The sequence below is a fragment of the Pseudophryne corroboree genome, chromosome 8 (assembly GCF_028390025.1).
Source record: "Pseudophryne corroboree isolate aPseCor3 chromosome 8, aPseCor3.hap2, whole genome shotgun sequence".
NCBI classification, from domain to species: Eukaryota; Metazoa; Chordata; class Amphibia; order Anura; family Myobatrachidae; genus Pseudophryne; species Pseudophryne corroboree.
In genome coordinates, this window is record NC_086451.1 from 246,896,724 (window position 1) to 247,040,902 (window position 144,179).

A 144,179-nucleotide genomic window follows, 5' to 3' on the forward strand; every position below is an offset into this window, starting at 1 on the left:
ATTGTCTGGTCCTGAAACTGTGGCCATGAATGAGTATGTGAAAGAAAGTCTTGAGAAAGGGTTTATCAGGCCATCTAAATCCCCTTTAAGTGCAGGTTTTTTCTTCGTAGAGAAGAAGGATGGTTCCCTCAGACCCTGCATTGACTTTCGAGCCCTGAATAAAATCTCAGTAAAGAATACTTACCCTCTGCCTCTGATCTCTGTCCTCTTTGATCAGCTACGTTCGGCTGTTATTTTTTCCAAGATTGACCTGAGAGGAGCATATAATCTCATTAGAATCAGATCGGGGGATGAGTGGAAAACGGCATTCAGTACTCAATCAGGTCACTATGAGTATCTGGTCATGCCTTTCGGCCTATCTAACGCTCCGGCAGTCTTTCAGGATCTCATTAATGATGTGCTCCGTGAGTTTCTGGGAAGATTCGTTGTGGTCTATTTAGACGACATTTTGATTTATTCTGACTCTATAGAACAACATGTTACCCAGGTGCGTCAGGTACTTAAGAAATTACGTGAAAATCACTTGTATGCCAAACCGGAGAAGTGTGAATTTCACGTCACGGAGGTATCCTTTTTAGGGTACATTATTTCCCCTCGGGGATTCCGAATGGAACCTAAGAAGCTCCAAGCCATCCTGAGTTGGGCGCAACCCACCAACTTAAAAGCAATTCAGCGCTTTTTAGGGTTTGCGAACTACTACAGAAGGTTTATTCACTCTTTCTCTGACATAGTTGCTCCCATTGTGGCACTCACTAAGAAGGGAGCAGATCCTACCAATTGGTCATGTGAAGCTAAAGTATCTTTTCAGGCCTTGAAACAAGCCTTTGTCTCAGCCCCTGTCCTTAGACATCCCAACCCAGAATTGCCTTTCATCGTTGAGGTAGATGCCTCGGAGGTTGGTGTAGGGGCTATCCTTTCTCAGAAGGATCCAGATTCCCTTGAGTTACATCCTTGTGCCTTTATGTCCAGGAAATTCTCATCTGCTGAATCCAACTACGATGTTGGTAATCGGGAGTTGCTGGCTATTAAATGGGCTTTTGAGGAGTGGAGACATTGGCTTGAAGGAGCGACCCATACCATTTCTGTTTTGACAGATCACAAAAATCTTCAATACATTGAATCAGCTAAGCGACTGAATGCCCGACAGGCTCGTTGGGCTTTATTTTTCACTCGTTTCAAATTCATTATCACCTTCAGACCTGGTTCCAAGAATACCAAGGCAGATGCCCTCTCACGCAGTTTTCTTCCCGCTCAAGACAACAGTCCTGTTACTCTCATACTTCCGCCTTCAGTCATTCAGGCAGGTCTCACACAGGATGTTTTTTCTCAATTGAAGCTGCTTCAACATCAAGCTCCGGGAAATACTCCTGCTGGTCGTCTTTTTGTTCCTGAGTTTTTGAGAGCAACTGTTTTGGAGGAATTTCATGATAGCAAAGTTGCAGGGCATCTGGGAGTCGCTAAAACTTTTGAATTGGTATCCCGCGCAGTGTGGTGGCCTGGTCTTTCTAAAGACATTAAAGAGTTTGTTTTTTCGTGTCAGGTCTGTGCACAGCATAAAGTTCCCCGTTCTTTGCCTATTGGTCAACTTATGCCATTGAATGTTCCTCTTAGACCATGGTCGCATATCTCCATGGATTTTGTGGTGGATCTCCCTCTGTCAGCTGGATGCACAGTCATATGGGTGGTAGTGGACCGTTTTAGTAAGATGGCTCATTTTATTGGTCTTCCCCGATTGCCATCTGCCCAGGGATTGGCAGTCTTGTTCCTCCGTCATGTTTTCAGACTCCATGGGTTACCCACTGATATTGTTTCTGACAGGGGTCCACAATTCATTGCACAGTTTTGGAAGTCTTTTTGTGCTTCGTTAAAAATGAAATTATCATTAACCTCCGGTTATCATCCACAATCAAATGGACAGACTGAGCGAGTGAACCAATCCTTATAACAATATTTGCGTTTGTACTCGGCCAAACTCCAAAATGACTGGTCTGAGTTTCTTCCATTGGCAGAGTTTGCTTATAATAATGCCTGTCATTCCTCTACCAATGTGTCTCCATTTTTTGCAGTTTTTGGTTTCCACCCCAGAGCTAATTCATTTTTCCAACATTCCTCTGTCTCCTCTCTGGCCCTGACCTCTCATCTTAAACTTATTTGGAAAAAAGTGCACATAGCTCTCAGAAAAGCAGCTTTCAAGGAAAAAGATTTTTCGGACAGGTTCCGGCGGCCGTGCACTTTTAGAGTAGGAGACAGGGTGTGGCTGTCGACTCGCAATATCAAACTTCGACAAACCTCAGCCAGATTGGGTCCTAGATTTATTGGACCATTTCTCATTATCAAAAAAGTCAATCCAGTTGCTTTCCGGTTACAGCTACCAAAAACGTTACGAATCGGAAATACCTTCCATTGCTCTTTGCTCAAACCATATGTTTCATCTAGCAGATTTCCTCGTAAAAAACCTCAGGGGAGATCACCAGTTAATGTACAGGGTCAGCAGGAGTTCGTGGTTGAGAAGGTTCTCGATTCCAAGCTGTCCCGGGGTCGGCTTTATTTTTTGGTGCATTGGACAGGTTATGGTCCTGAGGAAAGGTCGTGGGTCCTAGATGAGGACCTTCATGCCCCAAGGCTCAAAAGGGCATTTTTTCAAGAATTTCCTCAGAAACCCGGATTTAGGGGTTCCTTGACCCCTCCTCAAGGGGGGGGGGTACTGTTAGGCGCCGAGGGTCCGCTCGTCAGTGCGGCCGGCGCCTAGCAACGGGGACGCCACTGTCGGATCGTGTTCCCCGTTGCTGGGTCTAAGTTTATATCATCACTGGTTTCCTGGCTGTGTAGCATGCAGCTGCACGGCATGTTGTAATTATCACTCATCTGTTTCCCTGGCCATGCAGCTTGTCAGCTGCATGGCATTTAATCCAATCAGCCTCCAAACAGCTGATTGGAAGACTCTCTGTTAAAAGCACTCCCAGGACTCCTCACAGACGCCGGTGATAGCTTCCTGTTTGCCTGATTCTGCTGCAGAGAGAGTTCCCAGTCCCGGTCTGTTCGTTTGTTCCTGTTCTCAGTGATCCAGTACTCGGAAGTTACCATCTGTTCCTGGAGTCTGACCGAGCACCTTTAACATCTGGTGGTGTTCGTGAGTCGCGGCGCAGCCGTGTGTTGCGGCTTGTCCGCTACTATTTATTATTGTGTTTATTTTGAGTTCTGGTGCTTTGCGGAGGATTCCGCTTCCACAAGATCCACTCTGGTGTCCAGCGGTGCCGGATAGGAGTGTCGGATCCGTGGATCCTTGGTTGTCCTTTTCCCTGGCGGCTAGTCCGCACATACCTTTTGATTTAGTTAAGTTAGCTTGTAACCCCTGGCTTGGTTGCTTAGTTAGAGGGCCCCTTGTTATCTCCCTGTCTCGGACTTCCCCTTGTCTCCCATTAAGACCTGCGGGGGCATCGGGGTTGGGCAGACATAATCCGCCCTTCGAACGCGGCTGCCATGGGCTCAAGCAACCATAGTCTCGCAGGGGATTTCTGATAACACGGGCGAGACAACGGAGTTAGGGCGCCAGGGGTTACTAGGCTCTCCAGCTCCCACAACCTGTATTTCATTCCTGTACTCAGATCTCTGCCATAAGATCTTCTCCAGTCTGGAGTACAGGAATCGTAACACTTGGGGCAAGTCCATCTTATAGGAGGAAAAGGAAAAAAATAAGAAGGGGGAAGGAGAATAGGAGGGAGATGGGAACTGGAGAAAATAACAAAAGAAAAAAAAAAGAAATCTGGCTCGACAAACGCCTCCGGTCTTATTATTCTCAGCGCTCAGGTGTCGTCTCAACCTTCCCGGAACAGACACTCTAGTGATACAACCTCTACCGTCTGTTCTTTATCACGGGACCTCTCCGGGTCAGCAACCTTTTTACAATGAGACGAATGGACCCAAGTCTCTCTCTCGGCAACCTTCAGTGCTGTCGTGCTGGTCAATAAGACTTGATATGGTCCTTCCCATCTGTCAATAAGGCAACCTGAGCGTAGGAAATTCCGTATCATTACATAATCCCCAGGTTCAATGTCATGACAATTACTGTCTGGCAAATCAGGAATCACCAACTTTAGATTATCATTCTGATTCCTCAATTGCTTACTCATTTTAACCAAATACTTTACAGTGACTTCATTGTTACATTTCAAATCATCCTGTGGGTTAATCATAACATGGGGTTGTCGACCAAACAGAATTTCAAAAGGAGACAGATTAAGAGGGGACCTGGGAGTGGTTCTAATGCTGTATAATACGATTGGCAAGGCTTCGGGCCACAACAATCCTGTTTCAGCCATTACCTTGCTTAATTTGTTTTTAATAGTGCTGTTTACTCTTTCCACTTTCGCACTCGCCTGGGGGCGGTACGGAGTGTGCATCTTACTATTAATTCCCATCAACTTACACATTGCTTGAAAAACTTCACCTGTAAAATGGGTACCCCTATCACTCTCAATGATTCTAGGGATACCGTACCTACACACAAATTCCTGCACAATTTTCTTTGCAGTAAACACAGCGGTATTTGTGGCCGCGGGAAATGCTTCAACCCAATTTGAGAACACGTCAATACAAACCAATACATATTTTAAATTTCTACAAGGTGGCAATTGTATAAAATCAATTTGTATTACCTGGAAAGGACCATCTGTAGGAGGGATATGGGATGGCTCTGTTGGTATTGCCTTTCCGATATTCTTCCTCAAGCAGGTGAGACATGTCATCGCTCTTTTACCCGCATGGGAAGAAAATCCTGGGGCGCACCAATAAGCTCTTACCAACTTACACATTCCTTCTTTGCCTAGATGAGTCAGTCCATGTGCCGCTTCCGCTAGACTTGGAAGGTATGCTCTGGGTGCCACTGGCTTACCCTGTCCATCTGTCCAGAGTCCTGAGGACTCCTGGCCATATCCTTTTGACCTCCACACTGCCTTTTCTTGTGGTGAACACAAATTTTGCATTTCATATAATTTCTGTGTGTCTACAGTATTAAATACCATCAGTTGTGTGCTGTCTGTCTGTATGGGGTTACTGGCTGCTGATTTAGCAGCCTCGTCTGCTCGGCTGTTACCAAGTGATACCGGGTCTTGGCTATACGTGTGAGCTTTACACTTGATAACAGCCACTCTGTCGGGTTCCTGTATCGCTGTTAGAAGTCTTTTGATGTGCGCTGCATGTGCTACGGGTGTGCCAGCTGCCGTCATTAAATTTCTGAGGCGCCATAGGGCCCCGAAATCATGGACTACTCCGAAGGCGTACCTAGAATCTGTGTAGATATTGGCTGACTTGACTTTAGCCAGTTCGCATGCTCTGGTTAGGGCAACCAGTTCAGCAACTTGTGCTGAGTGTGGTGGGCCTAGGGGTTCCGCTTCTATGGTACCTTGGTCATCTACGACTGCGTATCCAGTACACAAGTCTCCCGAGTCCGTCTGTCTGTGACAACTGCCGTCAGTGTAGAAAGTAAAATCCACATCTTCCAGTGGGTTGTCACTGATGTCAGGCCTTGCCGTGAAGTTTTGGGCCAAATATTCCATACAATCATGTGTGTCATTTTCCTTACTAAATCCTCCTTCACCATCACTCTCATCCTCCACCCTTTGTGCCTGTCCAGGCACACCTGGGAGATATGTTGCAGGATTTAGTGCGCTGCATCTCCTTATGGTGATGTTTACGGGGGCCATCAACGCCAATTCCCATCTTGTAAACCGTGCTGATGAGACGTGTCTGGTTTGGGCCGAATTCAGTAAAGCTGACACTGCATGTGGTGTATGAATTGTGAGATTGTGTCCTAGCACTACATCTTCGCTTTTATTTACTAGCAATGCTATTGCTGCAACGCTTCGCAAGCATGTGGGGAGGGATCACGCTACCGTGTCTAGCTGAGCGCTATAGTAGGCTACCGGCCTGCTGGCATCACCATGCTTCTGGGTTAAGACACCTGCCGCGCACCCAGCACTCTCTGTTCCGTACAGCTCAAAGGGTTTTCCATAATCTGGCATGCCTAATGCTGGTGCCTGCGTTAGGCACTGTTTAAGTCTCTCAAATGCCATCTCAGACTCGTCTGGGTGCGAAATCCGATCAGGTTTGTTTGAGGAGACCATCTCCTGTAAAGGCAAGGCCAGTATGGAAAAACCTGGGATCCAGTTACGGCAATACCCACACATTCCTAAAAACGTTCTAATCTGTTGCTGGGTTTGTGGCAGGGTCATGTCACGAATTGCTTGAATTCTATCAGCGGTGAGGTGTCTCAGTCCTTGTGTCAGACAGTGTCCCAAGTATTTTACCCTGGTCTGGCATAATTGTAACTTGTCTTTGGAAACTTTGTGTCCGGTGTTTGAAAGATGAAACAGGAGTTGTTTCGTATCTCTCAGAGATGATTCCAGTGAATCTGAACACAGCAGTAGGTCATCCACGTACTGTATTAATATTGATCCACTCTCAGGTTGAAAAGACTGTAAACAATCATGCAAGGCTTGTGAGAAAATACTTGGACTGTCAATGAAACCTTGTGGTAATCGAGTCCAGGTGTACTGAACTCCTCTGTATGTAAATGCGAATAAGTATTGACTGTCAGGGTGCAGAGGTACCGAGAAGAAGGCTGAGCAGAGGTCAATCACAGTGAAAAATTTGGCAGTGGGAGGGATTTGCATAAGGATGACAGCTGGATTTGGCACTACGGGGAATTGACTCTCAACTATTTTGTTGATCCCTCTTAGATCCTGCACTAATCTGTAACCCCTCCCCCCACTCTTTTTAACAGGGAATATGGGACTATTGGCAGTGCTGGACGTTCTTACCAGAATGCCCTGTTGTAGCAAGCGCTCTATTACAGGGTAAACTCCTAACTCCACCTCTGGCTTCAGAGGGTATTGTGGGATTTTTGGAGCTATCCTACCATCTTTTACTTGTACAACTACTGGGGCTATGTTTGCCATTAATCCAGTGTCTTGTCCATCCTTGGTCCAAAGTGATTCCGGTATCTGGGAAATCATTTCCTCTACACCGGACGGACACCTATTTACAATAACAGTGTGTGACATTAATCTTGTTGGGGAGTCTAGTATATCCTGCACTTCCTGAGCGTGGTTTTCGGGTATGTCCAAGAACACACCTTCAGGAGTACAATATATGACACATCCCATTTTGCACAGTAAATCTCTCTCTAGGAGATTAGTCGGAGCCGATGCAGCCAGCAGAAAAGAATGCTTGGTATGCAAAGGCCCTATCGTAATCTCTGCAGGTTTGCTTAAAGGGTAGTGCTGTACTACTCCTGTTACTCACATGGCTGGAATTGTTTTACCAGTGGTTCTCATGCCCACGGTCGAATTTATCACTGACTTGGCCGCCCCCGTATCTACAAGGAAATTTAGAGATTTATCAGCTACATCAATTGTGACCTCGGGTTCACTTCCAAGGCTCGCAATTAATTTCACTGGCTGCAGATTACAGGTGTGGCCCCACCCCTATTGTATGTGGTGACCTCCCTGTATTGCGCTGGCGGCTATTACCTGTTAAGGGGGTAAATGGGAACTATCAGAGACTTGCCAGTCTCTTTTTGGGGGATACCTTTTTGTTTCCCCTGCGTGTGGCTCATAACTCCGTCTCTGCGGTCTTCGATCCCAATTTCGTGTGTCATGTCATTGTCTAGGGGGTTGATATGAGTTTTGTGTACTTTTAAGTCTACAGTCTCGTGCAAAATGTCCCTCTTTATGACAGTAATAACAAGTTACCACATTTGACTTACCCACAGGGGTCTGAAACTTATGCTGAGTTGGCCTTGTGGTAAGGGCCTGTATACTTACAGCCATCAGCTTATCACTCTGCGACTCCCTGTGTCTGGTGATATTCCGATCATGGTCAATAGCGGCCTCTCTCAAAGTAGCCACCGACAAACCTCACCAACATGGTTGGGTGGTCTGTACCCTCGTCCTCAATACTTCCTTTAAACCATCCATTAACACAGATACTGCTACTTCTCTATGATTCACATTTGTCTTAATGTCTTCTATCCCTGTATACTTAGCCATTTCCTGTAGTGCCCGATGAAAATAATCAGCAGCTGTTTCTCCCTCCTTTTGCTTGATGGAGAAAATTTTGTTCCATTTAGCAACAGCTGGGAAATATACTCCCAGCTGCAAATTTATTCTTTTCACATTATCTTGATTGTACTCCTCAGTAAGGGGTACTTCTTCGTCTAGTCTACAGTCAGTTATAAAACTCGCTGAGTCAACATTGGAGGGTAAACATGCCCTCAGCAATGTCCGCCAATCTTTGTTATTGGGCTCTACAGTATGTCCTAGCTCTCTAATGTACTTCTGGCTTGCAACTAGATCTTTCCTAGGATCAGGGAATTCAGACACCATTGATCTTAATTCCGTTCGGGAAAAGGGGCAGTGCATGGCGATGTTTCTGACAGGAGTGACTCCTGAAGTGTCAGTTTTCCCATTTGGTACTGCAATTACCCTAACGGGATTAAGTTCAATAACATCATTCTGAGTAGGTTCTACAACATGTGGTGTAATGGTTTCAGCATAGTGTACAGTGCCGTACTTACCAGTTGATACGACCTCACCTGTCCCTCCACTAGGAGCCTTTGATACTGCTCTTACTGGTTGGGACGTGCCCACTGTTGTTTCTGCTATGGTGGCTGCTAGAGAGAGTGCCGATATTGTTGTGGGTTCATCCTTTTTGTCACAATCCTGGGGAAAGTTTAAAACAGGGTACAGCTTGCACGAGTTAGTATTAGCATCAACAATCTTAGTTACATTATTCTTAACATCTATACAGTTACTAAGTGCATGTTTATCATACACCAGCGTGCCATTCTCTGTAACCACTTTCTCTCCCGTTATGTATGGTGGTGGTGGAGCGGTGGCTATCAGTTTTCTGATAGGGTTAGATCCAGCCGCTTGAGCCAATCCTCTCTGTATTTCACCTTCCTGTTGCCATAATTGTAAATAATTATAATGTTTGATCCGTCTCTTTGCAGATTTAATGAGACATATCCTTCTCCTTAGATTTTGTAACACCTTGGGGCTAAAACTGCCTACCCGTGGGAACTTTTCCCCGTCATGCACAGTCATTCTTTCCCATTCATCGCACAAAACCTCTGTGTGTGAACCGTATTTCTCACACATGATATACCTTGCCGACCCGATTGGTCGGTTTATTGAATCAACTTGGACCAGGGTTGATCGTCCCCTACCTGAACAACTGGCCCCCATCTTTGCAGGTGTTGCTTTCGCTACCTCTGACCTTCAAATCAGGGTCTTCAGCGAACCCTTACAAAAACCAAGATGTCCGGGGTAGACTGACGGTGAAAGTTTACCGAGTACCTCCACTCACTCCGCCCACGTCGACCAATACGCCCACACACTGCCTTAGCGCTGGCGTACTCAACCTAGGGCCCCTGCGACCTGAACCTCTATTTACTGGAACATGTGGGTGTGATCCGAAGAGCACTTAACCCTTCCCAGTAAACATCAGTTGCTGGAGAATTCCTGAGTGACCAGCGAACCTCCCTTAAAATAAAAAATTTACACAAATCACGTTAGAATGTACAAATAGCGTTTATGACCCCTCTAGCGTACGCAAATGGTACTGGGTCAAGTTACTAACTAATGCACACAATTACATGCGGTACAATCGTTCTGCACATAAGCAACTAATCTTATGTGCGGAACGACCAGTGGAATCGAAAATTGTGGCTGCGAATTCCTTCAGCCAGAGCTTAATGGCCTATATGGGTATTGCACCAACCCTCCTGGTGTTGTGCTTCTTGACTCTTATCTGTAGCGGACTTCCTAGTCCGCTGTACCTAGACCTCCTGGTCTGTCTCTGGACCTCCTGGTCCGTTATCTCTAATGCTCTTTTTTTAATATGTTAACAAGGGATGCCTCCCAAGCCACCGTGCTGTCACTTGCACGTATGTACCTCACGAGAACTCGATTTCCTGTGATTCCACCCAAAAATGAGAAACTTGTATACACACTCTTTCACCTGATATACTCTTTACTTTCGTTTCTGCGCAGAAATCCCTTTCATTCGGTATCACAGTCTAGTCCCGAAAGGAGTTACAACTAGAGAAGGATTATTTATGCTAAAATTTAGGACACTGAGATTGACTTGCGCTATTATCTCGTTTCCTCCGTATCGCCTACTAAAACAATACTATCGTGTGATTTGTATTACGTGGGCGTACCCGTACGCTCCATTGCGTAATATACGCTACGTGTGTAAGCCCTTGCGTCGCGTACGCTTGTCCCGCCCTTTGTTAGGGACACATGTACACAGGCCAGACACGTCCACAGTAACACAAGTAACACGTTTATATCAATGTAAATGATCTTTAACTGTAATCATTTACTGAACACCACACAGAACTTCCTTGTATCTTAAGCAAGCTGTGTGCGTTTTTTTACAAATTACTCCCTTACGTATTAATTTTACTTTTAACTACCAATAGCAACAAATATTTCTCAGCACGTTATCAATGATAAATGGCAAAACAGGAAGGCGAGATGTGAAAATTACACAAATGACAAATGCAGGTGTGTGCGTGTGTTGCGTATCAAACAGAAATAAAACAGTTTTAAAAGACAATAGCGTACTGTTCTTACCTTCCGGTTCCGGATTCCACCAGCACTCCTACAGCGTAGCGATGCAGACGATTATCTAGTCAGCACTACCATATCCCTCACCACCAACACGGATACAAAGGGATACGCCTTCCCGCCCTTTGCTGACAGATAAAGTCTGCTTGTGTTCGCTAGAGCAGATATGTGGAGGACGGACGAGCAGCCAATTGATAAAGCTAAATATTTATCTTATAACATTCACTATATATTGGTAAGAGACTTAGTACGCAATGGGCGTACGGGGAACCGTAAGGGTACGTACTTAGCGTAGCAGACGCTTGGCCGTGGTCGAGACGCACGAGTGACACGTTCGCTCACGGCTTACGCTAGGTATCGAGCACGCTATAGGCGGTCTGAGTACCGTAATGCTACGCTGCTAGCGTAGCGGACGCCGTGCCCACAAGAAGAACATGAGCGGCGCAGACGCTCACAGGATGACACACAGTAAACCTTGTATGCAACACAATGAAAGGATATGCTTATGCTGTAAACCTTATTACTGTAATATTACCACAATGCAACGCTGATTAACCCTTATCGTATGAAAGCTGTTGGAGCGATTAAGACGCTCTGAATACCCTTAGAAATGTAATAAACACACAATACCTTGCTAAGGTTCCAAAACCTTTACTAACGAGATTATAGTATGTAAAAGGGGAAAATACAGTTAACAGTTTATACACTACAGGCTAACATCAATATCTAAACATAATAACTACACATATACAATATACAACAGCGTAACAATAACAGAGAGAGAGAGAGAGAGAGTATGGCAAATACAAACAGAGAACAAGTTGGTTACAGAGAAACACTTACACACTGGGGAATGATCGCTGCGCAGTCCTGGTACCAGCTCTCAAGTTAGTCAGTGATGAAAACCTTTTGTGGAGAGTAGAATGAGCTGGCCCAAGCTGGCTGCCTTATATACACTGCATACAGTACACTACAAAGGGGCCTACAATCTCATTGTTCATTGGACGCAGGAATCTGTCCTTACATTATAACAAAAGGTCATAGGTTGATTCAAACAGGTGGGCTGTGACTATTTTATACTGCTCAGGTGGGAGGGAATCTCAGGATTCCCGCCGCATGGATAATGAACTGCAAATATAGCAAATGTCCATAAACTTCTTATAGACATAACTATTCGCAGGAGCGATTGATTTCTCTCAAACCAATACCGGAATGTTTCTAATAATATACTCTACCGTTGCATACTAAACACCACTGCTCAAAACCTGTCTGACCCTTCGTATCATGCAAAGAGGGATTTCTCCGTCCATAAACCAGTTACACTAAACAAACTTACTGATATTATTAAGGAGACCATAACCTACAAAATGCACTATTTGGATTAAATATGTTGCGATCGAGTCGCTCGCTAGACGCCTGCAAACTCCACCGTAAATACACATCTCCATGCGCAGGAGACGTCGGAGCGTCCCTTACGCAACCTGAGGGGATGCGTACGCACGGGGGAGTGGGTGCACGAGCAGCGGGCAAGCGCATGGGGTTAGTACAAGGCATGAGAATAACGATATTTTTCGACTTTGACACGTAAGATCGCTAACGCCAAGGACAAACCACACAATAGTTCAATTTAAAGCGGAGTAGTAGATGTTTATCTGCAAATAGCACATAACTATCCGGTTTCAAACGCAGATTAGAATAACATTGATAAAGTGTGTTACCTCTGGGGAAAGCTATCAGTTAACAGGAAAGGATATTTTTCTGAGCAGAAAACTATAGAGTGTTAGTGTGGGCTGAAAAAGGTGTGAATGTATTGAACCCCTCTTGGTGAACTTGGTGAACTCGGTGAAACTCGGTGAACTTGGTGAGCACGGTCTAGGTGAACACGTGCAACGGAGTGTGATAAAGCTTTGTGAAGTTGTTGTTTTTTTTTTTAAATCACAAAAGTTTATTGACATGAAGAATACAATGACAGATGAAAGCAATGGACACTCTCGAAGCACAACAAAATTAGTATACATAGAGTAAAAGATTAAGTGCAAGAGTTTGTCCTCATGTTATCTGTTCTTTTATATTTACTTTTTTTTTAATGTGTTATATTCTTTATTTTAAACAAATCCAAAAACAGTCGGGAGTTAGGAACAAAATTAGGAAACAGTATAGAATATTCCAAAGGGACAAACATTGGGATCCTTGGGAGGATTTGTAGGAGATTACCGAGAGAGTCATATGGAAAAAGAAGGAAGAGTGGAGTAAAGAATTGAGGAGGGAAGAGAGTGAAGAGAAAAAAAAGAGTATAAAAAGCAGAAACAAGTCACGAACGGGGGAAGAGCGAGTCAGGAGAAGAGTCGTGTGGGAAAAAAGTGTAAGGCGAGCTAGGAGAGACCTGGGAGAGCTACTTGAAATTTAGTGTACCAAGGTGTCCAGATGCCGTGGAATTTATCCACTGTGTTGTTCATCAAAGAGGAGAGATATTCCATCTTTGCCACAAACCAGACGCGGTTCATGAGTTCCAGACAGGTTGGAGGGGTGGGGAGTTTCCATGATTTAGCAATCTGGAGTTTAGCTGCACAGGCTATATGCATAGCCAGTTTGTTTTCCGGCTTGGATAGTTGGCAGGCTGGGGCACACAGGAGCAACGTCTCAGGGGGCAAGAGAGGGCAGTCCGGAATAAGCGACTGGATAAGGATACGGACCATTAACCAAAAAGAGGCTATCCTCAGGCAGCTCCACCAGATGTGAAAATACGAGCCTACTTGACCACATTGACGCCAACAGAGGTTAGAAGTGTTCGGATATATTTGGTGTAAGCGCTCGGGAACCAGATACCATCGCGTGTAAACTTTGTAGGAGTTCTCCTTAATGGAGACGCTAATAGAACATTTAGAGATGTTCAGTCGGATAGATTCCCACACGTCATCTTCCAGGGATGTCCCCAAGTCAGTTTCCCAAGCAAGTTCATGTGCTGTGTGGGGTGACGCAACTGGAGACAAAATGGAGTGATACAGATTAGAAATAGTGCCTCGGTCCGTGGGACGATACATGCAAAGGCGCTTCATCGGAGTCGGGATAGTAGGGATAGGCATTGTCCTAGTTGAGGACATAACGAATTTTCGAATTTGAAGGTATTGATAGAAATATGACGTCGGGAGAGAGTGCCTTGTTTGAAGGTCTGCGAATGAGTACGGTACATTGTTGTGAAGTAGATGATGAAAGCGGGAGACTCCTGCTCTGGTCCAGTTGGAAGCAAATTGATGGGATCGGCCCGGTGAGAAGGAAGGGTTGTTCCAAATGGGGGTTAGGGGAGAGGGAATTGTGTGGAGTGAATGTTTAGATTTTAGCGAGTCCCACACCGATAAAGTTAGGGATATTGTTGGCACTGGCTGAATGGTTTTAGGTCTGTGCGGACGGGGGAGCCATGGGAGGTGAGAAACCGAATCGACCTGAGCCAAATCACTCTCCAAGTCTACCCATCTCCTTGTGTGCCGTGGTGAGTGCCAGGCGACAAGTTGACTGAGTGCCATGGCGTGGTAGTATCTTGACAGCGAAGGAAGGCCTAGGCCACCACACGGAGAGCTCTGCTGGAGGGTCTCCCTATGCAATCGTGGCTTCTTGTCATTCCATATGAATTTACCATATTGGGTCTGGAGGGAGGATAGAATCCGAAGAGGGACCGGCACAGGGAGAGTCTAGAAGAGGTATAATATCTTGGGGATGACGTTCATCTTAATGGCATTAATCCTGCCGATCCAAGAAATGAAGTGTTTTTTCCATCCTAAGATGTTTTGAGATATTTCCTTAAATAAGGGTGGGAAGTTGGCGTCATATAGAGAATGGTAAGATTTGGTGATTTGCACCCCCAAATATTTAATGGAGGTATGACGCCATGCATAAGGGAAGTTGGATTTCAGAAGGTTTAGGGTATGTGTAGTGGGAGAGCCTCTGACTTGTCGTTGTTCACCCTATATCCAGAGAGGTCCCCGTAGAGAGTTAATTCTTTGAAAAGATTGGGTAGGGAAATTAACGGGTTAGTGAGGGTGAGGAGGACGTCATCCGCAAAAAGGGAAAGTTTGTAGTGTGAGTCTTTGATAGAAAAGCCCGTAATGTCCGGATTAAGACGGATGCGACAGGCGAGAGGTTCAATTATCAGAGCGAAGATGAGAGGCGACAGGGGGCATCCCTGTCGCGTACCATTGGTGATGGCGAAGGTGTCCGAAAGAATTCCGTTTGTTAGAACAGAAGTGGAGGGGTTGTGATAGAGTGCCGAGATTGCTTGGAGAAATTTCCCGTGGACACCAAAGCTGCGGAGCGTTTGATCGAGGAAGGCCCACGAAACCCTATCGAAGGCTTTTTCCGCGTCTAATGCCAATAAAAGAGAGGGTAGCTTGACTGAGTTAGCATGATGGATCAAGTTGATGGTGCGTCTGGTATTATCTAGAGCTTGGCGTGTAGGGACAAATCCGACTTGGTCGGGGTGTATAAGGGACGGAAGAAGAGGGTTCAGGCGTAAGGCAAGAATTTTTGCAAAATGTTTCAGGTCGGTGTTGAGAAGGGATATAGGGCGATAGTTAGAGACCTGCTGGTGATCCTTACCAGGTTTGGGAATAACAGTGATTAGTGCTCTAGTAGTTTCGCTGTGAAAGAGTTCCCCGTTAAGGATTTTATTAAAAGTAGACGTCAAGTGGGGGACTAGATCATACTCAAATGTTTTATAGTACGCGAAGGGTAGGCCGTCCGGTCCCGGGGCCTTAGAGGGTTTCTGAAGTTTAAGAGCAGCCGATACTTCCTCATCAGATATAGGCTTACATAGTGCAGTGGCTGAGGGAGCATCCAACTGTGGTAGAGAGCATGAGGTCAGGAAATCGGAAATTTGCATATTTGAGTCAGGTAGGGATGACGAACTGCCTGGGGAGTTATACAAACGGGCGTAGTATTCCTTAAAGATAGAGTTGATGTCTGAGGGTTTATAATGTGTGTTGCCAATAGAGTCCTTAAGTGAGACTATAGAAGAGAGGGCTTTTCGTGCTTTTAATCTATTTGCCAAGAGGGCATCAGCCTTGTTGCTTTTCTCATAAAATCGCTGGCTCAGCCAACGAAGGGATTTATCTATTTTTTCTGTGATTAGTGCATTGAGGGCTGCCCTGGCTGCCATAAGCTGTTTGTAGTTCGAGTCCGTGGGACTACATTTATGAAGAGAGTCTAGGTTTTGGACTTGATCAGTGAGATTCTTGAGTATTGCTTTGTGTTCCCTATTGCGATGAGATGCATAGCTAATTACATGTCCTCTGAGGACAGCTTTGTGGGCTTCCCAGACTAATGGGGAACATCCTGATTCAGAATTGTTAAGAGCAAAATATTCCGTGAGCAGCCCGGCTATCTTGGATTTGAAGGAGGGAATTTTAAGAAGTGTCTCATTCAGGCGCCAAGATGGGCGAGAAGTTGGGGCATCCAACAGATCAAATGCGGACGCGATGGAGGAATGATCCGACCAGACATTGGGGATAATCGAAGAGGACAGAATGTGGTTAGAGGCCGGGGGGCTGCAGAAGAGATAGTCTAGTCTGGAATAAGATTGATGGGGGCAGGAAAAAAAAGTATAGTCCTTGGAGGATGGGTTAAGAGCACGCCAAGTATCGAAGAGAGATGCTTCTTTAATAAGTTTGGAGAAGGTGTTGGATATATGACAGGTGCGGGGGTGCTTCTGGGGAGCGGATTTATCTAGTAGAGGATCTAGAACTGCGTTGAAGTCCCCTCCCAGGAATACATAACCCGCTCTGTGTTTCTGGAGAGCTTTGAAAAAGGATCTCAAAAACCGTTGTTGGCCCGTGTTGGGTGCGTATAGGTTGGCTATAGTTACGTCCAGGTGTCCCAGCCTGCCAACCAGAATGATATACCTCCCCTCTGTGTCAACATGAACCGAGCTTTGGGTGAAGGGGAGTTTGTTGCTTATCAGGATTGCGACTCCGTTGTGCTTAGATTCACTTGAGGAGTACAACACAGTGGAAAATCATTTGGAAGATAGAGTGGGGTGGCCATTACGCTTAAAATGTGTTTCTTGAAGTAGAACTATGTCTGCGCGTAGGGTGCGGATTGTACGGAACAGATGAGAGCGTTTATGGAGCGTGTTAAGGCCCCGGACATTCATATAGGCAATGGTGAAGGGCATGGTGCTGGGAGCAGGGAGAGTTTGGGTGAGGTAATGAAAAGGGAGATCAGTAGAAGGAGGCCGACTCGCTCGGGAGGGAGAGTTTAGAGGGAAAAAAAAGGGAGAGAAAGAAAAAGAGGATAGAGGGAGAAAAAGAGGAGGGAGGAAGAAAAAAGAAGAACAAAAAACCCAAAAAGAAATAGAGACGGGTAGGAAAAAGAGAAAGAACAGTTTACTTAATACAAATGAGATTGGTACTCCTGTAGTTAGGACTTAGTGGTCCAGAGAGGCCAGGGAACCAAAGTTCCGTGTCGCCAGAAGGGAGTAAGAAAAAGTAAATAAAATTGGGGGGTGGTGGAGATCTAGATGAGTGGAGAAATATCACATGTATGGAGGAGAACAGAGAGTACACGCACAACCCGAGAAGAAAGGGGGTAAGGCGTCAAACAAAATGTGCACTAGAGTGTAAGAAACAAGAGGTGGAACGGTGTCCCCTGGGTGAGGGGGGGTAGTGGGAGAGAGACGAGGGGGGAGGGGGAGAGAGAAAGAGAAAAAAAACAAAAAAAAAACAAATTGGAGGGTGTATGGGAGGCGGAGAGAAACAATCATCACCAGAAAATACATTGAGTACTTATTGTCTGGAGATACCAGAAGTTTAACGGCATACAAAGATACACACTTGATAAAACCTGCGGGATCGACCAGCACAGGGGGCCCACAGTGCAGCTTGTGAAGTCTCGGAGGGAGCCAGCAGAGAAGCTGGTTAGATATGTGAGACCCCTGTGCCCGTGGACCGCACCACAAATCAAAACAGATAAAACTTGAAAACGTTGGGACTGCAGGCGAAAAGAGACCTAGTAGTGCATGATGCTGTCATTATAATCGTGGGCATCTAAGAGAGACATTAAGTCCCTGAACTGAGAACAAACTAACAATGGGAGGCAAAATGGGGCGTAGGGGAGCGATAGAATCTAACCTCAATTGGAAGTAGCATGAAGGGTTAGGGGCGATTGCTAGAGACCCGAGATTGGCCTCCCAGGCTACTATAAACATATGGAGTTTAGTGAGTTTGAACTGCTACAAAGAGTGACCTCGAGATAATTCCAGAAAAAGAACAAAAGGCGTCATGGGGTAGGGATGGATGGGGGGGGGGGAGGGATGAGAAAGGAGAAAAAAAAAAAAGGGGGGGGGGGGGGTAGGGGTATATGGGGGGAGGGGTGAACATATGCATTACGTGAACATAACATTGAAATCCTTACAGTCGTATCATCGTATAACAGTATAACAGTATAACAAGGGGTGTGATCCCCCGACAACAAACAGTCAATGAAAAGTTATACAGAGACGTCTGAGGGGGGAAGTATGCATAATGGTGCAGATTATTCAAGGGCTGATGTAGTTATCGACGGATAGAAAAAAGGGCTCGTTGGAGAACATCCAACCTAACACATCATCCATTTTTAAGTTGAGTGGTCTGCTCCAACGGGGGGGCCAGCCTCCTCTATATGCGAGAGCAGGTCCCTGCCCTCACGGTGATCTCTGATGATGACCGTCTTTCCCTGGAGGTCAACGATTAGCTTGAAGGGGAAGCCCCATCGGAATCGGATGTTCCTGTCCCGTAGTGCCTTTGTTAGATCACGGAGTTCTCTCCGTTTAGCTAAGGTCAGAGGGGCCAGATCCTGGAAGAACTGTAGTTTAGAAGAATTGTAGAGTACATAAGGCTTTCCACGGGTGGAATTGAGGACCCTTTCCTTATCCTTAAACTTGAGGAAGCGGAGGACCACATCGCGAGGAGGTTCGCCATCCCTAGGCTTAGGACGAAGGGCACGGTGAGCCCTCTCTAGAGGAATCTGTACAGCCCCCAGGTCCGGGATCAGGAAGGAGAAGAGGTCATGGAGATAAGGTTCCAGGTTATAAATACTGACTGATTCCGGGATGTTGCGAATGCGCAGATTGGATCTGCGTTCGCAGTTCTCGAGATCCTCATTTTTAGTGCGAAGCTCTGATAGTTCTGAGACAATGTGGTCCAGATCGCGCCCGGTATCGTTTAGAGCTTTCTGGAAATGGTCCTGACGGGATTCCATTTTCGAGGCTCTGCAAGCAAGGGAAGAGATGTCCGTTTTAATGGAGGCCACCGCCTTGTCCAGTTTGGACTCCAAGGAGTCCTTAAAGTCCGAAATAAGGGAGCGGAGAGCTAAGATATCATCTTTAGTGGACGGAGCGGAAGGCGGAGTGGCGGAGTTATACATAGAATCGTGAAGAGGGGAGGGGAGACCCCTAGGTTGAGTATTCTTGGTGCCCCTGGTAAAGTGTTGAGAGATATCAGCACCCCCTTGTTTAGGAGTCTTGGACGAAGATTTCTGCATGTGGATCGTACCAGTGTAGGGTATTATACTATGAAATATGATCCGTTAGGGGAGACAGGGAGTCAAACGCAAAACAAAACAAAACAAAACAAAAAAATAGCAAAAAAAGGGGGGGACCGCGCTCCTCACTTTCAGGCGGTCATAGCGCCGGGGACTGGTATGGCGGGAATGTCGGCAATGAGGATTCCACGTCCGAGGTAGGCGGGAGTCCCTTGGTCAAGGGCATCTCCGCCATTGCGGATCGGGGGGTATGAATCCCGAGTATTAAAGCAGGCCAGGCAGTGGGGTCTTCAAGGCAGGTCAGGTGTCAGTGGGGTCCCACCGGGAACAAGAGCCGGTGTCACCGGGGTCAGGGCGGAGCAGGACGAGGTTTCCAGCACACGCAGTAGTCAGCACCGGCAGGTGAAGCTCCCCCTGCTGGTCCCCCGATGGATAGAGCTCCAGAGGGCAGGGGAGAGGTGTGTGAATCCTCCCCGCGGCTCTGGAACTGTGCGCCGGCCCGGGGGTTCAATCCGGGCTCCTGTCCGGCGGCCGTTAGTAGGCCTCCCGTCCCCGCAGCACAAGGGAGCGGGAGGATAGCGGGCCTCAGCGCGTCCACCCGTGGGGCCCAGGCGGCCAGCCGCGCGGCTCTCCGTGTCCCAGGCAACCAGTAGGACGTAAGAGGCAGGGGAGGGAGGGCGCATCCAGCGGCCCGGCGGCTTCCGCAGCTCCGGGGGGCAGCGAGCGCGGCGGCTAACAAGGAAGCTCCGATCACGGAGCGGACTCACCCACTCGACGGGGCACTACTCTCCGTCCACCGGGGGGGGCACGAGGGGTCCAAGCAGGGCGGCAGTATGCCGAGGGGGAACAGTCCACGGCAAGGCTCTTCCTTCCAGCGGCCAGTCCGGGCCGCCTCTCAACTCCAGGCCCCGGCTTCACTCTGGGGGAAGGCCGCAATCCGCAGGAGCACTTAAAAGTGCTCCCCGACTCCGCGGGTCCCCCCAAACAACAGCAGCGGGGTAGTTGTGGCCACCGAGGGGCGCCTGGGGCCGACAGGTAACAGTTAGGAGGGTGTAAGAGAGCTTATATTAGCAGTGCTTGCAGGAGCTGAGGAGATGCACAGCTACTCTCCACAGCAGCCATGCCACGCCCCGTGAAGTTGTTGTTTTAAAGGTTTTTTTTTCTTGGTATTACACTCCGGCTGTTTTGGAGCACAGTGTGAAGACTCCAGTGATCCTACAACTTATAGATAGCAAGTGTCTATAAGCGGTACGATTGGACCGCACGGTTGTGTGAGCGATACGTGGCGCAACGTGATACGAAGTTTTGCATATTTGTGCTTAAATCTCGTCATCATACGCGTTGTGTAAAGCACATGCAAGCGTGATTTGTGTAAAAAAAATTGTCTTTTAGGCAGATATTCACTGGGTACGGTAAGTTACTCCTAAAGGGCCAGGGGATATAGGCCGAAGTAGGGCCTGCACTGGCTACGCGTGTCTGCTAAATACGGCGGATCCGTAGTTCTCGGAGCAGAAGAAGTTAGTGGAAGAACTTTGAGGACTTCCACCGTTAGACTACTGTGTTTGGAGCACTTTAGGAAGTTTTCCCATGTTAAAAGGGTCCACAATGGGAGCCAAGTGCACAACACAGGGACATTCCTCAGTCAGGGTTCAGACAGCAGAATTGAGACCCAGGGGGTCAGCTCGGTTGGTAATGTGGGGGAAGTATGGTCCCCACACTGAGACCTTTTGTGATGAATGGACACGAATGACTGTGGGGGATAAAGCATCATTTCCTGGGATAGGTAGTTTTGATCCAGAGGGACTACAAAATGTAAGGATTAGAATATGCCTGCTCAAATCCAGAAAGCAAAGGGTAAGGCATACAGATTGTTTAAACTTGTGGCAACAAGAGGGGGATGTGCAAAGGGAGCTTGCTCGCACAGCAAGTTCCAAACCAGGCAGAAGCGTGAATGCGACAGCACCACCACCATATGTTAATGGAGAGAAGAGTGTCACCACCATTGATACAAAGGTAGAGGTCAGGGAAATGCGCAGCGAATGTATTAAAACTAACGCTTGTACCTTGTACACTGTTTTACCTTCTCCCCAAGATTACAGCAACGTAGAGGATGAGCCTAGCATGATCTCAGCCCTTGCCCTGGCTGCCACCATACACGACACAAGGATGGGCATTGCCCAACCACCAAGGGCAGTGGCCACATCAGCCAGTGAGGGGACAGATGAGATCGTGGCGACTGGTAAGTACGGTACCGTCCATTATGCAGAAACAGTGACTCCCCGTATTGTAGAGACAAACAAGAAAGATGTGGTTGAGTTGCATCCAGTTAGGGTGATTGCAGTCCCTAACGGGAGAACTGACACTCAGGGGGTGACCCCAATCAGGAACATTGCAATGTTCTGTCCCTGGTCCTGTATGGAGCTGAGGTCAATTATGGCAGAATTCCCTGACCCCAGAAAGGATTTAGTCAAATGCCAGAAATATATAAGAGATTTAGGACTTTCCCAAGAACCCACAAACAAAGATTGGCGGACGGTGTTGCGAGCGAGTCTCCCCTCTAACATTGACATCCCAAAATTTATTACAGACTGCAACCTAGATGCAGAAGTGCCACTCACTGATGCTTACAATCAGGAGAATGTCAGGCAAATCAATATACAACTAGGTTTGTATTTCCCAGCCGTAGTTAGATGGAATAAGATTTTTTCCATAAGACAGAAAGAGAATGAACTGGCATCCGAATATTTCCACAGAGCTTTGATGGAAATGGCTAAATTCACTGGGGTTGAGGATATTAGAGACAATGTCAACCACAGGGAAGTAGCTGTCTCTGTATTAATGGAGGGATTGAAGGAGGCACTGAAAACCAGGGTGCAAACTTCTCTGCCAAACTGGAGGGGTATTACGGTGACTGCACTCAGGGAATCAGCACTGGAGCACGACCGTAATATCCAGAAAACCAGGGAGGCACAGGGGGAGCGGTTGATGGTGATGAGCATCCAAGCACTGGAAGGAGCACCAACTCGACCAAAACCCCAGGCCCCTGACACATGGAAAAAGCCAAGAGTTTGTTATCTGTGTAAAAGGGAAGGGCATTATGCCAGCAATTGTAACAGCACACAAAAATTCAGACCCCCTAGACAAGAACACGAGCAAAGTAATTATACACATAGAGGAGATCAGGGATCATACATGAGAGTACGAGCCGCATAGAGGGGAAACAAGGAGGTACCCACCACGGGAGGACTGGCGAGCCCCCGAAGACTTACCGTTATCCCCCTCACATATCATAGCCGCCAACGCCCAAAGGGTGGGTCCACGGCCCCAATAGAGGTTAGGCCACACCTGTAGTCTGCAGCTTTGTGAAGCTGATCGCTGACCCTGGGAATGAACCTGAGGTCTTGGTCAAAGTAGCAGGAACACTACAACCATTTCTTGTAGATACAGGGGCGGCCAGATCTGTACTCAAAGCTCCAACCAATTTACTGACCACGGGCAAAACAATTTCGGCAATGGGAGTAACAGGAACAATGCAACAATACCCTTTGAGTAGACCTGCAGAGATTACGATAGGGCCCTTGCAGACGAAGCATTCCTTTTTGCTAGCTGCATCGGCTCCGACTAACCTGCTTGGAAGTGATTTATTGTGTAAAATGCGGTGTGTCATATATTGTACTCCTGAGGGTGTTTTCTTAGATATACCTGAGAATCACGTTCAAGAAGTACAAGATATATTAGACACCCCTCAAAGGCTAATGTCGCATTCTGCTGTTATAGACAAGTGTCCATCAAAGGTAGAGGAAATGATCTCACAAATACCGGGTTCCCTTTGGACCAAAGATGGACAAGACACTGGATTGATGGCGAATGTAGCGCCAGTAGTAGTACAAGTAAAAGATGGTAGGATATCTCCAAAAATCCCTCAGTATCCTCTGAAGCCAGAGGTAGAATTAGGAATTTTCCCTGTCATAGAACGGCTGCTACAGCAGGACATCCTAGTCAGGACGTCCAGCACAGCCAATGGTCCTATTTTCCCTGTCAAAAAGAGCGGGGGGAGGGGTTACCGGCTAGTGCAGGATTTAAGAGGGGTGAACAAAATAGTTGAGAGTCAATTCCCCGTAGTGCCCAATCCAGCTGTCATCTTGATGCAGATCCCCGCAACCTCTTCATACTTCACTGTCATTGATCTCTGTTCTGCCTTCTTTTCTGTCCCTCTCCACCCCGACAGTCAGTACCTTTTCGCCTTCTCTTACAGGGGAGTACAGTACACCTGGACTCAACTCCCCCAAGGCTTCATTGACAGCCCAAGTATCTTCTCCCAAGCACTGCATGACTGTTTGCAATTCTTTCAACCTGAAAATGGCTCAGTGCTAATACAGTATGTTGATGACTTATTGTTGTACTCTGACTCATTTGAAACGTCCTTGGCAGATACGAAGCAGCTGCTGCTTCACCTCTCCCAGACAGGACACAAGGTTTCAAAGGATAAATTACAGTTGTGCAGTAAAAGGGTGAGGTATTTGGGGCATTGCTTGACACAAGGACAACGACACCTCACTGCTTATAGGATAGAGGCGATTCGCGACATGACTCTGCCACAAACCCAGCAACAGATCCGCACTTTTCTTGGAATGTGTGGGTACTGCCGAAACTGGATCCCAGGGTTCTCCATACTGGCTTTACCTTTGCAAGAGATGGTGTCTTCGAACAAACCAGATCGGATCTCGCACACGGATGAGTCCGAACTAGCATTTGAGAGACTCAAACAGTGCCTATCACAGGCACCTGCATTAGGTATGCCAGATTATGGGAAACCCTTTGAATTGTATGGTACAGAGAGTGCTGGGTGCTGGGGCAGGTGTTTTAACACAAAAACATGGTGATGCCAGCAGACCAGTAGCATACTACAGTGCACAGTTGGACACTGTAGCACGGTCTCTCCCCACATGCTTGCGAAGTGTTGCAGCGATAGCTTTGCTAGTGAGTAAGAGCGAAGACGTAGTGTTAGGACACAACCTGACCGTCCATACACCTCATGCAGTATCAGCCTTACTGAACTCTGCCCAAACCAGACATGTCTCATCTGCGTGGTTTACAAGGTGGGAATTATCACTAATTGCCCCTGTAAACATCACCATTAAGAGATGCAGCACACTAAATCCTGCAACTTATCTGCCAAGTGTGCCTGGACAGACACAAAGGGTGAAGGATGAGAATGATGGTGAAGGAGGATTTAGTGCAGACACTGATACGCATGATTGTATGGAATACCTGAACCAGACTTTCACTGCGAGACCTGACATTAGTGACAACCCACTGGAAAACGTAGATTTTACCTTCTACACTGACGGTAGTTGCCACAGACAGACGGACTCGGGAGACCTGTGCACTGGGTACACAGTTGTAGACGAAAGACGTATCATAGAAGCTGAGCCCTTGGGCCCACCGCACTCAGCACAAGTTGCTGAGCTGGTCGCCCTAACCAGAGCGTGTGAACTGGCTAAGGGTAAGTCAGCTAATATATACACAGATTCTAGGTACGCCTTTGGAGTGGTGCATGATTTCGGGGGCCCAATGGTGCCTCAGAAATTTCATGACAGCAGCTGGCACACCCGTGGCGCATGCGACCCACATCAAAAGATTGCTATCAGCAATACAAGACCCCGACAGAGTGGCTGTTATCAAGTGCAAAGCCCACACTTACAGTCAAGACCCAGTGTCACTTGGTAACAGCCGGGCAGACGAAGCTGCCAAGGCAGCAGCAAGTTCAGCCACACTAACCAACATCAGACTACTGATGACATTTAACACAATAAGCACACAACAACTCATTGAAATGCAAGATTTGTGTTCCCTGCAGGAGAAATCCGTCTGGAAGGCGAAGGGATATGGAAGAAAGTCTTCGGGCCTCTGGACAGATGGGCACGGTAAGCCAGTGGCCCCCAAGGCATATCTTCCAGCTCTAGAGGAAGCAGCTCACGGCTTGACCCACTTGGGCAAGGAGGGTATGTGCAAACTGGTCAGGGCAAACTGCACTAGGGTTCTCATCTCATGCAGGTAGGAGGGCAATGGCTTGTATTACCTGCATGAGAAAGAATGTTGGGAAGACAATACCGATGGAACCATCCCATATCCCTCCTACGGACGGACCCTTCCAGGTAATACAAATAGACTTCATACAGTTACCACCCTGTAGGAATCTGAAATATGTCCTAGTGTGTACAGATGTCTTTTCAAATTGGGTAGAAGCATTCCCCGCTGCCACAAATACTGCTACGTTCACTGCAAAGAAAATTGTGCAGGAATTTGTGTGTAGATATGGTATCCCTAGAATAATTGAAAGTGATAGGGGTACCCATTTTACAGGTGAAGTCTTTCAGGTCATGTGCATACTGATGGGTATTAATAGCAAGCTACATACTCCATACCGGCCACAGGCGAGCGCAAAGGTGGAGAGAATGAATAGCACTATTAAGAACAAGCTTAGCAAAGTGATGGTTGAAACTGGATTGTTGTGGCCAGAGGCATTGCCACTAGTGTTGTACAGCATCAGAACCACTCCCAGGTCACCACTTAACCTATCACCCTTTGAAGTTCTTTTTGGGCGACAACCTCATGTAATGATTGACCCCCAGGATGATTTGAAATGTAATAATGAAGTGACTGTGCAATATTTGGTTAGGATGAGCCAGCAGCTCAGAAATCAACAAAGAAATCTAAAGCTGGTGATTCCTGACCTACCAAACAGTAATTGTCATGACATTGAACCTGGGGACTTTGTGATAATTCGAAATTTTCTACGCTCAGGTTTCCTTATTGACAGGTGGGAAGGACCGTACCAAGTTTTATTGACCAGTACAACAGCACTAAAGGTCGGCAAAAGAGAGACATGGGTCCACTTGTCCCATTGCAAGAAAGTTGCAGACCCGGAGACAGCTCGTGATAAGGAGAAAGGTGAAGAGAACCTTGTATCGCTGGAGCAGCTATTCCGGGAGAACTAAAAAGGCAAGACTGTTAAGCGGCACCCAAGCGTAGGGAGCGGAAAGAGCAAAGACGGTTGGTGCAGCCAGAGATGGTTAACAAATATCAAGGAAGGTTGTCGCACCAGTTTTTCTTTTTTCACCTCCCCACTACTTTCTCTTTGTTTTTGTTTTTCCCCCTCATCTTCCCATTTTTGTCCCTAACGAAATGGATCCATCCCAAGAGACTGTATTCCGGATTTTTCTGGTGGTTTTGTTTTTGTGCAGGACAATTTGTTTTTGTGAGGGCCCCCGAGACGTTGAGCAAGGATCTGGAGTGAGTTCTGATGGAGAGTACGGGTTGGTAGGACCCCAGGATCAGCGTATCACTTTCGCCAAGGCTAGCATCAGAAAAAGGAAATCCACAAACCGGAACCCAACTCATCAATCACCAAAAATGTCATTTTATTGTATGTACCATTACATGTCCTCTGTTCATATCTGTAGGGCTAGGTTAGTGAAACACACATAGTCATTAGATAATAGGGACACATAATTGCTCACACATATGGATCCCCACGATGTATCATCAGATAAATGTGCTCCCCATTTATCATTTAGCTCGGTGGAGTTTGTTGGACCATGTACAGACCCTTAATACGGGATGAGAAGGAATATAATGAATACTTCGCAAAGCCTAGAAGCTAGTGATGCACGATGATACATCCCCTCAGGCAGTTACTCATACATACATGTTTTTCCTATCATACTAGGCCATCCATTTCTCACCTATGACCTTTTCTCCCTCTTCCAAGGTACATACTCGGCCATTGTAATGTATAGCATGTAAATATTTTTTTCTGTTATTAATATTAGTGGCACTTATTGTTGACTGCCAAAGGGTGGACTGTCGAAGTCGGAAAATATTGCAATACACACACCACATGCAAACACCACAAAGATGGCATCCATGCATGTACTCAATCTGCCGTGCGTGCGCATACTCGCAAATTGCGTACAATTGCCTCCCACAGGAGTGCGCGTACGGACGCGGTATGAGCAATTACAGAAAGATTCTTACTTGCAATGGAAATGATCTACAGACACATGCCACAGTGCCCAGCCTGTCGAGTCACTGTTCACACACACACACTAATCTAACCAAACATGCACATCCTTCCAACACAATGTCTTGTTCACTCCAATGTTTGAACAGACCCCCTGGTCTGTGAAGAAAGACAAACACAAACCGAACAAGTCATCGTTTGGTAGGGGCCAGAACAATGGGAGACAAATATCCCAATAGATACACATAAGCCTGCGTTTTCAAATTATTAACTACAGGCAGCCTGCAGTCTGGAAAACCTTTGAAAGATAGATATGATAGCAGGGAAACATATATATATATATATATATATATATATATAGTCCCATGGATCCGGCTCTCCTGTGATTGCCTTTCTGCACCGGGTGCCTCCGTAATTGAAGAGATAAAAACACAGCAGACGCGGCACTCCAAGTGACTTGGGAAATAACAACTCTTAAGCCAGGCAGATAAGTAAAAGATGACGTTTCAATGCCGCTTTATTCGGGCATTTTCCTCAGGTATAAGAAATAACAATAGTGTCTTACCTTATAAAGGCGTTCAATCACCCAGAGTGAGACAACGTGTGCCGGACAGGACGCCCGCCGCTCCGTTCAGCGCAGCGGAAGTGACGACCATGGTGATGGGGAGCACAGCAGCAGGAGGTGACGTTGTGCGTCGTCACTTCCGCTGCGCTGAACGGAGCGGCGGGCGTCCTGCCCGGCACACGTTGTCTCACTCTGGGTGATTGAACGCCTTTTTAAGGTAAGACACTATTGTTATTTCTTATACCTGAGGAAAATGCCCGAATAAAGCGGCATTGAAACGTCGTCTTTTACTTATCTGCCTGGCTTAAGAGTTGTTATTTCCCAACTCACTTGGAGTGCCGCGTCTGCTGTGTTTTTATATATATATATATATATATATATATATTTATTTGTGTGTATCTTGAGAATCGTTGGTCATTTCATGTGTAGGATCATGTTGCCTGGAGATAACATAACAAAGTAACCTAATGAACATAGAAATATCTGTCTCACATTACATATTTCCCAAACTTAGTACACACATTACACATAGTCTCCCCTTTCCCCTCATGCAACTTTTACTTATTTACAAGGCACAACAAGGGAATTATACACCTTTACAGTATGCGAGGGGACAGTAACTTATCAGAGCATAATGCATGGTATCTACGTGTTCGGATAATTATGAGTAATAATCCGGTGTTGGTTTGGAGAAGATCGCATGTCGTTGTGAATAGTTATTTGCAAAGGCAGATTAAAGGTATATTTGTGTTTATTATGTACTTGGTATGCGGTGGGAATCCAGAGCTGACCAGCTGTACACACCCCTGGATCAAGGCATTGCCCATCTCTTCAAACCGACCAATGACCTCCTGTACTGTAAACGACTATCCCTCCAACCAATCAGTGGAGAGCATACAACCCCATTGTATTGTATTTTGGGCAAGGGTATATAAACCTTGCACCTGGGCCGGTCACTCTCTCTCTCTGCTTTTTAAAGACTCATAGGTCGTCTCGCCAGACGACTGGGGACCGGATCCGGGTGGCGCAAGCGACAAAGCGTACGTATCATTGGGTGTGACTCTCTCTCTGTGATTGAATTGTATGGTGTTGTACCATTTATATTGTAACTTATTGTAATCCCCTTTTTCAAATATATTATTACTTGTTGCTGCTTTGGACCACAACTTACAATCAAATACTGGTGTCGCATTCAGTTTCTGTTGAGCGTTTGTATAGTGTAATCGCCACACCTAGAGCTGCCTCGTGCTCTCAGCGTGTCGGTCTGTATGTATGCACTGAGTGTAAGCTGCACGGCTATTCCGGCGTGTGTACGCAAAGTGCGTGCACAGTACGGGACTGTGTACGCAAACTGGGGACAGAGTACGTAGGTAAAGGATTTATTACAGTGGCCACAGCGGTTTCAGTTACAGTGTGCAATAGGGGTTAGTGGCTGCTGTCCAAGAAGTCTATCAAACTTCTCAATATATATATACACACAGACACACTAGTTTTACGGACCCAGCATATACTGGGTCACCTCAGTTCCCACCCCCGTGCTTGGCTCCACCCAGTTCTGGAACCCCCCCATGCAAATCCTTCGTTTGCCACTGGTACTGCTGTATAATTCCACTCCAGTGGTGTTGCCCTAAAATTCCAGTGATACTGCTGTATAATTCCAGTGATACTGCCATATATTTCCAGTGATACTGCTGTATGAATCCAGTGGTACTGCCGTATAAATCCAGTGATCCTGCCGTATAAATCCAGTCCAGTGGTAATGCAATTTAAGTCCAGTGGTACTGCTGTATAATTCCAGTGATAATGTCATATAATTCCAGTGATACTGCTTTACAGTTCCAGTGGTTCTTGCATATAATTCCATTGATATTGCTGTATAAATCCAGTACAGTGGTACTGCTATATAAATCCAGTGGTACTGCCGTATAATTCCAGTGATACTGCCATATAATTCCAGTGATATTGCCGTATAATTCCAGTGGTACTTGCGTACCAGTCCAGTGATACTGCCGTATAAATCCAGTCCAGTGGTACTGCTGTATAATTCCAGTGATACTGCCGTATAATTCCAGTGGTACTTGTGTACCAGTCCAGTGATACTGCCATATAAATCCAGTCCAGTGGTACTGCTGTATAATTCAGTGTTAATGTCGTATAATTCCAGTGATGCTGCTTTACAATTCCAGTGGTTCTTGCATATAAGTCCATTGATATTGCTGTACAAATCCAGTACAGTGGTACTGCAGTATAAGTCCAGTGGTACTGCCGTATAATTCCAGTGATACTGTCATATAATTCCAGTAATACTACCGTATAATTCAAGTGGTACTTGCGCACAAGTCCGTGATACTGTAGTATAAATCCAGTCCAGTGGTACTGCCGTATAAATCCAGTGGTACTGCCATATAATTCCAGTGATACTGTCATATAATTCCAGTGATACTGCCAAATAAATCCAGTGGTACTGTCATATAAGTCCATTGTTACTGCTGTATAAATCCAGTCCAGTGGTACTGCCATATAAGTTCAGTGGTACTACTGTATAATTCCAGTTATACTGCTGTATAATTCCAGTGATACTGCTGTATAATTCCAGTGGTACTGGTGTATAAATCCATTGATACTGCAGTATAAATCCAGTTCAGTGGTACTGCCGTATATATGTCCAGTGGTACTGCTGTATAAATCCTGTGGTACTGACGTATAAATCCCGTGGTACTGACGTATAAATCAAGTCCAGTGATACTGCCGTATATGTCTAGTGGTACTGCCATATAAATCCAGTGATACTGCCGTATTTGTCTAGTTGTACTGCTGTATATATCCAAAATTTAGTGAGACCAAGTGGCGCCGCCTTATCACACCAGAAATTGAGTGGTCAGAAAAATTGCTTACACAACAAATACAATGGAAGGATTCCTGCTCCGAATTAATTAGCAATGGGCTGGAAAAAATAACAGAAGAGTACAACACATAGTGTAATCCGCTTGAACAAAAATGTGGTTTTATTACTCAATGGTCCCACTCACATATTGTAGCCGATAAATTTGCATGTAGTAAGTGGAATCTCGTTCTAGTTGATTTTACTCCATAGATACCGTTCCCATAGGAGCTTGAAATAGAGAATAGTAATAGTGCAATATCGTCTGTGTGTTTGATTTAAGATAAATTTATTACAAGACACACTTACAAACAAAGGTTAAAAAACAGCATGAATCAGAAGACATCCAGAAAACTGCAGCGAACAGTGTGGAGATATAATCACCCAAAGTCCCGGTTACTAAAGGTGTCCCAGAACTGCCGAGTAGGTCCTCCGGGTCTTCCGTTAATGCTGCACAGATCAGTCCCCAAGGCTTAAGCGCTTTCGGACCATTTGTCCTTCTTCAGAAGCATGAGGGACAGTACAACTTGATAGCCTTAAATAGCACACTTGATTAAAACAAATGAACACAGTAGTTAAGGTCACTGGCGTCCTCCCGGCCGTCACATACACGTCACCGGAAGTGACGTTTGCGCTTCATTCTACGATCCCGGAAGTGGCGTTTCCGGAAGTGACGTATGCGTGTCACTGTCACGGTGAGCGTAGCGTGCGTTCCATTCCCCGTTTTCAATAATAATAATCACATCAGCAATATGTTTAAAAGTCCAAATCTCAAAAATAAGAAAATACAAATTAAATTCTTATATAAAAACACATCAACATATATATCCAATTGGAAATAAAAATCTTGGAATAAGTTTGAAAAAGAGATGAGGTAGATTTTAGAGCAAGGTTATTAACTAAAGGTCCACAAGATTATAATTCATAATTTAAAATACAGGATAATAAATACAATAACTATAAAAATTATTATAAAAACCACTTCAATTCAAAGTCACTGTTGAGGACTAAAGGTGTTAGAGTTTTTAATGTATATATCCACTTCATCTCTGACTTAGATAAGGTGACTTCAGTTTCTTTATTACGTGGGGTGGGTTTAACAATCTGAATACCCCAGAAGGACTTAAAATGACACGGTTTACATGCATGCTTAATTTTAAAGTGCTTTGAAACTGTGTGGGTTTCCAAACCTTTTTTCACATTATAAATGTGTTCAGGTAGCCTTGTTTTAAGGTTCCTTGCAGTCTTTCCAATATAAATTAGACCACAATTGCACTCCAGTGCGTAGATAACGTTCCTTGAGTTACATGTAATGAAGTCCTTAATGGGGTATGTAATACCCCCTACTGTAAACTCTTTGATCTTACTTATACCCTTTGTGCATTTGCACATAGCACATAGGCCACATCTGTAAAAACCTTGGCTTCTAATGCTACTTCTCATAGGGGCCTCCATCGAACTTCCAACTAAACTATCTTTAATCGATTTTGATCTTCTATAAATAAAACGTGGCTTCACTGGTAGTAATGGACCTAAAATCGGATCTTTTGTTAATACCTTCCAATGTTTCTTCATAATCCATTCAATTTCTTTGTATTGGAAGTTAAAATTTGAAATAAAAGACCACTGAGATGCATTCTCCTTCGATTTCTTTCCATTATTCCTACTTAATAAATCCTCCCTGTTTATAGCTTTAGTTTTTTCCTCGGCTTTAGTTAATGCATCCATACTGTACCCCTTCTCGACAAATCGATCACATAATTCTCTAGTCTGTGTTTCGCAGATAATCGGGTCAGTACAATTACGTTTAACTCTTAGGAATTGACTGTACGGTATCCCGTCTAGCCAGTGTTCGTGATGCTGACTGGTTCTCTCAATAAAACTATTTGAATCCGTAGGTTTACGGTATAGTTTAGTATTAAGTGTACATTCTTTTATATAAATGCATAAATCGAGATATGTAATTTCTTCCTGACTGATAGTACTAGTCAGTTTAATATTAAATAGGTTATTATTGAGTTTTTCTATGAAGGCTTTATAGAAAAACTCAATAATAACCTATTTAATATTAAACTGACTAGTACTAAAGCCGAGGAAAAATCTAAAGCTATAAACAGGGAGGATTTATTAAGTAGGAATAATGGAAAGAAATCGAAGGAGAATGCATCTCAGTGGTCTTTTATTTAAAATTTTAACTCCCAATACAAAGAAATTGAATGGATTATGAAGAAACATTGGAAGGTATTAACAAAAGATCCGATTTTAGGTCCATTACTACCAGTGAAGCCACGTTTTATTTATAGAAGATCAAAATCGATTAAAGATAGTTTAGTTGGAAGTTCGATGGAGGCCCCTATGAGAAGTAGCATTAGAAGCCAAGGTTTTTACAGATGTGGCCTATGTGCTATGTGCAAATGCACAAAGGGTATAAGTAAGATCAAAGAGTTTACAGTAGGGGGTATTACATACCCCATTAAGGACTTCATTACATGTAACTCAAGGAACGTTATCTACGCACTGGAGTGCGATTGTGGTCTAATTTATATTGGAAAGACTGCAAGGAACCTTGCTATCTGAACACATTTATAATGTGAAAAAAGGTTTGGAAACCCACACAGTTTCAAAGCACTTTAAAATTAAGCATGCATGTAAACCTTGTCATTTTAAGTCCTTCTGGGGTATTCAGATTGTTAAACCCACCCCACGTAATAAAGAAACTGAAGTCACCTTATCTAAGTCAGAGATGAAGTGGATATATAAATTAAAAACTCTAACACCTTTAGGCCTCAACAGTGACTTTGAATTGAAGTGGTTTTTATAATAATTTTTATAGTTATTGTATTTATTATCCTGTATTTTAAATTATGAATTATAATCTTGTGGACCTTTAGTTAATAACCTTGCTCTAAAATCTACCTTATCTCTTTTTCAAACTTATTCCAAGATTTTTATTTCCAATTGGATATATATGTTGATGTGTTTTTATATAAGAATTTAATTTGTATTTTCTTATTTTTGAGATTTGGACTTTTAAACATATTGCTGATTATTATTATTGAAAACGGGGAATGGAACGCACGCTACGCTCACCGTGACACGCATACGTCACTTCCGGAAACGCCACTTCCGGGATCGTAGAATGAAGCGCAAACGTCACTTCCGGTGACGTGTATGTGACGGCCGGGAGGACACCAGTGACCCCAACAGCTGTGTTCATTTGTTTTAATCAAGTGTGCTATTTAAGGCTATCAAGTTGTACTGTCCCTCATGCTTCTGAAGAAGGACAAACGGTCCGAAAGCGCTTAAGCCTGGGGGACTGATCTGTGCAGCATTAACGGAAGACCCGGAGGACCTACTCGGCAGTTCTGGGACACCTTTAGTAACCGGGACTTTGGGTGATTATATCTCCACACTGTTCGCTGCAGTTTTCTGGATGTCTTCTGATTCATGCTGTTTTTTAACCTTTGTTTGTAAGTGTGTCTTGTAATAAATTTATCTTAAATCAAACACACAGACGATATTGCACTATTACTATTCTCTATTTCAAGCTCCTATGGGAACGGTATCTATGGAGTAAAATCAACTAGAACGAGATTCCACTTACTACATGCAAATTTATCGGCTACAATATGTGAGTGGGACCATTGAGTAATAAAACCACATTTTTGTTCAAGCGGATTACACTATGTGTTGTACTCTGCTGTTATTTTTTCCAGCCCATTGCTAATTAATTCGGAGCAGGAATCCTTCCATTGTATTTGTTGTGTAAGCAATTTTTCTGACCACTCAATTTCTGGTGTGATAAGGCGGCGCCACTTGGTCTCACTAAATTTTGGTTGTATGGCTCTTTATTAAAACCACGGTGAAGGTTTTTCTGTGTGACTAAGGGCTGCCGCGCGAGTAGGATCTTTCATTTTGTTTTACTGCTGTATATATGTTCAGTGGTAGTTGCATATAAATCCAGTCCAGTTATACTGCCAAATATGTCCAGTGGTATTGCCACATAATTCCAGTGATACTGCCATTTAATTCCAGTGGTACTGGCGTATAAGTCCAGTGATACTGCCGTATAAATCCAGTCCAATGGTACTGCTGTATAATTCCAGTGATACTGCCGTATAATTCCAGTGGTACTTGTGTGCCAGTCCAGTGATACTTCCATATAAATCCAGTCCAGTGGTACTGCTGTATAATTCAGTGTCAATGTCGTATAATTCCAGTGATACTGCTTTACAATTCCAGTGGTTCTTGCATATAAGTCCATTGATATTGCTGTATAAATCCAGTACAGTGGTACTGCTGTATAAATCCAGTGGTACTGCCGTATAATTCCAGTGATACTGTCATAAAATTCCAGTAATACTACCGTGTAATTCCAGTGGTACTGGCGTATAAATCCATTGATACTACCGTATTAATCCAGTCCAGTGGTACTGCTGTATAAATCCAGTGGTACTGCCATATAATTCCAGTGATATTGCCGTATAATTCAAGTGGTACTTGCACACAAGTCCAGTGATACTGTAGTATAAATCCAGTCCAGTGGTACTGCCATATAAATCCAGTGGTACTGCCGTATAATTCCAGTGATACTGTCATATAATTCCAGTGATACTGACGAATAAATCCAGTGGTACTGTCATATAAGTCCATTGTTACTGCTGTATAAATCCAGTCCAGTGGTACTGCCATATAAGTCCAGTGGTACTACTGTATAATTCCAGTGATATTGCTGTATAATTCCAGTGATACTACTGTATAATTCCAGTGGTACTGGTGTATAAATCCATTGATACTGCAGTATAAATCCAGTTCAGTGGTACTGCCGTATATGTCCAGTGGTACTGCTGTATAAATACTGTGGTACTGACGTATATATCCAGTCCAGTGATACTGCCGTATATGTCTAGTGGTACTGCCATATAAATCCAGTGATACGCTGTCGATGTCCAGTTGTGCTGCTGTATATATGTCCAGTGGTAGTTGCATATAAATCCAGTCCAGTTATACTGCCAAATATGTCCAGTGGTATTGCCATATAACTCCAGTGATACTGCCATTTAATTCCAGTGGTACTGGCATATAAATCCAGTGATACTTCCGTATAAATCCAGTCCAGTGTTACTGCCGTATAAATCCAGTGGTACTGCCGTATAGTTCCAGTGATACTGCCGTATAATTTCAGTGATACTGACATATAATTTTAGTGATACTGCCATATAATTCCAGTAATACTGCTGTATAATTCCAGTGCTACTGCCGTATAAGTCCAGTGATACTGCTGTGTAAATCCAGTGATACTGCCGTATAAATCCAGTCCAGTGGTACACCCGTAAAAATCCAGTGGTACTGCCATATAATTCCATTGTTACTGTCATGTAATTCCAGTGATATTTCTGTATAATTCCGGTGGTACTGGCGTATAAATCCAGTGATACTACTGTATAAATGCAGTCCAGTGGTACTGCCGTATAATTACATTGATACTGCTGTATAATTTCAGTGGTACTGGTGTATAAATCCATTTATACTGCCGTATAAATCCAGTCCAGTGGTACTGCCGTATACATTTAGTAGTATTGCCGTATAATTCCAGTGATACTGCCGTATAATTCCAGTGATTCTGCTGTATATTCCTAGTGGTACTGGCATATAAATCCATTGATACTGCCGTATAAATCCAGTCCAGTGGTAATGCCGCATAAGTCCAGTGGTACTGTCGTATAAATCCAGTGGTACTGCAGTATATTTGCACTCCATTGGTGTTGCCGTATAATTCCAGTGATACTGCTGTATAAGTCCAGTGATACTGCTGTATGAATCCAGTGGTACTGCCATATAAATCCAGTGATACTGCCGTATAAATCCAGTCCAGTGGTAATGCCATATATGTCCAGTGTAACTGCCGTCTAATTCCAGTGATACTGTCGTATAATTCCAGTGATACTGCTTTACAATTCCAGTGGTAGTTGCAATAAAGTCCACTGATACTGCCATATAAATCCAGTCGAGTGGTACTGCCATATAAATCCAGTAGTACTACCGTATAATCCAGTGATACTGCCGTATAATTCCTGTGATACTGTCATATAAATCCAGTGGTACTGGCGTATAAATCCATTGATACTGCCGTATAAATCCAGTCCAGTGGTACTGCCGTATAAATCCAGTGGTACTGTCATATAATTCCAGTGATACTGCCATATAATTCCAGTGATACTACCGTATAATTCCAGTGGTTCTTGCATACAAGTCCAGGGATACTGCCATATAAAAACCCAGTCCAGTTGTAACGCCATATAAGTCCAGTGGTATTGTCGTATAAATCCAGTAGTACTGCCGTATAATTCCAGTGATTCTGCCGTATAATTCCAGTGATACTGCTTTATAATTCCAGTGATACTGCCGTATAATTCCAGTTTTACTGCTGTATAATTATAGTGGTACTGCCATAAAAGTCCAGTCCAGCGGTGCTGCTATATAAGTTCAGTGGTGCTGTCCTGTGCTGTATAATATTTACTCCAAATAAAGGGGTTATTAATATTTAATCAAAATAATTTTCACAGGGTTTGCCCTGTGTGGTGTAGAGGTACGCTCTCCTGTACAGCATATTGTTATATAACTCCAGAAAAATAATGGAGAACAAAAATTTGGAGGATAAAATAGGGAAAGATCAAGAACCACTTCCTCCTAGTGCTGAAGCTGCTGCCACTAGTCATGACATAGATGATGAAATGCCATCAACGTTGTCTGCCAAGGCCGATGCCCAATTTGATAGTAGAGGGCATGTAAAACCCAAAAAGCCAAAGTTCAGTAAAAATACCCAAAAATATAAATTTAAATTGTCTGAGGAGAAACGTACACTTGCCAATATGCCATTTACGACACAGAGTGTCAAGGAACGGCTTAAGGCCCTGGCCTAAGTTCATGACTAGTGGTTCAGCTTCACATGACAATTGAAGCTCTCATTTTCCTGCTAGAAAAATGATGAGTTAAGCTGGCAAAAGCACAGCAAAGAACTGTGCGTTCTAACATGATATCACAAATCCCCAAGGAGAGTCCAAGTGTGTCGGCGGTTGCGATGCCTGACCTTCCCAACACTGGACGGGAAGAGGTGGCTCCTTCCACAATTTCCATGCCCTCTGCAAGTGCTGGAAGTAGCACCAACAGTCCAGTTTCTGATATTCAAATTGAAGATGTCATTGTTGAAGTACATCTGGATGAGGATATGGGTGTTGCTGGCGCTGAGGAAATTGACGATGAGGATTCTGATGGTGATGTGGTTTGTTTAAATCAGGCAACGAGGGAGACACCTGCTGTCCATAGTATGAATAAGCCCATTGTGATGCCTGGGCAAAATACCAAAAAAGCCACCTCTTCGGTGTGGAATTATTTCTCCACAAATCCGGACAACAGGTGTTAAGCCATGTGTTGCCTTTGTCAATCTGTAATAAGTAGGGGTAAGGACGTTAACCACCCAGAAACATCCTCCCTTATATGTCACCTGCTGGACATTCATCAGAAGTCAGTGTCAAACTTTGGGTAAGAGCGTAAGCAGTCCACTGACACCTAAATCCCTTCTTCCTCTTGTACCCAAGCTCCTGCAAGCCACACCACCAACTCCCTCAACATCAACTTCCTCCTCAGTTAGGAACGTTAGTAGTCCTGCAGTCCATGTCACTGGCAAGACTGAGAAGTCCTCTCCTAACCGGGATTTCTACGGAGGATTCTTGAGTGGTGCGCCTACTGCTGCTGTTGCTGCCGCTGCTGTTGTTGCTACTGGGAGTCGATCGTCATCCCAGAGGGGAAGTCAGAAGACCACTTGTACTACTTCCAGTAAGCAATTGACTGTCCAACAGTCCTTTGTGAGGAAGATGAAATAAGACAGTAGTCATCCTGTTGCAAAGCAGATAACTGAGGCCTTGACAGCTATGCTGGTGTTAGACGTGCATCCGGTATACGCCATTAGTTCAGTGGGACTTAGAGAATTGATGGAGGTAGTGTCCCCTGGTACCAAATCCCATCTAGGTTCCACTTAACTAGGCAGGCGATACCGAGACTGTACAGAGACGTCAGAAAAAGTGTCCTAAGTGTCCTAAAAAATGCAGTTGTACCCACTGTCCACTTAACCACGGACATTTGGACAAATGGAACAGGACAGACTAAGGACTATATGACTGTGACAGCCCACTGGGTAGATGTATTGATTCCTGCAGAAACAACAGGAGCGGCACCAGTAGCAGCATCTCACAAATGCAAACTCGTTCCTAGGCAGGCTACTGTATGTATCACCACTTTCCGTAAGAGGCACACCGCTGACAACCTCTTATGGAAACTGAGGGACATCATCGCACAACGGCTTACCCCAAATGACTCTCCTGGGGATTTCTGATATCCGACAATGCCCCCAATATTGTGCGTGCATTACATCTGCGCAAATTCCAGCATGTCCCATGTTTTGCACATACTATTAATTTGGTGGTGCAGAATTTTTTTTTAAATGAAAGGGGCATGCAGGAGATGCTGTCGGTGGCCCGTAAAATTGTAGGCCACTTTCAACTTTCAGCCACCGCGTGCCGAAGACTGGAGCGCTAGCAAACACTCCTGAACCTGCCCTGCCATCACCTGAAGCAAGAGGTGGTAACGAGGTGGAATTCAATCCTCTATATGCTTCAGAGGATGGAGAAGCAGCAAAAGGCCATTCAAGCCTATACATCCATCTATGATATAGGCAAAGGAGGGGGAATGCACCTGACTCAAGCACAGTGGAGAATGATTTCCATTTTGTGCAAGGTTCTCCAACCCTTCAAACTTGCCACACGTGAAGTCAGTTCAGACACTGCCAGCTTGAGTCAGGTCATTCCCCTTATCAGGCTTTTGCAGAAGCAGCTGGAGAAATTGAAGGAGGAGCTAATATGGAGCGATTCCACAAAGTATGTGAGATTTGTGGATGGAGTCCTTCATTCGCTTTGCCAGGATTCAAGTTTGGTCAATCTGTTGAAATCAGAGCACTATATTTTGTCCACCATGCTCGATCCTAGTTTAAAGCCTACGTTGTACCTCTCTTTCCGGCAGACACAAGTCTGCAGAGGTTCAAAGACATGTTGAGAAAATTGTCAACTGAAGCAGAATGTGACCCGTCCACACACTCCTCCTTAATTTTTTCTCCCGCAAATGGGGCTGCGAGGAAAAGGATAAGATTTCCTAGCCCACCCACTGGTGGTGATGCAGAGCAGTCAGGAGCAAGTGCTGACATCTGGTCCAGACTGAAGGACCTGCCAATGATTACTGAAATGTCTACTGTCACTGCATATGATTCTGTTTCCATTGAAAGAATGGTAAGGTTTATTTGAGTGACAGCATCCAAGTAGGCATGTTAGACAGTCCGTATGTATACTGGCAGGAAAAAGAGGCAATTTGGATGCCCTTGCAAAACTGGCTTTATTTTACCTAAGTTGCCCCCCCTCCAGTGTGTACTCCGAAAGAGTGTTTAGTGCAGCCGGTAACCTTGTCAGCTATCGGCGTAGGAGGTTACTTCCACAAAATGTGGAGATGATGTTCATCAAAATGAATTATAAATTCCTCCAGGAAGACCTTTACCAGCAATTGCATCCAGAAAGTACACAGGGACCTGTGATGTTGAATTCCAGTGGGGACAAATTAATACTCCGTGAGAAGGAGTATGTACATACTGAAAGAGGTGAGGAATCGGAGCCAGTTTGTGCAAGGAGAGATTGATTGTTTCTTTTTTTGGTGGGGGCCCAAACAAACCAGTCATTTCAGCCACAGTCATGTGGCAGACCCTGTCGCTGAATGATTGGTTTGTTAAAGTGTGCATGTCCTGTTTATACAACATAAGGGTGGGTTGGACGGCCGAAGGACAATTCCAGCTTGCACCTCTTTTTCTTCTTTGCATCATGTGCTGTTTGGGGACTAGTTTTTTATAGTGCCATCCTATCTGACACTGTTGTACAACTCCAGAGGTACTGGTGAATAAGTCCAGGGGTACTACTGTATAAGTCCAGTCCAGTGGTGCTCTCTTGTACTGCATCAGTCCAGTGGTGGTGTCTTGTGCTGCTATAAGTCCAGTGGTGGTGTCCTGTGCTGTATATTATTTACTACAAATAAACAGTTATATACATTACTTATATTATTATCCGCATAATTTTTACAGAGTTTGCCCTGTGTGGTGTAGGGGTACGCTCGCCTGTGCTGCATATTATTATAATAGCTCCAAATAAAAGAGTTGTTATTATCCAAATTAATTTTACAGGCTTTTCTGTGTGTGTGTGTGGTTTAGGGGTACTCTCCCGTGCCACCAATATTGTGCGTGTATTACATCTGGACAAATTCCAGCACGTCCCATGTTGTTTGTGCCACACACTTGTGTCGCTTAGCTTAGTCATACAGCTACCTCATTGCACCTCTTTTTCTTCTTTACATGATGTGCTGTTTGGGGCCTATTTTTTAAATCTGCCCTCCTGTCTGCCACTGCAGTGCCACTCCTAGATGGGACAGGTATTAGTGCCGCACTCTTGTGTTGCTTAGCTTAGTCATACAGCTACCTCATTGCACCTCTTTTTCTTCTTTGCATGATGTGCTGTTTTGGGCCTAGTTTTTTTAAGTGCCATCCTGTTTGCTACTGCAGTGCCACTCCTAGATGGGCCAAGGCTGTGATATTGTTTCATTTTTAAGGGACTAATGTAACAATGTGAGAATTTGTAACTATATGTTTAGACGCTGCTTCTTGTATCTCCTAGCTGAATGTAAAACATACAGCTACGGGCCATGTAAGCTCTCTCCCTCCGATCCGGAGGGAGAGATCTTACATGGCCCGTAGCTGAATGTTTTACATTCCGGGCAGTGTTAAAAGGCACTCCCTGCTCTGTGTCTGCAATGTGGAGGGGATAATTAGATCCAGCTAACTAGATGTTGCTGTTTGAAGTATGACACTCTTCTGACTTTTAAAGATAATGAATTTAAGTGTAATGTTTTCCAAAAGTAATGATTGGATTATTGTATGTTATTTGTATTTGGTGGATCTATTTTGTTATGTATACAGAAAGTATATGTATGGTATTATATAGTGGATTGCAAATGATATCAGCTGTTGAGTGATGCAAATCACTATTTAAATGATCCTCCACTGCGACTAAGCCACGCCCACTGATAAAGGCTTGCGCCGAAACACGTTAAATGGGGAAAGAGACACCGACATGCTGTTACAGCCTGCTAAGTATGCACGGTATCGGGATTACAAGCCGGGAGACGTGAGCCGGGACGTGGAGGTTGCCGAGCTGGTGACATAGAAGCTGGAGCCCTGAGAGGAGGAGATCCGAGACTATCTCTGTCGTTGGTCCTTGTGTGTGCTCCATCTTGGCTGATGACTTACATGCTGTTATAATGATTTTTAAATGTACGTATAACTTTGAAGTAAACTTGGATTTTAAAAAAAATGTTATTACACCATCTGCGCTCCCTTTATTTCTGTTACTATATATATATATATGTATATATATATCATATATATCTATATCTATATATATATATAGATATAGATATATAGATATCATATATATATATATATATTGCAGAGGAGCCGGCACTCACAGTCACTTAACTTACTGTATGTATGTAGCTGCCCTGGTGCCCTCAATGATGCTTGGTTATAGTCCATAGAATGAGATGCGGCACTCTTGGGTCCTCTAAGCATTAAGACATATCAAGCATTTCCTGGTTTGTTAACGTTTCATTGAAATTTATAAAAATAAATGAAATGTTGACAAGCCAGGAGATGCCTGATATGTATTAAGCTTTGAGGAACCATGAGTGCCGCATCCCATTTTATGAACTATCTATACATATATTTATATATAACAAATAAATAAAAAAATAAAAATATATATCTAGAGAGAGAGAGAGAGAGAGAGTGGAAAATAGTATATTCTATTCATCTGTGGAGATATGCCCTGGCGCTGGGACAGCATGTCCGCTCCCAGCGACGGGAGTGCAGCAGGTGGATGGGGAACTGTGTCCCCGGCTGGGAATGGATCAAGTGTTCGATCACAGCGCTGTGCAGCGGCGGTGGGTGTCCGGTGCAGGGACCGTGTATTCGGAGCTTCAAATTTGGCACTGATTCGGCAGCCAATAGGAAGCGCCGCCCATGGCCTTTCAAAACCAGTGCCCTCCATGAGCCAATCACAGCTCGCTGAGCGGCAGCCAAAGGGAAGCAGCCGCGGTGAGCCAATAAGATCTCGCCACACTGCACCTGGCCCCACCCCTGGCGAGTGACGTCAGACACCGCTGGGATGGACAGGAGAGAGGAGGCCACATGAAAGATCGGTGATGACTCCAGAGGAAAGAAGAGGCATTGCGGTGGGAGAAGAAGAAGAAGGCCGTGGGAAGAAGAGCTCCTGTGGTCACTGAAGATCCCGGAAGATGCCGGCAACAGGGAGGATGATATCCAGTGGCAGCTGTATGTGGAATGGTGGTGGCGGCGACACTGGCCTGGACGGGTCAGCGGCAGAAGGGGATGCCAGAGGACCTCTGGATCAGGTGAGGCCTCAGTGAGGCTCATCCCTACCTCTCTCCTCTCTAGACCATCAAGGCACCTGAGGGGTAAGTTCAGGCACTAGGACTGTGCGCGGTTAGGAGGATTAGCCTTATATTATTTGGTGGTTTGGGCATTAGGCCCAAGCCACTACATTGCGCAGTATGTGGGCATTAGGCCCATAGTCACATGGTGGGCACTAAGCCCGGAGTTAATAAGAACAGCCCAATAAGAGTGACCTGGGCGTTAGGCCCAGATCACTCCAACCAACCCCACGTTAGGTGGGCACTAGGCCTGTGGGTACTATTCAGGCCTTAAGCCTGTGGCTAGTAGGGAGGGCATTAGGCTCCATTTATTTAGGTGTGCCCTTAGTAGTCAGGCCCATTGGCCTGAGCGACATAAGTAATACGGTGTTCTGTGCATTAGGCACAGATCAGCTCAGTGACCCACAAGTAGGCAGGCCCATAGGCCTGAGCTGCATATAAAAAAAGTGACGCTGGGCGCTATGTCTGGATTGCTGTAAGCGATTTAAAATATGTTTTTCTCCTGTGTGGAGGAGGAGTCCAGCTCCACACACTTAGTGATAGCAGCCAGCTCTGGATAGGTAAGGGTCTACGAAACAGCTGGAGGCAGGTAATTAAAGGGACAGCGCTGTTGTATATTCTTGCACTTTACTGTTATTGTGCTGTGTGTTGTTTTCCGTGCAGGGAAAAGTTTGTTTAAAGTTTTTGCATAGTTTGTGTTGCACCACATACACCTGAGCTAGTTTGAGGGCTTTGTAAGTGAAGCTAGTGTAGCAGCGGACTCACACTAGGTTAGCTTTTGGCCCTGCATGGCTGTTGTTTCTTTTTGCCTCCTTACATGGACCTGTAAGTGGAGAAGATCAGAGTACAAGTTTGGCAACAGTGAGTATCATCTGTATCTGTCTGTCCCTGTGTCTATCTGTCCCATGAGCACCGGTTCAGTGGGCCTTGTTCGTCCGTGCACGGTACAGCTACACCTCAGCGCGTGAGTGCTGCATAGGTGAGAGATGGGTGGCTGAGGCTGTGTGCCGATGATGATTTTCACCTAACCAGTGAAGGTCACCACCACCCCTGGAGTACCCTCTTTTAGTCTTTTCCTTTAGAAGAAGAGTTGATACTCCTTCTTTGGATTGCTTTACTTCCTAGTTCAGCCGTTGTCTGCTTCTGGAAGGGGATTGCTGTGTCCAGGTCCAAGTGAAGGTTCCAGGTCTCTTGAAGGTTCCGTGACCTGAAGGTGAGAGTGCGACGCAAGGTAAGCAGCGAGACTTCACCTGCACGGTAACAGGCACTGCACCCACACCGCACCCCTCTCACACATCAAACAGCATTAACCATTAAGCAACAAACAGCATTAGGCAATGTTTCTGGGCCAATTTGTTATCATTAATAGCAGCCTGAAGAAAGGGTCCTTGATGCTTAATGTTGGAGTGTCAGAATGTTTGTGGACTGTGTGTGTGTGTGTGTGTGTGTGTGTGTGTGTGTGTGTGTGTGTCTATATATATATATATATATATATATATATAATTTTTTTATTATTATTATTTTTATTTTTTTTATTTAACAGTAGTTTTCAAAACCAATAAAGTACATTGCTAGTCCATAATAAAATAGCTCTGTGGGCTTTAAAACTACATGGTATTAGTATAAAAACACCAGTAAGATTTGCATATGATTACCGCCTGTAGCCGCTGGGATCCTTGACTGCACTCCACTCGTCAGTAGCCGGCCGCAAGCCGGGACCAGGAGCCGCAGGAGACTGAGGGGACAGAACACCAGGTGAAGATCGCGTCAGCACACCGCGCCCCGACCGGTTTCGTCAGAGACTTCGTCAGGAGGCTGGTGCTGCTGACGCCACAAACCACTTTTATACAAGCTAGTAACTAATTGGCTATAAACAAACATACATACATCATATAAAACAACAGAGATCATAATTAATTAAACGAACAGAATCAGAATCAGAATCAGCTTTATTGGCCAGGTATACTTACGTATACTAGGAATTTGTCTTCGGTTTGCTATACAACAGCCAAGTAGGTAACAGGTAAGCAGGTGTGTGTGTGTGTGTGTGTGTGTGTGGGGGGGGGGGGGGGGGGCAAGTAAAGTTACACAGATAGATATACCGTAGGGACACAAGTTAGTTACATGTACGTCTAGTCAGTCAATGTTTAGGAGTTCAGCAGGCGGACAGCTTGGGGAAAGAAACTTTTGAGGCTTCTGGTGGATCTGGCGGGGACAGCCCTGTAACGCCTGCTGGAAGAATCCAGATGACAGCATCATTATTCAAAAAACAATAATATTACTCCCATTATACTTAAAACAGGACACAAAGCTTTATAGTAATACAATGATTAATTAGTATATAATTACAGTTATATCCTGCGCTCACCTTACTTGGGTATCGGTTGTGGCAGCAAGATTGCAAATAAGGCTGAACCCACAACCTCAAAATACAATAACAAGAAAAATGGGGATTTTGCAACTGCGCCTGAAAAGTATATGAATTTACAATGTTTGGTAATATACCTGTTTAATTAATTATCACGATAGGATACAAATGTAAATGCAAACACAATAGTAAAAAATAATGATAAGAAATGAGAAAAAGAAAAAGGAAAAAAGAGGAAAAAAGATATATACTAATTGTAGTCAATCTCGCAAGGAAATTGAACAACGGGGCTAGCAAGACTTACAAAAAACAAACAACGAAAGACAAAAACTTTGGAAATATTTCGTATATGTGTGCATACACAAAATAACCTAGAATAAAGTAAATCGTCCAAATGTTGTGCTAGAAAGGAGCGTGGCGTCCCACCTCCTTATTAACGCACTTGATGTTTGAGAAATTGTCTGTAACTGTATTCCTCCAAACAGTCCTGATTAAATATATTCTCCAAAGTGTATTAACGTTCCTCTGTGTTAAGGGTGAGTCTATTGCAAGCAGTGACACTGAGCAAATGTCCTTTAAGTGATTCTTTTAGTCCAGCAGCGTTGAGGTGAAAGGGGGGTACCCCCGGTGGGTAAACGGGGGGAATCTCAGAGGGATTGGTAATAAATAGCTCCGGACTGGCCGCTGTCTGACCTCCGTCTGGAATGGTGGAAAAACGCCTGTTCAAACAGACGCCGTCCACCAACCTGATCGGAGAGACGCGGTCCTGGCTCTGATGGGGAAAGTAACACCGGCTTAGAGACCCGAAGCGGGACTGTCCGCCGTGTACTCCCCCCTTTTTACAGAGCTTTTTCCTGTATCTCCTGTGATCTTGTCCTGGCGTCTGTCTCCACTCGGCTTCACTGTGTGTCCTCCGTCTCCTGGTGCTGAATCTACTTCCTGGTTGTCGGGACGCGCGGTCACGTGACTCCGAGCTCCGGTCTTCTCTCTGAGCGCCTCCGAAGTCACTAGCACGCCAGAAGTGCTGGGCTGTGTGGAGTAGATAATATAGCTGTCAAGTTGAACAGTGGATATGTCGACCACTGAATGTGTCTGTGTTGCTCCTACGCGTATCGACCCATGTGGGTCTTCGTCAGGGAGTCCTTGGTAGCTATGTTTGGTGAGGGCTATTTAACCCCATACACTCATTACCTCATCAGAGGAGGGGGGGGGGGTCCAAAGTATCTCTCGAACCTCATCAGAGGAGGGGTGTGTGTCCAATGCTGTCTTTAAAACCCAAAAGAATTTAATGGTATAATGATATAAAAAACGAACAAAAATAAAACTTAAATGGCAAAAGATAACAAATACAACAGAACGTAATGATGAATAGAAATGAGTATAACATGATTATAGATTAATCTGAAGAACATAGAGTGTAGTTCATAAAAGAATGATAGAAAGAACTTAAATAAATGAATAGATTAAAAATAATAAATGGAGAGTAGATAAAAATAAATATAAATAATAAATATAAATAATACAAATATTGATATAAATGGGATGAGGATAAATCTAAGTATGGATTGGTTACAACATGAAGTGAGCGATATTGTGCAAATGAATAAAAACCATTGAGATGGAAAATATTGTTATAAATTGGAAATTGGGATTGATGCTGTAGAAGATTGTGTTCGATAAGTATAATAAGGATCGGCTATCTATAAGCATTAGAAATTACATAAATAAACTGGCATGCCAAAACACTGTGGTTCATGAAACTGGACATTGGTGTGGTTGACAATATGGGGTTGGTGTGTCAAAAATTAGATGGAACTAAGATTATCCGAAATTAGTAGCTAAAGTAGAAAAAGTAGAAATACCAACATTTAATTTCTAATTAAGGTACCGGATAATTATTTCATTATTATTGCTCTCACTTCATTATCTGCATTAAGGCCGTGCGGTTTTAGAGTCTTTAGGGTATATATCCATTTTAATTCCTCTTTATTAATTAATTTCGTGAAGTCCCCTCCTCTCCAATTGGGTGATACTTGTTTGATGCCTAGGATTTTCATACCTGCAGGGTTACACCCATGTGTCTCTTTGAAATTATTGGATAGGTTGTGTGTCTCCAAACCTTTCCTCACGTTCCTCATGTGTTCAGAAATTCTGGTTTTTAAAGGTCTAGTAGTCCTTCCCACGTATTGCAGGTGACATGGACATTCTATGAGGTATATTACCCCTTTGCTTTGACAAGAGATATGTTCTTCTATGGTAAACTTCTCTCCATTTTTTCTTGATTCGAAACTGGTTGCTCTTTTGGTGCTACACTTGTGTGTTTTGCAATAGGCGCATGTTCCACAAAGAAAGAAACCCTTATTCAGTTTCTGCCCTGTTAATGTGCTTTGTGTCAGTTCAGCCTGTTTCAGATGATTATGTGATAATTTAGATTTTAAATCAGGAGCTCTTCTATAGACCACTTTGGGTCTGGGCGGAAGTGTATCTGCTAGGATATCATCCTCCAAGAGGATGTGCCAATGTTTGTATAGTATCTTCTCTAATTGTCTATTATTGGTGCTGTATTGTGTCAAAAAGACTGTCTTGAATTTCTCAGTCTGTTCTTCTTTGTTTTTGTATGTAAGGAGAGTTTTCCTATATAGCTCCATGGCTGTGTTAAAATCTAGCTCAAGTGTTTCCTCTTTGTATCCTTTCTCTATGAACTGTTGTTTCATTCTTGTAGCTTGGGTTTAAAAATCTTCTAATTTGGTGCAATTCCTCTTAACCCTCTTGAATTGCCCTAATGGAATGTTCCACAGCCAGTTTGGATGATGTCCACTACTACTTAAAATATAACTGTTCACGTCTACCTCTTTCTGATACATCTTAGTATGTATACTCGAGTTTTCAATAAAGATGGTTATGTCTAGAAAATTTACTGTCAATCGTCCGTGGTGAAAACTAGATGATTATCGTTTGAGTTGATATGTGAAAAAAAATCTATCAGGCTTTCTTCCGTTCCCTGCCAGATGAAGACTATGTCATCTATATATCTTCTCCAGAGGACCAGGTTTGCTCCAAAGTCATGCCCACACCAAATGTTGTTGTCCTCCCACCTACTCATAAACAGATTGGCATAACTTGGAGCAAACCTGGTCCCCATTGCTGTGCCTGTGGTCTGTCTGTAATAAGTACCTTCAAACAGGAAATAGTTGTGCTGCAGAATATGGTCGATACAGTCTAGAATGAATTGTGTTTGTTTTGTTTACATACTTGGATCTGCTGACAGAAAATGACCTACCGCCTCTAGTCCCTGTTTCTGATCTATAACTGTGTAGAGAGAGGTGACGTCACTTGTGCAGACCCAATAGTCCTCTGACCAAGTGATTTCACTCAATGTTCTAATGATGTCAGTCGTGTCTCTGATATAAGACTTCTGGGTTTGTACGTATGTCTGTAAATATGAATCTATGTATTGTGACAAGTTAGATGTAAGTGAACCTATTCCCGAAATTATTGGACGTCCCGGTGGGTTGAGTTTATCTTTGTGCACTTTTGGTAGATAGCAGAAAACTGGGAGGACAGGATTGGCGATGTTCAAAAACTCATGTTCTTTCTTCGTGAGTATGCCTGTTTCAAGACCCTCCTTGAGTAATTTGTTTAGACTATTCTTATATTTGTCTGTGGTATTTTGTTTTAATACTTCATACGTGTTTTTGTCACTGAGAATTCTTAGTGATTCTGCGGTGTAATCTTTTTTGTCTAACAGGACTATTCCCCCTCCTTTGTCTGCAGGTTTCACTATTAAATCTTTGTTGCTACTGAGATCTTTAAGTGCATTTTTTTCTGTTGCAGTTAGATTTAGTGTTCTTGGTTTTGTTTCTAACTTGTCTAGATCACGAGTGACTAATTGTTCAAACGTACTTATGAGGGAACCTCTCATATGCTGTGGGTAGAAGCTAGACTTGGGCTTCAAATCTGAATGTTTGTACACTTTGTCTCCCTCTCTGGGTTCTCCCTGACGAAGACCCACATGGGTCAATATGCGTAGGAGCAACACAGACACATTCAGTGGTCGACATATCCACTGTTCAACTTGAAAGCTATATTATCTACTCCACACAGCCCAGCACTTCTGGCGTGCTAGTGACTTCGGAGGCGCTCAGAGGGAAGACCGGAGCTCGGAGTCACGTCACCGCGAGTCCCGACAACCAGGAAGTAGATTCAGCACCAGGAGACGGAGGACACACGGTGAAGCCGAGTGGAGATGGACGCCGGGACACGATCACAGGAGATACAGGTAAAAGCTCTGTAAAAAGGGGGGAGTACACGGCGGACAGTCCCGCTTCGGGTCTCTAAGCCGGTGTTACTTTCCCCATCAGAGACAGGACCGCGTCTCTCCGATCAGGTTGGTGGACGGCGTCTGTTTAAACAGGCGTTTTTCCACCATTCCAGATGGAGGTTAGACAGCGGCCAGTCCGGAGCTATTTATTACCAATCCCTTTGAGATTCCCCCCGTTTACCCACTGGGGGTACCCCCCTTTCACCTCAATGCTGCTGGACTGAAAGAATCACTTAAAGGACATTTGCTCAGTGTCACTGCTTGCAATAGACTCACCCTTAACACAGAGGAACGTTAATACACTTTGGAGCATATATTTAATCAGGACTGTGTGGAGGAATACAGTTACAGACAATTTCTCAAACATCAAGTGCGTTAATAAGGAGGTGGGACGCCACGCTCCTTTCTAGCACAACATTTGGATGATTTACTTTATTCTAGGTTATTTTGTGTATGCACACATATACGAAATATTTCCAAAGTTTTTGTCTTTCGTTGTTTGTTTTTTGTAAGTCTTGCTAGCCCCGTTGTTCAATTTCCTTGCGAGATTGACTACAATTAGTATATATCTTTTTTCCTCTCTTTTCCTTTTTCTTTTTTCTTTTTCTCATTTCTTATCATTAGTTTTTACTATTGTGTTTGCATTTACATTTGTATCCTATCATGATAATTAATTAAACAGGTATATTACTAAACATTGTAAATTCATATACTTTTCAGGCGCAGTTGCAAAATCCCCATTTTTCTTGTTAATGATTAATTAGTATACATTGTTAAAACATGTTTCAGATGAAACATAGATCGACATAGTAGTCAAACAGAAGGATACATTACTATCTATAGACAATTACTTGTCAGGTTGGAGACATTGTTACTTATGCTCTAACTGAAATATGCATAATAAGCCCAATAGTTAAACAAAGGACACATTATTCTATAAAAGGAGTTATTTCATATCCTTCATTAAGTCCCCTTGGATGTTGCATGTCTAGTGTAATTATCCAGAAGGTTTCACGTTTAATCAGCATTTTGTCTCTGTTACTTATCACCCATTGTTAGAGGGGGTAAAGATTCAATTCCCATATATTTTAACCATTCAGGGTTACTATTGTGACACTGTTTAAAGTGAAGCGACACACTGTGGTTTAAAAAAACATGCTTAATAATTCTAAAACGCTCCAATAATCTGATCTTCAACATTCTCTTAGTTTTACCTACATATTTTAGCCTACACAGGCATACTAAAACATAAATAACATCAGTGGAGTTACAATTGATGAAATTTAATATTCTTAATTTTAGAACCACTATTGAAAGTCATGGTTTTCATTCCATAGGGGCACATTTTGCACGATCCACATGGAAAAAAGCCTTTAAGAGATTATAAAATGTTCTTACCTTTTATATTACTATCCAGCACATTCAGTTTACTCCTAGATATCACTGACCTGGTTTGGGAGTGTTGTGGACTCGGGGCTTCTTCCGATGACCGGGAAGAGGAACCGCCACTGGGTCGTAGTAGAGATGGCCGGATGTAGGTCTTCCTCATGCAGAACTAAGACGGCAGGCGGGAGGCCCAGAGGAATTCTTGTAGGTCTCCTGTAAGACAAGACTTGTAGAAATAATGAAGGCTGGGGTACTGAGATATTGGAGACACTGTGGTATTGAAGGCACTGAGGTACTGGGAGTACAGGGAGTGCTGGGAGACCCTTGGAGGCACGGAGGTGTTTGGAGGCACGGAGGTGCTTGGAGGCACGGAGGTGTTTGGAGACACCGAGGTGTTTGGAGGGACGAGGTGCTTGGAGGCACGAGGTGCTTGGAGACACGGAGGTAACTGGAGGCACGGAGGTGCTTTGAGGCGCGGAGGTGTTTGGAGGCACGGGGTGCTTGGAGGCACGAGGTGCTTGGAGGCACGGAGGTGCTTGGAGGCACGGAGGTAACTGGAGGCACGGAGGTAACTGGAGGCACGGAGGTAACTGGAGGCACGGAGGTGCTTGAGGCGCGGAGGTGCTTGGAGGCACGAGGTGCTTGGAGGCACGAGGTGCTTGGAGGCACGGAGGTGCTTGGAGGCACGGAGGTGCTTGGAGGCACGAGGTGCTTGGAGACACGGAGGTAACTGGAGGCACGGAGGTGCTTGTAGGCACAGGATGCTTGGAAGCACAGGTTGCTTGTAGGCACAGGATGCTTGGAAGCACAGGATGCTTGCAGGGACAGGATGCTTGGAAGCACAGGATGCTTGCAGGGACAGGATGCTTGGAAGCACAGGATGCTTGCAGGGACAGGATGCTTGGAAGCACAGGATGCTTGCAGGGACGAGGGAGCTCTGGATCATAGCTTCCACAGGAGAAACGAAGATACTCAGGCATCGGATCTCTGCCTGGTATCTGATTTTAAATTCCCCGCCCTAGCCTGATTGGCGGAGCAGGCAGGTGACGTCAGACCTGCTCCGCCTCCTTGCCCTTGCTTGTGATGGCGGCGCCCTTGCTTCCGGGAAGCCGCCGGAGAGCAGCGCCGACCCGCCGCTGAAGCCGGAGACTGACAGGGGAAGAGAGGCGCCGGGCAGACCAGGCCACCCGCAGGGACAAGCGCGGTCGCCGCTGCCCGAGGTTCGTGACAGTACCCCCTCCTCCAGGAGTGGCCCCTGGACACTTCCCGGGCTTAGTCGGATGTCTGGAGTGGAAGATCCGAATCAGACGAGGAGCCGTTACTTCAGTAGCCCCAATCCAACTTCTCTCCTCAGGTCCATAACCCTTCCAGTCCACCAAGTACTGTAATTTTTTATGAAGATAACGAGAGTCCAGAATAGCTTTGATTTCAAACTCCGCTCCAGCTTCTGCCACTACGGACGTTGGCCTTGGGAGTGCTGAGTGGAATCGATTCAGTATGAGGGGACGGAGTAGAGAAACATGGAAGGCGTTAGGTATGCGAAGATGGGCAGGCAAACCCAGTTTACAGACCACAGGATTTAAGACTTGTAGCACAGGGTAAGGACCGATGAACCTTGGAGCGAATTTCATGGTGGGCACCTTCAACCGGAGATTCCGTGTGGACAGCCATACCCTGTCCCCAACTTTATATTGAGGTGCGGCTTGCCGTTTCTTATCTGCAAAGAACTTGTACCGAACAGAAACCTGCTTAAGATTAGCATGAACCTTTCTCCAAATTTGTCCAAAGTGTCGTAGAGTGGACGCTACAGCAGGAACCTCTATTATCGGAAGGCTTGGAAATTCCGGAACACGGGGATGGAACCCGTAGTTGACGAAAAATGGTGATTCCCCAGTGGAAGAATGAAACAAATGGTTATGGGCAAACTCCGCCCAAGGCAACAACTCCACCCAGTTGTCCTGTGAAGGAGAGAGATACAACCGAAGAAAAGTCTCTAGATCTTGATTGACTCGTTCCGTTTGTCCATTTGTTTGGGGATGATAAGCCGACGAAAACTTAAGTTTAATGTGTAGAGTTGAACAAAGGGCTTTCCAAAACCTGGCGGTGAACTGTACTCCACGGTCAGAAACAATCTCTTGTGGCAACCCATGCAAACGAAAATGTTCTCGGATAAACAATAGAGCCAGTTTCGGTGCTGTCGGAAGACCAGTCAAGGGCACAAAGTGTGCCATCTTCGAAAAACGGTCAACGATAACCCAAACGGTGTTGCAACCCTTGGAACAGGGCAAGTCAGTGATGAAGTCCATGGAAATGTGAGTCCAGGGTCTCACAGGGATAGGCAGAGGACGAAGTAACCCTGCAGGAGGCAGACGAGGAGATTTATGTTGTGTACATTGGGGACATGAATTAACGCAATCTTGTACATCCTTCCTCATGGTGTTCCACCAGTAAGACCTTTGCAGAAACTTGTACATCTTCTGAGCGCCGGGATGACCGGAAAACTTGGAGTTATGGACCCACCGTAGTATTCCTGGGCGGAATCTAGCTGGTACGGACATTCTTCCAGGAGGAGGAGCTGGAGTAGTTAAAGCAGCAGAGACAGAAACTGGATTCAGAATTAAACCCCGCTCCGGAGGTTCATCCTCGTCTGTGGGAACCTGTGAACGGGAAAGCGCATCTGCTTTAATATTGAGAGTCCCGGCACGGTACTTGATAATGAACGAGAATCGGGAAAAGAAAAGTGCCCATCTCGCCTGGCGAGGATTCAAACATTGTGCGGATTTGATGTACAGTAAATTCTTGTGATCCGTGTAGATGGTAAACACATGTTTAGCCCCTTCTAGAAGATATCTCCATTCTTCCAAGGCAGATTTGATTGCCAAGAGTTCCTGGTCTCCAATAGAGTAATTTCGTTCGGCTGGAGAGAATTTACGAGAGTGGAAGCCACACGGATGTAATTTCTTATCAGAGGAATGCTGGGAGAGGACAGCCCCCACCCCGACTGAAGATGCATCAACTTCTAAGAAGAAGGGTTCCTCGAAATTTGGTTGTTGGAGAACTGGAGCCGTCGTGAAAGCTAACTTTAAGCGAGAAAAAGCTACAATGGCTTCCGGAGGCCACAAACTAGGATTAGAACCCTTTCTCGTCAGGGCAGTAATGGGTGCAACAATGGTGGAGAAACCTTTAATGAATTTCCTGTAGTAGTTCGCAAAGCCCAGGAACCTTTGTATTGCTTTCAGGGAAAGAGGCTGAGTCCAATCACGAATGGCCGACAACTTTTCCGGATCCATGCGAAGCTCCGTCCCCGAGATGACATAACCGAGGAACGGAATAGATGTTACTTCAAAGGTACATTTGGAAAGCTTGGCGTAGAGATGATTCTCTTGTAAACGGTGTAGCACCTCTTTGACTTGAGTCCTGTGTTCGACAAGATTCTTGGAAAAAATCAGTATGTCGTCCAGATATACCACAACGCTCTGATACAGCATATCACGAAAGATTTCGTTGACGAATCCCTGGAAAACCGCGGGAGCATTACTAAGACCAAACGGCATCACCAAGTATTCGTAATGCCCATCTCGGGTATTAAAGGCAGTCTTCCATTCATCCCCCTCTCGGATGCGTATAAGATTATAAGCTCCTCTCAAGTCGAGTTTTGAAAAAATGCGGGCACCACGAACCCTATCAAATAACTCTGTGATTAGTGGCAAGGGGTATTTATTCTTAATAGTAATGTCGTTTAGGCCGCGGTAGTCGATGCATGGTCTCAACCCCCCGTCCTTTTTCTTCACGAAAAAGAAGCCTGCACCAGCAGGGGAGGAAGAGGGGCGAATGAATCCCTTGAGCATATTGGACTTAATATATTCCGACATGGCTTGAGTCTCGGGAAGAGACAGAGGATATGTGCGACCACGAGGTGGCGTCTTCCCTGGGACAAGGTCAATAGGGCAGTCCCAAGGCCTGTGAGGTGGTAACAGGTCAGCAGCTTGTTCCGAAAATACGTCCTTGTACCCTTGATATGCCTCCGGAATGTGCTCTTCATCCGTTTTGGAGGTAACACGGAGCGGACAAACAGGAGTAAGACAATTAGTGTGACAAAAGGAACTCCAGGACAGAATTTGTGACGACTTCCAATCGATGTGGGGGTTATGACTTTTCAGCCAAGGCATTCCAAGAACCAGATCATGGGGCATTTCTGGGATTACCAAGAGTTCCAAATCTTCCTGATGTAGAGCCCCGACCCGCAGCTTAACTGGCCCCGTGCGCCACATTATGAGACCTTTGGAAATTCTAGTCCCGTTGATAGCCGTCAGTGAAATTGGCCGCTCGATAGGCCGTAACTTTAAACCCAAACTTTGGGCACAGAAGGAAGAAACGAAGTTCCCTGCAGCTCCGGAATCCAATAGGGCTTCACAAGACCTGGAGACTGAATTGGAGACTAGAGTTACTGGAAGCAAGCAGTCCGAAGTTGGAGAAGCTTTTGTCGTAACTCCCAGCTTGACTCCTCCGGAACAAGCTAGGTCTGCCCGTTTCCCGGACGGACTTTACAAGATTTAAGAAAATGATCTGCGGCTCCACAGTAAAGGCAGAGTTTACCCTCACGACGACGCTGTCGTTCTTCCGGAGACAGTCGGGAGCGGTTAATTTGCATGGGCTCATCTGAGCTAGGTGAGGCCACCGGCCTAGGAGTAGGATTCCGGAACCTGGAACGATCCGAACGGTTACGTTCTCTTCCACGCTCCTGCATCCGAAGATCCACCTTGACGCAAAGGGAAATCAAATCTTCTAATGGATCCGGCAGATCTCTAGTAACCAGCTCGTCTTTCAGCCGGTCGGAAAGACCGTTCCAGAAGGCAGCTCTCAGGGCATCATTATTCCAGCGTAGTTCGGAAGCAATGGTCTGGAAATGAACCACGTACTGGCCCACGGAACGGGCGCCCTGCCGAACACGGAGCAAATCGGAAGAAGCAGTGGTCATTCTGCCGGGCTCGTCGAAAATCCTTCGAAAGGACGAGATGAAGTTGGTGTAGTTGGAAACCATGGGATCAGATCGTTCCCATAATGGAGACACCCAATCCAAAGCAGAACCTTCCAACAGAGAAATAATATATGCTACCTTGGACCGGTCTGTAGGAAAGTTGTGTGCAAGTAGCTCGAAATGTACCTCGCACTGGTTCAAGAAACCACGACAATTTTTGGGATTCCCATTATAGCGGGACGGAGTAGGCAACTGAAGGCGTGGAGTGACACCGGCCGATGGTTGAACATTGCTGGCAACGGCAACTGGTGCGACTGCTGGAACAGGAGCCGGAATTACTGAGGCCAGAGACGCCTGAATCTGATCCAGACGCCCGGACAACTGCTGGAGGTACTGCATCACCTGACCTTGTGCTGCTTCCTGACTTTGCACTCGAGAAGCCAGGTTCTGGATGGCACTAGAGTCCGTGTTCCGATCCCCCGAGTCCATGAGGCCTGAGTATACTATCACTGACCTGGTTTGGGAGTGTTGTGGACTCGGGGCTTCTTCCGATGACCGGGAAGAGGAACCGCCACTGGGTCGTAGTAGAGATGGCCGGATGTAGGTCTTCCTCATGCAGAACTAAGACGGCAGGCGGGAGGCCCAGAGGAATTCTTGTAGGTCTCCTGTAAGACAAGACTTGTAGAAATAATGAAGGCTGGGGTACTGAGATATTGGAGACACTGTGGTATTGAAGGCACTGAGGTACTGGGAGTACAGGGAGTGCTGGGAGACCCTTGGAGGCACGGAGGTGTTTGGAGGCACGGAGGTGCTTGGAGGCACGGAGGTGTTTGGAGACACCGAGGTGTTTGGAGGGACGAGGTGCTTGGAGGCACGAGGTGCTTGGAGACACGGAGGTAACTGGAGGCACGGAGGTGCTTTGAGGCGCGGAGGTGTTTGGAGGCACGGGGTGCTTGGAGGCACGAGGTGCTTGGAGGCACGGAGGTGCTTGGAGGCACGGAGGTAACTGGAGGCACGGAGGTAACTGGAGGCACGGAGGTAACTGGAGGCACGGAGGTGCTTGAGGCGCGGAGGTGCTTGGAGGCACGAGGTGCTTGGAGGCACGAGGTGCTTGGAGGCACGGAGGTGCTTGGAGGCACGGAGGTGCTTGGAGGCACGAGGTGCTTGGAGACACGGAGGTAACTGGAGGCACGGAGGTGCTTGTAGGCACAGGATGCTTGGAAGCACAGGTTGCTTGTAGGCACAGGATGCTTGGAAGCACAGGATGCTTGCAGGGACAGGATGCTTGGAAGCACAGGATGCTTGCAGGGACAGGATGCTTGGAAGCACAGGATGCTTGCAGGGACAGGATGCTTGGAAGCACAGGATGCTTGCAGGGACGAGGGAGCTCTGGATCATAGCTTCCACAGGAGAAACGAAGATACTCAGGCATCGGATCTCTGCCTGGTATCTGATTTTAAATTCCCCGCCCTAGCCTGATTGGCGGAGCAGGCAGGTGACGTCAGACCTGCTCCGCCTCCTTGCCCTTGCTTGTGATGGCGGCGCCCTTGCTTCCGGGAAGCCGCCGGAGAGCAGCGCCGACCCGCCGCTGAAGCCGGAGACTGACAGGGGAAGAGAGGCGCCGGGCAGACCAGGCCACCCGCAGGGACAAGCGCGGTCGCCGCTGCCCGAGGTTCGTGACACTAGATACTATAGATTTGATATTCTTAGCCTTTTTAAAAATATTGTCAGGTTGTTCAGACAGATGACCAGCGAGAACCGGATCCATTTTAAGCATATGCCAGTTCTTTCTAAGTCAATTTCTCACCATTTTTTAAGAACTGTATATTCGGTCACAAAAGGACAAAAGAAAGTCTTGGACCTTGCTGTTACAGATTCACTCTTATTTTTATATTCTAACAAGTCTACTCTCTCTCTAATTCTTGCTTTTAACTTTGAATCATTAATAATTTCTGACGGATAACCTCTTTCATAGAATCTATTGATATATATTTCTGATTGCTTATCAAATATATCAATGCTGGTGCAATTCCTCCTAAGTCTTGCGAATTGCGAACAGGGAATATTGCATTTCCATTGTGCAAGATGGCTCTGTACTAGCAATGTACTTTATTGGTTTTGAAAACTACTGTTATTAAAAATGATGTTTTCATGCATGATAAAGCACCCTCTTGTTCATTTTTCTATACAGATCCATAATCCTGGTGGGTTCAGGGATAAAAGAGGAGCAGCGGATCACAATAAGAGATTCTTCATGTTGGACTTAATTTCAGACAAAAGACTCTGTGGAGTCTAATGGGCCCTACACACTTACAGATCTCAGTGCACGATATGAACGTTCTCGTTCATTAATGAATGAGAACTCATTCATATCGTGCAGTGTATAGGCACCAATGATTAACGATGCGCGGCCCCGCGCTCGTTAATCGTTGGTGCCGGATCGCTTATGCATGCAGGCCAATATAGACAATCTCGTCCATATTAGCATGCACTGCTATGGAGCTGGGTGATGGGGGGAGTGGAGAAAATTCACTCCCCATCACCTCCCGCCCACCGCTGGGTCGCCCGTCGGCCGTATCCACCGTCGGGCAGCTCAGCGGCGGATTGCCTAGTGTGTAGGGCCCATAAGAACTGTATTCTTTTTTCCAGCAGACAGCAGGTGATGGTTGGTAGAAATTAAGCGCATGGTGTTTTTATCTTTTGTTTTATATATATATATATATATATATATATAATACTGTATTGGTTATAGGTCACACTGGTCTGATTTATATCTCTGATTAGACCCCACTTTAATAATAGAAAACAATATCAAGAAATGATATAAATCAGGCGCTGTAACTGAGCTGGCACTCTAAGCTGCTGTTGGGTAAGGTGATAGTTGGTCACCCCAATAATTCATACATGAATATAAAAAAAAAAGATGGGACAACTGCACTACAAAAAAATACAATCGACATGCAATATTCGTTTAAAAACACAATTCTTGAATATTTAATAAGAACATGCAAAATGAATCAATGACAATATCCATACGATAGTTGAAAAGCTAAAAAAGAGCCTTATAGCCAATCTCTAGACTGCAATTAATCTCTCTTAGGGCAGTCTATGTGCAAATGCCGGCATATGCAATGTATGTGATGAATGTGCAAAATCTGCCTGCAGGACAATATAATTGTAGCATCCAGTCTGGAGATCAATAGTTACCAAATCCCTTGTGGTTTTGGCCGGGTTTTCCACCTAGCGTGGGTCCAGAGTCTCCTCTTTATCAAACGCAATAGTCATGGTGGTTCTCCTTCTATTAATGTCCACAATGGAAGGGACTGGAATCTCCCAAGGTTTAGATGACTGTAAAAGGTCCTGCTCAAATTTTCAGCAACGCCCTGGAGCACAATCTCTGACCAGGACGTTGCTGAAAATTTGAGCAGGACCTTTTACAGTCATCTAAACCTTGGGAGATTCCAGTGCCTTCCATTGTGGACATTAATAGAGGGAGAACCACCATGACTATTGCGTTGGATAAAGAGTACACTCTGGACCTTCGCTAAGTGGAATACCCAGCCAACACCACAAGGGATTAGGTAACTATCGATCTCCAGACTGGATGCTACAATTATATTGTCCTGCAGGAAGATTTTGCACATTCATCAGCACACATTGCTTATGCCGGCATTTGCACATAGACTGCCCTAAGAGAGACTAATTGCGGTCTAGAGATTGGCTATAAGGCTCTTTTTTTAGCTTTTCAACTATCGTTTGGATATTGTCATTGATTCATTTTACATGTTCTTATTTAATATTCAAGAATTGTGTTTTTAAATGAATATTGCATGTTGATTGTATTTTTTGTAGCGCAGTTGGTCCCTCTTTTTTGTTTATCCCCATTGTAATAATGATCTTCAAGATTTGTTTTATATTTAAATTAGGGGGGTGCTACCACAGGCAAATGTGGAACACTTCAGCATAAGGAAAAGGGGAAGGAAGATCGATTGCCTTGGAGTGGTGCACAATAATAATTAGACATAAATAAAACATAACTTTTAATACACTTTGTATATCATAAAATCTAGTGAAATACAAGATATAATCAAAAAGATAAGTGAAAAGAAAAAGATTATGTGGTTAAAATGAAATGCTGCAAACTCAGAGCCTCTCTATTGTGTACTCATTAAATTGATTTGCATGCACATGTGTCTGTGTCTTATTCATGGATTGTTTATGTAATGAAGCAATGATACAAACAGAGCAATGTATGAATGATTCCATTACTCCATGCAGTTATTATTTATGGACCTAAATTTTGTAACTGGTGTATATCATTGGATATAGGAGACAGGAGTGAGGATGCAGTAAGTATCTCCCTATTGGTATTTAGAATAATTCCACCAACAGTATTTCCAGTGATAAACAATTGTGGTCTCTGAGTGTGCGTGCTGTCACGCTGTTTTGCCTAGTGTGTAGGGCCCATAAGAACTGTATGCTTTTTTCCAGCAGACAGCAGGTGATGGTTGGTAGAAATTAAGCGCATGGTGTTTTTATCTTTTGTTTATATATATATATGTATGTATATATATATAAAATACTGTATTGGTTATAGGTCGTATTATAGCAATCCACATACGTAAAGGTAATAGACACCATTGACTAGGTTAGTGCCATTGATATGACCATGTGAATTGTTGTCGTTTTGTACACATACAGATGTGTCCACTTACATCTTTGCTTTTTTTCAAATTTGGCCCAACATGCAAAACACGGCTAAGCTGTTTTCACGAGTAGCGAGTGGATGAATTTTAAAAATTTTGTTTGCCATAATAGAATATGTATAAAGTAACATATTAAAGAAGCAAATTAAGAAAAATCACAAGGCATGGCTAAATCTCTGAGTCTATGGCATGCAAAACTGTGCCATACATGGTGGGATATAGCAAAGATGTATGTGGACACATCTGTACTGTATATTTTGTGAGTTCTTTACTGAAACAAATGGTCTAATTCAGACCTGATCGTAGCAGCAACTTTGTTAGCAGATGGGCAAAACCATATGCACTGCAGGGGGGGGCAGGTATAACATGTGCAGAGAGAGTTAGATTTGGGTGGGTTATATTGTGTCTGTGTAGGGTAAATTCTGGCTGCTTTATTGTTACACTGCAATTTAGATTTCAGTTTTCACACCCCACCCAAATCTAACTCTCTCTGCTCATGTTATATCTGCCTCCCCCCTGAAGTGCACATGGTTTTGCCCATCTGCTAACAAAGTTGCTGCTATGATCAGGTCTGAATTAGGCCCAAAGTCCTCTGTTAGAAGGACTGAAATAAAAGAGATAGAAATGGGTGTTTGAGCGAGCGCTCGTGTGATACACACCTAATTTATGGTGATCAGTTATATGAATAAGATAGGAAAGGCTGAGTATGTACCCTGCAGAGTAATAAAAGGTATAAAAATTCTATCAACACTCTTTATAAAATTGACATTCAGATTTATTACAATGAAAATTCACATAAAAATGTCACCATTCTGTAGGACAACAATAAAATTCTCCATTTTTTGGAAGTATGCAGTTGGTTCTTCATATGAATACAGTAAATTGCAGTGATGTTCTCATTCAGAAAGAAAACAGAAACCCCTAAATTTTAATGAATGAGAATACCACTGCGATTTACTGTATTCATATGAAGAACCAACTGGTTACTTCCAATAAATGGAGAATATATATATGCCATGGGGAGGGAGAACAGGGGAATGCATCACAGCATGTATGGGAGCAAGACGACATCCTAGCGGGAGCTGGAGTGCACACACACATTGTGTAAGGGGCACTCCTGTATGGCGTAATGTATCTAAGGGGTACTACTGTAACATGAATAATGGACACTACTGTGTGGTGGTAATTTGAATTGGGGGTACTATTGTGTGACCATGCCCCTTTTTTAGCACACTTGCCTTCCATTTTTCAAATAGGGGGGCGTCAGTCCTTTTCTTTGACAGGGGTGCTCGGATGCCTAGATACACCCCTGATTTTTGGATTGTGGGAGGAAACCGGTGGACCCAGAGGAAACCCATACAAGTATGGGGAAAATATACAAACTCAAATACAGTAAGGGCCCAGCTGGGAATCAAAGCCAATACCTTAGTGCTTTGAGGAAGTAATGCTAACCATTACACCACCCCTTCTGCCAAAGTACATTATATACAGCACAATAAAAGTGTGAGTGCTGTATAAAAATAAAGATAACCTGAGTAAACATTAAGGTACAAAATGATAAAGTAGGTTTTCCCAAAATAGCTTAATTATTTCCCTGTTACAATTTATGATGTCAGTAGTCAGTTACCAGTCAAGAACAACATTTGAGAATCATCTATTTATAGTAGATTATTCTGCTGCAATTGTGAGCAGTAAATGTTGCCCAACAATGACTGTATTAATAGAATAAATTGCATAACAAGTATTGTCATAGCTTTGCTATGTAAAACATGTACTTTAGTTTGGGTGTCTATAACAGATCCAGTATGAAATACCGGCAGATGAGATGCCAGCTGTCACTATAGCAAAAGCGGCATTCCACCTGCCAGAATCCCAGCAGTGAGTCCATGAGTCTCGTCAGGGGCTCTTTGCACTCACCACGCTTCGGGCCCGGTGGCGAGCTGTGCTCTCCACAGGTTCTATTCCCACTCGGTTGGTGGTGTGGACCCAGTATCGGATTGGAGCATGAAGTCCCAGGTGTAGTATGCTATGCCGGCGGTCGGGCTCCCGGCGGGCAGCATACCAGCGCCGGAATCCCGAACGCCAGCATACCGACAGCTGAGTGAGCGCAAATGAGCCCCTTGCGGGCTCGCTGTGGGCACGGTGGCGTGCCACACTATCTATTCTCCCTCCAGGGGGGTCATGAACCCCCAAGAGGGAGAAAAGCTGTCGGTATGCCGTCAGTTGGGATACCGGCACCGGAATGCTGGTCGTCGGGAGCCCGGCCACCGGCAAACTGAAGACCACTCGAAGGGCCCACCAGGGAAATGCAATTACAGGTGCCCACTAAGGGGCATTGCCATATGCTGGAAGGGGTGCGCCCACATGACCAGAGAGGAGTGGTCAACCATTATAGGCACCACCTAGCATACTATATAAAGAAAAAGAGCTCTACCTCGCTGCCCACTTCTGGCTGTTGTGTATGTGCCTTGGTTACACTTGGAGTGAACAGTAGTATATGCACCTGGGTTATACTGGGAGAGAACAGTAGTATATGTGCCTGGGTTACACCAGAAGAGAACAGTAGTATACGCACCTGGGTTACACCAGGAGAGAACAGTAGTATATGTGCCTGGGTTACACCAGGAGAGAACAGTAGTATACAAACCTGGGTTACACCAGGAGAGAACAGTAGTATACAAACCTGGGTTACACCAGGAGAGAACAGTAGTATACAAACCTGGGTTACATCTGGAGAGATCAGTAGATACAAATAATGACCCCAGTAGAGTGCCAGATACACAGATGCCCCCAGTAGTGTATTTCCAGATACACAGATGTCCCCAGCAGTGCCACATCCACAGATGCCCCCAGCAGTGCCACATACACGGATGCCCCCAGTAGTGTCAGATGCAGAGATAATGCCCCCACAGTGCTGCTTACTGCTCCTGTGTCTGAGTCCTCATACAGTCACCGCCACTGCCCGGGCTCTGCTACCGCTCCCGCTGCTACTGCTGCTTCATCTGCGGGCCGGGGAGAAGAGCGCAGAGCGCGCATCTTCTACCCTCAGTCCGATCCTGCATATATTTATTTAAATTGTAGGAACATTCTGTGTATATAAGTGTGTACATAACTGGCCACCACTGTGACTGGCAGTGTATAGAGTAAGGGTTACCTCCTGACAGTGCCAGGACAGTAACAATGCCAATAGACAGAAGGCTTATGAAGCACACAGAGTGGGCACAACTGGTTCCCCTACTAAAATGCAGCACACCTGGGCTGTGACACACAGGAGACAGTAATGCCAGTAATGGGTACTTTGCACTCACCCTCCACTGGCACCTTGGGCACCAGCCTTCCTCTCCCGACCTGCTGAAGCTGAAATGATGCACACACCTCATGACAATTTGGGGGCCGCTTGGAGGGCATCAGTGCCACGAAGTTGAGGAGCAGGAGGAGGGGCAGGAACAATGTGGGCATCTCACCAGCCTGAGGGGTACACACTGAGTGTACCACGCTCTATTTACCTCCACATTGCATCTAGGTCTGCCCTGAATGCCCAGCTTATGCAGACACCTGTGCCCCAGCTCTATGCCCAGCAGCAGCCAGGCAGGACTCCATGTAGTAGGCACAGCATTGTACCAGCTCAGCTATCCCAGTCCTGTATGCTGTCACATCTCTCTGTAGTTAGTGAGTCTCCTGTCTGTCTGGCTGTCAGCTCCTACAGTATGTGTCCCAGACTGCAGGACAGGTCCCTCCCTCACTCCTCTAGTCCCACACACTCCATGCATGCCTCCCCGTTTGCTGCTCACTCTACCCCTCCCTGCCCGCCACTGCCGCCCAGGATCACCTGCTCCCTTGGCTGGGGAGGAGAGCGCAGTGTGCAGCGCACCTCTCCTCCGTCAGCTTAATGTAAGCCCTGCCCTCACACTAAAGAAGGCATGGCTAATACATGGCAGGGTCTACCGGTGGGTTAACTGGGTCCTCGGTGGCCCAGTCCGAGCCTACGTGGACCCACCAACCGAGTGGGAATTCTGGATGGATGTCAGGATTGTAGCCAGTGGTATAATGTCGGCTGTTGAGATTTCAGCATTGGTATCCTGAACGCCAGGATCCCGACAGCCGTCATTTAAACTGCATCCCTCTATGATTTATGTATATTATATACTGAATATATGTAGATGAATAATTTGTCAAGTTAAATTACAGGCCAGTAACATTCACTGCACAGGGTGACAGAGCCTAGACCCAATTGATGAATGGTATCCTGAACTTAGAACCAGTGACTGTTTTATTAGTTTTGCTGTCAGGTGTCACCCACTTTCACACAGTCTGTACCTGCTTTTTGCATGTTTGCAGCTGGGTATGTAACCAAACAAAGGGTCTCTGTGGGCTATTCACAAATCTGCATATTAATCATTTTTACTGTTGGTTGTTCAAGACAGTCATTGACGTAACTGACTACAGGGCTTTTTAGAAGTATGTGATCATACTGTTAATATTCACAATGACAGTGTCGACATTGTGGATGTCAACATTTGACATGTCAAAATTCTGAGAGGAATGGAGGGTAGGGGGAGACAGAAGAGAGAGGAGGAATAGGAGGAAATGGGAGAGAGAGGAGGAGTAGGGAGAGACAGGAGAGAGGGAAGATGAATTGGCAGTGGCAAATTTTGTGTTAGGCATGTGAGGCACGTGCGTAGGGATGGCAATTGTTTGGGGTTGGCACTTGGATGCTTGTGTTAGTAATGTCAGCACAAAAGTACCAGTAACTGCAAAATACCACTGTACTGTAAGTACTGTAACTCCCTGCAGTGTGAGTTATCAATTGCGAAAAAAGTTTAAAAAAAAATATTTTTTTACAATTTGTGTGTGTTGTACCCCGCTGCATTTGTTCACATAAATATAAGTAGTGTGACTCCACAGGCCATGCTCCACTACATTCCCATAATATAAGCACTGTCAGTCTGCAGTGTGAGTTGTCAGTTGCAAAATAAGTACAAATAAGAAATACTTTAAATGGTTGGGTTTTTTTTAACAACTTGTGTGCTGTAGGTGCTGTACCCCACTGCATTCATATAAATATAAGCACTCAATGTGGATCATGCTCAGTAAATGAAAGAGCAAGAGCAGCCAACAAGTACTAGTGCTGTGGTTGCTGCCAATTGCAACAATACTACAACATCTAGTAAAGATCGTTCACTTGGCAGAAAGTTTAGGAAATGTACTTGAAATAAAAAAGGGGTAGAGTTGTCACACTAAAAGCTAACAAATCAGTGTCCCACCTTCCACAAAAAAAGAACACTAAGGCTGACAAACAAACTGTATGTTCACAAATCCATGAGGAGAGTCTAGGGGCTAAAAGCAATAACCTCTGAGTTACTGGAGGTAAAAAACTTTGTGCAAGTCTGTCCATTTTTTTAAAGCAGCAATCATTAACAAGGCAATACCAACCTCGTTTTGTCATGTAAATACTTGCTGCTTTAAAAAAAAATGGGCAGACTCACACAAGGAGCCTAATGCAGATCTGACCAAAGCAGCAAATTTGTTAGCTAACGGGCATAACCATGTGCACTGCAGGTGGAGCAGATATAACATGTGCAGAGAGAGTTAGATTTGGGTGCAGTATTTTGTTTCTGTGCAGAGTAAATACTGGCTGCTTTATTTTTACACTGCATTTTAGATTTCAGTTTGAACACACCCCACTCAGATCTGACTCTCTCTGCATATGTTATATCGGCCCCATCCCCCTGGAGTGAACATGGTTTTGCCCATTAGCTAACAAATTTGCTGCTACAATCAGGTCTGAATTAAACCTCAAGTACTGTAACTCATGCAACTTAGAGGGTATTACATTTATCCCCCGGGATGTCCACATTAACTATGTGTCAGTCTGACATTTCTCAGACTGTACTAATAGAGAAACCTCCTTTGCCTCCTTCCACCATTTCTGTACCATCTGCAAATGTGAGGATTAGCAGTACAAGTAAGATGGTGATGATGATGACTTAATTGAAATTGAGTCTACTACTGTAGAAGTGGAATGGGATGAGAGGGATATTTGTGTACTATCTGATGCTACTGAGGATGAGGATGTTGATAATGTTGTTTGTGTAAGTCAGACATCAGTGGCAGCTGTTCACACCTGTGATAAAAAGAAAGCTATTTTGATGGCGAGTCATAAATCCGAAAAAGCTACCTCTTACCCCCATTTCATCCTTTTCCCTCGAGTCATACTACTACCTACTATTAAACTCTATGGGGTAAATTTACTAAGATTCGTATTTTCCCGTTTCAGGTCAAAGTTCAATCACGAATGACATCGAAAGTGTAAAACTGCAACTTTTTGAATGTATTACGACTAATTTACTAAGCTGCCGTATTTTGCCTTTTCGGGTTTTCCGATGTCGATGTCATTCGTTTTTTTTTCCAGTTTTTAACGGCAGTTGATCCGTGCTGGGGTTCATTTTTTTTTTTTTTCAAATTAAACAGTGTAAAATCATTAAAAAAAATTGCGTGGGGTCCCCCCTCCTAAGCATAACCAGCCTCGGGCTCTTTGAGCCGATCCTGGTTGCAGAAATATTGGGGAAAAAATGACAGGGGTTCCCCCATATTTAAGCAACCAGCATCGGGCTCTGCGCCTGGTCCTGGTTCCAAAAATACGGGGGACAAAAAGAGTAGGGGTCCCCCGTATTTTTAAAACCAGCACCGGGCTCCACTAGCTGGACAGATAATGCCACAGCCGGGGGTCACTTTTATACAGTGCCCTGCGGCCGTGGCATCAAAAATCCAACTAGTCACCCCTGGCCGGGGTACCCTGGGGGAGTGGGGACCCCTTCAATCAAGGGTTCCCCCCCCCCAGCCACCCAAGGGCCAGGGGTGAAGCCCGAGGCTGTCCCCCCCCATCCAATGGGCTGCGGATGGGGGGGCTGATAGCCTTTTGTGATAATGAAAAGATATTGTTTTTAGTAGCAGTACTACAAGGCCCAGCAAGCCTCCCCCACATGCTGGTACTTGGAGAACCACAAGTACCAGCATGCGGCGGAAAAACGGGCCCGCTGGTACCTGTAGTACTACTACTAAAAAAATACCCAAAAAAAGACAATACACACACACCTTGAAAGTAAAGTTTTATTACATCCATCCACACAAACATACATACATACTTACCTTATGTTCACACGAGGGTCGGTCCTCTTCTCCAGTAGAATCCAAGGGGTACCTGTTGAATAAATTCTATTTACCAGATCCAGGGTCCCAGGCTTCTCGTAGCATCCATTTGTAATCCACGTACTTGAATAAAATAACAAAACGGATACCCGAGCCACGAACTGAAAGGGGCCCCATGTTTTCACATGGGACTCCTTTCCCCGAATGCCAGAAACCCACTCTGACTTCTGTCTAAGTGGGTTTCTTCAGCCAATCAGGGAGCGCCACGTTGTAGCACTCTCCTGATCGGCTGTGTGCTCCTGTACTGAGTGACAGGCGGCACACGGCAGTGTTACAATGTAGCGCCTATGCGCTCCATTGTAACCAATGGTGGGAACTTTCTGCTCAGCGGTGACGTCACTTTAGGTCAACCGCAGGGCAGAAAGTTCCCACCATTGGTTACAATGGAGCGCATAGGCGCTACATTGTAACACTGCCGTGTGCCGCCTGTCAGACAGTACAGGAGCACACAGCCGATCAGGAGGGTGCTACAACGTAGCGCTCCCTGATTGGCTGAAGAAACCCACTTAGACATCAGTCAGAGTAGGTTTCTGGCATTCGGGGAAAGGAGTCCCATGTGAAAACATGGGTCCCCTTTCAGTTCGTGGCTCGGCTCTCCGTTTTGTTATTTTATTCAAGTACCTGGATTACAAATGGTTGCCCCGCGGACCCTGGGACCCTGGATCTGGTGAGTAGAATTTATTCAACAGGTACCCCTTGGATTCTACGGGAGAAGAGGACCGACCTGCGTGTGAACATAAGGTAAGTATGTATGTATGTTTGTGTGCATGTATGTAATAAATCTTTACTTTCACGGTGTGTGTGTCTTGTCTTTTTTTGGGTATTTTTTTAGTAATAGTACTACAGGTACCAGCGGGCCCGTTTTTCCGCCGCATGCTGGTACTTGTGGTTCTCCAAGTACCAGCATGCGGGGGAGGCTTGCTGGGCCTTGTAGTACTGCTACTAAAAACAATATCTTTTCATTATCACAAAAGGCTATCAGCCCCCCCATCCGCAGCCCATTGGATGGGGGGGGACAGCCTCGGGCTTCACCCCTGGCCCTTGGGTGGCTGGGGGGGGGACCCCTTGATTGAAGGGGTCCCCACTCCCCCAGGGTACCCCGGCCAGGGGTGACTAGTTGGATATTTGATGCCACGGCCGCAGGGCACTATATAAAAGTGACCCCCGGCTGTGGCATTATCTGTCCAGCTAGTGGAGCCCGGTGCTGGTTTTAAAAATACGGGGGACCCCTACTCTTTTTGTCCCCCGTATTTTTGGAACCAGGACCAGGCGCAGAGCCCGATGCTGGTTGCTTAAATATGGGGGAACCCCTGTCAATTTTTTCCCCATATTTCTGCAACCAGGATCGGCTCAAAGAGCCCGAGGCTGGTTATGCTTAGGAGGGGGGACCCCACGCAATTTTTTTTAATAAAATAACCACTTTCCCACCCCTTCCCACTGATATACATGCACGGATCTCATGGATCCCTGCATGCCTATACAATCACGGATTAAAAAAGCAGGTCTGTTTTTTTTTAGCACTTTTTTTACGAGTTGTAATATTTCACGGCAGTGTTTTTTTTTTTTTTTGCTTTGCACTTCTTAGTAAATTACCGAGATTCATACTTAAACAGCCGCGTTTTGACCGATGGTGTATTCATTTGTATTTTTTTTGTTGGACTTCCATAAAATTACGAATGCCCTCATCACTGCCGTGATTATTGCTTAGTAAATTACCGAGATGACACTTTGATGAAAAAACGGCATCTCGGTCAAAATCGGGACCTTAGTAAATTTACCCCTATATCTTTATTATTCCCGTCCCTAACATTATGATAGATCTCATTAATGCCCCCCACCCTCCCTCGTGGTTCACTGGTTGGCCCACTTGGAGTTATTCTTGTTCCTGAATAACTTAGACCAAATTGTCCTCCATATTATATTTTATCTCATTTGCTCCTCTTAACCTACTTTTGATCCTGTTATCTCAAAATATGCATGTTATGTACATATTGATGTCTTCTCAAGATTACTGTATTGGTTTTCGTATTGGTTTACAACTTTATTATCCAAATAAAATTTTGTGTTTGAAAAAAAAAAATGCTGTGGGTTTATTTTTATCCAAATCCTGACATTTTTTGTGAAGACATTCGCTCCATTTGTGAGGCAAAAGTTAGTAGAGGTAAAGATATTAACTATCTAGGCACCTCCTCCATGATACATTATTTGTGGCTAGTTCATGAAATTTATTTTACAAAATAATAATCATTTATTTAATTTAACACCCTTATAATCAACCTTCTTAATAGTGATTGGATTGGAGATAGTCCATCTAAAAAATTGGTTTGTAAGGCCAAAAAATGTTAGTCCCTTTGGCTGAAGTGCTTGGTTTGTTAAAATGTGCATGTACTTCATAAAGCATAAAGTGTGTGTGTGTGTGTGTGTGTGTGTGTGTGTGTGTGTGTGTGTGTGTGTGTGTGTGTGTGTGTGTGTGTGTGTGCACACGCGTGCGCTGAGGACAATTCCCTCTTGTGCAACTTTTCTTTTCATAATGGGCTATAGTCCTCCATTGAGGACGGTCTTTGTACTACTAATTTGTACATTTTTAAAAAGAAATTATGAGGTGCTTCACACATATTAATTTTAGTTAAGCAATCAATTGATCATTCTTGTATTCATTTATGTACAAAACCAAAACACAGGGGTTGATGCACGTCTCTGCAAGAACTGAATTAAAAGTAACTAAAAATAAATTATACACAATTTCCAAGTTAGTGTAAACAATATTGCTTATTGTCTGTTTCTGACTCATTTGACTTTGTCAATTTAGATTTGAATTATGTACAAGTTAATTCCTAGTACAGTAGGTATTGAAGATGTGCTGTGAAGGGTATTACTATTTAGTCATTATGTCGGCATTCAGAATGTCAGCATAGTCTGAGTTCCACCATGCTCTGAATGTACACATCGAACACATAGAATGACATTCACAATGTCCATACTGACACATTGTCGACACTGTCAAAATGTGAAGGTCTGGTGCCAGAATTTTTGATACAGGATTTTAGAGTTATCGTTATGGGTAGTCTGCTAGTAGGGTTAGGGTAAGAGTGATGTTTACCTGAAAATAACATTGACAACATTTTGATTACACTAATAATGTCGGCAGTCTGACAATATCAACATTAAGCCAGTGTAGGCATTGTGAATGCTGGCATCTGAAATGTCAGCATACTAAACATGTCAACATTCAATGTCATTTTGCTGTCAACATTCTGAATGTCATCATAATACAAAGTACTTTTGTGGAGTTATTGACATTTGGATAATGACTCCCCCTAAGCAGTGTCCGCACATAACAATGTAGCCATGTAGGGTTCCTAGCACTGGATTTTCCATGATTACCCTAAATCATCATTATAAAGTCTTTTCACCCTACCAGTAATATACTGTACCTCCTTGCTGAGTCAGGCTGGGAACAGGTCGATGTTGGCTCTGTGGACAGTGGAAACTATTAGATTATTAGATGATTCCTCTCTGCCTCACAGTATCTTTTAGTTTCATGACAACTAGATTGCCACACAGGTGACATGGGCTACATATTTTTAGCAATAGCAGGTAATGTCATGGCATTTCCATCTACTTAAGGAACAAGGAAGAAATTATTCAATAACATATCCAACAAATCCCAATCTCTATATGAGCATCCATCACACAAATGGGAATTATCTTTGTTTTATATATAATCATTATTTTTGTGGGACAGGTCTGCATAACTATACCTAACTAGTGTAATTATCATAATTATCTATAAGATACTGTAAAGGGGGTATTCACGGAGCGATCGCTGCTTAAAATCTAAGCAATCTGACTAGACTGCTTAGATTTTAAGCAGTGATCTCTCCGTGTGTACCCCCCACAGCGATAGTGATGCGCAGCCCAGCGCATCGCTATTGCTGGTACTAGATTGGCCTGCAGGCCAATCTAGCAGGTCGCTCACTTCACCGCACAGCACACATCGCACTGTGCTGAGCGGGGGGAGAGATGTGTGCTGAGCGGTTCGCTCAGCACACATCTCTCCCGCATCGGCCAGTGAGTACTGGCCTTAACTACTCGTACACAGCAGAGAATATATGGAAACATGTTGCATTGAAAACAATTGTATAAGTCGATTACACATTTGGGGCATGGACCATGTTATGACAGAGGCCAAATTAATAAAGGAATATGAAATATACAACTTTCTACAAATTCTGTGTCAGATAATATGGAAGAGGAATGTGACTAGTATTCCTATGGGGTAGAAAAGCAGAGTACAGACTCTAAAGGGACAACTGGTCTAAGAGTAGCATAGACGGATCTGGGGAGGTTTCAATCTATGGGTCGACAGTGTCTAGGACGACCCCCTATGGTCAACATGCATTAGGCTGACTTGGTGAAAATGTTAACCTGACAATGGTTGATACACAAATGATCGACACAAGTTTTAGATTTTTTTTCATGTTTTTCCAGCTTTTGCTTGATTTACTATCCACATGGTCTACAATTGGGAAGACTAACCTGTGGCAAGCACAGCGCTAGCATAGCGAATCACCTTTCCCAAAGTGTGGCAACTAATGCGAGCCTGCGAGGGTACACGTTTCCACTGATTGCACTTAGGTACGGTTAAACATAAAAAATGGCACTAAGAAAGACTAGTCTACCTTTTTTGTGCCGGTCATTCTCATGTCGACCTTTTGACCCTATCGATATTTTGTACCTGTCGACCATACCCACTGTTTACCTTTGACCTATCAACCTTTTACCTATCGATTTTTTGACCCTGTTGACCTAATGCATATCAGTCATATAGGGTCAACCTAATGCCTGTCTATCTAGACAGTGTAGATCTTCTATGCCACACCCCACAGACCCGTGCCCACCCTGTTGTTTCTGTCATTTTTTTTATGGAGATACTGTGCATGTGAGAGGTGATTATTGTGGGATGCGGGGTGGAAGGGGGCAGAAGGGGAGAGTGCTGTGTGTGCCGTGAACATTAAAAGGGGCAGAGGAGAATGCTGTAAACATTAAAATGAGGGGGGGATTGTGCTGTGGACATTGGAGGGGCTGAGGAAGGGCAGAGAGTGCTGTGGACATTGAAGGGTTTTGGGGGGAAGTGTCCTGTGATGTGGACATTGAGGGAGGATGGGGGTGATTGCTGTGGTGTGGACATTGGGCCTAATTCAAACATGGTTGCTGCAGCGGCAGCAAAAGCAGGCTGAAGCCCTGTGCTAATTATCAGGCAGAGGCAGTTGCGGGGCTTGTCGAAGTTGTTGAAGTAGCATTTTTGGGGTGTGTTCCGGACAATACAGGTGTGTCCGGACCGTTTGTGGGATGGGCCGCGGCGACTGTGTGACATCACACGCAGCTGCTGCGGCAAAAAAACATGGTGGGTAGCTGCCTGCCTTTGCAGATAGGCTGCTAAGGCAGGGAGCTTCTCTGCAAGTGCAAAAGCATCACCGCTGTGCGACACTTTTGCACATTTATGGGGGTGGGCGGTTGGGCTTGCCATGTGGGGTGAACTAGCCCTGTGCTGGCATCCCCCCGCATGTCAGAGATTTTGATCATAGCTGTGCGTTTTTTCACACATCTACGATCAGCTCTGAATTAGGCTCATTGATGGGGAGGGGGAGAGAGTGCCGTGGTGTGGACAATGAAGGGGGAGGGGGAGAGTTCTGTGGTCTGGACATTGAATGGGTTGGGTGTGGGGGCAGAGTGCTGTGGAGTGGACATTGAAGGTAGGGTGGACTGCTGTAAAGTGTACATTGGAGAGTTGGAGGAGAGGTGCCGTGGGGTGGTTATTGAAAGGGAGAGACAGCTCTTCTTCTCTGGTATCCTATGTATATGACAACAAGAAACACCTTGATAAAGGCTCCTTGGGAGCAGAAACGCATTAGTCAGCTGATCGGTCAGACTGCGGCAGACCAGGTTCTTGAGTGATTGGAGGTTGCGGACCCATTGATGAACATGCTGCTTGAACCCAGGGAGGTATCCATTTGACATCACAAAACTTGTTTGGGTGGGCACTTCATGACACCCCAATATATCTGGTATGCACTTCTGCCTGATTGATGGTTGATTGGATGTGATTATGCTGCTTACACAAATGAATCTTTAAAAAATTGTGCTTCACTGTATAACCTCTCTTTTCATTTTGGGTTGGTACGGAAAATACAACCACATTTGAAAGAGAGACAGATTTGACCATCAGGAGAGGATGTGGATAGATCTGCTGGTTATAGCCTGTGGCGAATTGAGACTTCGGAAGCCGTTCCTTTGGATTATATAAATAAAAGTGACTTATTGGACATTATTTTTTTTCTTATATCACAGAGGGTACACACATCTGCAAAACTATGTTATAATACCCTATGTATATGGAAACACCCCTGCTACAGCCACTATGGCTGCCAATCTCTGTATATCACCACCTCTCAAGTGCACTAGCACCATTCTACCATTTCAGTAAGTGTGCAGTTTGATGGTGTATTCTGCACTAGATGAACTACAATGCCCAGCAACCCCTGTATGCTGCAGGCTGCCACACTGTAATATCACCACTATTTTAAACCCTGCAATACCACTGTGTGCATCACCTTAACCCTGTGCATTAACCTTGTACAGGTTGAGTATCCCTTATCCAAAATGCTTGGGACCAGAGGTATTTTGGATATGGGATTTTTCCGTATTTTGGAATAATTGCATACCATAATGAGATATCAAGGTAATGGGACCTAAGTCTAAGCACAGAATGCATTTATCTTTCATATACACCTTATACACACAGCCTGAAGGTCATTTTAGCCAATTTTAGCCAATATTTTTTATAACTTTGTGCATTAAACAAATTGTGTTTACATTCACACAATTCATTTATGTTTCATATACACCTTATACACACAGCCTGAAGGTCATTTAATACAATATTTTTAATAACTGTGTATTAAACAAAATTTGTGTACATTGAGCCATCAGAAAACAAAGGTTTCACTATCTCACTCTCACTCAAAAAAGTCCGTATTTCGGAATATTCCGTATTTCGGAATATTTGGATATGGGATACTCAACCTGTACCCATATTTGTCTACTATCCTGGTACCTGTTGGAGACACACATTTTTTTGGTGATATGGGAGTGGCCACCCCTCCCATATTCTGCCCACTACCTAGTAAAGTGGGCAGAATGCAGAGACAAATACATGTAAATTGCAGTTACTGAGGAGTGGGTAGGGCCTAATGATGCAATCCTTTGCTAATCACATTGTTTTAGCCCTGCACCCTATGCATATATAATCTAATCTCTGTATTTTCCATGCGCGGGGGTAGGACATACTGCCGTGATTTGCCTGGCTCTGCCCCCGTTACCGCCCACCTGCTTCTCTTCTCCGAAGAGGCAAAATCAAAGTAGGTTAGTATTAGTGATGAGCGGGTTCGGTTTCTCGGAAACCGAACCCCAACCCCCGAACTTCACCCTTTTTACACGGGTTTGAGGCATACTCGGATTCTCCCGTATGGCTCAGTTAACCCGAGCGCACCCGAATGTCATCATCCCGCTGTCGGATTCTCGCGAGATTCAGATTCTATATAAGCAGCCGCGCGTCGCCGCCATTTTCACTCGTGCATTGGAAATGTTAGGGAGAGGACGTGGCTGGCATCCTCTCCGTTTATTCATTGTTGAGTTGATGCAAATATTTGTGCTTGCTTATATCATTGTGGGGACTGGGGAGCAGCTTTATATTAATATAGGAGGAGTACAGTGCAGAGTTTTGCTGATCAGTGACCACCAGTTTTATCCGTTCTCTGCCTGACAAAAACACTCCATATCTGTGCTCAGTGTGCTGCATATATCTGTGCTCACACTGCTTAATTGTGGGGACCGGGGAGCAGCTGTATTATATAGCAGGAGTACAGTGCAGAGTTTTGCTGACAGTGACCACCAGTATACGTTGTCTGCCTGAAAAACACTCCATATCTGTGCTCAGTGTGCTGCTTTATTGTGGGGACTGGGGAGTCGGGACCACCAGTATAATATTATATAGGAGGAGTACAGTGCAGAGTTTTGCTGACACAGTGACCACCAGTATATATAGCAGTACGATACGGAAGGCCACTGCTGTAACTACCTCTGTGTCGTCATTAAGTATACTATCCATCTACATTCTAATTCTATACCTGTGGTGCATTTTAGTTTTGCAGTTTGCTGACACAGTGACCACCAGTATATATAGCAGTACGGTACGGAAGGCCACTGCTGTACCTACCTCTGTGTCGTCATTAAGTATACTATCCATCTACATTCTATACATGTGGTGCATTTCAGTAGTGCAGTTTGCTGACACAGTGACCACCAGTACATATAGCAGTACGGTACGGAAGGCCACTGCTGTACCTACCTCTGTGTCGTCATTAAGTATACTATCCATCTACATTCTATACCTGTGGTGCATTTTAGTTTTGCAGTTTGCTGACACAGTGACCACCAGTATATATAGCAGTACGGTACGGAAGGCCTCTGCTGTACCTACCTCTGTGTCGTCATTAAGTATACTATCCATCTACATTCTAATTCTATACCTGTGGTGCATTTTAGTTTTGCAGTTTGCTGACACAGTGACCACCAGTATATATAGCAGTACGGTACGGAAGGCCACTGCTGTACCTACCTCTGTGTCGTCATTAAGTATACTATCCATCTACATTCTATACCTGTGGTGCATTTTAGTTTTGCAGTTTGCTGACACAGTGACCACCAGTATATATAGCAGTACGGTACGGAAGGCCACTGCTGTACCTACCTCTGTGTCGTCATTAAGTATACTATCCATCTACATTCTGATTCTATACCTGTGGTGCATTTTAGTTTTGCAGTTTGCTGACACAGTGACCACCAGTATATATAGCAGTACGGTACGGAAGGCCACTGCTGTACCTACCTCTGTGTCGTCATTAAGTATACTATCCATCTACATTCTATACCTGTGGTGCATTTTAGTTTTGCAGTTTGCTGACACAGTGACCACCAGTATACTATATATAGCAGTACGGTACGGAAGGCCACTGCTGTACCTACCTCTGTGTCGTCATTAAGTATACTATCCATCTACATTCTATACCTGTGGTGCATTTTAGTTTTGCAGTTTGCTGACACAGTGACCACCAGTATATATAGCAGTACGGTACGGAAGGCCACTGCTGTACCTACCTCTGTGTCGTCATTAAGTATACTATCCATCTACATTCTATACCTGTGGTGCATTTTAGTTTTGCAGTTTGCTGACACAGTGACCACCAGTATATATAGCAGTACGGTATGGAAGGCCACTGCTGTACCTACCTCTGTGTCATCATTAAGTATACTATCCATCTACATTCTAATTCTATACCTGTGGTGCATTTTAGTTTTGCAGTTTGCTGACACAGTGACCACCAGTATATATAGCAGTACGGTATTGAAGGCCACTGCTGTACCTACCTCTGTGTCGTCATTAAGTATACTATCCATCTACATTCTAATTCTATACCTGTGGTGCATTTTAGTTTTGCAGTTTGCTGACACAGTGACCACCAGTATATATAGCAGTACGGTACGGAAGGCCACTGCTGTACCTACCTCTGTGTCGTCATTAAGTATACTATCCATCTACATTCTATACCTGTGGTGCATTTTAGTTTTGCAGTTTGCTGACACAGTGACCACCAGTATATATAGCAGTACGGTACGGAAGGCCACTGCTGTACCTACCTCTGTGTCGTCATTAAGTATACTATCCATCTACATTCTATACCTGTGGTGCATTTTAGTTTTGCAGTTTGCTGACACAGTGACCACCAGTATATATAGCAGAACGGTACGGAAGGCCACTGCTGTACCTACCTCTGTGTCGTCATTAAGTATACTATCCATCTACATTCTATACCTGTGGTGCATTTTAGTTTTGCAGTTTGCTGACACAGTGACCACCAGTATATATAGCAGTACGGTACGGAAGGCCACTGCTGTACCTACCTCTGTGTCGTCATTAAGTATACTATCCATCTACATTCTATACCTGTGGTGCATTTTAGTTTTGCAGTTTGCTGACACAGTGACCACCAGTATATATAGCAGAACGGTACGGAAGGCCACTGCTGTACCTACCTCTGTGTCGTCATTAAGTATACTATCCATCTACATTCTATACCTGTGGTGCATTTTAGTTTTGCAGTTTGCTGACACAGTGACCACCAGTATATATAGCAGTACGGTACGGAAGGCCACTGCTGTACCTACCTCTGTGTCATCATTAAGTATACTATCCATCTACATTCTATACCTGTGGTGCATTTTAGTTTTGCAGTTTGCTGACACAGTGACCACCAGTATATATAGCAGTACGGTATGGAAGGCCACTGCTGTACCTACCTCTGTGTCATCATTAAGTATACTATCCATCTACATTCTAATTCTATACCTGTGGTGCATTTTAGTTTTGCAGTTTGCTGACACAGTGACCACCAGTATATATAGCAGTACGGTATTGAAGGCCACTGCTGTACCTACCTCTGTGTCGTCATTAAGTATACTATCCATCTACATTCTAATTCTATACCTGTGGTGCATTTTAGTTTTGCAGTTTGCTGACACAGTGACCACCAGTATATATAGCAGTACGGTACGGAAGGCCACTGCTGTACCTACCTCTGTGTCGTCATTAAGTATACTATCCATCTACATTCTATACCTGTGGTGCATTTTAGTTTTGCAGTTTGCTGACACAGTGACCACCAGTATATATAGCAGTACGGTACGGAAGGCCACTGCTGTACCTACCTCTGTGTCGTCATTAAGTATACTATCCATCTACATTCTATACCTGTGGTGTATTTTAGTTTTGCAGTTTGCTGACACAGTGACCACCAGTATACTATATATAGCAGTACGGTACAGAAGGCCACTGCTGTACCTACCTCTGTGTCGTCAAGTATACTATCCATCTACATTCTATACCTGTGGTGCATTTTAGTTGTGCGCAGTATATATAGTAGTAGGCCATTGCTATTGATACTGGCATATAATTCCACACATTAAAAAATGGAGAACAAAAATGTGGAGGTAAAAATAGGGAAAGATCAAGATCCACTTCCACCTCGTGCTGAAGCTGCTGCCACTAGTCATGGCCAAAACAATGAAATGCCATCAACGTCGTCTGCCAAGGCCGATGCCCAATGTCATAGTAGAGAGCATGTAAAATCCAAAAAACAAAAGTTCAGTAAAATGACCCAAAAATCAAAATTGAAAGCGTCTGATGAGAAGCGTAAACTTGCCAATATGCCATTTACGACACGGAGTGGCAAGGAACGGCTGAGGCCCTGGCCTATGTTCATGGCTAGTGGTTCAGATTCACATGAGGATGGAAGCACTCATCCTCTCGCTAGAAAAATGAAAAGACTTAAGCTGGCAAAAGCACAGCAAAGAACTGTGCGTTCTTCTAAATCACAAATCCCCAAGGAGATTCCAATTGTGTCGGTTGCGATGCCTGACCTTCCCAACACTGGACGGGAAGAGCTTGCGCCTTCCACCATTTGCACGCCCCCTGCATGTGCTGGAAGGAGCACCCGCAGTCCAGTTCCTGATAGTCAAATTGAAGATGTCACTGTTGAAGTACACCAGGATGAGGATATGGGTGTTGCTGGCGCTGGGGAGGAAATTGACAAGGAGGATTCTGATGGTGAGGTGGTTTGTTTAAGTCAGGCACCCGGGGAGACACCTGTTGTCCATGGGACGAATATGGCCATTGACATGCCTGGTCAAAATACAAAAAAAATCAGCTCTTCGTGTGGAATTATTTCAACACAAATGCGGACAACAGATGTCAAGCCGTGTGTTGCCTTTGTCAAGCTGTAATAAGTAGGGGTAAGGACGTTAACCACCTCGGAACATTCTCCCTTATACGTCACCTGCAGCGCATTCATCATAAGTCAGTGACAAGTTCAAAAACTTTGGATGACAGCGGAAGCAGTCCACTGACCACTAAATCCCTTCCTCTTGTAACCAAGCAACTGCAAACAACACCAACTCCCTCAGTGTCAATTTCCTCCTTACCCAGGAAAGCCAATAGTCCTGCAGGCCATGTCACTGGCAAGTCTGACGAGTCCTCTCCTGCCTGGGATTCCTCCGATGCATCCTTGAGTGTAACACCTCCTGCTGCTGGCGCTGCTGTTGTTGCTGCTGGGAGTCGATCGTCATCCCAGAGGGGAAGTCGGAAGACCACTTGTACTACTTCCATTAAGCAATTGACTGTCCAACAGTCCTTTCCGAGGAAGATGAAATATCACAGCAGTCATCCTGCTGCAAAGCAGATAACTCAGGCCTTGGCAGCCTGGGCGGTGAGAAACGTGGTTCCGGTATCCACCGTTAATTCAGAGGCAACTAGAGACTTGATTGAGGTACTGTGTCCCCGGTACCAAATACCATCTAGGTTCCATTTCTCTAGGCAGGCGATACCGAAAATGTACACAGACCTCAGAAAAAGAGTCACCAGTGTCCTAAAAAATGCAGTTGTACCCAATGTCCACTTAACCACGGACATGTGGACAAGTGGAGCAGGGCAGACTCAGGACTATATGACTGTGACAGCCCACTGGGTAGATTTATTGCCTCCCGCAGCAAGAACAGCAGCGGCGGCACCAGTAGCAGCATCTCGCAAATGCCAACTCGTTCCTAGGCAGGCTACGCTTTGTATCACCGCTTTCCAGAAAAGGCACACAGCTGACAACCTCTTACGGAAACTGAGGAAGATCATCGCAGAATGGCTTACCCCAATTGGACTCTCCTGGGGATTTGTGACATCGGACAACGCCAGCAATATTGTGCGTGCATTACATCTGGGCAAATTCCAGCACGTCCCATGTTTTGCACATACATTGAATTTGGTGGTGCAGAATTATTTAAAAAACGACAGGGGCGTGCAAGAGATGCTGTCGGTGGCCCGAAGAATTGCGGGTCACTTTCGGCATTCAGCCACCGCGTACAGAAGACTGGAGCACCACCAAACAATCCTGAACCTGCCCTGCCATCATCTGAAGCAAGAGGTGGTAACGAGGTGGAATTCAACCCTCTATATGCTTCAGAGGATGGAGGAGCAGCAAAAGGCCATTCAAGCCTATACATCTGCCCACGATATAGGCAAAGGAGGGGGAATGCACCTGACTCAAGCGCAGTGGAGAATGATTTCAACGTTGTGCAAGGTTCTGCAACCCTTGGAACTTGCCACACGTGAAGTCAGTTCAGACACTGCCAGCCTGAGTCAGGTCATTCCCCTCATCAGGCTTTTGCAGAAGAAGCTGGAGACATTGAAGGAGGAGCTAAAACAGAGCGATTCCGCTAGGCAAGTGGGACTTGTGGATGGAGCCCTTAATTCGCTTAACCAGGATTCATGGGTGGTCAATCTGTTGAAATCAGAGCACTACATTTTGGCCACCGTGCTCGATCCTAGATTTAAAACCTACGTTGTATCTCTCTTTACGGCAGACACAAGTCTGCAGAGGTTCAAAGACCTGCTGGTGAGAAAATTGTCAAGTCAAGCGGAACGTGACCCGTCAACATCTCCTCCTTCACATTCTCCCGCAACTGGGGGTGCGAGGAAAAGGCTAAAAATTCCGAGCCCACCCACTGGCGGTGATGCAGGGCAGTCTGGAGCGAGTGCTGACATCTGGTCCGGACTGAAGGACCTGCCAACGATTACTGACATGTCGTCTACTGTCACTGCATATGATTCTGTCACCATTGAAAGAATGGTGGAGAATTATATGATTGACCGCATCCAAGTAGGCACTTCAGACAGTCCGTACGTATACTGGCAGGAAAAAGAGGCAATTTGAAGGCCCTTGCACAAACTGGCTTTATTCTACCTAAGTTGCCCTCCCTCCAGTGTGTACTCCGAAAGAGTGTTTAGTGCAGCCGCTCACCTTGTCAGCAATCGGCGTACGAGGTTACTTCCAGAAAATGTGGAGAAGATGATGTTCATCAAAATGAATTATAATCAATTCCTCTGTGGAGACATTCACCAGCAATTGCCTCCAGAAAGTACACAGGGATCTGAGATGGTGGATTCCAGTGAGGACGAATTAATAATCTGTGAGGAGGGGGATGTACACAGTGAAAGGGGTGAGGAATCGGAGGATGATGATGAGGAGGACATCTTGCCTCTGTAGAGCCAGTTTGTGCAAGGAGAGATTGATTGCTTCTTTTTTGGTGGGGGCCCAAACCAACCAGTCATTTCAGTCACAGTCGTGTGGCAGACCCTGTCGCTGAAATGATGGGTTCGTTAAAGTGTGCATGTCCTGTTTATACAACATAAGGGTGGGTGGGAGGGCCCAAGGAAAATTCCATCTTGCACCTCTTTTTTGTTTAATTTTTCTTTGCATCATGTGCTGTTTGGGGACAATTTTTTTGAAGTGCCATCCTGTCTGACACTGCAGTTCCACTCCGAGATGGGCCAGGTGTTTGTGTCGGCCACTTGTGTCGCTTAGCTTAGTCACACAGCGACCTTGGTGCGCCTCTTTTTTTCTTTGCATCATGTGCTGTTTGGGGACAATTTTTTTGAAGTGCCATCCTGTCTGACACTGCAGTGCCACTCCTAGATTGGCCAGGTGTTTGTGTCGGCCACTTGTGTCGCTTAGCTTAGTCACACAGCGACCTTGGTGCGCCTCTTTTTTTCTTTGCCTCATGTGCTGTTTGGGGACTATTTTTTTGAAGTGCCATCCTGCCTGACACTGCAGTGCCACTCCTAGATGGGCCAGGTGTTTGTGTCGGCCACTTGTGTCGCTTAGCTTAGCCATCCAGCGACCTCGGTGCAAATTTTAGGACTAAAAATAATATTGTGAGGTGTTCAGAATAGACTGGAAATGAGTGGAAATTATGGTTATTGAGGTTAATAATACTATGGGATCAAAATGACCCCCAAATTCTATGATTTAAGCTGTTTTTTAGGGGGTTTTGAAAAAAAACACCCGAATCCAAAACACACCCGAATCCGACAAAAAAATTTCGGTGAGGTTTTGCCAAAACGCGTCTGAATCCAAAACACGGCCGTGGAACCGAATCCAAAACCAAAACACAAAACCCGAAAAATGTCCGGTGCACATCACTAGCTAGTATGCATGTACCTGCTTATCGTGTGACATTCACATTCACTTTGCACATATTGTGGTCACTGCCCCACTCTTTCAGTGTAGATGTCCCAGTCATCAATTACAGTAACTTAAGCTGCTATTGTACCAATGTATCCCCAATGCTTTTTAACTGCCATAGCTCTGCTTTGTTTTAGCAACTGACTATATAATTCATGTGCTTCAGCCAAAGTGCACAGACTGTGGAGAGGAGCCAGCCACTGCCGCTCGGAGCAGCCACTTGGATGATGCTGTCATCGCCCGGGATACAGGACCAGGGGCGGATTGGCCCAGTGGGAGACTACGACAGTTCACCCTGGATGTTACGAGCAGCAGACATGCCGCTGGCAGCATCCTGCTGTTGCCAGGAGACTGGGACGCTTGTGTCCTTCCATTTCCGGCTGCCAACTCCACAGCAACGGGAATGCTGAGCCAGTGCCATAGGTGGGGGCAGCTTCCGCCCGGCACCCCGAGTGAGTTGCCTGGCTACATAGACACCAGGCACTCACAGGGCGAGGGGACGTGCAGTGAGGCAGTTGTTAGCTATTACTGATTAAAGGAGGCTTGTTGATATGTTTGGTATGCTGATTGGTTGCTGCTCCCTTTATCTTCCTGGGCTGTCTCTCATACTTTGCTGGTCATAGTTCCAGGTTGTTGCGTTCAAAGTCTCAGTTTATGGACCTCCTCTCCTGTTTCCCATCTTTGATCAGTGTTCCTGTGTCCAGTCTCTGTTCAGTACAAGTTTCTGCTAGATAACTTTTGTATTTTTTTTATAACATTTTAATTGAGAATAAATCAATACAAAAATTATGTACATAGCTTGCAAATGATACAGCCAATAGCAACATTACATCATTTATAAATCATAAAGAAACACATTATAGTAATATATAGTATATATATATATATATATATATATATATATAATAGTAATTTTTTTTTTTAGGGGGAAGAAAAAGTAGTAAAGGGGGGGAGGGGGAGCAGGAGTGGAATCAGAAGTAAATATGAAAAATACGGTAGAGAAAAATAAGTGAGACCATTAGGAGACTTTCCTCAGAAGTGAACACGTAGTATTTTCAAATATCCACATGATAGACATGGAAGTGTACTCCGGTAAATATGCTAGGTATAAGTACCATTTAGCATGAAAGGTCACCACCCCTTTCTCAATATCATAACATGCAGAGTGCCTGTCGCGGTGTAAGTGGATCAGTAATTTGCCTTTCAGCATCCCAATAGAAGGAGCCGATTTCTCCAACCACTGTCTTAATATTAATAGCCTGGCTAGGGTGGTAAGTGTAGTCAACAAGGGTAACATAGTAGTCTGTACCATAGTAGGGGTCCATGATGTAAAATCAGTCAACAACAAGGGTTTCCATGAAAAAGGAAGACTGCAATTCAAAATAGTCTGAATTAAATTATGAACTTTGCACCAAAACTGTTGTATTTTAGTGCAGTGCCAAATATTATGGATGTAGGTAGCTGAAGATGCGTAGTATTTAGGAGGCAGAGTCAGTAAAATGCCCCCATTGGGCCTGAGAGACATAAGCCCTATGAAGAAATTTTATATGGATTTCTTTTAGCTTGGCTGACTTTACCCACTTCAGGATTGAGGGGAATTGTTTAAACGACGCCTCAGGAGAAGGGAAATCTGGGAAATCTCGCTTCCGTACCGACCATACTTTGCCCCACAGTTTGTCCGTATCTGATGGCAGAAGGTCATTATAGATATTGCGGATTCGAAATTTCACCTGTTCAGCTAAATGAAATAAAGCATTCAGGGGAGAAGGGGATTTATAGTGAAGTAACATATCATATGCCCCGGGTTGAACTTTGCTATGAATATAATGTCTTACTAGGAGGTAAAAAAAAAATGTCTTACTAGGAGGTAAACAAAAAAAATGAGACTTAGGAATGGCATTGATATCTTTCAACTGCTGAAAAGAATACAATTGGCCTCCAGGATCAAAAACCTGGCGTATGGACGTCAGTCTTTTCTGCTTCCAAAGGTGGTATAATGAAATGGATAGGGAAGGAGAAAAGTCGGGGTTACCCCATAACGGAATGAATTTGGAAACTAATAGATCTGAGCTAAACCTTTTATGAATGACAGACCATGCCATATACATCCCTGCAAAAAATAAATTCTGGGTGAGTCACCCTGGCAGTCAGGAGCGCTTCAAATGGAGTAAGGCAGCAGGCGCATAGGGAGTGAATATGGCCTCCTCAAGGGGTGTAGTATGTTATGCCAGCAGTCGGGATCCCGGCATCCAGCATACAGGCGCCGGGATTCCAACCACCGGCATGCCGGCAGCTGGGCGAGCGCAAATGAGCCCCTTGCTGGCTCGCTACACTCGCCACGCTGTGGACACAGTGGCGCGCTATGCGGGCACGGTGGCGCATTATACAGGCACGGTATTTATTCTCCCTCCAGGTGGGTTGTGGACCCCCAAGAGGGAGAATAGTTGTCGGTATGCCTGGTGTCAGGATTCCGGCGCTGGTATACTGAGCGCCGGGATCCCATCAGCCGACATACTGAATACCACCCCTCTTCAAGGGATTTGTTAGTAAATCGAGAATGACCTAAGCACCAATCCGATATATATCGAAATGCTGCAGCACAGGAATATGTGAAGATATCAGGCAATCCCAAACCTCCTTTTGTTTCGGTTGACACAGGCGGTCCGATTGCAATGCATGCTTTTTTGTTATGCCATACAAAACGCTGAAAAGACACCATACATTTTTTGGAGTCTAACTTAGCCAGAAAAAAGGGAGCATCTGCAATGGATAGGCCAGCTTCGGGAAAAGATTACTTTTGACTACAGCAACCCTACCCAATAACGATAATGAGAGTGACATCCATTTGTATGTTTTCTGCACAATCTTGGCAATGACAGGTGGTAAATTTGCTTCATACATTCAGGAAATGAGAGGGGTAATATAGATTACCAGATACTTAATTTTCGTGGAAATAGTAGGGAAAGCAGCCATGAGAGGTAGACATTGAGAAGCAAGATCCTTTCTAGTAAGAGGTAAAACTTCAGATTTAATGGTATTAATTCTGTATCCGGCAAAGGTACTAAAAACTGTTAATAGGTGTAATCTGTGCGGGATCAATTCAGAGGGACGGGAGACAAATAGCAACAAATCATCAGCAAACAAAGAGAGTTTCAATTCATGGGGGCCAACATGAATACCATGAAAGTCATTATGCGCACAAAGGGCTACAGCTAGCAGAACTACAGCAAAAAGTAGGGGCGAGAGAGGGCAGCCCTGCCTAGTACCTCTTTGAATCAAAATAGCAGAGAAAGGTAATTATTAGTGGCTATGGTAGAGGAGGAGGCGGAATTAGGGGTACGGATAAGATTTATGAAGTTAGTAGGGAAGCCAAACCTATGTAATGTTTCATATAAATGATCCGAGACCACTATGTCAAACGCCTTCTTGGTATCTAAAAAATAAATAAGTAAGTGAAGATCATTTTCATGAAGGTCATCAAAATGTTGTAAAAGGGCCAAAACTTTGCGGATGTTAGAGACAGCACTGAGGTCCCAAATAAAACCAGTCTGGTCCTCATGAATTACAGACTGTAAAATAATCTTCAGTCTGTTCACTATTATTTTGGTAAAACATTTGTAGTCCACATTTAATACAGAAATTGGACGATATGAAGAAGGTAATAAAGGATCCCTACCAAGTTTCGGGAGGACTTTTATGATGGCATCATTAAAATAGGGCGGGAGTGGGACACCCGACATAGGGGGTCATTCCGAGTTGTTCGCTCGCTAGCAGATTTTAGCAGCATTGCACACGCTAGGCCGCCGCCCTCTGGGAGTGTATCTTAGCTTAGCAGAATTGCAAATAGAAAATTCTTAGCAGTTTCTGAGTAGCTCGAGACTTACTCCTACACTGCGATCAGCTCAGCCCGTTTTGTTCCTGGTTTGACGTCACAAACACGCCCTGCGTTCGGCCAGCCACTCTCCCGTTTCTCCAGACACTCCCGAGTTTTATCCTGGCACGCCTGCGTTTTTCCGCACACTCCCAGAAAACGGTCAGTTTCCGCCCAGAAACACACACTTCCTGTCAATCACACTACGATCACTTCAACGATGGAAATTCTTCGTTCGGACGTGAGTAAATCTACTAAGTTTTGTGCTAAAATACTTAGCGCATGCGCACTGCGTACCATGCGCATGCGCATTTTCGCCTTAATCGCTCCGTTGCAAAAATCGGCAACGAGCGAACAACTCGGAATGACCCCCATAATGAAGTTATACAAAAGGATAAGTGGAGGGACTATGGAGTGTAAAAGACATTTGTAGAATTCCGACCGAAACCCATCCGGACCGGGCGACTTACCAGGTTTAAGACTCTTTATCACTGTAAGGACCTCAACCTCTGAAATTGGAGCTATCAGTGAAGATGTGTGTTCTTCTAAAAGATGAGGGTGTAGAAGAGTATCCCCAAAAAATAGTTTTTGAGTCAAATCAATGGGTTCCTGCGTGTAAAGTTCACTGTAAAAGCCATATAAAGCCATATAAAGTAATACCGGGACCTAAAGTATGTAATACACCAGAATTGTCATTCTGACCTGATCGCACGCTGCCATTCATCGCAGCGCAGCCATCAGGTCAGAAGTGCGCATGCACCGGCACCGCAGTGACGGCTGTCGTTGCCTAGCAATCGCCTCAGCCTGATTGACAGGCAGAGGCATTCGCTGGGTGGGAGGGGGCAACATGGTGGCATTTGACCACCATTTTGTGGTCAAGCATGGCCAGACCATGAGGGGGGGCAGCGACGAGTAGCTCCTGGCCAGCACATAAAAGCTGCGCTGGCCGGAACCTACTCCTGAAGTGCAAAAGCATCGCTGCTGTGTGATGCTTTTGTACTTCTGCTGGGGGGGGGGGGGTGTCAGGCCTGACATGCGGGGCGGACTAACCCTGTGCTGGGCATCCCCCCGCATGTCAGTGTGCCTGATCGTAGCCCTGCAAGGGCTACAATCAGGGGCAATATTTACTAATATTCGTGTTTGAATCGGTTTGTGTAGTGTTTAAACTCGTTTTGTATCGGGTGCATTTTCATGCAACTTTTTGAATCCATGGGGTAAATTTACTAAGGTCCCGATTTTGACCGAGATGCCGTTTTTTCATCAAAGTGTCATCTCGGTAATTTACTAAACTCAAATCACGGCAGTGATGAGGGCATTCGTAATATTTGGAAGTCCTAGGAAAAAATCACGAATGAATACACCATCGGTCAAAACGAGGCTGTTTAAGTATGAATCTCGGTCATTTACTAAGAAGTGCAAAGCAAAAAAAAAAAAAACACTGCCGTGAAAAATTACAACTCGTAAAAAAGTGCTTAAAAAAAACAGACCTGCTTTTTTTATCCGTGATTGGATAGGCATGCACGGATCCATGAGATCCGTGCATGTATATCAGTGGGAAGGGGTGGGAAAGTGATTATTTTCTCAAAAAAAATTGCGTGGGGTCCCCCCTCCTAAGCACAACCAGCCTCGGGCTCTTTAAGCCGATCCTGGTTGCAGAAATATGGGAACAAAATTGACAGGGGTTCCCCCATATTTAAGCAACCAGCATCGGGCTCTGCGCCTGGTCCTGGTTCCAAAAATACGGGGGACAAAAAGAGTAGGGGTCCCCCGTATTTTTAAAACCAGCACCGGGCTCCACTAGCTGGACAGATAATTAGAGATGAGCGCCGGAAATTTTTCGGGTTTTGTGTTTTGGTTTTGGGTTCGGTTCCGCGGCCGTGTTTTGGGTTCGACCGCGTTTTGGCAAAACCTCACCGAATTTTTTTTGTCGGATTCGGGTGTGTTTTTGGTTCGGGTGTTTTTTTCAAAAAACCCTAAAAAACAGCTTAAATCATAGAATTTGGGGGTCATTTTGATCCCAAAGTATTATTAACCTCAAAAACCATAATTTCCACTCATTTTCAGTCTATTCTGAATACCTCACACCTCACAATATTATTTTTAGTCCTAAAATTTGCACCGAGGTCGCTGTGTGAGTAAGATAAGCGACCCTAGTGGCCGACACAAACACCGGGCCCATCTAGGAGTGGCACTGCAGTGTCACGCAGGATGTCCCTTCCAAAAAACCCTCCCCAAACAGCACATGACGCAAAGAAAAAAAGAGGCGCAATGAGGTAGCTGTGTGAGTAAGATAAGCGACCCTAGTGGCCGACACAAACACCGGGCCCATCTAGGAGTGGCACTGCAGTGTCACGCAGGATGTCCCTTCCAAAAAACCCTCCCCAAACAGCACACGACGCAAAGAAAAATTAAAGAAAAAAGAGGTGCAAGATGGAATTGTCCTTGGGCCCTCCCACCCACCCTTATGTTGTATAAACAGGACATGCACACTTTAACCAACCCATCATTTCAGTGACAGGGTCTGCCACACGACTGTGACTGAAATGACGGGTTGGTTTGGACCCCCACCAAAAAAGAAGCAATTAATCTCTTCTTGCACAAACTGGCTCTACAGAGGCAAGATGTCCACCTCATCATCATCCTCCGATATATCACCGTGTACATCCCCCTCCTCACAGATTATCAATTCGTCCCCACTGGAATCCACCATCTCAGCTCCCTGTGTACTTTGTGGAGGCAATTGCTGCTGGTCAATGTCTCCACGGAGGAATTGATTATAATTCATTTTAATGAAGATCATCTTCTCCACATTTTCTGGATGTAACCTCGTACGCCAATTGCTGACAAGGTGAGCGGCGGCACTAAACACTCTTTCGGAGTACACACTTGTGGGAGGGCAACTTAGGTAGAATAAAGCCAGTTTGTGCAAGGGCCTCCAAATTGCCTCTTTTTCCTGCCAGTATAAGTACGGACTGTGTGACGTGCCTACTTGGATGCGGTCACTCATATAATCCTCCACCATTCTTTCAATGTTGAGAGAATCATATGCAGTGACAGTAGACGACATGTCCGTAATCGTTGTCAGGTCCTTCAGTCCGGACCAGATGTCAGCATCAGCAGTCGCTCCAGACTGCCCTGCATCACCGCCAGCGGGTGGGCTCGGAATTCTGAGCCTTTTCCTCGCACCCCCAGTTGCGGGAGAATGTGAAGGAGGAGATGTTGACAGGTCGCGTTCCGCTTGACTTGACAATTTTCTCACCAGCAGGTCTTTCAACCCCAGCAGACTTGTGTCTGCCGGAAAGAGAGATCCAAGGTAGGCTTTAAATCTAGGATCGAGCACGGTGGCCAAAATGTAGTGCTCTGATTTCAACAGATTGACCACCCGTGAATCCTTGTTAAGCGAATTAAGGGCTCCATCCACAAGTCCCACATGCCTAGCGGAATCGCTCCGTGTTAGCTCCTCCTTCAATGTCTCCAGCTTCTTCTGCAAAAGCCTGATGAGGGGAATGACCTGACTCAGGCTGGCAGTGTCTGAACTGACTTCACGTGTGGCAAGTTCAAAGGGCATCAGAACCTTGCACAACGTTGAAATCATTCTCCACTGCGCTTGAGACAGGTGCATTCCACCTCCTATATCGTGCTCAATTGTATAGGCTTGAATGGCCTTTTGCTGCTCCTCCAACCTCTGAAGCATATAGAGGGTTGAATTCCACCTCGTTACCACTTCTTGCTTCAGATGATGGCAGGGCCGGTTCAGTAGTTTTTGGTGGTGCTCCAGTCTTCTGTACGTGGTGCCTGTACGCCGAAAGTGTCCCGCAATTCTTCTGGCCACCGACAGCATCTCTTGCACGCCCCTGTCGTTTTTTAAATAATTCTGCACCACCAAATTCAAGGTATGTGCAAAACATGGGACGTGCTGGAATTTGCCCATATTTAATGCACACACAATATTGCTGGCGTTGTCCGATGCCACAAATCCACAGGAGAGTCCAATTGGGGTAAGCCATTCCGCGATGATCTTCCTCAGTTGCCGTAAGAGGTTTTCAGCTGTGTGCGTATTCTGGAAACCGGTGATACAAAGCGTAGCCTGCCTAGGAAAGAGTTGGCGTTTGCGAGATGCTGCTACTGGTGCCGCCGCTGCTGTTCTTGCGGCGGGAGTCCATACATCTACCCAGTGGGCTGTCACAGTCATATAGTCCTGACCCTGCCCTGCTCCACTTGTCCACATGTCCGTGGTTAAGTGGACATTGGGTACAGCTGCATTTTTTAGGACACTGGTGACTCTTTTTCTGAGGTCTGTGTACATTTTCGGTATCGCCTGCCTAGAGAAATGGAACCTAGATGGTATTTGGTACCGGGGACACAGTACCTCCAACAAGTCTCTAGTTGGCTCTGCAGTAATGATGGATACCGGAACCACGTTTCTCACCACCCAGGATGCCAAGGCCTCAGTTATCCGCTTTGCAGTAGGATGACTGCTGTGATATTTCATCTTCCTCGCAAAGGACTGTTGGACAGTCAATTGCTTGGTGGAAGTAGTAAAAGTGGTCTTACGACTTCCCCTCTGGGATGACCATCGACTCCCAGCAGCAACAACAGCAGCGCCAGCAGCAGTAGGCGTTACACGCAAGGATGCATCGGAGGAATCCCAGGCAGGAGAGGAATCGTCAGAATTGCCAGTGACATGGCCTGCAGGACTATTGGCATTCCTGGGGAAGGAGGAAATTGACACTGAGGGAGTTGGTGGGGTGGTTTGCGTGAGCTTGGTTACAAGAGGAAGGGATTTACTGGTCAGTGGACTGCTTCCGCTGTCACCCAAAGTTTTTGAACTTGTCACTGACTTATTATGAATGCGCTGCAGGTGACGTATAAGGGAGGATGTTCCGAGGTGGTTAACGTCCTTACCCCTACTTATTACAGCTTGACAAAGGCAACACACGGCTTGACACCTGTTGTCCGCATTTCTGTTGAAATACTTCCACACCGAAGAGCTGATTTTTTTGGTGTTTTCACCAGGCATGTCAGTGGCCATATTCCTCCCACGGACAACAGGTGTCTCCCCGGGTGCCTGACTTAAACAAACCACCTCACCATCAGAATCCTCCTGGTCAATTTCCTCCCCAGCGCCAGCAACACCCATATCCTCCTCATCCTGGTGTACTTCAACACTGACATCTTCAATCTGACTATCAGGAACTGGACTGCGGGTGCTCCTTCCAGCACTTGCAGGGGGCGTGCAAATGGTGGAAGGCGCATGCTCTTCACGTCCAGTGTTGGGAAGGTCAGGCATCGCAACCGACACAATTGGACTCTCCTTGTGGATTTGGGATTTCGAAGAACGCACAGTTCTTTGCGGTGCTTTTGCCAGCTTGAGTCTTTTCAGTTTTCTAGCGAGAGGCTGAGTGCTTCCATCCTCATGTGAAGCTGAACCACTAGCCATGAACATAGGCCAGGGCCTCAGCCGTTCCTTGCCACTCCGTGTGGTAAATGGCATATTGGCAAGTTTACGCTTCTCCTCCGACAATTTTATTTTAGGTTTTGGAGTCCTTTTTTTACTGATATTTGGTGTTTTGGATTTGACATGCTCTGTACTATGACATTGGGCATCGGCCTTGGCAGACGCCGTTGCTGGCATTTCATCGTCTCGGCCATGACTAGTGGCAGCAGCTTCAGCACGAGGTGGAAGTGGATCTTGATCTTTCCCTAATTTTGGAACCTCAACATTTTTGTTCTCCATATTTTAATAGGCACAACTAAAAGGCACCTCAGGTAAACAATGGAGATGGATGGATACTAGTATACTTATGGATGGACTGCCGAGTGCCGACACAGAGGTAGCTACAGCCGTGGACTAACGTACTGTGTCTGCTGCTAATATAGACTGGATGATTGATAATGAGATGAAATCAATATATATATGTATGTATATATAATATCACTAGTACTGCAGCCGGACAGGTAGATAATATATTTATTAGGTAATGATGACTGATGACGGACCTGCTGGACACTGTCAGCTCAGCAGCACCGCAGACTGCTACAGTAAGCTACTATACTCTATAGTAGTATGTACAAAGAAGAAAGAAAAAAAAAAAACACGGGTAGGTGGTATACAATTATGGATGGACTGCCGAGTGCCGACACAGAGGTAGCTACAGCCGTGGACTAATGTACTGTGTCTGCTGCTAATATAGACTGGATGATTGATAATGAGATGAAATCAATATATATATATGTATGTATATATAATATCACTAGTACTGCAGCCGGACAGGTAGATAATATATTTATTAGGTAATGATGACTGATGACAGACCTGCTGGACACTGTCAGCTCAGCAGCACCGCAGACTGCTACAGTAAGCTACTATACTATAGTAGTATGTACAAAGAAGAACGAAAAAAAAAACCACGGGTAGGTATTATACAATTATGGATGGACTGCTGAGTGCCGACACAGAGGTAGCTACAGCCGTGGACTAACGTACTGTGTCTGCTGCTAATATAGACTGGATGATTGATAATGAGATGAAATCAATATATATATGTATGTATATATAATATCACTAGTACTGCAGCCGGACAGGTAGATAATATATTTATTAGGTAATGATGACTGATGACGGACCTGCTGGACACTGTCAGCTCAGCAGCACCGCAGACTGCTACAGTAAGCTACTATACTCTATAGTAGTATGTACAAAGAAGAAAGAAAAAAAAAACCACGGGTAGGTGGTATACAATTATGGATGGACTGCCGAGTGCCGACACAGAGGTAGCTACAGCCGTGGACTACCGTACTGTACTGTGTCTGCTGCTAATATAGACTGGATGATAATGAGATGTAGTATGTATAAAGAAGAAAGAAAAAAAAACCACGGGTAGGTGGTATACAATTATGGACGGACTGCCGAGTGCCGACACAGAGGTAGCTACAGCCGTGGACTACCGTACTGTACTGTGTCTGCTGCTAATATAGACTGGTTGATAATGAGATGTAGTATGTATAAAGAAGAAAGAAAAAAAAACCACGGGTAGGTGGTATACAATTATGGATGGACTGCCGAGTGCCGACACAGAGGTAGCTACAGCCGTGGACTACCGTACTGTACTGTGTCTGCTGCTAATATAGACTGGATGATAATGAGATGTAGTATGTATAAAGAAGAAAAAAAAACCACGGGTAGGTGGTATACAATTATGGATGGACTGCCGAGTGCCGACACAGAGGTAGCTACAGCCGTGGACTACCGTACTGTACTGTGTCTGCTGCTAATATAGACTGGATGATAATGAGATGTAGTATGTATAATGAAAAAAGAAAAAAAAAACCACGGGTAGGTGGTATACAATTATGGATGGACTGCCGAGTGCCGACACAGAGGTAGCTACAGCCGTGAACTACCGTACTGTGTCTGCTGCGACTGGATGATAAATAATGATATAAAAAATATATATATATCACTACTGCAGCCGGACAGATATATATTATATAATGACGGACCTGCTGGACACTGTCTGTCAGCAGAATGAGTTTTTTATAGAATAAAAAAACACCACACAAGTCACACGACGAGTGTTTAACTTTTTCAGGCAATCACAATATAGTATACTATACTGGTGGTCAGTGTGGTCAGGTCACTGGTCAGTCACACTGGCAGTGGCACTCCTGCAGCAAAAGTGTGCACTGTTTAATTTTAATAATATGTACTCCTGGCTCCTGCTATAACCTATAACTGCTCCCCAGTCTCCCCCACAATTAAGCTGTGTGAGCACAGTCAGATATTATACATAGATGATGCAGCACACTGGGCTGAGCACAGATATGGTATGTGACTGAGTCACTGTGTATCGTTTTTTTCAGGCAGAGAACGGATTATATTAAATAAAACTGCACTGGTGGTCACTGGTCAGTGGTCAGTCACTAGTAAACTCTGCACTCTCTAGTACTCTTAAGCTCCAGTAAATCAAGTGTCTCTGTCTCAATCTCACTCTCTCTCTTCTAATCTAAATGGAGAGGACGCCAGCCACGTCCTCTCCCTATCAATCTCAATGCACGTGTGAAAATGGCGGCGACGCGCGGCTCCTTATATAGAATCCGAGTCTCGCGATAGAATCCGAGCCTCGCGAGAATCCGACAGCGTCATGATGACGTTCGGGCGCGCTCGGGTTAACCGAGCAAGGCGGGAAGATCCGAGTCGCTCGGATCCGTGTAAAAAAAGCTGAAGTTCGGGCGGGTTCGGATTCCGAGGAACCGAACCCGCTCATCTCTACAGATAATGCCACAGCCGGGGGTCACTTTTATATAGTGCCCTGCAGCCGTGGCATCAAAACTCCAACTAGTCACCCCTGGCCGGGGTACCCTGGGGGAGTGGGGACCCCTTCAATCAAGGGGTCCCCCCCCCCAGCCACCCAAGGGCCAGGGGTGAAGCCCGAGGCTGTCCCCCCCCATCCAATTGGCTGCGGATGGGGGGCTGATAGCCTTTTTTGAAAATTAAAAGATATTGTTTTTAGTAGCAGTACTATAAGGCCCAGCAAGCCTCCCCCGCATGCTGGTACTTGGAGAACCACAAGTACCAGCATGCGGCGGAAAAACGGGCCCGCTGGTACCTGTAGTACTATTACTATAAAAATACCCAAAAAAAGACAAGACACACACACCTTGAAAGTAAAGATTTATTACATACATGCACACAAACATACATACATACTTACCTTATGTTCACACGCAGGTCGGTCCTCTTCTCCAGTAGAATCCAAGGGGTACCTGTTGAATAAATTCTACTCACCAGATCCAGGGTCCCAGGGTCCTCGGGGCAACCATGTGTAATCCAGGTACTTGAATAAAATAACAAAACGGATACCCGAGCCACGAACTGAAAGGGGCCCCATGTTTTCACATGGGACTCCTTTCCCCGAATGCCAGAAACCCACTCTGACTTCTGTCTAAGTGGGTTTCTTCAGCCAATCAGGGAGCGCCACGTTGTAGCACTCTCCTGATCGGCTGTGTGCTCCTGTACTGAGTGACAGGCGGCACACGGCAGTGTTACAATGTAGCGCCTATGCGCTCCATTGTAACCAATGGTGGGAACTTTCTGCTCAGCGGTGACGTCACTTTAGGTCAACCGCAGGGCAGAAAGTTCCCACCATTGGTTACAATGGAGCGCATAGGCGCTACATTGTAACACTGCCGTGTGCCGCCTGTCACTCAGTACAGGAGCACACAGCCGATCAGGAGAGTGCTACAACGTGGCGCTCCCTGATTGGCTGAAGAAACCCACTTAGACAGAAGTCAGAGTAGGTTTCTGGCATTCGGGGAAATGAGTCCCATGTGAAAACATGGGGCCCCTTTCAGTTCGTGGCTCGGGTATCCGTTTTGTTATTTTATTCAAGTACCTGGATTACAAATGGTTGCCCCGAGGACCCTGGGACCCTGGATCTGGTGAGTAGAATTTATTCAACAGGTACCCCTTGGATTCTACTGGAGAAGAGGACCGACCTGCGTGTGAACATAAGGTAAGTATGTATGTATGTTTGTGTGCATGTATGTAATAAATCTTTACTTTCAAGGTGTGTGTGTGTCTTGTCTTTTTTTGGGTATTTTTTTAGTAATAGTACTACAGGTACCAGCGGGCCCGTTTTTCCACCGCATGCTGGTACTTGTGGTTCTCCAAGTACCAGCATGCGGGGGAGGCTTGCTGGGCCTTGTAGTACTGCTACTAAAAACAATATCTTTTCATTTTCAAAAAAGGCTATCAGCCCCCCATCCGCAGCCAATTGGATGGGGAGGACAGCCTCGGGCTTCACCCCTGGCCCTTGGGTGGCTGGGGGGGGACCCCTTGATTGAAGGGGTCCCCACTCCCCCAGGGTACCCCGGCCAGGGGTGACTAGTTGGATTTTTGATGCCACGGCCGCAGGGCACTATATAAAAGTGACCCCCGGCTGTGGCATTATCTGTCCAGCTAGTGGAGCCCGGTGCTGGTTTTAAAAATACGGGGGACCCCTACTCTTTTTGTCCCTCGTATTTTTGGAACCAGGACCAGGCGCAGAGCCCGATGCTGGTTGCTTAAATATGGGGGAACCCCTGTCATTTTTTCACCCATATTTCTGCAACCGGGATCGGCTCAAAGAGCCCGAGGCTGGTTATGCTTAGGAGGGGGGACCCCACGCAATTTTTTATTTTATTTTACACTGTTTAATTAAAAAAAAAAAAAAAATGAACCCCAGCACGGATCACACAGATCCGGCCGGGATTCATTTTTAAAAAGTCGGCGGTGTTTTGCTAATCACTGCCGTAAAAAAAAAAAAAAAATACGAATGACATCGACATCGGAACAAAAGAAAAACCCGAATACGACAGCTTAGTAAATTAGTCGTAATAAATTCAAAAAGTTGCAGTTTTACACTTTCGATGTCATTCGTGATTGAACTTTGACCTGAAACGGGAAAATACGAATCTTAGTAAATTTTCCCCCATATACGCAAAGTTACGAAGCAGTCGACTTTATTGTTTTCGTGTTTTCCGATGTCGATGCCAGTCGGTTTTTTTTGGCACATTTACGGCCGTCATTGTCGTTTGCGTACGTGTTTTTGTTGTATTTGCTGTGTTTTTTTCCTAAGTGAAACGCGGCAGGTTTTTTTTTTTCCCGCGGCCGCATTTTCACTTTCAGTTTCGATTTTCATCCCCGTTCGTGATTGGTTGTGTTTCAGATGATAGGAGTGTCTGTGCGCAACCATATAAATACGCCCCAAACCGTCCGCACCTCGTGGGTTTAGTTAGTGGTGAGGAGGAGGGAGGTTGTGCTGTGGAGGTAGGTAAATTTGTGGTTTGAAGAGGAGTGGTGGTAGCGATTTCTGAGTGTGGTATTGTGTTTGAAAGTCGTCTTGTCATTCTTGTTGTCTTGTATTTTGTGGTTTTGTCTCATTTTTAGTCCAAGTTATTTTTCTTTATAGTCCCTTGTCAGTGTGTGTGTATGTGTGTGTGTGTGTGTGTGTGTGTGTGTGTGTGTGTGTGTGTGTGTGTGTGTGTGTGTGTGAGTTGTGTAGTGGTGGTGGAGGAGTGTGTTGTTTGTCTTTTTTTTTTCCTGTGTTAACTGTTTAGACACACAATTATGTGTGACTCAGAGGTGGAGGGTGTGAGTGAGGGCTAGGAGGTTGGTCAGGTGGAGGAGGTGAGTGTTAGTGAGGTTAGTGAGGTGGAGGAGGTGGGTGAGGTTGCTGCAGCAGCCTCAAGTGTTAGTGACAGTCAGAGTGCTCCGCAGCCACGCACCACTACTAAGACTAGGCGGAATGTTAAGTTTAGTTTTGCTAAAAATGTGGCATTGGTGCGTAAACTGATGAAGTATCAGAGGCAGCTATTTGGCCCTGAGTACGCCAAGGTGCCAACACGGAGGAAGACGGTGTTGTGGGCGAAAGTAGTTGCTGCTGTCAATAGTGAGGGGGTGGTCAAGCGGACGGAGGACACGTGCTGCAAACGGTACTATGACATAAAGCGACGTGTCAAGTCCAAAATGGCTAAGGAGGCCAAGTCGGCTCAGAAAACCAGTGGTGGGCAGCCTTATATTGCAAGTTATCTGGAGTATGAGGAGCCCATGTGGAGTGTAATACCTCCAGAAGTTGTCTCTGCAACCCATGTCCGGGATTCAGATAGGCCCAGGAAGAATGGTGAGCATGTGTATTTGAATTTTTTTTTTTGTAATGTGTGTCATGTGACGTTGCATATTACTCCCATCTTCAAGTGTGTGTTAGCAAATACATTGTTTTGGTTAATGTTTTATATAAAAGCCAATGTAACATCTTACTTTATTGTATGTCATGTGTTTTTCAGACAGATATTTTGCATGTGTAGTTTGGACTTGGTGTGTCTCTGAATTGTCCTGCAATAATGTTTTCCTTTTGGGCGTTTTTTAAAAAAAAAATTGTGACTATGTTTTATATTTAAGTGATCCATGTGGAATTTTTTTAAAAAAAGTGGTTGTCATGTTAGAGGCTGGAGTACTGGAAAGTGGTTTGGAAACCACTTACATGTGTAATGTCATCTTTAGATAATGTTAATTATTTTATTTAAAAAACAATATTTTTTATTTTATTTTTTGCTTGTATTTGTACCATGACATCACACTGCAGTGTAATTTTTTAATAAATTGCTGCATTTTGTTTTTGCTCATATAGTGGTAATGTGTCTTTGGAGTGCCACATCACAGAGCAAATTAGATATTGCATCGGTAATATTTTTCCTTCCAATACAAAATTAAGTTGTGTTTTTTTTTTTTTTTAAACCTTTCCTTGAACTTGTGGCCTATGTCAGTGTCCTGTACATGTTTTCCTGTGTTGATGTTGCCATAGTGCATATGTGTTTTGGTCATTGTTTTTGTTTATTTTTTTATTTCTGGTCCTTATGTTTGTTTTAAATAAAACCCAAGCATTTCTAAAAGAATAAATGTTTATAAGCATAATGGGTGGATGTATACACAATAGCATGATTTTTTAATATAATTCATTTTATACAGTGTCTGAAAAAAGCAGTACTACTCGTCGGCCAGTAACTCCTATCACATCTGATGATGATGATGCTGCGGAAGCAGGTAAAGTGTCCATTGCAGTATAGGGTATGCTTGTAAAGGAATGGTCATAACAAAATTGCACTTTCATTAAAAGGTCCATCAAAAGAAGTATGGAGCAGCAGAAGTGGCACTTCTGTAAGACATCACCACAAAAAACCTGTGGCCGAAAAGAAAGCAAGGTCGTATGTCCCGACACAAACACAGCAGGCTACCCCGCCACGAAGATTATCGTCCGTATGTTCTGTACCCCCACTCCAAATTTTGGACACACCTCCAAGACGTCATACACACTCCCCTCATCTTGATTGTGAGTATCAAACTGAAAAAAATGTGTAAAATGTCAGAACATAAGCAAAATCAGTCATAACCGCATTAAGTCAAAACACATCCAAAACTAAAATACTTACCGCAGTAAGTAAAAGCTGAAATGGAAACCAAACTAAATGGCCTTGTCCACATCCAGTAAAGATATGTATGTCCACTTGAGCCATACAGTATGACATTGGGTATAAGATGCTGCAACAAAAAAGCATGTTGGTTTGTTTGCAAAAAGTAAGGTTGTTTTTCCAAAAATCACATGTGTGCCTGAGGTAACATTGCAAAATACATATAAAAACATGACTATGTTTGTTTGAACAAAGCTATAAGGTAACACATTATGTATTCCAGTGTGTTTTTATGGTGGAGTATGTGTGAGCTACAACAAAACTAAAGTGTTTGCTTTCACAATTAAGTAACCAGACACATTTGCCTCAAACAGGCATATGTATGTATTTAAGCTATGAGTGATGATGTTGCTAGCCAGAATAGTTGAAAGCAACAGTGAATGACATGTGTTCCATGTGTAGTGATTTTTTAACATTTCACAAACATATGGATAGCTAACGGAGATTTGTTTAACATTTCTGCTTCGAGTCCTGGGAACAGCATCCCTCCGCAACAACACCAACACAGTGACATGGAGGAGACAAACATCTTAGAAATGCAGCCATTAATGCAAGGAATGAGCCCCCCAGCACCTGTGAGTACACCACCACAGCAAAGCACACCACCACCACAACACAGCCCAACAACACCAGGAACACAAGGCCCTGATAAGGTGTTTTGGACTATTTGGGCTAGACAGCAGGCCACTAATGAAGATTGCCTGCGTAAGCAGACACAAATGTTTGCAAGCCTACCATCTCACCTCAGAAGAATATCAAGAAATCTGAGTAGACAAAATGAGCAAACAACCAGAATAGGCAATACCATGGAACTCATGCATACAGACATTACACAGGTCATGGGCAACTTACAGCGCATAATGGAAGAACAGCACAGATAACAGCAAAGTTATATGAGCATTTTTCAAAACAATCAAAAGATTAATGAAAGTTTATTCCGAATAGTAGACAATCAAAATGCTGCTACACGTGAACTCAATGCCACCCTCACTAACCTGAATTAAACACTCAGATGCATGCACCAACAGCAAACAAGCAGCAGTTCTGGTAAGACTACTCCAAATATCACGCCAGTCTCATCACCACCAAGACGGTCCACCAGAGCACGACAACATGACAGTGCTAAAGGCAAAGGGCAGTACAAGCAGCCACCCAAAAAAAACAAGTTAGACATTTGTGATAAGTAACTCAAAATAGTTAGCAAGTGTTTTTGTTGCTTAAAAAATATAACCCTTAGCTCCTTGACCCTTTTTTCAACATCATTAATTATAAGTGGGCCAAAAAAACACATAAATTTAGTACGCACATTTATTCATTAAAATTTTTTGGGGGTATTGGAGGAGGGAGATGTTGATGGAGCCACACATACATGTTAGCAGGAAGTAAACTGACCACTTGATTTTTTTCTAATCATTACTCTTTCTAGATTTCAATCATTCTCTTTGCCTGCAGATACAATAATTGCCAGCCAGGTAGAATGTCTTTAGCAGGAAGTAAACTGACCACTTGATTTTTTTCTAATCATTACTCTTTCTAGATTCCAATCATTCTCTTTGCCTGCAGACAATCCAAATTACAATGTTAGTGATACATATCTTAGCTATCTTATCTATACAACATTACAAGAAGAACACAATTGAGTTGCGTAAAAAGCTTTTAATATGTTGCCTTTGTTTTATTTGAAAAACATTGTCCAAATGAATGTCAGTATTGTTGGGACATGTTTGTGTGTGTTAAAAATTATTAAGCATGTTTTTACACATGATCCTGAAACAAACAAATATGTACTTTTACAATAAAAAACAAAAACTGTATAATAATGTATATGTGTGGCAAACTGTGTATTTACTTACACATCATCAAGTTTACAGCATCAAACATTAGGAAATAAATTTTTCCTGATTACAGTAAGTTTGTGAGTCTTAAATATGATGGTGCATCACACATAGGGACACATGTATTCCTCAAGGCTAACATATTATATGTTGAGGAGTGTTTTTTGGGAACACAGGTTCTCAAACTCGGCCCTCAGGAACCCACACAGTGCTTGTTTTGCAGGTCTACTCACAGAATCACAAGTGACATAATTAGCTCCACCTGTGAACCTTTTAACATATGTCTGTGAGTAATTCATACACCTGTGCTTCTACTGGGTTAAGAGAAAAACATGCACTGTGTGTGGTCCTGAGGGCCGAGTTTGTAAACCTGTGCATTAGGACGTTACACACAATGATAAAGTGAAATACTAAATGGATGATGTGGGCTTGTAAGAAATTAGCACTGCAAGTTTTCAATCACTTATCCAGACTTAATGCATGCCACTCATAATCTGTTGTTTTGAGATTAAAAATACACACAATACACATGCGACATTTGTTTTTCATATAGCGAGGGTATGTTTGTATGTGTCAAGGAGACAGATACATTCAGAGTAATGGATTTTGGTAAAAAAGGCAAAACATCTATTTATGAATACACAACAAATGAAATAAGCAAACCAAGCTTACCTTAGAAATAGCGATTGATGATCTGTTGCCTAACCTGCCTCCCTACATCAGTACTCCAAGTATCACCAGATGTCTCTAATTCCTCTGCTTGCTGGCTGCTTTCTTCCTCCTCCTCCTCCTCCTCCTCAACATGTGGCAGATGTTGTTGCAAACACATGTTATGAAGAAACCAGCAGTAGAACACAATTTGAGTCACCTTGGAGGGACTATACAACAAAAGGCCACCAGACTTATCCAGACACCGAAACCTAGATTTCAGCACACCAAAACATATTTCTATCACATTCAGCGTGGACTTATGTGCATTATTGTAATTGTGTTCAGCAGGGGTATCAGGTCGGGACAATGGAGTTAGAAGCCAAGAGAAACAGCCATATCCTCCATCACCTAAAAGACAGATATAGTAACGTGATTCATGTTAAGATGCAGCAACACATAAGTAACACACTGTGGGGCAGATGTATTAACCTGTAGAAGGCATAAGGAAGTGAAAAACCAGTGATATGTGCAAGGTAATAAAGGCAGCAGACAATCTGTTCCTAAATGTTTATTTACATATTGGAGCAGATTGGCTGGTGCCTTTATCACCTTGCACAGATCACTGGTTTCTCACTTCCTTATGCCTTCTACAGGTTAATACATCTGCATCTGTATTTGGACAAAGTATACGCAGGCCTACACATATCAAATTACATACCCAGCAGCCATCCATCTGGCATTTGTCCATCCTCAAACTTATCAAAGAGGGATGACTGACTGAGGATGAAGGAGTCATGGCAGCCCCCAGGGTAACCAGCAACAACACTCATTATTTTGAGATTTGCATCACAAACCACCTGCACATTTGTGGAGTGTTCGAAATGGCAGTTTGTATATATGTGCTGCCTGCCCCTAGGTGGTCTCAGCTGAATGTGTGTGCAATCTATGGCTCCAAGCACATTGGGCATGCCAGCCAGCTCATAGAAATCTACCCTGACGGCATGCCACTGAGACTCCTGGGTAGGGAAGCAGATTGAGGCCTCGATGTGGGGCTGCAAAAAATCCAACACCTGTGTGAACATTTTAAAGAACAATAAACATGAGATTTTAGGACAGAACTGGCCACCGAGAAATTAAAACAAACACAAAACAGAAGAGGTCGTTAGGTATACATCACCTGTGTTAAGATTCTGGAATTGAGGGCTGTGAGATTCCTATGACATCCCCAGACACAGCCTGAAAGCTGCCAGTAGCCATAAAGTGCAACACAGCCAGGAGTTTGTGCAGGCCTGAGACAGGGCGAGAGCGTGCTGTCTCAGGGTCTAGGCCCAGTTTGACAAGGTCATACAGACGGAAAATGTTGTTCCGATTTAGACGGAACATCTGTATGACCTTATCATCGGACAATGCGTTCAAGTTTAAACGCCCCCTAAAAAAACGAGGCCTGCGCAGCCTCCGCGGAACCTGTACAACCTGCTGACCATGTTCAGTTTCTTGGTCCTGGGTACTTACAGGCTGATGTCTGAGGAATCCCACAGCACACAAAAGATCACTGGCCCACAGTCCTGCTGCCATTTCTGAGTGTAGGTGTATTGAAATGGGCCTAACATCCTTTTATAGGCATCCTAATTCAGGTGTGAGTGATTTTTTATTTGCAACACATGTAAACACGACTGAAAAAAGCAGGTCTATTTTTTTGCCGCTTTTTTTTACGAATCGCAAAAAAATACGACCGCATTTCAGCACTCAGAGACTAACACCCAAATACGAATGAATAGTGAATTCCCGCATTCTATGAAATAACAGCCGCGTTTGACCGATGGTCTATTCATTCGTATTTCGGAAGGTTGTCATTCAAACCATTACGAATAGACCAGACACTGCCGAGATTGGTGCTTAGTGAATTCCCAGATTGGGACTTAGAAAAAAAAACACAAATCGACAAACTCGGATTTTTAGTAAATACTGGCCCAGGTCTCAATTAGGCCCTTAGTGCGAGAATAGCAGAACTAGAACCAGCTAAAAGGTAAGAAAGTAATTTACTATTTTTATTACCGTGTATATGAAATTGGTATTTGTAATTATTAACACATCTATCACCCAGTTGATGGACTAGTGTATCCAAGTTTACTTTACATTCTTTAAATTTGGCAGAATAAGTAGGGCAGGGTGTGCGTTTCATAGATTCATAAGCTTCAGTTAATTCCAATTGCACTGCAAGCAATTTCTCAGAATAACGCTTATTATGGTGGGAGATGTAAGATGTAACAGTCTACCTCTCAGGACCTCCTTTGCTGTCTGCCAGTAAAGGGCTGGTTGTAGATGATGTTGCGAGCCAGACAGGTGTCAAAATCAGAAAAAAAGAACACATACAAACTGCACACAGAGTGGCATTTGTCGGTGGAGGCGTAGTTACGCAGTTGACATATAGAGATGCACCATGTGTCTTTACTGCATGCTGTGCATAGAATCGCACGGTGTGTGTGTTACCGCGTGGTGAGTGTATATACGGTGAAATGCGCAATCACTGAGAAATGCCATAAAGACGCACATAAACACATATTTATATAACACATAATTTACACATGGGGGGGGTCATTCCGACCTGATCGCACGCTAGGCTTTTTCGATGCCGTGCTATCAGGTCAAACCTGTGCATGCGTATGCACCGCAATGTGCAGGCACATCATACGGGTACAAGGCGGATCGTTGCTGAGCGATGGATATAATGAAGAATCTATTCGCACAGCCTATTGCAAGGAGATTGACAGGAAGAGGGCGTTTGTGGGTGTCAACTGACCGTTTTCTGAGAGTGTTTGTAAAAACACAGGCGTGTCCAAGCGTTTGCAGGGCGGGTGTCTGATGTCAATTCCGGACACAAACAGGCTGAAGTGATCGCAGTGGCTGAGTAAGTTCAAACCTACTCAGAAACTGCACAAAACTTTTTGTACTGCTCGCCTGCACATGCATTCGCAGATTTGCAAAGCTAAAATTCACTTTCCCATAGGTGGCGACTATTTGATCGCAGCGCTGCAAAAAGTAGCTAGCGAGCGATCAACTCGGAATGACCCCCATAGTCAAAACACATCCAACACAAAATTTGTAGACTATGGTAAATATATTAAAGAGCAGAAAACCAGCCATGTATGCAATAAGGGGACGGAACTAAGTATTAATATTAACATCAAGTTCAGGATCACATCAGCGATACTCCGGTGGTTGCAAATAGATTGTCGCACATTGTGGCCACAAGTTATGAGTATTGCCAGATTAAAATTTATTATTGAAAGAGACAAAGTTTGAAATAGCTTTTCGGAGGGAACTCAGTGACAAACATCTGTACCTGCATCCTGAAACTAAACATTGTTCACGTTTAAACTGACCAATAACACGCTGTGAACAAGAAATGATCCACCCCTGGACCAATAGAAGAAGACGAAGCCTACAGTGTATACTCCCATCAATGTACTGTATAAATGTGGCTCCCCTGGTCTAGAGAGATAGTTGCTGATTTTATCGGTCATCTGGTGACGACTGTCCTCTGGGCCCAGGGAGTGCTTGTGAACGTATGTATACTGGCTGTAACCCTGACTATTATATATATTGAATGTAATACTGTATTCTTGTAATGTTATTGACATACCCTTTTAATATAAATAATATATATATAACTGAGCGTTGGACCTCAACAAACTGTGTGTGTGACTACTTGCTTTCTCTAAGGGACATAGTGCTGCGACATTTAGCGCACTATTATTGTATAAAGCAAAAAGATGCAACTAGAGTCCACAGAATATGATAGCACTGGTAATTTCATGTAAGGTAAAAACTCGTAGGATTTCACACAGGGAATATTCATTCCACACTAACTGAAGAGTATCACGGAAGGTATGAGAAGCTGCCATGCCTAAGGGGAAATGCCAAAGTCTATGACTACCAGAGGAAACCTGAGTACTAAGCGTTAACCAAATAGGGGCATGGTCTGTCAGTCCCAAGGTGTCAATATCAGACTGCACAAAGGGGGTAATTCCAAGTTGATCGCAGCAGGAATTTTGTTAGCAGTTGGGCAAAACCATGTGCACTGCAGGGGAGACAGATTTAACATGTGCAGAGAGAGTTAGATTTGGGTGTGGTGTGTTCAATCTGCAATCTAATTTGCAGTGTAAAAATAAAGCAGCCAGTATTTACTCTGCACAGAAACAAAATAACTCACCCAAATCTAACTCTTTCTACACATGTTATATCTGCCTCCCCTGCAGTGCACATGGTTTTGCCCAACTGCTAACAAAATTCCTGCTGCGATCAACTTGGAATTACCCCCAATTTTGGAGGCTAAAACAACTGAAGGAAGAAAATAATTCTAGTAAACACTGAATGGGGTGCTGAGTAAAAAGTAAATTCTTAATCCATCGGATGTTGTAGCCTCCATATGTCAGTTAAATGAAGAGTCCCAAGAAGGTACGGGATACCAAATTAACAAGGACGAAAGGAAGAGGCATTTGCGGGTTGGCTATCCATAAATTGGGAAGATACAGTATTAAAATTGCCACATAGAATCACTTTAGAGTCTATATAAGGGAGTAAACAGGGGCGTAGCTATCATAGGTGCAGAGGATGCGGCTGCTATGGGGCCCAGGATGTCCTACACCAAATTAGTCACGCTGCTGCACTAGAGTGCTCCTGCTCCTCTATCTGTGTGACAGAGCGCAGGGAGCAGGAGGAGCTGTTGCAGTACACGCAGCCTTGGCGGCCGGGCGCCGTGCTTCAGATCTCCCGTGCACCCCCCCTTCTCCCCCTCCCAGGCCGGCTAGTATGCACCACTCAGTGACATCACTATGGGCATGTTGAGGCATCACCAGGCCGGCAGCAGTAGAAGCTTGTACGGAGGAGGAGGCTGAGACTGCTCTTCAGCTATATGGATTTCTTCCTCAAACCCTTGGTTACGCAACAGAAAATTTACCTACGAGATACTATGAACATCTTACATTCAAGTCCTGAATATAATACAGAGGAAAGAAGGCCTAATTTTAGGAACATGCAATGTTACATCACTATACACATGCATCTCTCACAACTCTGGATACAAACATCCCAGACACTTTTTATCATGCATGGAAATACCAACCAGACAAATCAATTTTATTATGTCAAACATTGATTTTATCCTGAAACACTACTACTGGGCGAGTACTTTTATGTGTATCGGCTATGGGCACAGCATTTGCACCTACCTACGCTAATCTGTTTATAGCTATCTGAGAAGATGAATTCATATGGTCCAACAACATCTTCAGAAACCATCTAAAATGCTGGCATAGTTTCATTAATGACGTGTTCTGCATTTGGGAAGGACTAAATACTCTGTTGGAAGAAATCGTCCAGTACATAAACAATAATCAAATTAACTTGAAATTTGCAACCATCTGATGTCAAACATCTGTAATTGTCCTTGATCTCCAGATCTTTCTGAAAGAAAATCAACTGCAAACTTAAACTCATATAAAACAAGTAAGCAGCAACAACATCTTGCCAACCTCCATTAATCATCACAAGAACTGGATCAGACGCATCCCAAATGGTGAACTACAAAGAATAAAATGAAACTGCAGTGAACAAAACACCTATAACTTAGCAAGACATAGCGGGACCACTGGAGAAAAGACTGGACACTAAAGAAAGCGGACAGGAACACACTGCACTGAGAGCACCCTGGAGATACCGGTACTTACCACCATTCCGGATATCCAGTCAGGGTAAGCGAGGGACAGGAGCTGTTGCACATATTCTCATTCAAAATGACTCCATAAGGAGTTGTAAACATATTTTACAGTAACAAAATAATTATGTTTTACAGGTGCCACTAACAACTACAGTAGCGCTCATACCATTTATACCCTTGTGCATTTTATCAAATAGAGCTGCTTTAGAACTATACAAGCACAGTCTTCTAAATGTACATATCAATCAAATGGCTGACTGCTGATTGGCTGAGACAGCCATTATCATGGCTCTCAGCCAGCCCAATAGATCCATGCAAATACATTCTCGTCCACCCAGACTGCAGAGACACACAAACCAACAGGCATGGCAGAAGTGCTGGTGCAAGGTTTCTTGGCACTCTGTGCAACATTTCACCCACCACCACTGCTCCAATTCGTAATATGCCATGCATCAGTGTCCCCAATTCAGGATATGCCACACAGCAATGTCCCCAATTTATAATATGCCATGCATCAGTGACCCGAATGCATAATACACTATATAGAAATTCCCCAACTAATATGCTATACACACACACACACACACACACACACACACACACACACACACACACACACACACACCCTACCAGCAATCTTTACCAGAAACACACATGAACATACACACACGCACACACAAATACCCTGCCAGCACTCATTAAAACACACTTACATACAGACATACACACACACACATACACACATTTCCAGTGCTCATTACATAGAAACATAGAATTTGATGGTAGATAAGAACCACTTGGCTCATCTAGTCTGCCCCTTTTGCCTATCCCAAGCATGTTTAAATTGCTCAACAGTTTTAGCCTCTACCACATCTGATGGGAGACTATTCAACTTATCCACTACCCTTTCTGTGAAGTAATTTTCCTTAAATTTCCCCTGAACCTGCCTCCTTCCAGTTTCAGTGTATGTCCTCGAGTTCTAACCCAGACACACCTGCTCACCCTGCCAGCACTCCTTAACACACACACACACACACACACACACACACACACACACACACACACACACACACACACAAATCCTGTAAGCACTCATTAACTGTCCCATACATACATACAGTACATACACACACACACACACACACACACACACACACACACACACACACACACCACACTGTTATGAGTTGCTGCTGTGGCTCATTTCTGGTTGTCTCCTAGCAACTAGGATGATGGCTGTCACATGCAGCAGCACACCTGTTTGGAATGCCTGACTCCAGCCTGAGGTCTCTTTTGATTGGTCTGGCTCCCTTTTATTATGGATTCTAGCCAGATCTAGCTGGTGATGTTCCCTAGTTCCTGCACCTAGTGAGCTTGTCACATGGTTGCTGTGCCCTGTACAGTTCCCAGTCTGCCTGTCTGTTCCTGTACCTTAGCCTCTGTCCTAGTCCTACATCCTGATACCCGGCCTCAGTCCTTAGTGTGCTGTTCCTGCCAGTCCTGCTCCCATGCCCTGTTGAATTATACCCTGCACCTGTGTCCTGTGTTTATTCCACCTGTGTCCTAGCCTTGCTAAGACCCTCCAGCTTACCTTCTGTGCCACCTTCAGTCTGTGCCCTGTTACAGCAAGTTCTCGTGGATTCACCATGCTGGTTCAAGTCACACTTAGTTCAGGTTCTGTGCACATCCAGCCTGTTTGTCTGTTACGACTGATAAAGCCTAATATTTATCTTACTGAAAACCCTCTAATAGGTTAAAGAACACAGTACGCTATTGGCGTATGGAATACCGTAAGGGTACGCACGTTGCGTATCTAATGCTTAGCCGTGGTCGAGACGCACGAGCGGCACGTTCGCTCACGGCTTAGAGCGTGCAGGCAAGCACGCTATAGGCTGCCGACTAACGTAATGGTACGCTATCAGTGTAGCGGACGCTCGAGACCACGAGGAGATCACAAGCGGCGCTGACGCTCACAGAGTTAAACCTTAACAACTATACTATAAACAATATACTTATGCTGTAAACCCTTGTGCAGTGATAAGGTGTAAATGCAACACAATGTAACCTTGTTAGTTTAAAAGTTGTATGAGCGTATGTGACGCTCGGAGAACCCCTTAGCAATATAATAAACAATCAAATACCGGTCTAAGGGTCTAACGCCTTTTAAGGAAATGAATGAACGTTCAAAAAGAATAATACAATACAAGTTATACACTACCAAAATAACATAGAATATCTAACCAAGTAACTACACATAAAATACAATAAAGATACAATTACTTTTAAAGGGGGAAAGGGGAGAGAGAGAGAGAAAGTGAGAGAGAACGAGAGAGAATGGCTTATAACAATAAAGACAATATGATTGCAGAGAAACTTACGCACAAAGGGAAACAATCGCATGCACCTTCTGGATATCCAGCTCCCGATTATCAGCAATGAGAACCGTTGAAGAGAATAGAGAGCTGGCCCAGGTCGGCTTGTCCTTTTATACACTACACACAATACAGTACAATGGTCCCTATATTCTTATTGTTCATTGGACACAGGAATTCGTCTTCGTATTATAACAAAAGGTCATAGGTTGATTCATACAGGTGGGCTGTGACTATTTCCAACTGCTCAGGTGGGTGGGAAACTAGGTTTCCCGCCGCATGGATAATAAAGTGCAAATACAGTAAATGTTCATAAACTTCTTATGTCCATAACTATTCGCACGAGCGATTAATCCGCTTCAAACCAACACCGGAATATTGCTAATTAAATACTCTTCCGATGGATACTAAACACCACTGTATAACCCCTGTCTGACCCTTCGTATCAAACAAAGAGGGATCTCTTTGTCTATGAACAGAGGCGTAACTAGGGTTTTTGGAGCCCAGGGCAAGATCAATAATGGCGCCCCCCCCCCCCCCCCCAAAAAAAAAAAATAATAATATTTTTTTCTTAATAAAAATAATAAATTAATAAAATGATAATAAAAAAAAAAATACAAAAGGAAAGTATGTGCAGACGCCACCGGTGTCACTGCATATAAAGATGTCAGGGTGTGTATGTATGTGTATGTAGGTGCAGTGGTCGAAGTTGAATTTTTGAAGGTGGAATGAAAGAGTGCAGATAGCAATTATGCGCGCGCGCTCCGGAAAAGGGGCGTGGTCACTCAAAAGGGGCGTGCCCTTCAGTGTAGTAGGACCCCTTATACTATCTAGTACTGGTGCCCCTTTCACATTATAGCACACGGTATGAGCCGAAATTCACATTATAGCACACAGTATGAGCCGAAATTCACATTGCCCCACACGGCATGAGCCGAAATTCACATTATAGCACACAGTATGAGCCGAAATTCACATTACCCCACATGGTATGAGCCAAAATTCACATTATAGCACACGGTATGAGCCGGAATTCACATTATAGCACACAGTATGAGCCAAAATTCACATTACTCCACATGGTATGAGCCAAAATTCACATTTCCCCACATGGTATGAGCAGAAATTCACATTACAGCACACGGTATGAGCCGAAATTCACATTACAGCACACGGAATGAGCCAAAATTCACATTACCCCACATAGTATGAGCCGAAATTCACATTATAGCACACGGTATTAGCCAAAATTCACGTTACAGCACATGATATGAGCCAAAATTCCCATTATAGAGTTAGGGGATCCTACCCCCAGAATTAACATGGCCTGTGGGGCACTATGATGAGGGGAGCCCACCCCCTTAATAGACTAATTGCAGAGTTTAGCAGCGGAAGGGCTGCAGCGGTTTCTCACCCCAAGCTGCGGCGCTTCTGCCACCTCCGACACTCCACATCTTCGGCACCACCCGGGATGCAGAGCACCGCACCGGGTATGCACCCTTTTCAGTGTGGCCTGCTGCGCTCCGAAGGGGTTCTTGTTTCATGCTGCAGGATCCCGATGTGCGCCTTCCTCCCCGCTGTTACTGTCACGGTAAGCATTAGTATCATTTACCGCAGAGGCCATTTTCTGAGGCATATGTGTTAAACCTCAGGAACTGAGATGCCCTTCTCACCATACAGCTGTGTGGCCGAGCCGGGCAGGGGGACAGCCAGCAGCAGCATGCCGGATATCAGCAGCAGAGGGTGCGGGCTGTACATACTTGAGGCAGCTGGATATTCAACAGTGCTGAAAGCCTCCGGAGCCCGCACCCCCAGAGCTGCAGTACACCGGCAGAGGACACCCATCCCCCGAACCCTGCGTAGCCCAAAGCCGGAGATCAGCAGCATGTTGAACGCGGAAGCAGAAGCTGCTTATTGCCGGTCAGCATGCTGCTGATCTCCGGCTTTGGGCTCCGCATGTGCATTACAGCCCCCACCCTCGGCTGCTGATATCCGGCATGCTGCCCCTGCTGCTGGCTTTCCACCCGCCCGGCTCGCCCACCCAGCTGGATGGTGAGTGAGAAGGGCATCTCAGTGCCCGTGGTTTAATACATATCTCTCTTCGGTAAATGGCCATTAGTATATCCCACACACACTGATTACACACACACAGACTGGCCACCCCCAAATCCTACACACACCCACTCAGACTACACACACACACATCCTCATACTTTCCTCTCCCACACACACACACTGGACTGCAAAAATTTACACACACTGACACTGTTACACACACACACACAATTAACACACACTCACACTGTCCCACACACACAATTAACACACACGCACACTGTCCCACACACCAGTGGCGTGCGGTGAGGTCAGTGGCATGCGGTGAGGCACTACAGCCATAATGTCCGCCGAATCCTGTCGATGAACCCTACCGCCACCGAGCCAATGCCCGCCACTGCCTCTGAGCCGATGCCCGCTGCCACCACCAATGGCTTACAAACTCGCCCACCATCAACTGACCCAGCCCTCCGCCACTAATTTGCAACTCAGTCCAAAGTCGCCAATGCCCGCTGCATGCCTGCTCATCATACTTGTGATATATTGTACATTTTTATAGAAAAAAATAATAATCAGTGTTTGGGACTGGGAAGGGAGTGGGAGGAGGACATGAATGCAATTTTGTTGTCCAGGGTTTCCATTAACTTAATGGAGAAGGGTCTGAATGGGTTAAAAATGTAAAAAAAAACTGCGTGAGGTCCCACTCCTAAGTATAACCAGCCTCGGGCCCTTTGAGCCGGTCCTGGTTGTTTAAATACTGGGAAAAAATTGGACAGGGGTTCCCCGTATTTAGACAACCAGCATCGGGCTCTTAGTCCGGTCCTGGTTCCAAAAATACGGGGGACAAAAGATGTAGGGGTCCCCCCGTATTTTTAAAACCAGCACCGGGCTCCACTAGCCAGGGACATAATGCCACAGCCGGGGGACACATTTATGTAGGTCCCTGCGGCCGTGGCATTACCCCCCCAACTAGTCACCACTGGCCGGGGTTCCCTGGAGGAGTGGGGACCCCTTAAATCAAGGGGTCAACCCCCCTCCAGGCACCGAAGGGCCAGGGGTGAAGCCCGAGGCTGTCCCCCCCATCCGTGGGCTGTGGATGGGAGGCTGATAGCCATGTAAGTAAAAAAAGAATATTGTTTTTTGTTGTGGAACTACAAGGCCCAGAAAGCCTCCCCCGCTTGCTGGTACTTGGAGAACCTCAAGTACCAACATGCAGGGAAATAACGGGCCCGCCGGTACCTGTAGTTCTACAACAGAAAAAATACCCAAATAAAAACACAACTCACACACCGTGACAGTAAAAATTTATTAAAGCACACTGACACACTCACACATACTTACCTATATCCCACGCCGGTCACGTCCACTTGTCCAGTAGAATCCAATAGGGGTAGCTGTAAAAATGAGAGACACATTACTTACCTACATCCCACGCCGGTCACGTCCACTTGTCCAGTAGAATCCAGTAGGGGAATCTGTAAAAATGAGAGACAGATTACTTACCTACATCCCACGCCGGTCACGTCCACTTGTCCAGTAGAATCCAATAGGGGTACCTGTAAAAATGAGAGACAGATTACTTACCTACATCCCACGCTGGTCACGTCCACTTGTCCAGTAGAATTCAATAGGGGTACTTGTAAAAATGAGAGACAGATTACTTACCTACATCCCACGCTGGTCACGTCCACTTGTCCAGTAGAATCCAGTAGGGGAATCTGTAAAAATGAGAGACAGATTACTTACCTACATCCCACGCCGGTCACGTCCACTTGTCCAGTAGAATCCAATAGGGGTACCTGTAAAAATGAGAGACAGATTACTTACCTACATCCCACGCTGGTCACGTCCACTTGTCCAGTAGAATTCAATAGGGGTACCTGTAAAAATGAGAGACAGATTACTTACCTACATCCCACGCTGGTCACGTCCACTTGTCCAGTAGAATCCAGTAGGGGAATCTGTAAAAATGAGAGACAGATTACTTACCTACATCCCACGCCGGTCACGTCCACTTGTCCAGTAGAATCCAATAGGGGTACCTGTGAAAATGAGAGAGAGATTACTTACCTACATCCCACGCCGATCACGTCCACTTGTCCAGTAGAATCCAATAGGGGTACCTGTAAAAATGAGAGACAGATTACTTACCTATATCCCACGCTGGTCACGTCCACTTGTCCAGTAGAATCCAGTAGGGGAATCTGTAAAAATGAGAGACAGATTACTTACCTACATCCCACGCCGGTCACGTCCACTTGTCCAGTAGAATCCAATAGGGGTACCTGTAAAAATGAGAGACAGATTACTTACCTACATCCCACGCCGGTCACGTCCACTTGTCCAGTAGAATCCAATAGGGGTACCTGTAAAAATAAGAGACAGATTACTTACCTACATCCCACGCCGATCACGTCCACTTGTCCAGTAGAATTCAATAGGGGTACCTGTAAAAATTAAAATGATACTTACAAACTGCAATCCACAGGAGGAGAGAGAGAGAGAGAGAGAGAGAGAGAGAGGGGGGGGGGGGAGAGACTAACCTGCTGCTGCTGCTGGGGAGACCGGCACACACTGCAGGGCCACGACGGGAGGACGGAGCCGGCGGAGGAGGGGGAGAGCCGCACACCGCCGCTCCTGTCAGCGGCAGCGGAGGAGGATGGGGCGCACACTACAGACGCCAATAACCGCCGGGACAATTAACACACACACACAATTAACACACACGCACGCACACTGTCCCACACACACAAATAGCACACACGCACACTGTCCCACACACAATTAACAAACACGCACTGTCCCACACACACACAACACACTCACACTGTCACACACACACACACACACTTAACACACGCACACTGTCCCACACACACACAATTAACACACACGCACACTGTCCCACACACACACAATTGATACACACGCACACTGTCCCACACACACACACAATTAACACACACGCACACTGTCCCACACACACACAATTAACACACTCACACTGTCACACACACACACACACACACACACAATTAACACACTCACACTGTCCTACACATACACAATTAACACACACGCACACTGTCCCACACACACACAATTAACACGCACTCAAAACTGTCCCACACACACAATTAACACACTCACACTGTCACACACACAATTAACAAACACGCACTGTCCCACACACACAATTAACACACTCACACTGTCACACACACAATTAACACACACACACTGTCCCACACACACACAATTAACACACGCACACTGTCCCACACACACACACAGTCACACACACACACAATTAACACACACTCAAACTGTCCCACACACACAATTAACACACACACACTGTCCCACACACACACAATGTCCCACACACGCACACTGTCCGACACACACACACTTAACACACACACACACAAAATGTCCCGCACCCCCTTCCCGCTCACCTGCACTCACTGCTGTTCAGGGCAGGGGCCGCACGCCCCTCCGAGGTCGCGCACGCGCATGCGCGCACCTCCGCGGTCGCGATCGCGTACACACAGTCACTTTGCAGGGGGGAGTAGGGGGAGGCTCCTGGCTGCCGCTGCCTGTCTATTGTGACAGGCACAGCAGCCGGGGAGACAGGGAAAGCGCCGCGGGTAGCGCCGGCGGAATCCCTGAAGCATGGGGCGAGTGGGCCGTGCAGGTGCCGGTGGCGCCCCCCTCTGTTGGGGCTGCCATGGCGCCCAGGGCACGTGCCCTGCTCGCCCCGTGCTAGATACGCCTCTGTCTATGAACATGCTACATTAACTAAACTTTCAGATTCTATCAAAGGGACCATAATCTACAAAATACATTATATGGTTAAAATATGTAACGATTGAGTCACCCGCTAGACGCACATAAACTTTACCGTAAATGCGCATACTGTGCGCCTGCGGGTGCACGCAACAGCGAGTATGCGCACGCACGGGAGAGCTCATGCACTCGCAGCAGGCACTCGCATGAGGTGCATATATGGCAGTGTGTAGCGTGATATTTTTCTGACTTTGACAGTCCACCCTTTGGCAGTCACCAATAACTGCCACTTTCTAAAACATTTCAAAATGAGAAAAATATATGTCATGTGTAAATACATTTCTATGATTGGGTAGGGGAGGAGAGGAGAAGGTAGGAAAAGGGTATGACCTAGTGAGATAGCAGAAGCATGTGTGTATGAATCCATGTTTGGGGGGTCATGTATCATCGTGCCGTACGTGTTTTAAATCAAGCTTCGAGGTATTGCGAAGTATACATTTGATTTCCTTCTTATCCCGTGGTACGGGTCTGTGAATGGGCTGTCAAACTTTACCGAGCTCTCTTCGGCTTTTGGTTGCAACAAAATGGGGGAGCACATTTTAGTTGATGATACATGATTGGGGGATATGTGAATGCTGATATCTGTGCCTGTGTTCCCTATCGACTATGTGTGTCATTACCTGAAGGTTGTAGAGATGAAGATTAGAAACAATTATGGTAAATGCAGTGATAAACTATGTGAATTTAATATACATTTGCCGATTGAGGTCTTGTCTTGTGTCTTGTCTTGTCTTGTCTCGATGTACATGTTGACTGTAGTCTATTTGTGCTTTTGCCAATAAACGCAAGCAAAGCTTTATCAATGTCCATAGACTTACAAAAAGTGTTGGGCTAGCGTAAAATTAACGTGACTAGGGATATGGGGGTCTATGGCATAGTCCATCAGTTGTCTGTGTAAAAGGTTGTCAAATTCTTCTTTAGTCCATCTGTTGTCTGCATACAAGGTCGTCAAAATCCTCTTCCAAGCGGGTCTTTTTACCTCGGAGAAAAACAAAGGAGAAACGGGTGAAAGAAACGGACCGTGGAATCACATTTTCATCACAACATTGTCTCTATCGTTGGGTCATAAATCACATCCATTGGAATTATAATATCCTCACTCCTTAGACTCATCACCTTGGTACTTCGTTTACACTTCGTTAAAGCCTGAACGCATTTAAATATCAAACCAATCGATATGACAACACCCAAGATACACAGAAGAAATTTCCCTACATCCATTATAATTCCTTGAGCCCATTCTCCTAAACCAGAGAACCAATTTCGCGGGTTCAACCATGACACCCAACCGGTCAGTTCATTACCCACAGCAGCAAGGGTGAGATTGTGTCTCCTGCGGAATTCCCACTTTAATTGGAGAATGTCGTCCATCTTTTGGTCTATGACCTCGACCGGGTCCTCGGTGCTATTCGTAATATAAGTGCAGCATTTTACGCCGTACTGCGTTGCCAGTGTGACACAATATCCGCCTGTTACTGCTGTGAGATAATTAAGAACCATCCTATGCTGAACCAGTTCTGTTTTATAAGCTTGGAGCTCCCTTCCGGTATACCTAAAAGTGTCGTCATACATTTCAGTGATATTGTCTAATAAATTTGCAAGCGCTGATATGTATCTATAATTTATCACTCCTCTGGCGGTACGAGTGATATCTAACGCGATTAGAACCTGAATCCCGGTGGATTCATGGATCAGGTCAGAGGCCGGATGCTCTGTTCTTTCTATTAGGTGGCGTTTAACGATGTGCTCGTAATGAGTGTGAGTATAAGGAGCTTGGATATCTTTCATTTTAGTATGTGATACAGTCATTACCTCAGGCAGTACTTATCCAATATAACATAACCCTTCTGAGTTTGGGGCAAGCCACTTATACGCCTCCCTCCCACATATGAAATATGCATCATCGGGGAGAACATATGGGACGGAGTAGGACATAACCATGTTACACATTTTCCATATGAAATCTCCTAACCCTAATTCTCCCATCTGTTTAGTACACGTATCAGTTTGTATGATATGTGCACAGTATCCTGGTGATACCTCTCCAACTCTCATGGTCCTACTTCCTAGGGTATACCTATATCGGAAATATTTTCCACTACCGGCTATGTGGCGTATAAGTTCTGTATCTGTTGGCATTCTATCGGCTCTGTATGAAAAGGTCATGGTTTGGTTATTCCATGACACTTCCCAATTTCCCGGCTTTTGGGGATTGGAAATGTTAAAACATACTAGGGATCTATCCACATGATATTGGTGGAGCTTCAAACTAGGAGGACTGGAGATATTAAACCTCCTGTCCACCGGTCTCCCACCACTTAGCTCAAGTACCTCCCCTATAGTTAACGGGAAGGGCACTAATCCTGATTTGCTATGGCCTTGAGGTACTTGAGAGCATACCCAACAATCTGTCTGATTTAACACTTTACCCACTAAGGAATGATAGTCACTCAATGGATGCCGGTCCATGTGGATATTAAAACTGGATTGGCATTTCTTGATACACCCATCCTCGACTACACTGTCACAGAGTCTACAGATACAGTTCTCTTCAGCTAACAATCCTTCACAATTTCTTCTATTGTCAATGCTATCGGATCGTTTTCTGATACTCGCCTTTGCTTGTTGATTATGTTGTTCTTGGAAAACTACGCCTCCATCTTTGTCATCAGAACCCATTCCAGAACCTCTCTCGACCTCCATGGTACTCTCGCCGGAACAGACTGCTCTTGTCAACATCATGGTCAACAGGAAAATCCGGATCACAGTCTCTTGGGGCAAGTCCATCTTATTGGAGGAAATGGAGAAGAATGAGAAGGGGGAAAGAAACAATTGAGGGAGATGGGATGGGAAGTGGAGAAAAACAATAAAAGGGAACAGGGAATCGACAACTGCCAATGATCTTATTATTCTCAATGCTCAGGTGCCGTCTCAGTCCTCCTGGAACAGATACTCCAGTGATACAACTTCCTCTACCGTCTGTTCTTTATCACGGGACCTCTCTGGATCAGCAACCTTCTTACAATGGGACGAATGAACCCAAGTCTCTCTCTCGGCAACCTTTAATGCTGTCGTGCTAATCAATAAGACTTGGTATGGTCCTTCCCATCTGTCAATAAGGCAACCTGAGCGTAGAAAATTCCGTATCATTACATAATCCCCAGGTTCAATGTCATGACAATTACTATCTGGTAAATCAGGAATCACTAACTTCAGATTGTCATTCTGATTCCTTAGCTGTTTACTCATGTTAACCAGGTATTTTACAGTCACTTCATTGTTACACTTCAAATCATCCTGAGGGTTAATCATAACTTGCGGTTGTCGACCAAACAGAATTTCAAAGGGGGACAGATTAAGAGGGGACCTGGGAGTGGTTCTGATGCTGTATAGTACAATGGGTAAAGCTTCTGGCCATGTTAATCCTGTTTCTGCCATAATTTTGCTCAATTTATTTTTAATAGTGCTGTTCACTCTTTCTACTTTCGCACTCGCCTGGGGGCGGTACGGAGTGTGCAACTTACTATCAATTCCCATCAACTTACACATTCCTTGAAAGACATCACCTGTAAAATGGGTACCCCTATCACTTTCAATTATTCTAGGGATACCATATCTACACACAAATTCCTGCACAATTTTCTTAGCAGTAAACATTGCGGTATTTGTGGCCGCAGGGAATGCTTCAACCCAATTTGAAAACACATCTATACAAACAAGTACATATTTCAAATTTCGACAAGGGGGTAATTGTATAAAATCAATCTGTATTACCTGAAAAGGGCCGCCTGTAGGTGGGATATGAGATGGTTCTGTTGGTATTGCCTTTCCGATGTTCTTCCTCAAGCAGGTAAGGCATGACATTGCTCTCTTACCTGCATGGGATGAGAATCCTGGGGCGCACCAATATGCTCTTACCAACTTGCACATTCCTTCCTTGCCCAGATGAGTCAGCCCATGTGCTGCTTCAGCTAAACATGGAAGGTATGCTCTGGGTGCCACTGGTTTACCCTGTCCATCTGTCCAGAGTCCTGAGGACTCCTGGCCATATCCTTTTGACCTCCAAACTGCCTTTTCCTGTTTGGAACACAAATTTTGCATTTCACACAACTTCTGTGTGTTAATGGTATTGAATACCATCAATTGTGTGGTCTCTGTCTGTCTGGGGGTACCAGCTGCTAACTTAGCAGCTTCGTCTGCTCGGCTGTTACCAAGTGATACTGGGTCTTGGCTATATGTATGTGCTTTACACTTGATAACAGCCACTCTGTCGGGTTCCTGTATCGCTGTTAGAAGTCTTTTGATGTGAGCTGCATGCGCTATCGGTGTACCAGCTGCCGTCATGAAATTTCTGAGGCGCCATAGGGCTCCGAAATCATGGACTACCCCGAAGGCGTATCTAGAATCGGTGTAGATATTGGCTGTTTTTCCCTTAGCCAATTCACATGCTCTGGTCAGGGCAACCAGTTCAGCAACCTGGGCTGAGTGAGGTGGGCCTAGCGGTTCTGCTTCTATGGTGCCTTGGTCATCTACGACTGCGTATCCAGTACACAAGTCTCCCGAGTCTGTCTGTCTGTGACAACTACCGTCAGTGTAGAAAGTAAAATCTACATCTTCCAGTGGGTTGTCACTGATGTCAGGCCTTGCCGTGAAATTTTGGGTCAAATATTCCATACAATCATGTGTGTCATCCCTTGTATTAAATCCTCCTTCCCCATCACTCTCGTCCTCCACCCTTTGTGCCTGTCCAGGCACACCTGGGAGATATGTTGCAGGATTTAATGCACTGCATCTCCTTATGGTGATGTTTACGGGGGCCATTAATGCCAATTCCCATCTTGTAAACCGCGCTGATGAGACGTGCCTGGTTTGGGCAGAATTCAACAAGGCTGACACTGCATGTGGCGTATGAATTGTGAGGTTGTGTCCTAGCACTACATCTTCGCTTTTTGTAACTAGCAATGCTATCGCAGCGACACTTCGCAAGCATGTGGGGAGGGATCGCGCTACCGTATCTAGCTGAGCGCTGTAGTATGCTACCGGCCTGTTGGCATCACCGTGCTTTTGGGTTAGGACGCCTGCCGCGCAACCAGCACTTTCTGTTCCGTACAGCTCAAAGGGTTTCCCATAGTCTGGCATACCTAATGCTGGTGCCTGCGTTAGGCACTGTTTAAGTCTCTCAAATGCCATCTCGGATTCGTCTGTATGCGAAATCCGATCAATTTTGTTTGATGAAACCATCTCCTGCAAAGGTAATGCTAGAATGGAAAACCCTGGGATCCAGTTACGGCAATACCCACACATTCCTAAAAACGTTCTGATCTGTTGCTAGGTTTGTGGCAGAGTCATGTCTCTAATTGCTTGAATTCTATCAGCGGTCAGGTGTCTCAGTCCTTGTGTTAGACAGTGTCCCAGATATTTTACTTTAGGCTGGCATAATTGTAATTTGTCTTTGGAAACCTTGTGTCCTGTGTCTGAAAGATGAAACAGGAGCTGTTTCGTATCTTTCAGGGACGCTTCCAGTGAATCTGAACACAGTAGTAAATCGTCCACATACTGTATCAATATTGATCCACTCTCTGGTTGGAAAGACTGTAAACAATCATGCAAAGCCTGTGAAAATATACTTGGACTGTCTATGAAACCTTGCGGTAATCGAGTCCATGTGTATTGGACTCCTCTGTATGTAAATGCAAACAAATATTGGCTGTCAGGATGCAGGGGTACCGAGAAAAAGGCGGAGCAGAGGTCAATAACAGTGAAAAATTTCGCAGTGGGAGGGATCTGCATAAGGATGACAGCTGGATTTGGCACTACGGGGAACTGACTCTCAACTATTTTGTTAATCCCTCTTAGATCCTGTACTAGTCTGTAACCCCTCCCCCCACTCTTTTTCACAGGGAAGATGGGACTATTGGCAGTGCTGGATGTTCTTACCAGAATGCCCTGTTGTAGCAAGCGCTCTATTACGGGGTATACTCCTAATTCCACCTCTGGCTTCAGAGGGTATTGCGGGATTTTTGGAGCTATCCTACCATCTTTTACTTGCACAACTACTGGAGCTACGTTTGCCATTAATCCAGTGTCTTGTCCATCTTTAGTCCACAGTGACTCTGGTATTTGGGATGTCATTTCTTCTACCTGGGATGGATTCCTATTTAACATAACAGTGTGGGACATTAATTTTGATGGGGAGTCTAGCATGTCTCGCACTTCTTGAGCGTGATTCTCAGGTATGTCTAAGAATACACCTTCAGGAGTGCAATAAATGACGCACCCCATTTTACACAATAAATCTCTTCCCAGGAGATTAGTCGGTGCCGATGCCGCCAGCAAAAAGGAATGCTTGGTATGCAAAGGCCCTATTGTAATCTCTGCTGGTTTGCTAACAGGGTAGTGCTGGACTACTCCCGTTACTCCCATGGCTGGAATTGTCTTATCAGTGGTTCTCATGCCCACTGTCGAATTTATCACTGATTTGGCCGCCCCCGTATCTACAAGGAAGTTTAATGATTTACCAGCTACATCAATTGTGACCTCGGGTTCACTTCCAAGGCTTGCAATCAATTTCACTGGCTGCAGATTACAGGTGTGGCCACACCCCTATTGGGTATGGTGACCTCCCTGAATCGCGCTGGCAGCAACTACTTGAGAAGGGGGTAAATGGGAACTACCAGAGACTTGCCAGTCTCTTTTTGGGGGATACCTTTTTGTTTCCCCTGCATGTGGCTCATGATTCCGTCTCTGCGGTCCCTGATCCCAATTTCGTGTGTCATGTCGTTGTCTAGGGGGTTGATATGATTTTTGTGTGTTTTTCATTCTACAGTCTCGTGCAAAATGTCCCTCTTTATGACAGGAATAACAAGTTACCACATTTGACTTACCCACAGGGTTTGGAGATTTATACAAAGGTGGCCTTGTGGTCAGGGCCTGTATACTTACGGCCATTAACTTATCACTTTGTGACTCCCTGTGTCTGGTGATATTTCGATCGTGATCAATAGCAGCCTCTCTCAAAGTAGCCACCAACAGACCTCGCCAACATGGTTGCGTGGTCTGTACCCTTGTCTTCAACACCTCTTTTAAACCATCCATTAACACCGAGACTGCTACTTCTCTATGATTTGCATTTGTCTTAATGTCTTATATGCCTGTATACCTGGCCATTTCCAGTATTGCCCTGTGAAAATAGTCAGTAGCTGTTTCTGCCTCTTTTTGTTTAATGGAGAAAATCTTGTTCCATTTGACAACAGCTGGGAAATACTCTTTTAACTGTAAATTTATTCTCTTTACATTGTCTTGGTTGTACACATCCGTAAGGGGTACATCTTCATCTAATTTACAGTCAGCTAAGAATTGTGCTGAGTCGACATTGGAGGGTAAACATGCCCTCAGCAATATCTGCCAGTCTTTGTTATTGGGCTCTACAGTATTCCCTAGATCTCTAATGTATTTCTGGCTAGCAACTAGATCCTTCCTAGGATCAGGGAATTCAGACACTATTGCTCTTAATTCCATTCGGGAAAATGGACAGTGCATGGCAATGTTTCTGACAGGAGTGACTCCTGAAGTGTCCGTTTTCCCATTTGGCACTGCTATTACCCTAACGGGGTTAAGTCTAATAACATCATTCTGAGTAGATTCTACAGCTTGTGGTGAAATGGTTTCAGCATAGTGTATGGTGCCGTACTTACCCGTTGATACGACCTCACCTGTCCCTCCGCTAGGGGCCTTGGATACTAATCTTACGGGTTGGGTCGTGCCCACTGCTGTTTCTGATATGGTGGCTGCTAGAGAGAGTGCCGATAGTGTTGTTGACTCGTCCTCTTGATCACACTCCTGGGGAAAGTTTAAAACAGGGTACAACTTGCACGGGTTAATATTTGCATTACTCATCCTATTCATATTATCCTTAACATTTATACAGTTACTAAGTGCCTGTTTATTACACATTAGTGCGTCATTCTCTGCAACCAACTTCTCTCCCGTTATGTAAGGTGGCGGTGGTGCTGTAGCTATCAGTTTCCTGATAGGGTTAGATCCAGCCGCCTGAGCCAATCCTCTCTGTATTTCACCCTCCTGTTGCCATAACTGTAAGTAGTCATAATGTTTGATCCGTCTCTTTGTTGATTTAATGAGACATATCCTTCTCCTAAGATTTTGTAACACATCTGGGCTAAAGCTACCTACCCGGGGGAACTTCTCCCCGTCATGCACAGTCATTCTTTCCCATTCATCACATAAAACCTCTGTGTGTGAACCGTATTTTTCACACATTACGTACCTTGCCGACCCGATTGGCCGGTTTACTGAATCAACCCGAACCGAGGTTGATCGCCCCCTACCTGAACAACTGGCCCCCATACTTGCAGGTGTTGCTTTCACTACCTCTGACCTTCAAATCAGGGTCTTCAGCGAACCCTTACAAAACCAAGATGTTCGGGGTAGGCCGACGGTGGCAGTTTACCGAGTACTCCACTCACTCGCCCACGCCGACCAATACGCCCACACACTGCCTTAGCGCTGGCGTACTCGACCTAGGGCCCCTGCGACCTGAACCGCTATTTACTGGAACATGCGAGTGTGATCCGCAGAGCACTTAACCCTTTCCAGTAACTATTGGTTGCTGGATAGTTCCTGAGTGACCAGCGAACCTCCCTTAAAATAAAAAAAATTACACAAATCACGTTAGAGTGTACAAATAGCGTTTATGACCCCTTTCGTACGCAAATGGTACTGGTCAGGTTACTAACTAATGCACACAATTACGTGTGGTACAATCGTTCTGCACATAAGCAACTAATCTTATGTGCGGAGCGACCAGTGGAATCGAAAATTTCGGCTGCGAATTCCTTCAGCCAGAGCTTTAATGGCCTATATGGGTTCCGCACCAACCCTTCCTGGTGTTGTGCTACTTTTCTCTATAGCGGACTTCTTAGTCTGCTGTACCTAGACCTCCTGGTCTGTTCCGGACCTCCTGGTCTGTGCTACAGTAGACCTCCTGGTCTGCTATACTCTAATGCTCAAATTTATGTTTAACAAGGGATGCCTCCCCAGCCACCATGCACGTCACTTTTATGTATGTACCTCACGAGAACTCGACTTCTTGTGTTTCAACCCAAAAATTGTAAAAACTTATATATACAAACACTCACCACATGTACACTTTAATTTTATTTCTGCGCAGAAATTCCTTTCATTCAGTAAACAGTCTAGACCAGATGAGTCGCAAATTGGAGAAGGATCTATTAGCTTAAAATTTTGGACACTAAAATTGACTTGCGCTATTTATCGCGTTGCCTCCTTTTCGCCTGTTAAAAATAATACTATCGTGTGATTTGAATTATGTGGGCGTACCCGGACGCTCCGTTGCGTAATATACGCTACGTGCGTCGGCCTTTGTGTTGCGTACACTAGTCTCACCCTTTTGTTAGAAACACGTGTATGCCAGCCAGATATGTCCACAGAAATACAATTAACACGTTTATCAATGTAGATGATCTTTAATTGTAATCGTCTACCGAGCACCACACAGGTCTTTCCTTGTATCTTTAGGCAAAGCTGTGTCCGTGCTTTACAAATTACCCCTTAATGTATTACTTTTACTCTTTAACTACTAATAGCAACAAATCTTTCTTAGCACGTTATCAATTGTGAAATGGCAAACAGGAGAGTGATATGTGAAAATACACGAATGAAAAGAAATGCAGATGTATGCGTGCGTGCGTACGCAAGACAGAACAGAAAAAAAAAACAGTTTTAAAAGACACTAGCGTATTGTTCTTACCTCCGGTTCCGGATTCCTTCAGCACCCTTTACTAAGCGAAGCAGACGCTTATCTTGGTCAGGACTACGAGGAATATTACCTCCCGCCCTTTGCTGACCGATAATGTCTGCTGAAATTACCTAGTACAGATATGTGAAGGACGGACGAGTTGATTGATAAAGCCTAATATTTATCTTACTGAAAACCCTCTAATAGGTTAAAGAACACAGTACGCTATTGGCGTATGGAATACCGTAAGGGTACGCACGTTGCGTATCTAACGCTTAGCCGTGGTCGAGACGCACGAGCGGCACGTTCGCTCACGGCTTAGAGCGTGCAGGCAAGCACGCTATAGGCTGCCGACTAACGTAATGGTACGCTATCAGTGTAGCGGACGCTCGAGACCACAAGCGGCGCTGACGCCCACAGAGTTAAACCTTAACAACTATACTATAAACAATATACTTATGCTGTAAACCCTTGTGCAGTGATAAGGTGTAAATGCAACACAATGTAACCTTGTTAGTTTAAAAGTTGTATGAGCGTATGTGACGCTCGGAGAACCCCTTAGCAATATAATAAACAATCAAATACCGGTCTAAGGGTCTAACGCCTTTTAAGGAAATGAATGAACGTTCAAAAAGAATAATACAATACAAGTTATACACTACCAAAATAACATAGAATATCTAACCAAGTAACTACACATAAAATACAATAAAGATACAATTACTTTTAAAGGGGGAAAGGGGAGAGAGAGAGAGAAAGTGAGAGAGAACGAGAGAGAATGGCTTATAACAATAAAGACAATATGATTGCAGAGAAACTTACGCACAAAGGGAAACAATCGCATGCGCCTTCTGGATATCCAGCTCCCGATTATCAGCAATGAGAACCGTTGAAGAGAATAGAGAGCTGGCCCAGGTCGGCTTGTCCTTTTATACACTACACACAATACAGTACAATGGTCCCTATATTCTTATTGTTCATTGGACACAGGAATTCGTCTTCGTATTATAACAAAAGGTCATAGGTTGATTCATACAGGTGGGCTGTGACTATTTCCAACTGCTCAGGTGGGTGGGAAACTAGGTTTCCCGCCGCATGGATAATAAAGTGCAAATACAGTAAATGTTCATAAACTTCTTATGTCCATAACTATTCGCACGAGCGATTAATCCGCTTCAAACCAACACCGGAATATTGCTAATTAAATACTCTTCCGATGGATACTAAACACCACTGTATAACCCCTGTCCGACCCTTCGTATCAAACAAAGAGGGATCTCTATGTCTATGAACATGCTACATTAACTAAACTACAAAATACATTATATGGTTAAAATATGTAACGATTGAGTCGCCCGCTAGACGCACATAAACTTTACCGTAAATGCGCATACCGTGCGCCTGCGGGTGCACGCAACAGCGAGTATGCGCACGCACGGGAGAGCTCATGCACTCGCAGCAGGCACTCGCATGAGGTGCATATATGGCAGTGTGTAGCGTGATATTTTTCTGACTTTGACACGACCTATTGCAGAAAAACTACATTAATTTCTGCCATGCCTTTAACATCAAGTCTGCAGCTACCTGTTTCTAATACACCCGGACCAGTTCTCAAGTCACAGCTCAGCCACTCTGTTGTCTTATGTTATTTCACGCTACGGCCTAGTCACAACTCATACAGCAAAACCCTGCAGTTAATTGCCTTCATGTCAGCTCTCAACCCTGCTCCTGATTGCTTCCACAGTTAACCAGTGCCTTGCTGTGATTCTACTACACACTCAGCTCCAGATTGGTTTACAGTTAACTCCTGCCTTACTGTGTATCCAGTTATCATCAAGTCCTGCTGCATTCAGTCACATCAGCTTAGTCTGCATTACCTTGCCAAAGTCTCTTTGTTGTTAACCCCAGCCTTGCCGAGTCATCCTGCTGCTACCTTCCAGGTTATTACCTTGTGGTCTTCAGCCTATTGTGTGAGCTCCTACTTCTAGAAGTACAGGCAGCATCTCAAGTACCGGTGAGCTCTAAGGTAACAGCAGCAGCTGTTATTGGCAGTAGACCCTCTCACTGGCTCTAGGGGTCTCACACAAAGTGCTGTAGTTCCCTGACACACACATACACGCATACACACTCTCACACACACACACACACACACACACACACACACACACAAGCTCAGTAGAAGGGCGGATCTAGACTTTTCTTTTAGGGGGGTGGGCAGTTTAAGAATTAATTCTAACTCCTCCCCTCTCTAGTCATTACTCCTCCCACTTCCAGTCCTGCCCTTCCTATTTTCACTCCAAACTGGGTTTATCTGTCAGCATTCTGGGCCTAATTCTGATGTGGTTGTTCTAGTGATTCCAGTTGCTATCTTTTGCCGTTTTCAATTGCGATTATATGCTAATATGGGCAGAAGCAAACCTGAGCATAAGGACACCCACTGCTTTTGCCTCATTTCTGCGCAACGGGGTAAAACTGCTGATATTTCGGTACCATCGTCACAAATCGAGTCATGTTGCAGAGTCTGAGAGCCTGTGAAGACACGCTGGCTGACATCTTCATCAAGATGAGCAGCATCCTTGACTGTGAAATGTTAATATTGCTGCACATCACTTTGAATATATGCTTTTGAAGAATTCTGTATATATATATATATATATATATATTTATATTTAAACTTGTTCCAAAAATCCTCACTCCACTACTTTGCCCAGGTGCCTTCTTCCAGCATATGGAAGCATGTTGTGTACATACTGTACAGAACTTTCCACAAGCAGCACTCACAGGACTTGTATAGTGATATTAAAATCACAAACACTTATGGCATACTTTACTAGCGATGTCCTTTATTAGCGATTGTCCCTGAGGAAAATAGCTAATAAAGTGCAATTGAAATGTCGTAATTTACAGTATACCATAAGTATTTGTGGGTCTAATATCACTATACAAGATATATATATATATATATATATATATATAGCCGTTATAAACAGCTTCCACCTCTTGTCTGACTGAGCTATTTGTGGGATGCCATACATGTCATAGTGTGTCCACTTAAATATTATATGTAACATTTTCTTGCATGAGAAACTAGTACCTGCCACCCATACTAATGTCTGTGAGGTGGGGGATTGGGAGGACATGGTGTTACTGGGGACTCAGGGAGAAGGAGCTGGGATGTCCTGGCAGCAGCAGCAGCAGCGGCGGTGGGCAGGACGGTGCCGGGGAACATGGCAGCATCTGACCTGCTATCTCCTTAGCAGTTACTGCACTGCCGAGTTCAGAGAGCAGCAGAGCTGCTCCCGGGAAGGTTACTGCAGCAGTGGTGGGCTGACAACGATGACTGCCCGGCCAGAGCAGCATCATCGGTAAGTTGATGTGGCTTTCAGTTGTTACCGGGAAGGGGGGCGGGGGGTATCGGCCCTGGCTCCCTATACACACAAACACATCCACTCATTAATCATTTCTCCTCATCAAAAAGAGAATAGATACCAGGCTCCATTTAGCAGCAGGTCAGAATCTCCTTGTATTGTCTAGAGCACAGGTTCTCAAACTCGGTCCTCAGGACCCCACACAGTGCATGTTTTGCAGGTCTCCTCACAGAATCACAAGTGAAATAATTAGCTCCACCTGTGGCCCTTTTAAAATGTATCAGTGAGTAATTGATACACCTGTGCACTTGCTGGGTTACCTGCAAAACATGCACCGTGTGGGGTCCTGAGGACCGAGTTTGAGAACCACTGGTCTAGAGCACAGATTCTGAAACTCGGTCCTCAGGACCCCACACGGTGCATGTTTTGCAGGTCTCCTCAAAGAATCACAAGTGAAATAATTAGCTCCACCTGTGGACCTTTGAAAATGTGTCAGAGAGTAATTAATACACCTGTGCACCTGCTGGGTTACCTGCAAAACATGCACTACGTGGGCTGCTGAGTACCGAGTTTGAGAGCCTCTGGTCTACAGTGTGGACTTTTTTTATGTGAGTAACACACAGTTGCAAGCAATCATCAATTAAGAGGAAAGTCCAGAAACAGATCATTGTGTCCTTCCTGGAATGGGTCATGATGGGAGGTAGGTACTTAAAGAAACAGCCTTCATTTTTTGGTGTGGCCTCAGTGGCGCCCCACAGTGGCCTATTCCCTTTTACAGCTTCCTAAGCTGCCTAATGGTAGAGCTGATCCTGCATGGCAGTCACTGAGAGAGCTGTGTATACTGCAGTGCTATGTCCATCATCATCCACTTCATACATCACAATGGGACATTTACCATCGAGGGGACCCTCCTGCCTGCTGTCACAGTAAGTGCACTATTACTTCTAGGCTACAGCTGGCATGTCTACCCGCCCTGCATCTGACATGCACTGTATCCAACCCACACTGTATCCAACTCATACTGTATCCACACCACCTTGTACCCGACCCACACTTTCTCTGACTTGCACAGTATCTGACCTGCACTGTATCCAACCTGTACTGTAACCCGCATCGTATCCATCCTGCACTGTTTCCATCCTACATTGTATGTAACCTGCCCTGTATCCGACCCGCAGTGTAACCGACCTGCATTGTATCTGACCTACACTGTAACCTGCTCTGTATCTGACTTATACTGTATCCGACCAGCACTGGAACCTGCTCTGTATCTGACCCACAGTGTGTGTCCCACGCTATATCCCGCACTGAATCCTGCAGTGTGTGTCTTGTATTGTAACCTGCGCTGTATCCGACCTGCTCAACATCTCACCAACACTTGTTCCACACTGTACCATGCTCAATATTTAACTGTGTGTCCCAAAGTTTCCCAGACTGTATCCCGCAGGTAGGGAACATGGTTTTTATGGTTGGATACATTTTGGGGAGCTTCTCAACAAAAAAGCTGATTGATCAGGGCTTTACATTGCCACAGATGCCAGTCTTTAGTGGCCCAGGTCCCCAGAGTAGGCAGTCACAGATTGGGCACTGAGAATAGGCATGTGCTGGGGGCATGTGCAGTGCACATGTATAGGGCATCTGCACATCTGCTGTTGCTATTTTACACATGGTTTAGGGCAGGACTGTTTGTACACAATTTGACTCCCAGTGCAAGATTTAAAAATCGCGCCCCCCATTCACATAAAAAATGTGCCCGCCCATAGATATAAAATCAAGGGGAGGGGGCATGTCTTCACTAAAATGGGCATGGTTTCACTAAAATGGGTGTGGCTTCGCAGGAAAAGACTACATTACACCCTAGTTTTTGGCACTGCACTAACAGACCTCGGCCACAACAGGGAAAAAATTAATTCTACCATTTTAAGCCCCACACAGTAATGACAATAGCACCATATTATGCCACACACCGCATAGCCCATGATACATTATGCCCTACAGTAAACTGCTAATTACTTTTAAATTACCTGCTCATTGCCAAGGGTTTCACATACTGGGTGTCATGCTCATTGCTAGGGGTTTCATGGCTGGGTGTCTTGCTCATTGCCAGGGGTTTCATGCTCTGGGATCCATGCTCATTGCCAGGGGTAATGCTCGCTGCTAGGGGTAATACTCATTGCTAAGGGTGTGTATTGCTAATTGCCATGGGTAATGCTAGTTGCCAGGGGTGTGTAATGCTAGTTGCCAGGGGTAATGCTAGTTGCCAGGGGTGTGTGATGCTAGTTGGCAGGGATGTGTAATGCTTTTTGCTAGGGGTGTGTAATGCTAGTTGCCAGGTGTAATGCTTGCTATCAGGGGTGTGCACAGCCAGCCACAGGGGTTGTACAGCACTGAGTAAGGCAGGGATGGAGTCAGGACTCAGGAGACAGGTGCAAACCCTTGGCAACTAGCCAGCTCCCGGCCAATTGCCAGCCCCCGCAAGCTCCACTCAGCTCCCCTACCTGCCAGCTCGCTCCCCCTCCACCCTGTAATAGTTCTCTACTCGGGGGGTGTAGTTTTGCATAAATTACGTGTTGCATCATGATGTCACGATGCAAATGCACCATTCCAGGAAACTCCACCCCCTGAGTGGAGTGCAATGACAGGGAGGAGGGCGAGCTGTCGGGACAGGGGAAAAGTGCTGTGGTGGGCGCCCCGTGCAGTAGCACATCTCCCATGCTGCTAGAAATGGCTCTGGTTTAGGGTTTTTTCTTTGCTGTTTGTTAACTACTTCTGATGTACTGCTGTCGGGATCCCAGCGCCCAACATACCGGCACCGAGTTCCCAACCCAGGAATGCTGGCAGTCAGGTGAGTGCAAAAGAGCACCTTGTGGGCTTGCTGCACTTGTCACGCTATTTATTTCCCTTAAGGGGTGTCGTGGACACCCCAAGAAGGAGAATAGTTGTCTGCACCCCGACGGTTGGGATCCTGGCGCCGGTATGCTGAGCGCCGGGATACAGACAGCCGGGATATCAAATGCTTCCCCTTTAGAGCAATGACATTCCACACATAACTCTTAAGGCAGGTAAACACTAGACTATTTTGAACCAATAAAAATAAAGATTCACTTTGAAATTTCCCCAGCTGCAGAATTAAAATAAAGTATATACACACTGAACGATATAGTGATCAATATCCTTCAGTGACGTCACCCCTCCCATCCCTGAACATGCAGTCATCTATATATATATAAAATTGTATGTATGTATGTATGTATGTATGTATGTATTAGAGATGAGCGGGCTCGGTTCCCTGAGAACTGAACCCCCCCCCCCCCCCCGAACTTCACTACCCAAGCCCGGCTCGGGTTTTCCCGCCTGACTCGGAAACCAGAACGAAACAAAACATCATCATCCCGCTGTCAGATTCTCGTGGGGTTTGGACTCCATATAAGGAGCCGCGCGTCACCACCATTTTCACTCCGGCACTGGAGAGTATAGCGAGAGGACGTGTCTCCGTCCTCAGTGTCCTGCATTAAGTACAGTGGTAGTGTCTTGTGCTGCATCAGTCCAGTCACAGTGGTGGTGTCCTCTGCTGCCATATGTCCAGTGCTGCTGTATAAGTCCAGTCCAGTGGTGCTGTGTTGTGCTGCATCAGTCCAGTGGTGGTGTCTTGTGCTGCATCAGTCCAGTGGTGGTGTCTTCTGCTGCATCAGTCCAATCACAGCGGTGGTATCCTCTGCTGCCATATGTCCAGTGCTGCTGTATAAGTCCATTCCATTGCGATCCAAATTGGTTAGAAACAGCCGTGTGTGTGTGTGTGTGTGTGTGTGTGTGTGTGTTTGTGTGTGAGTGTATATATATATATATATATATATATTAACTCTGCAATGCTTTTAGAGATGCAGCTTCATATCTGTAAACAGCGGCAAACGCAAGATTTCTAGAGGGGGGTTTTCAAATGCCAGTCCACAATCTCCCACTCTGCGGAACGTTGGAGCAAGTGCGGGAGTCTGGGGGAGCAGTAGAAGAACCTAGTAACGGCCCTGCACGTTAATGTAAACATTGGTCTTTTTTTACACTGGATACTGTATGGAATACAGTATTAATATTTAACACTATAGACGGTCTATAGTATGGGCTGTATGAAACAAAGTGGTCATTAAAAGGTTAAACATACCATAGTAAATACATACACAAACATAATAGAACCAGTACTGTACTTTCTAAGCACACATTCTCCCACCTCATGTTAAGGCTCCTGTCTCTTCTTCCTGGTAGCTACTCTCTGGTCCAGAGCACTGATTGAGATCTCAGATCCACACACACAGCAAACTTGGTAGAAGAAATTGCTACCACTGGGCATGTGAAGCAGCTCTGACCTGTCCATTAAACTAAACCAAAAGTTCAGAAGCCACATAAATAACTTCATAAATGTAATTTCAACTTTGACATAGGGCCTGATGCATAGTAGTATGCTATTGCTGCCGCAGATGCGATATATGTGTCTGACGGATGTGCGAAAATATGCTAATGTTAAAGCCACCAGGATTTGTATTGAGATGCCCACCAAAGCCCTTGCAACTGCCTGCAACTGCATACACATTCGCTGCATCAAACATTGATCATGAAAACATTGACTCCTCGAGTAAGTCTATGATCACTGAGAATGGTCATCGCAAATGAGGCGCTGGAGATGTGCTTCCTGCATACAGAGTCACAGCTGATACACCCACCCACATTTTTGCCACCAATCCCCATTACCTCCCAGAAAATCGCCACTTCCTTTCAATCACTTGCGATTGCTTACTCACTGTGCACAGTGGCGCATGTGCATTTTGCCAATAATTGCTTAATTGCGAAAACCAGCATAGCGTACAACTATGGCTGAGACCCATAGTCATTAATATATCAAATATGACACTTACCTTGAGAATTATGTTATTTTTACTTGGACAAAAAATGTGTTTGATAAAAAATGGCTAATTGGGAACCAATCATGTGAGAAGCTCTTGGACGACATCTCATTTTTACTGACTAGCTGCCTTTTACCGCTCCTTTGTTGTTGGCTACAAGAGGCTGGAGATGGAGCTTTGAGGAGTGACTCACGAGCACTGCAAAGGCCCATGGGAGGAGCCTTTGTCCTACTGTACTGGGGGAGGCAGAGCTTCCTGTATTATTGACTTGAGGGGGTAATTCAGATTGGAGCGCTGCAGCGGCAGCGATCGCAGTCTGAATCTTTTTTGTGGAGTGCGCACGCACTCTAGTCATGAAGAGAACTTGATCTAGAACGATCTTGTGGACAATGGGTAACAAAGATAAGATAAATGTAACAACATAAAGTGCACTATACGTCCCTACTAGAAGTGCGTGATTCTCATCATGGTGGTTTTCTTTTGTTGTCTTCTTTTCTCCCAAAAAGTCCTCCAAACATTTGTCAGTGCATACACATATTGTAAGTAAAAATGTGTAGTATCTTCTAAATCTTCTAAATGAATGAATATTTTAAATCCCCTTAGTTAATTTGTATGGAGATACTATAGGTATGCAGTGGTAAAACTACCGTGGCTGCAGGGGGTGCAGCTGTTTCAAGAGCCTGCTGCTTCTACTTCACCCCACGCCTGCTGGACAGAAGATACTACACATTTTTACTTACAATATGTGTTTGCCACAGAACAGAATGGCCACTGCACATAGCACCCCCGAATGATGCAGCTGCTGAGGATGCAGCAGGGGACCCTAAAACTGCAGAAAACTTTGCCCCAGCCTGGCTGGCTACCGGCAGCAGGGCAGTGTAGTGCCATGATTCGTGGGTATTTAGGGAGCGGGTTCTAATGCCGTAAAGTGTCCGTCCCCATCAGAGACCTATGCCTGGGCTATAGTCAGGTAGTGCTTACTCCCCCTCCCTCTATCTCTCTCTCTCCCTCGACTCTCTTCATGACATTCTCTCTAGCCCCTCTCTCTCTCTCACTGACATTATTTCTCTCCCCAGACTCTCTCACACACACTCTTCCTGACACACTTTCTCTCTCTGGCACTGTCTCTCTCTTGTCCTGACACTGTCTCCTTCTTTCTCCCTGACACTGTCTCCTTATCTCTCCATGACACTGTCTGTCTGTCTCTCTCTCTCTCTCTCTCTCTCTCTCTCACTCCTTCTGTCCCTGACACTATCTCTCCCTGATACTTTCCCTGACTCTCTCTCTCTCTCTCTCTCTCTCTCTCTCTCTCTCTCTCTCTCTGACACTGTCTCTCTCTCCCTGACACTGTTTCTCTCTCCCTCTTCATCTGTCCTTGACACTGTCTCTCCCTCTCTTTCTCCCTGATACTGGCTTTTTCCCTCTCTCTCTTTCTCTCCCTGGTACTGTCTCTCTCCCTCCCTCCCTCTCCATTTCACTGTCTCTCTCCCCCTTTCCCTGACAATGCCTCTCTCTCCCTCTCTAATTGTGAGTATTTCTCTCCCTTTCCCATTCTTCTTGACACTCTCTCTCCCTGACACTGTCTTTTTCTCTGTGACACTGTCACTCTCTATCACGGTGCTGAAAGTAAGATGGTATGGGGTAGTACTGAGAACTATTAAGAAATATGGGGGGTGGTTCTCAGTACCACCAGCCCACCACTAAGGCATAATTTATAAGGGGCATTTTTGTGTGTGGGACATAAAATGGTGTCACTGGTATAACTCTGTGTGGCATAATATGTAATAAGCATTACGGTGTGTGGTATAATATGTAAGGCATTACGGTATGTGGCTTAATGTGTAATGGGCATTACGGTGTGTGTCATAATGTGTAATAAGCATTACAGTGTGTGTCATAATGTGTAATAAGCATTACGGTCTGTTGCATAATGTGTAATGGGCATTACGGTGTTTGGCATAATGTGTATGAAGCATTACGGTGTGTGGCATAATGTGGCCATGCCCCTATTGTAATGTAGCCACGCCCCTAGTTTTGTGTGACCACGCCCTCTCATGACGTGATCACGCCCATTTTTACTATTAGTATCACTAAGAAAAAATTTCTACTTGCACCACTGCTCTATCCTTGACACTTTTACTTTTTCTCTTTCTCTCTCTCTCTCTCTCTCTCTCTCTCTAAGTGGCCCCCAGGCCCAGAGGCCATTTACTTTTAATTTTCCTATACGCAACAGTGTGTTTATGTGCGCACATGTTCTACTGCGCATGTGCAGGTCTCCGGAATCATGGCACCCACATGTTTTGGAGACCAATTTGGATACCGCGCATGCATGGCGGACATTTTGCCAGCAAATTTTGCCCGCAAAAGCAGTGCCCCGCCACTGGACTCCAGAAAGGTAAGTATTAAATTCTAGGTGCAGTGGGTGCGATGATGTGGTTTGAGTTTCACCACCCCTCCAGGGCCACTTTAAGCCCCCATATACCATTAAATAACAAGTATCCCTTGTGGTTCATGTATCATTCAGAATCTGTTTTACTTCTGTTATTCTGCAGTGTACTTTACCTTAATTTACTGAATAGGAATACCTTAACACAAGACTGCTCAGTCGCCTCATCCATCATCGTAAACCGGTCATACAACTGGAATATTTGTGCTTTCATGTAGCAAGAATTCAGTGCCTTCAGGCAACATTGTTATAAAGGAAACACTTGCCACAATCTACTGGTTTACATACAGTATAACAAAGTTATTGTCTTGCAGCAACACAGGCTCTTTATTACTTCAGGCAACATTTTTGATCTGTTTTGCAAAGTTTACGTAAATACATTCAACAGAGTTTAGTGGTAATTTACCAATAATAGCAAGAAATTAAGTTTCATATCTGAAATGTACTAAACACAGAAAAATGTGTTTATGATTGATAGCGAGTGTGGTCAGTGCAGCTTCTTATCACACAAGTGCACTTAGGGGGTAATTCCAAGTTGATCGCAGCAGGAAATTTTTTAGCAGTTGTGCAAAACCATGTGCACTGCAGGTGTGGCAGATATAACATGTGCAGAAAGAGTTAGATTTGGGTGGGTTATTTTATTTCTGTGCAGGGTAATACTGGCTGCTTTATTTTTACACTGCAAATTAGATTGCATATTGAACACACCACACCCAAATCTAACTCTCTCTGCACATGTTATATCTGCCTCCCCTGCAGTGCACATGGTTTTGCCCAACTGCCAAAAAAAAATTGCTGCTGCGATCAACTTGGAATTACCCCCTAAGTGCACTTTTCTGCCTTGGGCATTTAATGATTAATGATATTACACCTGGCACATTGACACCTTTGTATTTTGCGCTTACTGTTGCGTTTTGTGGCAATTTATTGGTAATGCATGTTCACATTTTTATAAAACTGTGCAGTTTATGTAGAAGTACACTTTATATGGAGTTGTATCTGGATTTGCTAAAATAAAAATAAATAAATAAAAAGTTGTTGTAAATTCCATTGCACAAATTGCCTAATGTTTGCTAATTTGATAAATAACTTCCAATTCACCCCCATATATAAATATGCTGCACTCTTCAAAGATTCAAAGAACAGGTTTTATTCGCTACTCTAAATCTCTTTATACAGTAAAACTGATAAGAGAAAAAGATTTATGTAAACAGTCAAATACAAGGAAACTGTATTCTTTTTGGGACATTGTTAACAGACTAAAAGCCAGTACTCACTGGCCGATGTGGGAGAGATGTGTGCTGAGCGAACCGCTCAGCACACATCTTTCCCGCCGCTCAGCACAGTGCGATGTGTGCTGAGCGTGCGGGGGGAGGCAGGGGGGGGGGGCGCTCATTTCACCCAGCAGGTGAAATGAGCGACCTGCTAGATTGGCCTGTACGGCAGGCCAATCTAGCACCAGCGATAGCGATGCGCGGGGCTGCGCATTGCTATCGCTGTGGGGGGGGGGGGTACACACGGAGCGATCAGTCTTAAAATCTAAGCAATCTAGTCAGATTGCTTAGATTTTAAGCAGCGATCGCTCCGTGAGTACCCCCCTTAAATGTGTGTGGCTTGCAGATTACAGGAGAGACAGTTCTACACTAGGGGTGTGTCAGGACCTTAGGTAAGGGTATTGCAATTTGTTATCTGTATCTAGTTCCTTATTTCTTTGTTGAAAATGGCTATCAAATTACTCAATAATAAAAGTATGAAGTTAAAACAAAATGCTAATTGATCCTTATTCAGGGAAATCTGCAAACAAATAGAATATAGCAGATATGTATGAGAAATATTATAACTGAAACATCTACCCCTTTCACACCAGAAATGCAGGGGTCTTACCCGGGAATACAGTCATGCAGGGACATTCCCGGGTAAGACCCCTTGCATACTGCAGTCAGCAGCCCGGCATATTGCCGGGTTGCTGACGTCAGCGGTGACACGGTGGGGGTGGCGCAAGAGATCACATGATCTCCAAGCGCCGCCTGCTACATAGAGAGTGAACGGGAGCCGGGGCGCATTGACCCGGCTGTTCACACAGACCAGGTTCCCGGGAGGATCCCGGGACCAACCCTGGTCGATTGCAGGGTTGAAATGCCGGGGCAGGAATCCCGGGATTTTACCCTGTACCCTTTCACACTGAGAAATTTCCCGGGTTGGTGCGCGTTCATGTGCAATAACCCGGGTAATTTTGGGCTGTGTGAAAGGGGTAATAAGGACTATCAGGAGCAGCTCCCTGACTATTGTGAGTACTCACATCAATTTGTGCAATTAACAACCAAAATCTCCTGGTGCTGCGATTGATCAGAATTGAATGCAGCAATTCTCAAGGGTAATTGATTATAAAACCCCTGATATACCAAAGTCAAAACAATGTGAAACAAAAAGAATGCGCTTCTTCAATCTGATGTAGATTTTAATATACAAATAATCCACATACACAGTATTGATACTGGCTCGTATCACATACAAAAACATTAAAAGGTACACAATGCAATAAAACGCTCCTCTTATATCTTTAAAAAAGAAGGAACTTTATCCATGAATTTGTTTTACTGCATGAACAATCAATATATATTCAACTGCTTTAATCAATCATCAGGTGAATCATACATTAACAGTTATCCTTTGATTATCCACGTATCTCTATATAAGGTTAGTGGCAATAACAAAGCCTTGCAATTTACTTAATAACCTTTTTCGCAACTTTTGTTAGTATCCAAGCAGTTCATGCATTAATATGTTGTTAAAATGTAGCAGTCCATGTCCGTGCCTTCTCACACATATATGTATTTAGGCCCTCATTCCGAGTCGTTCGCTCGGTAATTTTCATCGCATCGCAGTGAAATTCCGCTTAGTACGCATGCGCAATAATCGCACTGCGACTGCGCCAAGTAATTTTACAATGAAGATAGTATTTTTACTCACGGCTTTTTCTTCGCTCCGGCGATCGTAGTGTGATTGACAGGAAATGGGTGTTACTGGGCGGAAACACGGCGTTTTCGGGGCGTGTGGATAAAAACGCTACCGTTTCCGGAAAAAACGCAGTAGTGGCCGGAGAAACGGGGGAGTGTCTGGGCGAACGCTGGGTGTGTTTATGACGTCAAACCAGGAACGACAAGCACTGAACTGATCGCAGATGCCGAGTAAGTCTGAAGCTACTCTGAAACTGCTAAGTAGTTTGTAATCGCAATATTGCGAATACATCGGTCGCAATTTTAAGAAGCTAAGATACACTCCCAGTAGGCGTAGGCTTAGCCTGAGCAACTCTGCTAAATTCGCCTTGCGAGCGATCAACTCGGAATGAGGGCCTTAGTTAGCATTCAAGCAATTCATGCATCATTGTAACTTTTCTCATATGGAGCAGTCCATAATTCACTGCACAGTGGCCCTCATTCCGAGTTGATCGGTCGGTATTTTTCATTGCATCGCAATGAAAATCCGCTTAGTACGCATGCGCAATATTCGCACTGCGACTGCGCCAAGTAATTTAACAATGAAGATAGTATTTTTACTCACGGCTTTTTCATCGCTCCGGCGATCGTAATGTGATTGACAGGAAATGGGTGTTACTGGGCGGAAACACTGCGTTTTATGGGCGTGTGGCTGAAAACGCTACCGTTTCCGGAAAAAACGCAGGAGTGGCCGGAGAAACGGGGGAGTGTCTGGGCGAACGCTGGGTGTGTTTGTGACGTCAAACCAGGAACGACAAGCACTGAACTGATCGCACAGGCAGAGTAAGTGTGGAGCTACTCTAAAACTGCTAAGTAGTTTGTGATCGCAATATTGCGAATACATCGGTCGCAATTTTAAGATGCTAAGATATACTCCCAGTAGGCGGCGGCTTAGCGTGTGTAACTCTGCTAAATTCGCCTTGCGACCGATCAACTCGGAATGAGGGCCCGTGTTGCTGGTATAAATGATTTTTAGTTACCATGTAACAAGCTTCAATTAGCCTGTATTGCGTTCAGGCTGCTTTGCATTCCCCCTCCCGGCTAGCTCTCCCACTTTCAGCCTTATCTGGAGTCCGCGGGCAATAAATACAATATGCTCACCCGATTCCCTTTAGCTCTAGGGTTTCAAGTTATCAAACCGGCCGGGTGATGAGCAGAATGGGCTGTGTATCAAGCTGTGATCCATCCGTGAAGATCATGACCAGGACCGGCTTAAAGTCTGATTAAAGTCTGCGGGGGCAACTGGGCAACAAATGTGTGGGGGGCCCTATCAAACACTACAGAGTCTCGCAGTGGGGTGGGGGGGCAGTTGGGAGACTTCTCTGTTACTCGCTGCTCTGCTTAGTACAGTGTCTATTCATGGGAGGCAGAGGGACTGGGGGCATGCCAGCAGCTCACAGAGTGCTGGACATGCCCCCAGTGATGTAAATGGTAGCATGGCAGGCGGTCCTGACATTTCCGCAAAACCACGCCCCCTTTTTACCGAGGCAGCACACCCTAATCAGCCGAGCATGGCTCCGCCATGCAGAGGAGTCCTGACTGGTTCATCATAAAAGTTGTGAGGCGTGGTATATATACTGGGGATGCAGTCAGGATCCCGCCTGTCGGGATCCCGGCAATCAGATTACCGACGCCGGAATCCCGACACTATTCAGAATGCCAACACTGGCATCCCAAATAGGTAGACATCACAGCATCGGAATCCTGACAACTGGGATGCCGAACGTCCTAACACCGCGCCACTGAAGAGGTAAGCCGCGGGGAGGGGAGGCAGGTTAGTTTTAGGCTGTGGGGGGGTGGGTTAGGATTAGGCTGCACCCCGGAAGGGTTAGGGTATGGGGAGGGGGGTAACGCACCCCCGTCTGAGGGTTAGGGTTAGGCTGCAGCCCGGGAGGGTTAGTTTTAGGCAGCAGGAGGTTAGGTTTAGGAACTTATGGGTGGAACCCATACGTATATATATATATATATATCAAAGCTTATAGCACGGCACTCCCTGAGTCCTCAGCTGGGGTTGAAACAAGATGAAAATGGCCGGTGCCTTCCAGTGGTTACAGCAGACGCTGTGTCCAATAATAGATCCGGAATAACGGCGGCACTCACGGCATAAAATAAAGAGGCAGACGCAAGTCTGATATCAACGTTTCAATGTTTAGTAAAACATTTTCGTCAGGATAAACAAATATAACAGTGTCACTCACCTAAATACCCCCGTCTGGTGATCCATGGCGCCAGCCGCCCGTCGCGTCCCGCTGGTGTAATGACGTCATGCTGGGGCGCCGGCCTCGGCGTCACGGAGCACCCGGACCGGAACACCTCTAAATAGTGGAAATTGAGAATTAGACGATCAATAGAAAATGGATCAACTGTTACAAACCAAAGCACATACAATAAAATCCTCTGATTAAATAGTTAATAGACAAATAGCAAAATGCTCAATATACAAGGCACAGATAGCACCATTTGCCGGAATGTAACAACTGAAAGTAACACACGATCATAACACACGATCGTAACAGGGATCCCGCGAAGCCAAGCCCCCTTTTTTTATTAAACCACAGCCCTTTTTCGGGCGTTCGTGAAGAGAGAAGGGTAATGGCAGCTTGGGCAAGTGTATGGATGGAGGTGTGTTTGGGAGGTGGGGGGAAAGAGGGTGGAAGAGACCCCTCAATCAATATAATAGCAGTATGTAATAGTATAACAATATACTGTATAATAGCAGTGACTCTATGCCTACTACTACAACTACCAATAACAACAACAACATTGAGTGCTGGCAGCTACTACTATTATTATGGTTGTGTCTGTTTCCTTATGCACAGTGCCATACAGGCTTCAGAGTAATGACATGTATATATTGTACTTTATGCCCCCCACCCCAGGGTACACACTAACACAGTACCAGCCAAGCCACATTGTACGGGAGTATCATGATATCACCGTCTATCTGACATCCAGATCAGCCCCTGTACACTCAGCAACTCCCCGTACGCCAGACACTGCTGCTCACCTGCACTGCCTGCAGCTTCTGTGTCAGAATGTAATGCTTCCCCAGCGGACTCCATCAGCATACATACACTGCATAGCAACCCGCCGCAACTCAGGCTTTAGCAGCGGTAGTTGTAGTTAGTCTACAATGTGGGGGAGCACAGCAACCAAGTAAAGCAAGGGGAACCTCTCCGCCAGCTAACAGTCCCAGAGTCCCGACTGATCAAACTGCCCCTGCGATCGTGCAGTATATTGAGGCGGGGCACCCGTGATTAAAACGAGCGGCCGCCAGCCAGGCAGTAATGCAGTCCTGACAGGTGGCGATGGCAGTGGGGGGAGGGGGCAGTAGTCAGCATCCGGCATGTGTCAGCGGGTGGTGCCTGTGCATATGCCTATGCCTGGGAGGCTGGGTCCACTAGTAACAACTGGTAGGGTCAGGGAGATGGGCGGCTGCAGCTACGGTAGCAGGGGATTGGGGATCTGATTCCACAATTGCAAGTCAGTCCCCGCCGACAACAGCAGAAAGGAGGAGCTGAAGGTTAGAAGTGGGGTGGGGAAAGACCCCCTCCTCTCCTCCGGTCTCCATTGTTGCTGCTGGGACTGCAAGTAGCTACTAATAATGAGTCAGTCCGACTCATTATTAGTACTGCCCACCGCCGATAGACCCGCATCTGAGAGTGGAACTGGGGACAGTGTGTGGGGGCACCAGGATGACCGCCCCTTTCGCCCCTCCTATAATCTGGCCATGATTGTGACAAACGCATTTCCCCGCCTCCTAGCATGTATCAGCGGCTTCCACATTGTCCAGTGATCTCCCTCCTCTCTCCTTCATTTAAATACCCACTAGCGCGGTTCCCGCATGTGCAGTGTACATGCGGGTCAAGACTCTTTCCTGTTGTGCTTTACTGCACATGCGCACAGTCGTTTTAATGCGTTCCAGCTATTTACACTTCGTTTTTGGTTAATATGGACACGGATTAAAACAGCATTATT